This window comes from Diadema antillarum, unplaced genomic scaffold (assembly GCF_040938485.1).
Source record: "Diadema antillarum isolate AM-2024a unplaced genomic scaffold, OU_Dant_1.0 seq00000463_RagTag, whole genome shotgun sequence".
In the NCBI taxonomy this organism is placed as follows: Eukaryota; Metazoa; Echinodermata; class Echinoidea; order Diadematoida; family Diadematidae; genus Diadema; species Diadema antillarum.
In genome coordinates, this window is record NW_027271434.1 from 1,588,526 (window position 1) to 1,732,704 (window position 144,179).

Below are 144,179 nucleotides of genomic sequence, written 5' to 3' on the forward strand. Positions count from 1 at the left end.
ATTTGAATAAATTACAGAACCGGTCTATTGCAAGTTTTGTGAGAAAACTTTGCATCTGAGGAACACATCTATGGTGGAATTTGTGTTCATTGCATATCTAATAGAGTCCGTATATCGTGGCATATCACAAATAGCACGCCCTGAAAGTCAGTGCCAGATTGTAGTTATGATATTTGATTTGATTTAATTTGATTTGATTTGATTTGATTTGATTTGATTTGATTTGATTTGATTTGATTTGATTTGATTTATTGGTTTCTGTATCATCATTGTACATACACACATTCATGTACAAACATAAATATAATAATATATATAAGTATTTTCTTGTTCATTGCCTGTGTACAATGTACAGCAAAAGTACAACAAAACATACAGCAATGAATAATACAGAGGGACTACAGCATAAGCGTAGCTTGATTTGCGTGCAGCCCCCGTAGCATAACATAATATTATAATATACATCGGAAGGAGAATAGGAGGGAGGGATGACTTGCATAGAGATAGAATAGTTGAAAGGAGAAAGGGAAAGGAGAGGTTTGTCTGCTTTCACTAAAGGTTTATACAAAGTAAAGTCACCTGTATCACTGATTAGCAAAACATGACAAAATATTTCCTCACCGAGGTGCAGGTGGACAGTTGATACAGGTCATGGTCGGTTACATAATCATTATTACATAATAGATTAATTGCGTCGATATCTCTACGAAAGAATTTCGTGTATAATACATTAACAATGACGATGGAATTACTGATATTCAGATAACAACATTGTTTTTACAGCCTTCCTAAAAGAATACATGGACTTTATTAAACTTCGAATTTCAGAAGGAAGAGAATTCCAAACATCGGGTCCAGTGTGTCTGACAGATTTCAGAGCCATCACTGTTTTGGGATTATACAAGTGAAACTTATCAGATTGTCTTGTTGGATAAGAATGTATTTCCTTGTTTAATTGAAATAGTGAGTAAAAAGAAGATGGCAACTGACCATTATGTAAGAGAAACATAAAAAGTGAGTTTTGCAAAAAATTAATGTCATTTACCTTAAGTGTTCTTAATTCTGCGAATAAAGGATCTGAATGGTCTCGATAACCTGAGTTGGTGCATATACGTATAGCTTTCTTTTGCAAAAGTAATATACTATATCCTACTGACTTGACCGTATTTATGACAAACGCAAAACATACCCTAGTTTTCAATGACCCTTGTCCAATTAATTACAAAATCAAACGTGTTGCCAATTTCGATAAAGACGCAATGGACATCAGCTTGTGAGAGCTCTTGCTGTAGACCAACAAAAGATTATTTTGTACGTGGCCCAATGCAATTATGATGAAATTCGTAATATGCGCTACTATTTACCTTGTCCTCTTTGGGCCAGGGATGTCTCGATACCGGTATTCCAAGCAGAGTATGGTTACCGACAGCCACAGGAGTACCAAGAACAACAGGATAGCTATGACGAGAATAACAATTCCAAGTGATGTAACCAAGGAACTTCCAACCGACATGGTTGCGCACTGATCTAGACAGGTGGGTACGGTCAAAGGCAAGTGAAATCATGAAAAGACTATAGATTACACCCACGTTTTTTACAGCTCAGCTTTCTGCAGGTAAGCAGGCAACAGATTCAAACGATACTTGGCCAAGTCACCACCCTGTCTTTGACCTGTGTGAGTCTACTGACAATGCCATGAAATAAACTCCGGCAGTGTTGTAACACTCTCAAAATTGGGTCCAAAGTTCAACCACCAAGGTGTTTGTTGCTTCTTTTTTGTAACAAAGATTGAATATGATGATATGGATCAGTGATCATTATACGGCTCCTTGTTTTTATATTTGTAACAATAATACCACATTCCAAACAAAATCTTAACGATGTATAAAAGCAGCTAGTCGTCATTCCTGATGGCTGTCTGGGGTTCTATTTTCAAACCTTCTGTTAAAATAGCCACTGCAAAGGTTAAATTCTGATGGTCAAGTGAATGGGTTGGATGATTGTTATTCAGTCCACATATTATTTCGGAGATGACCGTCCTGCTTTTCAAGTCGGCACTGTGTCCTCATATTCTATCCAAGTGCTTTATCTGTATTATGCACTGAGAAAAGGGTAGAAGTTACAGGACTGGTCCCATAAACCAGGTCATATATACAGGACCCAATTCTCTCCCTTATGAGCTCCCTCGCGGAGACTTTATATGGTATATCTAGTGTTCATGTTTAATATACTCAAAATCTATTATGTTTTGATTTATGTCAGTATTGTCTGGGGCAAATCATTTGTTTTATAGGGCCCCATTTTCTCTTCTTCTTTTCTTTAAAACACAACACACAATTCTCTTACTCCAGAGTTCCCAATTGTTGAGTTTCGTTCTTAAACTACCACAACCCAGTTTACAGTCAATATTCATTTTCATGCAGTCTTCTTTATACAGTAGGTCCTAAACGTGTCCCATACAATCTGGAAGCAAGTCTCAGTTTTGCATTTGCCCTGCCTATAATCTCCCTTGCACAGTGCTGCACACAGTCATATAGTAATCATAAAATAATCATATTACAAGGCACAACTATTTTGTTGTTTTTCTCTTACAACTGATCCCTTTCGAGGCATCTTTATCTTTAAAAAAATGGCATAGAATTAACTAGAATCTTATACCTTCACAAAATCCAGAAATTGAAGATTCAAGAAGATTCAGGCATTTCCAGCAATTTCGTTTTAGATAAAGCACACCTGCATGACACTAACAGAAGGAAGGTCCCACTCACCAAATTCGCACAATGGTTTGTTGCCGTCAATTAAGTTTGATTGTTACCATTTTATCCTCTTCACAGGCCTATATATGATTCCTTCTCACGGCATTAATTTGTCGCATACCAAAAAGGGGAAAATTGGAGAAAGACACAAGATTTCGACAGAGACAATACACGTTCTAATGGACCCATTCCACTGACCATCGGAGGCTTATCTGGTCCCCCAAATGCGAAACTTTCGCCGCTCCGATGAGTTCCGATGGAATCTGATCCGACAAGTTCCAGAGACTCGCACCAAGGCTCACCGGGGGGGGGGGGGGGGGGGGGGGGGGGATGGGGGGGGGGGGGTACCAATGCCAGAAGAGCCCTAGAACCTGGACTCAAGTTAACCCTGTCCAATGACTGTTAACCCGTCGAAAACTTAACAGATCGTCATACAACGTCGGCACACACCGGATTGTCTCGACACATATCGGACTGACTCGACATTATTTTATCCGACACTGACTGATGGTCTTGCGACTGGAAATGGCCTCCGATGGTGAACTAAGCTCTGAGGTGAATTCCTTCATGGGACAATCTTGCCCCATCGGATCACGCCCGACATGATTGTCTGACACTGGTCTGATAGTCGACCAACACAAGTCGGATTCCTCAGACTGCGATCCGATACATTTCGATGGGTGACTGAAAGCAAGAAACAAACAAACAAAAACACCAAACTTTGCTTTCGACGAGTGACCGCTGAGGAAAAATATCTGTGGAACGGGGTATAAACTTTACTATGATGTGACGAATGAAGATGACATTACCATGTCAGTAGATTATGACTAGTGTTTGATGACGTTTGATGGGGTGTATCACATTTTAGATTATGGGATTTTCAAAAACATGGAGCGATATTTCAAAATAAAACAGCAAGATCATTAACGTGCAACGGGTCAATCGTCTGCACATAACGATCTTTAGAACTTTCTTGTCATTTATATAGACGTACGCCAAAATCATCGCATCTCATTTGCTTTGAGGTAAATACTAAAGGAAAATGTGGAATGATTATTTAACCATGGAACCACAAAGCACATTGTGTAAAATAGTGTCAAATAACTACTGATAAACGCATTTCATCGTTCGTGCCAGCCTTAGGAAGATCTTATTTTGATAATCAGCTTCCAAGAGAGATCAGTGCCCTTATTGTGTGACTCGCTTGCCCTATCGTCAATAAATGAGTGGATTCAATCAGTTGTAAAGTACGCCATCTAGTGTCAGCTGTGGTTCACTTGACAGGGACCTCGGCGCTCATCTTGGCGGAGTGTTTTCACAAAACAAGAAGTCACAGAAAACAATAAATCTCGCTTTATGATTTATGGACCCATCGCGAATAAAAACAATGCTGTCATCACATATCGTACGCATTTTAGGAGACCCATTTTGCGCAGGTGATTAACAAAACATGACATCATGCTTGTATAATTGACAAGTAAGCTGCATACATCATAATGACATTCCCGTTATACGTTTTTAAACAACAGTTTGTTGTAAAAGTTAGTATGTAATCGTACAAAATAAAAGGTACGTGAGACAAAATATCAGACAAAAATGTTCGAGTTCCAGCATAATTAGTCAAAACGTCCATCATAAGCCATCACGCGCAGGTGTCATTTTTCCCCTTTTTATTTGTGGTTTATAGGAGTTATTTATGATGCCTATACTAACCACGAAATTGCTTGTTGCGGTAAACATGCCATATTGAATTCTGTAACACTATTATATCTGCCTGTACATGTACGTCAATCAAAACTGAGTATAATACATGTATTCTCACTCAAGCTGTGGATAACTGCATTCATGAAGGAGTTCGTTCTCCGCCACGTCACGTGAACATTTCGCTCCTCTATTTAGATCTTGTCTTGGAATCCCTTTTTATAACACACGCCATGTCGGTTTAATGACGAAACATGACTTTAAACGCAGATGACTGTTTAACATGATTCTGTACTGTAACAATAATAGTAAAAGGACACTGTTTACTATCATTGTTTGCTATATTGTGAAATCGCGCCGGCCGCAGTATATTCAAAGACGAGTGAGAGTCCCTTGCATACAGAGGATGTACTAACTAGGGAGAAAATCAGAATGCCCTGATTAATGTGTAACAGAAGGACCTATCTGGACGGTTTGAGATGCTTTTGAGGTATAGATTCTGAGTTCCAACGTGGAGAACCCAGTCTTATTGCAGGTCGTCTGATGTCTAGCTCAGAGTATGAAAATCAATACCTTTGACAAGTTTTGTTTTCTTGTTCTATCGTTGGTATTATTAGCCATGTGTTTACATGAAATATTTGCGCTACCATCGAAAGGAAAATATCTACAACATGTTCTGCCCCTTGGTGAACACAACACTATGATCCTTTATCATTGCAGGACCCCTCGTTGAGAGGTATATTGGCTGACCCACACGATCATAAGATTATAGAAGTATAACGCTTTTCTATGGCGATCCATGAAGTACTTATAAAAAACCCAGTCATCTTTGCCTGATCTAGTTCTCACCAAGCAAGAGAAGCACGGTTTCTTACTTTAACTCGCCCTTCAGGATTGATGATCGTCAGCTGCACTTCACAATCGGAGCGGATGACTCTCGGCTTGTAAACAATGACGTACCGGCCTCGCCTTTCCCGCGCGCTCCGGCAGCTCATTTTGACACAGCCCTTAATCCTTTTACCCGTGACCTTTCAAGTGAAATACGGCTTTCTTTAAGTGCCCCTCCAGAGCCCTGTGGTATGAGTCATCGCACTGGACATTTATCGTGTTGGTGTCGAGTATAAAACATGATTGATTTTTTTTCCCTTCTTTTGTACACCGTCCTCTGAGTTAATTTTACTGCCTCCTACTTAGAGGAACGTAGTCCGCCATCAGCTAATAATCCAAACCTGTTTGCATTGTTGTGTGATGTCGATAGTCGACAATCGATAATCGTTTTCCCAATCAGAATAGATAAGAAATATTCTAAACTAGTTTCATAGAAAGAGATATCCTTTTATGATACTTTTTTTTTCATCTTTGAATGAAAACCAATGTCGCTAGACTAATAACTGATAAAACTAATAAACTATGATAAGTCAACGGTCGCTTTATTAATTCTACATTTAGGCCTATGTTATACACATACCACGGGCAAGTTATACAGATATCAACTCACGTCACTGAAACAATACTCAACGACTAAAAGAACGACAAGTCTTTTTTATTATGTATACAATGTTTGCTTGTTTGTTTGTTTTTCTCTTTCGTTTTATGTTGTTTGTTTGTTTGTTTGTTTGTTTGTTTGTTTGTTTGTTTGTTTGTTTGTTTGTTGTCAAAGTTTGGAGGTCCCAAGACTTCTTGAAACGTGTTCTCTGGTGTTGTTATGAAGTTTCGTCTATGATTTTTTTTTCGTGGAATTTGGGCGAGTTTAAATGTGGTGAAGTTTCTTCTCCAATAGAATTTACACACAGTACCCTCATCTTACCAGTCATACAACCAAAAGAATAGATAGAACTTGCTATAATCCTGCTTTGATGTGAACAAAGTGAAAGTGAATACAATATAAACCGGGTCGATCACAACCGACCAGAGTCTAATTAGTCACCACCACAAACCATTGACAAGAAACACAATCATCGTGAGGTTGATTGTCAAGTTCAAATAGATTTCCAGTGATAAACTGTAAGGCGTTGATGATATCGTCGAAAGGAAAAATAACAGGCTGCACCTCGACTCCACCCCACCCCCTCCCATCCTTACCCCCTCCTTTCTACCCTTTTGGTCTGGCTGCTTTCCAGAACTGCATCTTGCACCCCCCTGTGGATGATGGATCAAGATTTATTTTCTTTTTTTTTTAACGAACAGACGTCTGGGATGACACTCAAAAAAATATTGATCTACCAAAAGTGAGGTCATTGATAAGTATAATTGGAAAATTCACGTTTGCATCATACAAGGATAACTGCTAATAAAATATGTGTAGGTCATACTGCGGATGTTTTATATGTATATATATATATATATATATATATATATATATATATATATATATATACAGTCGTGTCAGAAAGTGGTGTTATAATGTGCAAAGATAAATTCATGGATTAGTTCTGTTTTGCTTCTGTTTTAACTTCGCATGTTATCCGGAATAAAAAAAGACAAAAACAAAACTAAACTAAACTAAAGTTCGTCTCATGAAATGTGTTGAAAGTTTTTGTCTATAGAGGTTCTAGCATTGTCAAAAGGGTAATGGAAATATGATGGAATGTCTATCGGATGGAAAATTGGGGATTTTTTTCCATATCTTATCCGTATCTTTTCTGTTCTATAAATGTGAACGCACGCGTCTACAGATGCTGTCTACGTCTTCGCAGAAGTAGGCGATTGTTTGACTGCCTCGCCCCCTCAGCGGTAAAGAGACGCACACAGTCTGACTCGACACAGAAGACTGCCGCTGAGCAAACGGTTGGGCCTTTTGACGTGTGTTTAATATTACTGTCAGGTTATGCACTATCTACATAGCCTTATTCATTTCACTTCATATCATATCATTTTTTTTATAATTCAAAGTATATCAGTCTGATCCCCCACCCTCACTCGCGATTGTGATATTACAGCCAAGTCTTCCAAGCCCAAATACTGGCTAAAACGCGGCAAGCGGTAAGCGTAGTGGAACCTTAAAACCTCTGGCCTAAGGGAGAGCATTAAAACATAGTTTGCAAAACATTTCTCAACACCTGCGGTCCGCGAGACACGTACGAGACAAACAACCCGTTCTGGAGGTGAACCGAATCATGTATTCCTATTCCACCACCGTGGCGAAATGACACGATTGATTGAGAAAATTTCACCTAAACGTCACGCTCTGATGTCGTAAAACACGTTTTACAGCCTGTTTTTGATCTTCCTTGCCATCCATCAATTCCTTCCCCAGCACACATGCAGAGGAGGATCCCTTGCCAACGTTCAAATTCCGTCCTCCGACCGATTTTGCAGCAAAGCGACTCTTCCATTGATTGCGAATGTTCGGTGAATCTTCTTGAACGTATACGAAGATGGAGGCCCCGTGACTAAACATCCAACAGCTAAAATTTACCACAAAACAATTGGAAACGAAAACAAACAACGCCCACAATATCCATGATGAATTTAATATTCTGTATCGAAACATTGTCCCTTAAAATAATTGCGATAAACAACATTGAAATAACGAGGGCGGAAGAAATCACCTTAAAAAATGTGAAAGGTTCTATACGGGTGATTTACAAGTCACTATGCAGGTATTCGGGGAAATTAACACAGATATAGTGTTATCATTAAAGTTATTGTGATAGTCATTTTCTAAGATAGTTGTGCTTACAGCTATCCATTTTGTCTCCTGTCGTAAATCATAGTTATCAGAGATTAATTAGTATGATGTCATAGAGTCTTATCTTCACTGGTATGTATCATTATCGTATTCAAATGTCGATGATTCTTTTGTTGTTGTATGATTGACATACATCAGATACAAGATTACCCGAGAAACTAGAAGACATTTGTCCAAATAGTATCTTTAATCCGCGCATGAAAGACTAATGTGGCGAGTTGCCACGAATCAGCGGTGAAATTAAATAGTTCCAGTTTTAAATGCAAAAACCGATATCATATCGATTCTTATCGACTTGAGATAATTGAGATTGAAGCTGCTGAAAAACAAAGGAAATAAACGAAATATAAATGATAATTTTCCCAATGTCTTCAGATATATAGTTCTTGTTATTATTTTACTCTTTCTCTTTTTGATAATGAAATTTCTTTTAAGAAAAAGAATAGGAAATCACGTTTATCTGTTTTTGCATTTCTTCGAATGGCCCTGTAAGATTCGAGCCTTGATAATGCCACTTTGGACAGCGTGTATTTTTCCAATCGTTTCGTAACCAGGGATATACATGCAGAAGCTTAATGATAGTATAACTTCTTTCTATACGGTTCATGGTGAACACATCATACCCAGTCAATCAAAGGATACTAGTGCTACAAAGTCGCCTGAAATTGATTGAAAATCTTAGTTAACATTTGGTGAATGTGGGTGACTCCAATATTTTTTTTCTTCCGTAAATACACTTTGTTTTGTTTTGTTTTACATTGTTTTATTTAATTCTATGTTGTGTACAACATATTCTATGCTTCCATGTATCATTATACAGTGAATGTTGTGTTATATGTCATTTTTTTTTTACCTCGTGATGCACGAACATGAGGAAGAATCGCCGTGTTGGCTGAATTTTGTGCCATGCTGAAATGAAACGAAATGAAATGAAATGAAATGAAATGAAATGAAATGAAATGAAATGAAACATCCATGAAAGTTTAGGGATTTTTCAAGGAAAGCTGCCATACATCATTGCAGGATGAGCAGATAGTTTGAGCAGAAATAATATGGAACATACTTTTTATATCTATGTTGGTCTATACACCTCTGCATGAAGGTATCGAACAGAATTTCACATAATACATTGTAATAGGGAAGAGGAATGTATAAGGAATGTATTTATCATTTACTGTATTATATAAAAAATAAACAGTGCATGAAAGAAAAGAGCTAATGCACTCGACTGCCCCTCTCATCTCGATCTCGTGAGATGTGGTAGTGTGGAAGAAACGTGTAAAATCACGGCAGCATGATAAAACAATTCATTTAGGAGGAGGGAGTTGTGGAGCGAGTTACAAGGGGGGGGGGGGCTTAAAGGGATAGTATAGTTTTGGTCGAGATGGGAATTCAGGTTTTAACTTTTTGCGAGATAATTAGAAACCACTTGTATGATAGAAAGAGCATATCGTAATTATTCTAAGAGGAATCAAAAATTCATTTGACGAAAATCTGCTTTGAAATGGCTAAGATATCCCAAACAAAGGGGTCATAATAAAATGTGGGACAATTAGGACCACTTTGCTTTACCTTTTGTTTTGTATCCCAGCCATTTCAAAACCGATTTTCATCAAATAAACTTTTAGTTCCTCTTAGAATTGTATGTCCTTTATTATTCATGTAAGTGGTTTCTGATTATCTCGCAACAAGTTAAAACCTGAATCCTCATCTCTCATCTCAACCAAAATTATACCACCCCTTTAAATGATTCTGGTAACCGGCACTAAAGCGTAACGATATGGGAAAGGAAAAGACGATAATATGGGTATGCTTTCCCGCTGCAAACCATTCTTTCATCATGATCCTCAAACACCTTCATTCAGCGTAAACGTGGAGCATTGATCAAAACTCACTTCCGGGAATCTCTGTACCAAGACAACCTTGATTTGCGGCATGTTTAATTGAATTACTTCACACATTGCTGCCCATAGAATCACCGATGGATGCAAACTGTAATGCAGACGTGTGACTGTGTGACATAGGATTGCTTGAACATTAGACCCAACATCTATAGCGCTTCATCTCTTCTGAAGCATATTGTCAAACTGCATTTTTACGGACTCTAAAAGAAGTGACACTTCATGGAATAGCAAAAAAAAAAATAAATCAAAAGCACAAGGAAGAGAGTATGAAATCCTTTTTATGCCTTGAGTGGCGATTGGCACAGAAAACCCCACAGCATTGAACACACTGCCCAAAGTGCCTGGCACAGAAAGGGTTAACCACATATAGATTTTGATTATGGAAGAGATCTTCTGTCAATATTATAAAGTTATACCCACACTCGAGCGGGTGGATCAAAGGAGATATTGCCTGCATCAAATGATAAAGCTAATGAAGTTATCCTTTCAGATTTTGAGGAGGATGATTCGTGAAAATCAATCCAAATTTGATGATGCATCTTGTATTTTGTGTGCTGAACACGTTGGGAAGTAAACGCATTGTAGGCATATGTACATGCATGCATGAATGTATATGTGTGTGTATAATCAGAGTTATGATATAATCAAAGACAAAATGAGATCATACATCTCGAAAATACATGTTAAATCAACATGTTCATTCATGATAGCATATGAATTGAATTCATATGTACTATCATAAACATGCAGTTTTAATGAAGGGTATACAAAACCATCTATTGCACCCACTTGAATTATAATTTTAACATTGGTACAAGGTGACTTTTGATCGTTTGCACCTGATGGAATTAGAGGATGGCACACAACACCAAATGTTTATCGCATGGAGGCGTGTTTTCATCATTAGCGCCAGCAAAATATGCTGGATCAGAGACTCGTATCAAAGACTAGTTTAGCGTATACGGTGAAGCTTTTTTGCACCTGCGGGTGAGCGCCGCAAATTCGCACCTGCGGCGTCCCGACTCGCGGGTCTGTGTGATGCGCACACAAAGTGCGGAAAATCGGGTGCGTGTTTGCCTCCCCGCCCATCCAGCCCTCCGCCTTGTGATCGCCGAAACACGGACGATAATGAATTTGTACTGGGCTGACAACGTAGGGGGCCGGCTGACTTAAAGCTGCACAGAGAAAGGGATGGAAGGAGAAAAAGAACATGAAGAGGGAGTGGAGGAGGAGAAGATGGAAAAGAAAGAGAAGACGGGGAAGAAATAGAGGAGGAAGATTATATAATAAGGGTTTTTTTGTTGTGTTTTTTGCTGTTTTGTTTTTTGCTGTTTTGCTATCTTATTTATCGGCATAAGAAAAACTTTCGAGACAACATTTTTATTTTGATTAGAAAGAGCTATACTGTTTCAGATTTGAGTAGATAAAAGTACGCTTTACACTCAATAAAACCGGAATCGGTCATACTGATTGGTTCGCTCATTTTATAGCGATTAAAATGTTATTGCAATTTTGGCTTAGCATTCTTGATTACAGACGAACAGTGATGAGGACCTGGAAAGTAAAAACAACTTCTTCTTTATCACTCGCTCAATATTCGAATTTAATGATGCCGAGGTATTTTCCTGTAGTGCAAACACTCAGATGTTATATACATGCACTCACCTGCCACGTATACCAATAGGGGCCCAAAGCTGCAGATATATAAACCCATCACTCTCACATTTTCCCTTCACATAAGTTATTGACACCTTGTCATTGAAGGAAGAGAGCGTGAGTACTGAGTTAACCATATTTATGTATTATCACCAAGGCTCTCTAATTCTTTCTCGGTTGGCAAACCAACATGTAGGCCTACACGCAAGTGTAAAAGGGTTGACAAATATACAATCAATTAGCCATTCAAATAAGCAGATCAATTAGTCGATCAATCAACGTAAGAAAGCAATGCAAGTAATCAAGCGGTCAACTAAGTAACAATTAATTAATCAATCAACACGTCGATCCCTTAAGCCTTTAATCTATCAAAAAGATGATTATTGAACCACTTAAAAGGTCCTTAATTCTTTAAATGGATTGGAGAAGATGGGTGGTCGATTCCGGTGCAACCAGGAGAACTCCCATCCTGATCCATTACCGCGTGGCTCGCTGATTTTGAGTTCAGGTGTTCTGACAAATTAATGTTAATGTATTGTGAGTATATGATTGTATAATTGTATATTGAAAACTACATTTTTGTATATATGTATATGTATATAATTATGTATGTGTACACGTGTATTTATGTGTATGTATATATGTATGTATGTAGATATTCCTATTTTGTATAAATGCTAACAGAAAGGATTTCCTATACATGGAAAATAAAATGAAAACTGAATCTGAATCTGAATCTAAGGAGGACATCATGCCAAGAAATGACATCTGTGATCTTTTCATTACGAAAAACTAACCTTTATACCCACTCAGAAAGATGTTTGAAAATCACACATGTCTGCCGCATAAATAAACGTCTCCACCTCTTATACCATCTAGCTTCTCTAGTAGAATGGGTTCGAGCTATTTGGCCAAAACGAAGACCAGCCATCAATCGATCAATTTTTATCAATCAATCATGCGATCCATAAGAACGCCCGCTTAATGGTGACGACAGATGGTATGTAGTGATCAATGAGTCGTAGTGACGCCTAGATCGTGAGACTAACTGAGGCGACTCGTCGAGAACTGTTTTTTACCCCCTCTCGAACTGTCTCACCTGGCGAGCTTGGCTGGCCGCGGTAATCCTGCACACCTCTTCGAACGTGTAACGAGTCCATTGTCCAACTTCAATGGCCAATTAATAAAAAACGCATATTGGGCCGCTCGTTCAAAAACACCTGGCGAGCAAACAAACGCGTCCCGCGGAACCCGTCGTGTAGATAAGTGGTTAGGTCGGGAGTGAGGAAAGGGAGAACGTGGAGAGACGATGTTGGTTAACCATTTCTGTGCTAATGAGTTGAATATGCGCCAATTTTACATATATACCTATGGACAGGTAATTGATGTGGCATGCAGAGGATTAAACGTAGATCGGTAAGGGTGATTACTTGGTGCAGGATTTCTGGCTTTTGTGATTCTGTCGGATGTTTGCAAATGCATTTTGAAGTGTATTTGAGATAACATGAATATATATTGGACCGCACTGGTGTCCTGTCTTATATTATATTGGCTTCCAGTGACGTAGGATTACTGTGTCACTGTGTAACCTAATATCTACAATACGCAACCCCCCCCCCAAAAAAAATCGTCAATTAAGTACATCTAAGAACAATGCGAAATGATTATCTGATTGAAATTTTTACACATGAAACCACACTTACATTATCTGGAGTAAATTTTAGGAGAATTTCGTCTCCATCTTAGTCTCGTGCTTATTTGATTGACATTACAAGATCATCACATCCTTATTATTATTGGTCTCTGCGTTTTATCATGCCCACCTAACGACAATAATTTGCACTCAACTGGATATTTGACCTCCGTGATGTAATGGAGATGTCAGAAAAACAATGAAAGACCATCACGTGGTTATCTACAATGAGATTCCCTGTGTTAGCAAAGGGGCATGGAATTACCCTAGAAACCACCAACTTCACGTTGGTGTGGTATTGATTTACGTAATGCCGTGGAATTCACTGATCAAACTAGAATGACGTCACAATACCTGTCTATCTTCTGTTCGTTCGACGAGAATCGTTGCAGACAAATTTCTTCATTTACGGCCAAGACTGCATGACACGGAAGATGGAGAAAATTGGTTTACATTGGTTTACAGCAGATCAACTAGATCATCAATGATTTGAAAGGCACATCGGATATGTCAATACACTTCACATGCCATGCAATTACACTTGTAGTCTTTTGCTCGGCTCGTTTTGATATTTTGAAATTAGAATTAGTTTTCCACCACAGCACATTGCTGCCATCTGAGCAAGTTATTGCCTATGTTACAATCGCCTAGAAAAAAAGACAAAATCCATCAATAAAAATTCAGAATTTACCCAGCATTACTTTATCTATTTTCCCCCTGAATTCCCCCCCCCCAACAACGTCCTCATGCTACAGGATCTGCGTTTTCAAAGTTCCAAAAGTGTCTTAAGTTTTCAAAATACGAAATTAGGTCGTCGTAGACTGACAAAAAAAGGAGAAGAAAAAGCGTGTGATATATCACACTTCATATCGAAGTGCGTGCAATGCAGCTTTCCAGTCCACAAAGACATCGCTCCCACCCCTTTGATAAAGTCGATCTGAATATGCCTTTGTCACAGCCATCGAATTAATGATGATATACGCGCAACAGCAACAACAAACGAATTAGAATCGTCTTCTATCAAGATTACAACCCAAGGTCATAATTCCCCAAAGCACTCATTACTGCAGCAATTTTCAGGGAAGTATTTTGAAAGTAAAAAATCGTGCTATTGTGTGATGCGTTCAGAGTTTCAAGTGGGGTTGATGTATTAAAAAGAAATGAGTAAAGGGGGAGGGTTTGCGCTGGGCGAGGAAAGAAAAGGGAAGAGGTGTGATGGGGAGCGTTTAAGTCAAAGTCATTCTCAAGGTAAGCAGGCCGGAACGATATCTGCATGAAGAAAAGCAGACCCCCAGCTCACCCCGATCAGGACCTTCAAACTGTGTGTTAAATGCTCGCGATGACAAAGGCATAGTACAATCCAAATACTTTACTGTCATGAAAGCTAAATATTGCACACATTCTTCCAAATTCCCCTCCCATGTTGGCGGGCATCCGACACCTATTTTCTATGTGGAATATTCAAAGAGTTCCAGACTGCAATTGACAAGCTAATTGTGTGCTGACAATGATATGTACAAATTGCACCCGGTGAGGGGCATTTGCTGAAATACCTGAAGGCGGTAATCTACATCTAGATTGATCGCACGATAAGATAAGAGAGTGCGATCCCATTGCAGCGAAAGATGTACAAAGATAGGCACGGAGTGACTTGATCGAACAATATTGAAATGTGACAGGGTATGCTGCAACCAGCATGCTATTTACTCTTCCTCCGAAATAACGAATGCCAAGAAACTTAGAGAAATGAAAGATGTCGTGCATGCACTGCAAATGCAGCAATACATCCTCGAATAAAAAGCTTTTTAATGAGATAGGCCTATTAAGAACACAAAATATGTCTGTCAATGTAACGAATGTGTGATAAGTTCGCCAACTTTGATCAACAGAATAACATTTTTATGCATTCATTTTATTCATTATTTTTGACGCGACTTTGTTCTTCAAAGAGTTATATATATAAATCACTTTGTTGTTTTGTTAGATTTCTTCATTTTTCTGAAGATTCTGCAAGCTTTTCTTTTTATTGTTTTATGTTGTAATCAGAAATACTTTTGGAGAATCAGGGGAGGGGAGTAGTATATCAATCTTTCTTTGTAGCTCACTCCATGTAGTAAACTGCAGGGACAAGTCGTGGTATTCAAGCCAAAATAACAAAGGACGGGAACTTACTTTTTAAGAACGCATCCACGCAGTATAATGGAGCAACAATCAAGGGAGTGAACTAGCTCCTTGCTTTGTCTGACACAGACCACGGACGCCTTTCCGAGGTTACAATGTTTTCTTTATTGAGACTAATCTCTGTTGATATGAGGACATCATCTTCGCTCTAACTTTGCAAGCGTTCCACTTCAAGCCCATGAGCCTGTAAGACGATGAATAGAGTCCATTAAAAGTTAATTAAGGTACATAATATAAAGCCATGTTAAGCACATCTTCTCCGTAACGCTCAAAGCCAAAAATCCTTTCCCTTTCTAAATGATACAAGAAGATAGTGTCCCCGGATGCGCCTGCGCTACGGTAATGATTGCAATAATAGCCTATTGAGCCGCTTTTGCTCTTTATTCGTGTATAACAATTGAACAATCAGGGCGTCTAGCACGATTTTATAGCGAGGTAGCTAACTCTGCAAAGGGTGTATGAAAGTGCACGAGAGAAACGAGTAATGCTTTCTGGCGAAACGTCGCTTTTTAGTGTTAACATTATTGTAGTTCGCGAGATTTCAAATGCAGCCACGACCATATAAGGGCCCTGAGACAACTGAACTCCCCTCCATAAAAGGACCATCTACCTGAGCTTGGATCACGTTCTCTTCCCGTTAGATATAAAGGTTATTTCAGCTGTAAAACGACACAGTGAGGGGTCCAGCAGGCCCGGTATGGTGTTTCATTAAATTCAGTGAGCCACAAGCACGCTTTTCATAAACCTGCAAAGAGCAGAGCTTTCGAAAAAAAAAATCATATTGGCCAATAGTTCTAAAGTCACTAATGTTGGCCTGGTCTACGGCAGTTTTTTTTTTATTTATGGTCACAGTCAACATGAGAATACCTCGTTGAGAGAATCAAAAGCCTCCAATACTTTCTGAACCTTGAGAATGCAGCGTGTCACTTTCTTTTTACAAGTACCAACATTTTGAAAGGCCAGACCAAACGAGGCTGATCTTGTACGACGAGCTCCTCGAACAGCCAATCAGAAAGTCCCGTAAAAAAAAAAAGACTTGGTTTGCTGTGCACGTAACGCCGCGCGCTGTCAGATCGCCTTCTACCGGCGAAGCGCAAGAAAGAGCCAGGACTTGAGCAGACGATGCGGCGATTGTCGTGTTCCTGAGAGCGAGTTGGACAGTCGAGACGTGGGAAGTTTTCCTGCAGAAGCCCCTCCTGTTCCTCATCTGCTCGTTTTGTTAAATCCTTTTTAATTCCTTTTACCAGGAGGCTATCATGAAGGAATATTGTGACATCAGTTCTTAGTTCGCAACCATACTCTGTTGTAAGAGGATATCTATTCGGAAACAATCACTATTTTTTCCCTCTGAGAGCATGAATTCTCGTCATCGACCAACTTGAGCTTTGCTATCGCGGACGACAGGGTATCGCTCGTTCTGACTGGCGATATTTCGATTTTAGCTGCGGCGTTTGCGTGGTGGAAACTGACGGCTACTGGCGTTTTGAACTTTTCTACCACTTAGTACACAACGGTACTGCCTTTCGTACCCAGTGTTCAGGATTATTTTAGACATCGTAAGGCCCTGATCTAAATATCCCTGCAACAATCATGGATCCTTCTTGTTTTCTACAACACAGACTCAGGCAGAACAGCCGCACAATTGCGGTCACAGTCCTAGCTGTACTATTTCTACTTTCAGATGCCAGCGTTACATTTGCCACAAGGGTAAGTCTGTCATTTTTGCTGTCAATATTGATCCAAATTTTATATTATTCCTATGCACAGAAATATGATTTTCCTAAAGCTAACAATATACATTGTACATGCATTAACATTGAAGTGCGGGTAAATGTCCTCTGAATGAACGATATCATGCGTTTAAGTTTTCTCCGTTTTGATGGTAGTGTTATCTCTACATCAATGGTGTACTTAGACAGTACCTGGGGTGCTTCACTACGAATCAAATGTCTGAATTAAAAAGATCAACTTACGTCCCGTATGGTGTGTATGTCTTCAATGGAGATCAAAATTCCTAATGAAAATGAACATTTTGGAGACTTTTTCATGCAGTCATTAATATAAAAAAATGAGTGTCAAAGGATTGTTTTTCTGCAAATTTTGATAACAATTTGAAGTTGATTCTGCAAGACTAATAAAACTGAACAGGGAAACGAGTGACATACCATGATTTTAAGTCGGTTTCAACTTTAGAGATCGACTTAAATTCTTTGCGAAACACCCCCCCCCCCTTACGTCGCAAAATTGGTAAATGGTGGAACCACACACAGCATCATGTTTGCTGTACATTCTTGAGCCTTTTCGCCCTGTGAGTAGCCTTATAGAAATCGATGTTTTACGTTGAACAACACGGTGTGTCGAACCCTTCCTGCAGTCATTGAACCTATTTTTTCCTATAATTCTTAGACTTTGTAATTGGTGGAGAGATTATACCAACTCCTTAATGAGTGTCATCGAATGACCGCAGCTCTTTAGAGAAGGTGACATTATTGCCATTATTTCCTCTTTACCGGATAATCGATGAGGGTCTACACTTCTTTCGTTCTCTCGTGGCTGCTTATTGTCGAGAAACAATAGGATTGAGCGCCCTCGCTCATCTGCTTGAAGAGTTATCTGTTGTCGAGTTGAGTTCAAAGCAGAGGCGTCTCTGCAAACGTATCAAAAAAGCAGGCAGCGTCGGTGAACAGTGCGAACTGCAGGCAGTTTCCAGTCAAAACAGGCTGGTTTTCTCTCGATGTCATTAAGGTATACCATGAATGGTTACTTTGAGTTCTTGCAATGAGTGTAACAATTGCGGAAGGACACATCATGTACTGGAAGAATGCTCCTTCTCGACAAAGTCGTCAGTGTCTCTTGCGCCCCTCAGTTAATGGTCAAGCGGGTATTGTCCCCAAAGTATGAATAGGTAAAGCAGGACATTCCCACACGAACGAGATCGGGGAGAAAGAACCATTCTACGTGGGACGATACGTCCAATTAAAGATGCTAAGTTACTGGACACACACGTGATGTCATTGTGTATGGTTAAAGCTCCCATTGCTTCTTCCGATGATTACACAATTGGTAATGTCATGTAAATTATCCTACATGGCTTCATGTGTTAGAATTTAAATATGATATCAATTGTCAAAAATCAGCGTTTATGACGAAAAATTTCCTCCCTAGGCATAAAAAGATACTCGTCATTTATTGTCTCAGTAAATGACCTATATCGAGAAGCTTTGAAGTATATTCTTATCTCACTGACATTATGGGGTCATGAGAATACTAATTTATATTTTCATACACATGGGGTCAAATCTAGGTATTCCAAAGTCTTTTTTCCCTTTAATTTGTCGACAGATGTAAAAAAACAAACAAAACACAAACAAAAAACTAAAAACAAAACACGACATGTTTCATTATGCTACAGTGTGGTTATACCAACTACTGAGTATTTAGAACTGATTTTGTGCATAAAGAATGTGATGATTCAACTCCCATTTCATTCCGTAATTTCTGAGCATCCATTTTTTTCCTCTCTACTTGCATTCATAATTTTCTGAGCACATACTTTTGTGACCGCGGACCGCCCCGTGAACTCTTGGCGAACCTCATGTAGCTATGACGCTATTCAATGCATGGTGACCGTTGCCACGCAAGACATCCAGTTACGTCCAGTAGGAAAATTGCACTCCGCACTAGATATAGAAATATCTTCCAAATTAAACAACAAAATGAAGAAGCAGCAAATGGGTTTAAATACTTATATAAATTATTGTATCATTGTACCATTCTCAAATTGAACCAAATAGAGAATAAAATGATGGACGGTACTTCACTCTCGCACCTGGAATATTTTGGTAACGTTTCAGTTTAGATATTTTCAGTTATTGGTTATACGAGAGAAAAAAATCATGGGGAAATGAAGTTATGTATACACATGCATTACGAGCATCCAATACAAAATCACTGCGTGGGCTTTTTTCTGACTTAAACCATCTTCTGGCTTCCCTGTGGGAAAGAAAAGATTTATATCATTTGTTTTGATATGTGTTCCCTATCTTTACTCATGTGTTTTTCTCATGTAATTGTTACATGATGGACGCAAAATGTCTACACATATTCAGTGGATCTGACCTACATTAACTTAACTTCTTAATTTCTTAGAGATATCATCTGACCAAGGGAGCCAACACCATCGACAAAATTATTAAACCGTCAATTAATCTTTATATTTGATATGCTAATGCCGTCAGATTCTGTTTTTTCTTCATGAGTTTTATTTGTCTTGATGGTAACCTCACTGACGTTTAAACGACGCTTAGCCTCAAAGGGATACACCCAAACATCAATCCGTGTGAAGCTGCTGTCTTAGCTTCATTTACCCTCGTTCTACAGATGAAATCGTTTTACTGAAAATTTCCTGCCACGCGAGATCGGTCTTCTACTTTCGTTGTCAATCCAAATGATATACTAGAGTATTAAACGTCCTCTGAAACGGAAACTCATGTCACAATGGCGTGCATGTAGTCGTAGAATCACCATCACAAAAGATTTAAGCCAGCTCCTTCGAAACGGATTTCACTAGCCTCCATAGTGTAATATCATAGCCATTCATCGCCATGGAAACCGGTTCTAAACAACCTCACCTGGCCCGAATATCTGTGAACACTATTGTTGATAATCATGCTCGCACCTGGTTTCAACCCAAGCTATAACAAAAGACTGTGACATCATCACTTCGATATTCTATATACCTCTTCTGATTGGTTATATACATTTCATAAGCCTATATAGTGGTGGTTGATCCTCAGTTCGATGTGGAAAGGAGTTGATTAGGGGAACCACGTGTTTATGTCGAGATGAATGACGGTATGAGATGATATGATTATATCTTACAAAGGAAGCGGAAGAAATTTGAAAGTTGATTGTGATTATTGTGACGAGATAAGGAGGGGGAAGACGAATTGCGTGATGCCGTGACGCAATCCGAAACTCTGCCCGGTCTAAACCTCCTCTAGATGGATAGGGAGGGGGGGGGGGGGGGGGTTCAGGTCCTTTAGCTTTGTTGAGTCAGGTGTACACATATTTTGCCGCGCTTTCGTTTTTCGTTTTTATTTTCATAAGCCGTCACTTCTGCTATGGATTGGCAATCCTTCTCTCTGCTCTGGAAGGGGTAGAATTTTCTGAGTGTGAAGAGGTAACACGTCTTAGGGTGGAACTCCCTTGTTGCCGGCAGAAAAGAATGTTTTAACACTCACTTTACCGGCTGAATCGGCTGAATCCACCTGACACACGATGTCGCGGATAATCAGTCGCGCAGGGCTTCGCAGCAAATCGAACTCTTCATACAAGTAATGCCCCGTTTGTTCGTCATGAAAACACTCAAGTGTTAGTAAAATGTAACAGTTGTCTCGCGCCTTTGTTAGCGGCGCGAATTGTTCGCAGCGACTTTTTGTAAGTTGATTTCAGCTCCTAAAATCACGCCCGCGAGCATTTCGGAGTATTTATCGGCCCATTCTGATGAAGGCGAAAAGGGTTCAGTGATTATCTATCCGCTGATCCCGTGCAAAGTGAATAGAAGCGGAGAGGAAGAAAAAAATCCCAACTTCACTCCCACCGTCCCACGCTTACGAGGGTAACATACCTCAACTCACTGGTGCACTTTTCACACACACACACATTTAAAAGGTCCTATTTAAGGGCGGACCAGTCTAGCATGAAATTGAAACATATTGTTCCAAATAGTTCTCATTGTCATCTTAATGACCGTGTTAGGTATGGCCCAAAGGGTAAGGTTTTCCTTTAAGAGAGTAGTGCCTAGAGTAAAGTGACAAGCAGCAAGGGGCATGAGTACCAAAACTGAAATAAAAATGCGTCACGGAAATCACTGTCATTAAAAATTCACCCTTGGAACCTATCACCACAAAATGACGGAAATGGGATTATATATTTCAATTTAGTTTCGACGAGACATATTGCACAAATTAATGACGGTATCCAAAACAACCCACCAAAACTATGTTACACTCATACACTGCATTCATTTTCAATTGACCCATATCTCAAACAAATATGTCTAAGGTGTAACTTTGACTGATATTGGTAGCAATGTAGCATTTAGCAACTGTTGCGGGTCTATATGCATGCTGGTTTTCATGTCATAGAGTTTCATACGCAGATACATGGTGTCATTCTTTTACTACAAGGTCCTGTCCATAGTTTCTCCTATTAATGAACAAGGAGTATTGACCATTTAGAGAGACCTTCACATTACGTTTCACTCTGAAATCATATCAACAAGGATTGAAATGATAAACTAACAAAAAAGGGGGAAAAAAAGAAATACAGTGCCAAACTGCTTCGTTTTAGTTTAACTTTGTTGTCCTCCAACCTCACGAGCATTCCCCAACCTGCACAATCCTATATAACGCAACTGATATCAGTCATGGTATTATTCATGACTAAACAGTCGGTACACCAGGAAATGGAGACATTATCTGAAAGTTTTTCGTTATCATTGCCATATTCGATGCATTATTACGTTGCTCAGCTGACAAATTATCACCGCAATCTCTCACAGAGGTGTTATAATTTGCCCTCATTGTTTATCATTTCTAGGCCAGTATTCTCACTTATTCACATTCTTGTAAACCTTAATATCAATTGCAATATTAATGTTGTTCCTGGCACCCACAAGGCTTGCCCCGGGCTTGCCCGTCGTAGCAACAACTAATGGCATATATATAATTTGACTTCAAGACAATATGCATTTAGCTGAAACAGGCAAATTGAAAACCTCGACACGATAGTCCTCAAGGGAAAATCCCTATTTTTGAATACATAATTATTATCTGAACCTGCTTATTGTGGTCCTCTTGGTAGGTGTGGTTAAGAGGACTATCTAGTCAGACTGGTGTAATTTATTAGGAGTAAGTGAATTAACCTTGCTTTACGAAATCCCTCTTTAATAGGCATACATTACCAGTGTCCCTGATGTAAATTGGACATGTGTGACTGTATTGCCGACCAGCGTGTTTGCCCTTGTATGTGTGGCTTTTTTCTTTCCTTCGCGTTTTAACAAGACACTTCTCAACAATGAGAGTACACTCGATGTATTGTTCACGTGTCTGACCTTATGTTTTCTATTATACAGCCCCCACAGCAAGAACATCTCCTAATTTCTTAATGATTGTGCTGAAATTGTATTACACCATACAGGGTGGCGCTGCGGTTCTCAGTTTATATTTTCACCCACTCACTTTTAGCTCATGGATAGTCTGCTGTACGCAACATCAATAGTCTCTATTCTCGTATATGGCATCATCTTACCAACAAAACTGGTTGAATTAGGACAGAGAACGCCCTTTCTCATTCCGTAGAACCATAATAGGTTATTAGACTGCTATTGCAGACAACTTAGAGTTTGTTAAACGCCAATTTTTTTTGCTTAGAAATGGTGAAGCGGCTCCGTGTCCACGACTACGGCCGTGTGAAAGAAACGCAGAGTATACATGGCAGTGACCGAGAGTTGACACTGTCCATTTATCATAACTACATTGTACAAATGAACCCAACAATGTTGATACCAGTTCGCCCCAAAAGGTTGCCAAGATGATAGTTCGAGGGAACATGTGCAGGATCAGAGGGAATGGAAAAGAGGATGGGGACGATGGGGGAATAATGACGTTGGTGGTATGTCTGGGAGGATGCGGGGGCTGGGAGGAACTGTTAGACTTGAGCTCCATGGAGACAGCAACACGTACTGAGGGCAAATGTGGACTATATAGGGGAGTTTTTACTATTCGTCTGAGTGCGAAAAATAAATGTGAAGAAAAACAACTGTTGCCTCAGAATAAATAAATTGTACCTGATAGGTCTCTTGCCATGTCCTTCTACGTGCCTGTTGAGAGACAAACTTCGCTAAGAATAGAATGTATTCTTTATTTCGTCTATCTCTATCAGCGAAACGTTTTCAAACAAAGGGACTTCTCGTACGAAAGAGGAAGTTCGTTGTTGGACCAAGATACAGTAGGCGAGCCTATAGTACCTTCCTGGTTGGACATCGAAGTTCATGTAAAATTCGTATTTAATGTTCATGTTAGTTATGTAATGGTCTGATGCGCCTGTTCAACAGAAGCTAATTTTGCGATATTTGTTTGACCTGTCAGCATAATTTAATCGCTGATGATACTTATTAATGATAATGTGTCAGTGTTTGCTATAGGCGGTTGCGCAATATATAGGATACATGAAACAATTTCAAAATGGATTCAACCTCCCGGCTTTCGCCTCCTTTTCATCTCTTCAATATTGCCTTGCTTGCTTATCACTTCTTTGTAGATACTCGCACTGTGTGCTTTAGTTGTTGATAGGTGCGGCTTGTATAAAAGAGGTGTACACAACATTGAAATACATAATGGAACTAGTATGTTTATGAAACAGTTCTCCCCAACGGTACTCTCCGATATTTTCCTCGCAGAAATAATTACCTCACGTAAACTGGCTCATCATCCTTTTAACAAACATGCGATTAGAAGAGGAACCATAATATTATTTCTTATTGGAAGTCTTCATTTGTTGAATGATTAAGTTTGTAGAGCTTTCTTCTGTTTTTTTTTTTTTGGGGGGGGAGGGGGAGAAGTCTAATCACGCTACAACTTCGAGTATATACTCTACACCTCTCGATCGGCACAAGATATAGCTACACGCTTTGATTTAGGGACCGTTAGATTAAAAGTTTTAGTTTGATCATTAGAAATTTGAGATCATGTAATATGATATGATATAATTATGACATAACATAACATGATATTATATTAAATTATATCATATTATATTATATATTATATTATATTATATTATATTATATTATATTATATTATATTATATCATATCATATCATATTATCTTATATTATAAAATGATATGATATGATATGAAAAACACTTTAAACAGAACCACTCATTATTTCGAAAGATCAGTTTGTTACACTAGATTCATGCATGCAGACATCTTCACACGTTGATTATTGATAGCATGCCATGATCCTGCCTGACATAGCAACGACAAAGTAGAAATTGAAGTGAAAGTAGCAGGTGCATCAAAAGGTTCATCACGAGGTACACCAGGGCCTGAAACATCCCACGAATTTGGAGACTATTTAGTAACTGGTCTGGCCTATCTGCTTGTCTGCGCTGTGACCTCGAGCTCAGACAGTTCTAACAGTTCATGACCTCATTTTCCACACCGTCAACCTTTTACCTCATTTTGACGAAATGCAGTGCTTAAATCCTGATATTTTGCAGAAAAAGGGAGGAGTTTTCCAGTGATATGTTTTCCGGTTCGGCTTTGAAAAGTACAGTAAATCCCATGTATTTTCTAGCTTTATACAAGGGAAAAGTATCTTTACCCATGGAGACAGCACTCAGCGAGCAAGGATCAAATGTCGCGACATTTTGCCGAATCGGAGTTGTCAGTTTGACTCTGTTCAGATCTCACTTTCATTTTTAATGAAAATTACCCTTTTATGATTCAGATAATACCATCGTTCCCTTTCTTTGTCGCTACGTCTGATAGTCGCCTAATAGTCTCACTTATCTTCTTCTTTTTTCTTTCTTTCTTTTTTTGCTGGGGCGAAAATTACCGTATATCTGACGCCAGTGGTTCTGCAGCGCCTCGTCGGAAATATTGTCGTGTAAAAACATGAAACGGGTTGAGTGCAATGTGAAACTGACGTTCTTGAATAATCCTTCCAATTAACCCGCTCTGTGAATTCCGATAGGACGCTGTACTCTAAATATCGATTGCCTTTGGCGTATCAGGTAATGACGCAATCAAATCATTACGTCGGGACACAATATGACACTAGTTGGTCGCCAGAAGAGAAAAAGACGCCGACAGAAACTGTCTCCTATAACTCTGTTCGATTACCCTGGTCTACTTTCTGCATGATTTTAGGCAGATAGACAACACGACTACGGCAGCTCTGGACAGACTCACTGGTGAAAACCTTTTAATATTCCTAACCTAGGTCATGATGCCACTTCCAAGAATCCAAATACATCGATCCCTTTCCCTCTCCGCAGACGACGACTGGTCATGGTCGCGGATGGATATTATGTATCAACGTACTAGTATTCAATTCTCTCAAATGTTTAACGTTCATGACCTAATTAGATGAAGCTGCCTTTGATCTTTTTCGGTTTTCGATTTCGTCTGCGACGGGACTCTGCTACACTTCGTTGTACATGCCATTAAATTCAAAGGGATACACGAGCGGACCCTAATTTGCTCTACTGCTTGTCTTTAAACCTTTCACATGAGAGACCTTCCTGTACTCCAGTTGTTCAATGACTTCGAGCGTAACACAGAGTGCTTGGGTTTTGATACGCTAGTCCATTTTAGACAAGATGATAATAAGACGTTTCTTGTAACCCCGTGGGACAATAATGTGGTAGCTAATTCAGCGAATTCGGTCTTGTAAGGATTGCCGACGAAAATCATGCAGACTGGCCGCTGCGGGTGCCGGGGTCGAACACCATTGGAGAGAAACCAAGATTTAAAGGGTGTGACCCTCCAATGGGAACCCTTCCAGTCAATAATAAAATCTGCCTCGTGTATGACATTTGTTGTAAGATTATCAGAAATGAAGGCCAGCTCTCCAATTTGCTTTGTAAAAGAAAAACTAAAATAACAATGGATTTGCTGAATGTTCATTTTCTGTTGTGGAAGTTAAATATGTCGGCTTTTCATGATTATGATTGGCAGATATGGACTCTTTGTCGTGAAGCGCTATCAAAAATACCATCCAGCTTTCATGCTACAAAGCTAAGATGATTAACCCTTTCTGTGTTAATGTGTCAAATGTACACTAATTCCAAACACATTCATTCAGACAGGGAATTAATGTAGCATGCAGGGTTAACTGATACGTATGCAATCGCGTCCTGACACATGACCGATGTTGGACCAACGATCCATCGTGGCGCTTTGAATCTGGACGAACTAGGGAGAGGCCTCCCAATATGGGTGCCGATTTTTGTGAGAATACCAGTAGCACTGGTATCGGAGTGGGCATGTAGAAAAGGTGGAAGTAATGCAAGATAAAGACTGTAGGTATAAGGCGCACAGACACTGCGCCAGGATCGACTTTCATATGCCTTCCATTTTCATTCAGAATATGACAGCACAATTTCGCGAAACGAAGGTTGTAACTCTTCACCTTGTCGAAATGTTATGTCACAAGTTATTTACCGGATACATCCTACCATGTTGCGACTCCGTCATGTGTTTCACCATGTTCGTCGTAGTTATTATCTAAACAGCTAGTTTATCGTTACAACGTTCTACCATTTTCATGTCTCCTTTAGTTTCCTTCACTATGAAAAAAAAAGATGTATACATTACAGTTTCACTCACTATGTATGAGCTCTAACACTGGGCTTCTACAGCAATATGATAATGAGTATGATAGTTTTAAGTCTGACCATGTAGACTAAGCCCTGGCGACGACGGTAATGCAGTCGATCCCCTCTCGCCTGTCATCGCAGGCGTTCGAGTCGTCTCTGTCGGGTCGGAAAAGAAATGCGACGAGTTGGAATGGCAGGAATGAATGTAACTTTGGCTGTTGTTTTTGTCTGCTTGCAACCATGCGCAAAGCACGTTGGTCATGGAATTCCATCTTTTGCATAGATGAAAACGCTTTCAATTTTATCAGCGATATCATCTATATGTGCTATCGGCGTTAGATGCTAACGTTCCATGTCATGAGTTGCGTACACGTGTCGTTGCAGAAGACAAGGCGATCATCTTATCGCTCTTATAAGGTATCGATATATTATGACACACGATGGGAAAGTTCATTCGTGGTGTGGGGAAAAATATGGTTGACTTTTTCTCTAGTTATTCGTGAAATCGTTATGAATGTAGAGGGTAAGGGGCGGCCACTGGAAGGCCCTTCACATCGCTTTGCCGCTGCTCGACCCTGTTTCATATCCCCGTTGCGCTCACCCGGTGGCCGCAAGATGAGCCATGACGAATTTCAATTGACAGATATAGTACAATGAGCGTGTACGATTGTAACCCCTCAGTCCCACATGTTTGAAACCGCTGTGTGACCTTGGCGGTCTGGACAGAGTGAAGACACAATGCATCGGCGTGAGCCCGTGAAATATGTCAACACTACATGGAAATCCAAATCTTCCAGGGCCATATTCAGCCTACGGCGTAATATGAAACCACAAAACAAGACGAAATGAATTATTTTATGTATTTCGATTACATTCAATGTACTTTGACCAGTGGTAACACATGTCAGTTTCTAAACATGAACTCTTCACCTTCCTTATGTGACTGATATGAAAGTGAAAAGCACAATTCCCAATAACATTCGTCTGTAAGGCAGAGAAACCGTGTCAGCATTTCTCATGGTTTGTTATGTGACTATCAATGTCTTTGGTGGGACCTGTTGCCAAGATTTCAATTGAGTCACGTTGCAAGAGATGGACACACACACACACACACACACACACACACACACACACACACACATAGTATTCACATAGTGGCTTGCGGCTTGTGTATATGTCTGGGTGTGTGTGTGTGCGTGTGTGTGTGTGTCGGAGTTGGCATGAAGACATCACGATGAAGACTAGGAATCTTCATACACTTCTGCGTGCACTAAGACATACATAATGTGACCAATCTTCACGGAAGTTTCCTTGCTTTGATGCCCCCACTTACAAACCTCTTGACATCATCAATGACTGAAATCATCTAAATCGATCACAGGCTTATGACGTCATTTATTTTAGATGGCTCAAATCTAAAATGAAAAAGAAAATAGTGACAATGTAATAATAATTATACTTCGACAGTAAGAATAAAGTGAAACTGACAACAAACCCTCGTACATTATCTTTAAAAAAAATGAGTTGGAAGACATCTGAAGCGGTTATTCCATATCCGTTTTTGTAACTGGGTGAAAGGTCACCATTGTATCCCCTCTGTTGACAATCATGGACCTTACGCGCATCCAGGCGATGTGACCAATAAGGGTTTGATGTCATGCATGCTGAATTCAGCATGCATTCAGCATAGAATATCAATTATCGGAAGTCCTACAAAAGCATTAACCATGAATGGATTTACAGAAATGTGGTCAGTTGTGGGGAAGTTGCGATAGTTCGTCAGCTTGGGAGACGTCTGCGTCAAAATCATTGTGGATGCAAATGGAGTGTGTGACATTTAAGGATCATCAGACTCGACCGTTTTGCACGGTGGGGAAACTTTTGGGATGCGGTTATACGCGAATCTGCGATTGAGATGAGGGAAAAAACATGATTTCTGCTCAAGCAAGGTTCAAGAAAGTGCAATAACACCAGGCCAATTATCATATTCTCGCACTAATTGGCTTTGGTCGGACGGGAAGGCTCTCGATGTTTGCCCCACGTCTGGCCCTGTGGCGAGCCGCTTCGCTACGGGAGCCGACCGTCGCATAAGACAGGGCCAACATCAAAGCTTATAGTGACTGGCTTCAATTTCATGGCCACACCAAATCATTTCATTGGGTTTGTCCGAACTCAGTTGATGTATCTCGCATATGAATCAATGCCGCACAATGGCTGAGCGTTGGTATTTTAGAGACTGTCGGTAAAATTACTTGTATTATCCAGAACTGCTTGGGCAGTTGACAATAACTTGAGATAAGTTATATATGCTTGTGTCATTTGCATCGTTCTTTATCAGTTACGAGAAACATTTGTCCAATAAAGATGCAAAACTCGAAATGACTTACAAAATACTTTCTAATAGTAATACGGTAAAATTGACGGTAGCAAGTGAATCAGTGCCACCATCGCATGTCGAATACAAAATACTTTCCATCGCTGAAAGCTGGCTTGAAAACTACAAATGTTCCTGTGACACTTGACGGGAATATTAATTCCTCGGCAGCTGATGCATCATTATTTTGTCAAATTATTAAGTTAGTGAGAAATATTTATTTTGTTTACAGTAAATTATGAGCGCGTATCTTCTTCACCGTGAGCGCGTATCAGTAGTTCTCTATCTTGACAAGAAGTATGAAAGATAGGCCCACAATGTCCACATGATTTTGGTAAGAAGACACCTTCATGGCTTACAGTCTTCTTACATTGTCTAAAGGGCTTTTTACACTTGTATATTTTTGCTTAGCCCCGGACCAACGGTGGGGCTAAGGGGGGGGGGGGCCTTAGCCCCACCGTTGGTACGGGACTATCCTTAGCCCACTTTCTGTTTACACTCGTTTTTGCCAAAGTGGGCTAGCCCCACCGATAGTACGGTACTATCTGGCCCTGCAAAATAGCAGGGGTTAGCACCGCAATTGCTGTGCCGAGCAAGTGAGTGTAAACAGATCGAAAAAATAATCCTGGGCTAAGCGACGGAGACGAAGTCCGACCCTCACTGACTAATCACAAACGAGGTAATCAAGTGCTGCCGGTGCGTGCGTGTACGTGTACAGTACACAGCGTAATTATGAATATTCATGTGGTTTGGAAAGTCCGGGGCTAAGAAATACGAGTGTAAAAAGGTCAGTTTTCTCCTCAGTCCCGGACAAGAGATAGTACGGGACTAATTGGCGAGTGTAAAAAGCTGAAAAAATTGGTACGGGACTAACGATAGTCCTGGGTCAGAGAAAGTCCGGGGTTAAGAAACACAAGTGTAAAAAGCCCTTAAGACTGAAATTGTGGCATTATTTTTAACGATTCATTTAGATGCGATGAAATCAACACTTTATGTGTCATCACTTCATTTCATTTTGTTTTGTTTTATCCGACACAGTTTCAGCTGAATCCTGAGTCGACGCAAACACAAAATCCAGAGTGTAATCGGGACTGCTCTGGACAGAAGGCCAGACCATTCTGTGGTACAGATGGGAGAACGTACATGTCCAAGTGTGAAGCCAAAAAAGCTCGCTGTCAGGGCTGGATGGTGAGAAAAGCTCACAATGGTCCATGCGCAGTAGGTGAGTCCACAGACAAATTGATCCTTCGACTACCGAGGACTGTCGTAATGCCCTCAAGAGGAAAATTTGGTTTTCTGCGCTTTCATTGTACATGAACCTGGTTGTCCTCAGCAAGTGACACTGAAACAAGTAAATCCACATTGAAAGACATACACCGTGACATGAGTTTAAAATAAGAAATAACAATATTAACACACATACGAACATGCCAACTTACGTACACTCGCAATGCCTGATGTGAAGGACTGCATCATAATGAAACCCATGATTCCATGACAATGTGAATTTTTGATGAACATTCCTAGAGACCTTCTTTCATCACCATACCTTTAATGCGATTCCGCACTGGTTCTAGTAACAATTTAATGGTTTAGGCGCTTCTCTACTTTCGTCTGACATTCTTCAAAACCAAATTATGTTGTCACTAAGTTATGGGCACTCTGGGAGTTCTTCAATTTGCGCTAAAATGACAAGAAATCAGTTTCTCTCTGTCGAACACTGGTCGTTGACCGAATAACTTCATGCCTTTACTGGAGTAATTGACGTTTTTAAAATCCCAGTGTAGCTAATATAGCGAATATATATTTGAAGTTTATTTTACATTTTGCCTGAGTGACGGATTCCGCAATAAAATGACCTCTAAAGTGAAGGATTTCATGGGCTAGCTGTTCTTGGGTTAAATAGAAACAAAGAGAACAACGAAAACTACTGGAACCCATGTGGTATTAAAAGTACTATACCACGAATAGTTACTATATGTAGGAAAGGTAATATGGGGAGTATATTTTAGCCCATCTTGCTCTCATTTATTGTCAGTCTGTATTCAACATGGAAAGTAAGCCATCATGGTGTAAATTCTCCCCTTGCATTTCACCTTCCGTAAGTCGATTAGAAATGGAGAGTAAACCTTCCATCTGTGTAAAAGACGCGGAAGGTAGTTTGTAATCTTTTATTGAACCTCCCAATATCACTGAAGTTGATTTTGAAGCTGCAAATATTTTAAGGTGATATATCGAATTTCCAGCCAGATCTTCAACGAAAAAAAAAAAAATGAAAAATGCTAATCAGCGAGGGCGCTGTGGTATAGTGGAGAATTGGTAATTCGTGGGTATTGGCTACTCTGCAATGGACATTCGTTGTAAAGTTAGTGAAGTATATCCATGTGCATGTCTGCGATGACATCAAACTAATAACGTTTTGTCATTGTATATTCACCTTGCGTATATATACCTTTCGAACCTTTCTAATTTTAATTTCTATTTTTGGGGGTTAAATAGAAACAAAAAGAACAACGAAAACTACTGGAACCCATGTGGTATTAAAGTACTATACCACAAATAGTTACTATATGTAGGAAAGGTAATATGGGGAGTATATTTTAGCCCATCTTGCTCTCATTTATTGTCAGTCTGTATTCAACATGGAAAGTAAGCCATCATGGTGTAAATTCTCCCCTTACATTTCACCTTCCGTATAAGTCGATTAGAAATGGAGAGTAAACCTTCCATCTTTGTAAAAGACGCGGAAGGTAGTTTGTAATCTTTTATTGAACCTCCCAATATCACTGAAGTTAATTTTGAAACTGCAAATATCTTAAGGTGATATATCGAATTTCCAGCCAGATCTTCAATGAATTTAAAAAAATGAAAAATGCTAATCAGCGAGGGCGCTATGGTGTTGTGGAGTACTGGTAATGCGTGGGTATTGGCTACTCTGCAATGGACATTCGTTACAAAGTTAGTGAATTATATTCATGTCTGCGATGACATCAAACTAATAACGTTTTGTCATTGTATATTCACCTCCTTTCTAATGCTCTAATTCCAAAGTCATGGAGGCTATACGATTTGTCAAAGTTAAGACCCGTGAGAGGTAATTATTGTTATTTTTAGGTAGTGTTTACTTGCATACATTTATTTTGATCTAATAATCTCATCCATAATTATGATCTTAATTATCCTTCCTACTGAACAGAAGTTTAATACGATGGCTATTGGCATCGAAATGTTACACAGCATTTATGGTTATACAACAAACGCTTTCTGTTTGTTGTTGATGAAAAAGAAATATAAAGTGTGGTAATGCTTGTCTGACAGTGTTCTCATCTTTGTCTGGACTTGGATTTCAGAACTCACAAAGTGTCAGTCAGAGAGAGCGCAGAATCGCCTACAGTCCAGCAGCACCGCCATGTTTGTACCGCGATGCAACGATGATGGCAGCTATGCCACGGTTCAATGCCACAAAGCCATCGGCTACTGCTGGTGTGTAACGGACGACGGCAAACCCATCCCTGGCTCCTCGGTCAGGGAAGGGAACCCAACTTGCGACCGACAAGCTGGTGAGTCACTGTGGTCCATATAACCTTGGCTTCTGCCACCGATTCCATATCAATAATTCGTTGTCACCATACTATTACAATGATATGCCATCACCTTCGTAAAAAGAGCGTTTAAATGATTACGATAGTCATTGTCTTTCTTATTATAACCTCGTTGAAACAGTCTACGACTGGTCGTAAATTGCTCACATGGGCAAACATGCACTCAAGCTTGTACTTGAAAGAAGCCTTACTGGGATGATTGTATAATGGACCAGATTCTTCGACAGACTATACCAGTAGGCCCTATACAATATATATCAGAAGCCATTATTAGCTCTACGAGATTATGCAACTAGATTATATATGGGACAAATTAAGTAAAGATTATTTTCTTTCTCACTTTGCAGTAATATTAGGTATAGGCATCTGTTGTCTCTCATGATTCTCCTGCACACGAAACCTTCGACAAAATCAACCAAACATCGGTAAATATTGTGAATGCATCCACACGTTTAAAGAAATGAAAATATGGCGGCAAGTTCTCAATATTTGGTTGAGGATAGCGCTAGCAAATTCTCCGTCCACTGACATGACGTATCTGAATTTTTGATGAGAAAGTAGCTGATGATGTAATATATTTTTTGTGTGGTGTTATGGCCACCATGGAGGGTACAGTACAATACATTCAAACTTTCAAGGTTGTTAAGTTATAATGAAAACATGTTACATTCTGTGAAATCAGGTTTTATTGACTAATTATGAATAGTTACGATGGAAATCCGTACAAAGTGACCCCCGTATTCTATAACAACATTGGTCATTTGGTTTCCGTAGTAATGCACTTAGAGCAGAGGGTATAGACGAGTCTGTGAGTGTGTTTTTGCTTTACAGAGCTCGGAAAGTCCCTTACTTTGTGTCGAGTATAAGGAACCTAAGCTTGAAAATATACTTGAAATCAGCTTTATAATACGCTCCTTCTTTGTAAACATCTCCCCTCCCATCTCCCGATGCTCAGCCTTATGAAAGAGTTTATCAATCACCGACACAGGGACGTTATGTTACGGGTCTGTGGTGAGAGTACAGAAAAATACGTAACGTCAGACCAAAGGAAGTTGACAGTTACGAAAGTCAATAAAGTTACTATCTTTCAAACTCTCGACGAACATTGTTTACCTCAATTCCCTATACGTGATTCACACTTGTCATTGGCACGATTTTGAAGTGGAACAGAAGTCAAATATTCATGTATCTCAGATACTACTTGGGGAGGGTGACATCATGAAGTCTGTGGAAAATGTCCGATTCGGGACATTTTTCCCATCACCAGGTAATCATGCTGCAAAACACACAGGAGCCCGATTAATAAATCGTAAGAAGGCCAACTCCTTTCCCTTCTTTTTTTTCTCTCTTTTCGGGAGACAAACCCAAGCAGAGCCCAAGTATGGCTTACTTGAGGGAAATCTGCGAGATGATGAATATCCCAGCATGTGCACCCGACTGTCGTCACGTATTTTTCAGTTCATAAATTGCAGAATAATGGGAAGAAGTTTAGTAGGTCACAGTCAACATTCCTAAAAAGAAATTACTGCAACGTCTACTTTACGAAACCGTAAATTTATCCCCATCACCGATGGTGTTTGATGCCGGACAATCGGCGCCCCGCGAACAAAATTGAAAAAAAAAAAGTTCTAGGCAAGTAAGGAGCAGGGATATTTTTAGGGTAAAATGACATCTGAATTACGTTTGGTTGGAATAAATAGGCGTTGTCATTGCTCTGTATGTTTCTGACTATGGCTTGTCAATTGCTGCTTGTGCTAAAGCGAGTTATCTTCATTACGATGCGATCTAGTGTTGTCAACAAACGAGACAAGTTGCTCAGGTTAGCTACGACCATCAGAGTTAGTATCACGTCTTTTATATATGTACTTGTACGTCATGATGTGTTTTAATCGAGCTGAAAAGGACAAAACCTTGTTAACGGGAACCAGATATGCCCTGGTTAAAATCTGTGGTAATTGAATTATCTCAGAGCCAACAGGTTAAAAAAAAAATAGGTTGCCAGTGAATTCAATAAGAGGGGATGCCTACTTCTAACGTACAAGTAAGTGAGCGCAGATTTTTCAGACTACTGATGCAACCACAAACTAACACTCCTTGACGTAGATGAATCATAGCTTGAAAAGTAGAAGAAGAACATTAGGCGCAAGTGATCCCTCGCGTGTGTCCGCTTTCCTTCTCTTCCTATATTCAAGCCAGAATCCGACTTCTCCATGACATGGCAGTGTCTGTCTCTTCTCAAGGGAGCTCAGAAATTACGATCCCATTGCCCGTTTATTTTTCATGTCGGGATGTTTGGGATACCAAGTGGGGGAGTCGGGATGTTTTCGGAATTCTTGTAAGACAATACACGACATTAAAGACGGGGTAAATCGCTACACACGGTCACGAACTCAGTGTGGAAGAGATCCATCATGGTCGCGTCCTCGCGGGTCCACGACCACATACAAGTTATCAAGTGTTAGTACGAGCCATGAGAAAACTTCATCTCGAATGAAGCCCAGATTAGCATGTTGCATCTCTTGGTAGGCATCGTACGTACTCACTATGAACCATCCTCGATCGTTCATTACGGCGACTTCATAAGTTCAGCTTGACTTCAGCGTACGTGTAGGCCCTATTCTTTTTTTTTTTCTGCGATGTTCATGACATGACGTTGTGTGAAACTGTGACGAATCGAAACCATAGCAAGACAGCATGTTAGGAATTTGATTAAGTCCTTTGCCATGTTTGCAATTCTTTATATGAAAACTATCGACGTCGTTGGACAATCTTTAAACGTGTCGGGTGAATTTTTCATTCGGAGACCGATCGTTCTCGAATCAGCGGAGAAACCATTTTCAGCTGATTGATGACACACTGAAAGACAAATCGCTCACTTAGAGATGTCAATAGCACGTGAAGAAAAGATGGAAACAAAATCTGAAGATCGGCCTGTTACTCATCAAATTCCCCTCTTTCAATAATTTATCGGTTCACTTTTCACTTTTATTGTGTTTTGTCTACCACCACAGCAAGATTCTAAATACCAAGCGAACTTTCCGCCACCGCCCAAAAGAACGCCTTTCTCTCTCCGTTTCTCTCCGTCATACTGTCTTCTTAAAGGGAAGTTAAAAGTTTTTCTGAAAAGAAAGAGTAAAACTTTATAAGTACGACAACGAAATTTGATCAAAATCGGATAAAAATTAGGAAAGTTATGAAATTGTGAAATTTCGCTGATTTTTGCCTAACATTTCTCAAACAGTCTGTTGATATGACAAGACAAATAAGTGAGATGATTATGTCATCACCTCACAATTTTCTATTGATCGTGTATAAAAAGAAAAAAACCTGACAAAACGGGATTTTTCTGCTATAAAATTGTAACATATGTTACACCTGGCTGAATAATGAATACTCAAATATAGAATTTTAGACTGGGAAATAACTGTCTTTGATCTACAACAACAATGACAACAACAAAACCCCTGGAGATTTCAAGATTTTGTGTGCAAACTGCATGGTAAGTTTGTAGGCGATGACATCATCATCTCACTCATTTGCATATTCATATTGACTGTTCAAGAGCTGTTTTGTGAAAATTAGAGAAACTTCATGATTTCCTCAATTTTATCTGATTTTGATCAAATTCTAAATTGTTCTTAAAGAATCGTGCTCTGTCTTATCAGACTATCTTATGACTGGTCCTTGATTCACCTTTATCTGGTGCTCGATCCCCAGCCTATTATAGCAGAATTTGTTTGTCCAGTAACTTCAGCACATTCCCAACCCATATTTTGAGTCAATTATGTGGTTTGAAAAGTTTTGTTGGTGAATGATAATTAATTGGCAAGATCCTTTCACCAATAATGTAAAGATGATGCATGCTGTCGAGAAGGAGATTATGTGTTTTAGGTGATCGGATAACATGAGACATTTGCCACAAAATGGGAACATACATCTCACTGAAAAGTGATTTCCTTTTTTACTGAATTACTACCGGTTATTAACCACAAGTATTTTATACACTGCATTTTTGTTGTTGCTGCTGTTAAACGAAACACAGTAAAAACTATTGAATTTTAATACAAAAAAGGGTGAAAGAATTATCCCTTGTGGAGACGAAGTAGACAAATGTAACTAGTCATGCTAGTAATAGTCATTTATTGCCCAGGGAAAAGATAAATCTCCAGGGCATATGGTTTAATATCTAGAGGTGGATCAGATCACGTGACCAAACCTAATGTAGAAATTCATCACTGAATGTTTCCTAGAAAATTGCCCTATTTCTACCACAGATATACCGTTACTGTTGCGTCTGTTCTTCATCTGAGTTCTGAGTGTAAAAATGAATTCGTCATTTCCTGGGAGAAAATTATTCTGCATAAAAAGGGAGTGATTCAGATATTTGCTTAGGTTTGTAATCATTTATTGTCATAGGCCCTACTTCGCACATCGTTTTAGCCCGCGGATTCATAGATTCGCTTTTGTAAATGTTTGAGATCAGCTTAATACATGTAAAATAATGATTATAATCACCATGATCTGCAACATATGCACACAAGTACACACAGTCAGACACAGAAATAAGACAAGCTGTATACACCAGCAACAATGCGCATAGAATTATGATTACGTAGACTGCCGCCAACTATGTCCGCCATCTCCTTGAAGGAGGCCTCAGTCGCTGGTCGTGGTAGTGTGACGAGGAGGGGGTTGGAAGAGTCTTACCTTGGATTTATAATATCACATTTCCTGTAGGTCATTTTAATCTAACGTGCGTGTATGAGTTACAACCCGGCTTGACTTTTACAGCCTTGATTTATGCCACTTGGAGTTATTGGCTGTGGAAACGAAGCGAAGCACGTTTCGTATCCCGGCCATGTTTCTTATTGTCAAGGTAAATATACGTTTGTCAGTTATTGCACGCCATCCTGGTTCCCTGCAAATGAGAATTAAAAAAAAAAAACAATCCAAGCCGGTGATGGTTTGATCAAACGCCCTGCATTTTCACGGTAGGGGTATGAATGAAGAAAACAAAATGCGATTCGCCGCCAATCGAAAGCATTTGCAGTGGCTTGGTATTTACCATAGACCTTGTAGTACATTTTGTGATACTTCAATTTGGTTCATGGACTTTATATGGTAACAAATTTGCTTTGGCACTACGCGAGTAATCCGTGTAATATAGTTGAAGCAAGTGGAAAGAAAAAAGGAAGAAATGAAGCAGACCTCTAATCTACACGGGCAATTTTGTCCAAAAAAGAAATAAATGTATCAGTGCTTTCCTGTTTGGTTTGTGAAAGGATTGCAAGAGAGTTCCGCCGCCGTTTGAGTTTGTATAACTTGAAAGTAACATTTGAGTGATTTTGATTTTCCCTTGCAAATGTTTTCCTTTAACTCGTGTTGAAAAAATGAATTCCCCTCAAAAAAATCTTCGTCTCACTCTTTGAGAACTGTTTGGATGTCTTCACTTTTCCCTAAAACGGAAGCCTTGTCGGATGAAAATTGAAGTTTATTTAAGAGCAAGGAACCCTAACCCGCTAGGTTACACGAAGTCGACGAAGCCAAACAGCACATTGCAATTAGTTTACTATTACGGGCATCAGGGGAGTCATTTCCCTCGCATTGTGTCTTGAACTTTAACAAGACCGAGTGATTTTTCAATTCAATCATGTGACCGTGTGAGGATGGAAGCCACATGGCTGCCTGGATCTTATTCGACTCAACCTCAACGCGCCATACAGAAACAAACTGAAAGGAACCAGGCTAAATATTACCACTCCTCCCACCGTCTTTAAAGTAGACAGTCAAAGAGAACTACGTACCCTTTAAACTGGTCAATATTGGAATTTGATTGTATGTCGAAGGTATTAATTCATATAGAAAGAAAAAAAGAAAGTCTGACGATTACATATTCGCTATTCAAAAGAAGATCCTATATACCAGCTATTATGCCCTGCTGAACAGTCCACCAGAAAGTATTTCGCGCCCTGCGTGTAACACAGAGAAGAAAACGGAGAAAACTCCACTCACTCTTCACTTTGCGTTGATGTTTATCATCTTATAATATTTGGCTAAAAAGTGTTATTGCAATGCATTGTCTACGTTAAAGTCACAGATACAATGACGAACTTAACCATCGATATTACAAATTTACAACGTATGTGCTGCTGTCTAGTATTATCCGATTTGTCAATATACAAAATATATGTTTTATATTTTTATTTCGGAAAACATTTTATTTGTTTATATAAATAGTTTCGGCCGTCAAAACAGAACGGTCTTCTGATCTAGGCCTAATCAGAATGGAATATACTGTATGCAATTATGTATGGTGTCGAGTAAAGTTGTCCACAATTGTCACAAAGTTTTGGTAGGCTTACCCCTTTTTACAATCCTTAGATGCAATAGATAGTCAATAGTGTTCACCAAATTTTACATCTCAGAAAAAAGAAAAAATGATCATGTTTCTCCCTAACACCCTTCTCAGGTGAGGACTATCCGATAGCCGACAATGTAGCGCCCTTCAGGAGTTCTCCCACAGCGTCCCTAGGTCGGTAAAATCAAAATTATCATCAAACTTATCCTCCTCTCTAATCTGGTTCATTTTTTCTCTATGTGGTTAATTCATTTTCTTTCATCTCTCTTTCTGTACACTTTGGTGGTATTTTCCGTTCTTTTGTCTGTTTCTTTCGTTTCATGTCATGTGATTATTGTCTTGATGACGAACAATTATTGCAGCAAGTTATACAACTACGGCAGTGGCTGGGCGCCGACCCGACAGGGAGAGAGGTAAGGTGGTATCACAGGTCACGCATATGTAGCAAATGGCTGTCAGTTTCAGCCGTGGCAGTTGAACCCATCAACTCTCACAAACCACAATTTTGAACCACAATTTTGTGATGTGGTGCTGCATTTTGTTTTTTTATCATCGGTCTAACTATTCATTAACAGTGCTTCGCAAGGTGGTATCAAATTACTTGTTACATTGTTGATTATTGTTGCGCCCTATTTTTGTATGTAATTTGTTTGTTTTGGTTGTAGAATTTTCCAAAAGCTCTACAGTATAATACTAAATATATATCTGATTCTTAAATTGGCAACAAACTTTCTCAAATTGGCAAATCTGTGTATAAATGTCTTTCTGGCTCCGTGCAGTAATGAAGTGTACAAGTTCCAATTAATCTTTCTTCAATTACAAAAAAAAAAATGATATGCAGTAAAATGCGGAGTTACATAAGATGATGACAAGATGATAAATTCCTCCACGTTTTGATGAATTGAAAGAATAGTTCATCATTCTTTGATGAGTTTCTAGAAACAATCAGAATGAAAACAATAGTAAATGATCGTGGTAAATGTATGGTTTTACTCCTGACGTTTGTTGACGGAACTTTTGACGAACTGTTAACGAAAATATTGTAGAGGAAATGCACCTGTTGCAGTTAACTTCGAAGTGCGATGGCACCTTTTGATTGATATGTGAATATTTCTCCAAAAGGCACCTCCCCCTAAAATCTGGCTTACGATACAATTGGATTTTCTAGGATCACAATGCAAACAGAGCAAAAGGGATAAGTTTAATGCCAATTTGAAGACGATATTCGAGGAGGAGTACGCTCGTTTGCCACCTGGTGATCACCCAGCCAGCTCGGCATCCCCGGACAGCCCCGAGAAGGAAAAACTCATCATCGAGTGGAAGTTTACCGACCTTGACGCAAACGGTGACGCAAGGCTCGACGCAAGGGAGTTAAGACCGCTCTTGAGATTGATGAAGAAGATCGTGCGCCCGAAGACGTGCGCGAGGGAGTTCGTCAACCTGTGTGATCGCGATGCCGACGATGCGTTGGCCGAGATGGAGTGGTCGTCATGTCTAGGGGTCGACAATAGTGAGTATGCGACAGCGTGAGTGGCGCTTGTACTTGACCGGCACATCATCCTGTTTCGCTTTCCACCCATCCCGAAAAAATCGTCCCACCCACTTTTATAGGTTTGTGTGGCCAAGTAACATGTTTGTCATGTTTGTGAACGTATGATCAATACACGTCATTTATTGTCACACTATCTTATGAATAAAAGAACCAATTATGACCACAAAATGTGCAGCGGATGCATGTCTTCTGGTTTGAATGTGTCATAATGATGTCATAAAAATTTAAAATATCCTGGATTATGACTCTTGAATCGGAGTCGAATCGTCCCATCTGATCAAAATCATGATCAGCAAAATACCTTCCATGTGAATTCGGCCTCGAAACCTTTGTCAAAATAGTTTCCCCCTCTTTGCATTCGATCCCTGGAAAGTGAAAGTCTACACACAGCTGTGTTGAAATAAGCCAAACTGTCCTCCCGTGTGACTACTGCTCCATATTGCCTGCAATTATCGCATTCCATAGCACCCACATGTTCTTTATGTTTCACCCCTTCCTATGTCCTCGTCTCACCCACAGTCTACGCTCGCTATTCAAACATACGGTGGTAGACCGGTCTTCGAACGTATTCAAATGAGTAGATCTTTTTAGTGCAACAAACCTGATGATTCGCTAATCATTTCACTTGCTTGTTCGAAATCTCTAATTCCATAACTAAAACTTGCTCCACTATTGCATGTTGCAAGGTCAGACAATAATGAACTATGCGTGGATGTGGATATAACTCGGCAGAGAGTGTCAAAACTTTTGGATACGCTATGAAACCGGTCTACTGGCGCTCACTGTAACTCATGAATGTATGATCGTCGTTTCCTGCTCGTAAAGCAGATCATCTGTTGTTGTAACTCACATCGCACTTTTCACTCCTTCTTGATCATATAATGCCAAGTCTTCCTTTTGTCAATTCCCATTACCCCTGGCTCCCTTACTCGGTAACATTGGGTTTCATTGGTAAACAACAGCAACAACAACAACAACAACAACAACAACAACAACAACAACAACAACAACAACTGTAGTCCTCCATGTATAATAGATTGTCTCTGTCATAATATAAATGTAATGTTTCAAACTCTGGCTGTTGCCAATTCTAAAGAAGATTTGATACATGTTCTCGATGTGAAAAAGAAAAAAAAAATGCTGCTGCGACCTTGAGACCTTTCTTTGCATCGGTTGAGTGACTGACTGCCTGCTGTTTGCACAGACATCGCGTGTTATTTGCCCAGGGCTGGACATGCAGTCAGACCGATCTCCTTTCTATATCAGATGTGAAGCCACCACTTACTTAGTCACTCACATTTCGATACCAAACATCAAGCTCACACTTACTGTCGACACTGTGTAAACTTTTTTTTTTGCTGTTACAAAATGCAACATCCTCCCGATGGTACCACTAAATTGAGTAGCATTGAATGAGTTTATCTTCATTATTCATTTGTTTCTCTTATACAGAATATGGTTTTATATCCGTCATCTACTCTGAAAGGCCTTTGCAATTTTATGATTCAACTGGAGCACGTAGGGCAAGGGTCTATTGGTCCCACGAATAGAACTTGACGTTGGCACAATAATTCGTTACGTTACGACCTGCTGGTCATGGCAAGATGCACAAGATTGTCAGACATAGAGCTGTAGCGCTGATGGTTTTCACGAATAGAGCTCACTATTAGCAAGATACTGTTCTCAGAGAAAGCAGAAATAATACCGCCAAAAATTATGGCAGCTCCCTTCTGCCTGTTGTCAGTGCAAAGCAAGCAATATACGAACCATTACCAAGGACCTATTGTTAGTTGGCACTTCCGGACCATAAAAGAGACTTCAAAGCAAACACTGAATCCCATCCCTCCTTAGATTGCACAGGTGTCAGCTGCAAGCACCACTTCGCCAAACATTGTACTCTCTGACCCACGTCTTAAAAACATCGACAAGGAAAGAGAAGATTGAAGCGAGAGAAGGGCGAGACTTGTAATCCAGTCATCAGACACAAAGAAAAGGAGACGCAAGTGGGAGGGAAAAGTGACACTTTGGTCACTTGTATTCCAACAGAGTCAAGGTACTTCTACTGGTACCTATCCTCTGCTTTACATTGTGATTCATGTCGCAAGCTTTAGGTAACAACACATGATCAAACTGTGGAAGAAGTTACTTGCAAAACAACAACAACAACAACAACAACAACAACACCTAGTTGCACGTGTTCAAATCCACTAGAATCAAGTTAAACTCAAAGAGGAGAAGGATCGTGTAAATTTGAAGACGAAACTTGGTCGCCTCTGATTCTATGAGATTTTGATTCTGTTTGGACTGCAGTGTCCATTCCAGCTATTGGTGATTTCATGTAAACCCACGGTATCAATTCTCATGAATAATTTCTTTGTTTGATATTCTGTTTAACGTTGCTAACTTTGGTGGCAGCCTGTGGATGTCGCTATGTCTGTGTGAGGACATTTTCCCGTTAACATATTTCATGCACTGTCGCTTTTTCAGTCATATACCGAAACATAACGAACCTGCTCTGTGTTTTCATTCCGTTGTTTTCGCTTTCATTTTGTATAAATTACTTAACCTTCCTACACGACTAATGTTACAATTCGCCTTTCTTATTTCTCGATCACGAGTTCTAACCCATGTTTGAAATAATCAAGCATTAACTAACAAGATCGTGGCTTCTATGTAATTGTGTTTTTTAACCAATCACTGAAAGTGCACAAATTAACAAATATCTTCGATTCGATTTATTCATAAAATCCAGATATGATTATGTCCTCTTTGTCGTACATTTTACAATCTTTCCTGAAATTAAAACGTCATTAGGTCTTAGTAGAACCCATCGCCTCTGTCGTAATTTTAACTAGTTAACAAATTCTGAAAAGTTGCCCATCTATCGTCACATTGCAAGTTTCCAACCTCTCTATACTTCAACCTAATTTAAAATGCTGAAACGTTTTCATTCTATTGCCAGTCTTCATTCACCATGTATTTCCAGCTCATGAGCGACTAGCCCCTGATACGACAAATAATGAAAGTAAGTTAACACCTATACCCATCAGTCTAGGTTGAATTCTGATGTGATTATTTTCATCATCGTGATCTAGTTCTCCTGTCTCTTCTTGTCTTTTCCGTGTTTACTTTTTTCTTTTAATATGGCGTTCTTTTTTCTGCTCGTATTACCAGTAATATTTATTTCGATGCTTTGTACACTGTGAAAATAATCGCATTTGCTTTTGAAATCCTCTTTTCTCTTTAATATCAGATACTTTATCAGATACAGCTTTATACTATGATATCTAATTCATACTATTTAATCAATATTTATCCTCGATGCTTTTACTGTGCATATCATGCGTCATTTAAATAATCTTGCCTGAAATTCATAGACTGTCTGCTTGTCCGCTCTGTGTTCTACTGCTTTATGCTATTATTACTATTACAGTATATTCTTCACGCTTTACATCAATACTCGACATTTGCCTACCAAATCATTTATACAATACTCTCCGCCTTCCAATGCACTCACTCTGAAAAAAAAAATGGTGAACTGAAAATTCTCCTATCAACGCTTCTTGCTTCTTTCAATATATATATGCATATATTTCATATTTTTTGTATATATATTTTTTTGAAAGAGCTGAAAATAATCCCTTGCCTCGCTCACCCCATATATTTTTCCCCTTGACACGGAGCTTATCATCCGCTGTGTGGTAGACAGGCCATGATATGTCCGGCAAGTGCAAGGCGTAGGACTACCTCGCGTTAGGTACCAACCTCCAGCTTAGTACTTCTGTAATAGTCTCCTTTAAACTGTTTCTCTCACTGAATTCAGACGAGGAGCCCGAGGTGCCTACGGCCGACAGTGGATCGCAAGACGGTAGGTCAAGTACGGAACACAACCCTTCTTATCTTCTTCTCTCTTTTTTTTTTTTTTTTTTTTTACAATAAATACATCCATTTTATATGGGATAGAGGAGTTTAGGGAATTGGGAGGTGGTATGTTTTGGAGTATTTTTGTATGCCTACATGGATTTGTGACCCTCTGTGACCTTTTGATACCTTTGACGTCATGCATTTTTTTTTTTTTTTTTTGTACGTTGTTTTCATGTTTCTTTCGTTCGGCGCACGATTGCGTCCGCGTGCGTGAGGAATGACGTGGCGATATGTGCGCAAGTATACGTCTACACCGAGTATAGGAAATATCATGTTACCAAACCTGACAAGCGCACATGTCAACGTCTAATGTTCGATATTATTTAGCACATTACTTGGTTATTATCTCGTCCGACTCAATCATTTATCTTGGAGCGAATATTGGTGTAGGCATGTTGTCAGCAAAGACGCCACTATCATAAGCGATATCAGTTTTGCCGTTAATTACTTCTGTAAGATTAAAGTGTAACGTATGCGTGCGGCTGACGTGATGTTATTAAATTCATTCATTGGAGAAACATCCCATCACCCTGTGAGTGAGTAGAGGGATTCCATGGTGTACCTTTATCACTCCAACAAGCCCAAATGCGACTCCCTCCCCTGCACATTATCCCGTCCCATATGGTTCTCATTCGCCCCATTTCTTCTGGCGAAAGACGGAAAGAAAGAGAAAAGGACCAGGGATATAATGTGCCGTGCATGACACATACGCTACGCTGCTGTCGGGTGCAAATAGTTAAGAATCACGCCAAACTACTCAATGCTCAGTACCTCGGGGGATAAAATATCGAAAGCACCCGCTTTTTCACCCCGAGAAAAAGTTCATCCGAAAAGCAAGTTTACATTTCCACATACTGTGCTCCCGTAACGCAGTGCACTTCGGGACCGGCGTCGAGAGCCGAGAGAGAGAGGGCGGGTATGTTTTTTACTCTCATGTGACTGAAACCGCGGTAGGGTTTGTTTGCTCGGAGGGTGAAAAAAATATGAAATCCTGCGAAAATTCCGAAACCAAACCCTGTCGGTATGCTCCATCATCGGGGCCCTATGCCTGGCCCAATACCCTTGCACCAATATTTTGGAAAAGGTATTTAATTTCCAACATTTTCTCACTCATTCTCGCTGCTGACTACGACAATTGAACATTTTCCGGGTGATGGTCTGATGTCACTTACAAACTATACGACAGGCAAGAAATATAGCCAAGTGTCGATATAGGATTGTCAGTATAATATATACATACCACAATCAACAGTGTGCCCGTTTTTCTGGTGATCCTGCTGGCTATATTTAAACAGGATACGCATCAATTGTATAAGTACAATTGGCAAAGTGAAAATATCACGGACAGTATGTATTGATTGTCATTCAATACCAAATTTAAACGTGAGTCTTGTAGGAACAATTTTTAGTGAAAGTCAGATATGTACCGTTCCATTTAGTTCAGCACACAAAAGTTGGTAGGCTGGTTCAGAGCGATTTCAGTTCGGCATATAGATACTCTGTTTGCATTTCAAGCTCTATAATCATGTCGTTAGCAGCACATCACCGTTACATAGACCTACATCTTTCTTTCTTTTTTTGGTTTTTTGTTAAGAAGATTCCGAAATGTAGAGATAACTTATCATTGAAACGTACTTTTACAGTCGTAAATCCAGAACGGTTTGATTTTGATACTCTTCCCCCGTAATGAATGCTAAATAGCATGTCTCAAAGTGAGCACACATAGCATAATCATAATACAATACGATGGTGGCAAAGGTATGGACAGTACAATTTATACTTTGAAAAGCTGAACCAGAGCTTTAACAAGAACATGCATTCAGATCTATTGAATAGTTTACCATCTCTCAAAAATGTTGTTCTATTTCGAACTATTTCGAAGAAATAATTCGTTCTAATTCGAGTATTGAAAGGAAATCTAAGACATGATGATTTTCTAAATTTTGAACTAAAGGTATGATATTTTGCATTAAAGCAGCAAAATTGAACGGGTGAAAACTCGCTTCAAATGCATCAAAAATTAAATTGTGAGTTAAGTGGATTAGAGTGCAAAGAACATGTTTCAAATTCAAGCACGAAATATTTTTATTTCTGGACATTCCCCAAAATAATGCGAAATTGATTCGGAAGCGCATGAAGAAAATGAGCATACAGCAGAATTACTCTTGCGTTGCTTACCCTCTTCAGGTACTTATTTACACCAGTAATTATATGCAGTGATTTGTAGTGAAATTTTCTGAACCTGGTAGACAGAGTACATTTGAACGGAAGAAAATTAATACTTCATTTTCATATCTACATTAGTTACATTCATGCCGTTCATTGAGAAGGCATATGCCTCACTAATAGCGTTTGTACTTGTAGTATATATTTCTAAACCACTGCAGCGGAATCTAATATGAATGATGATTATTGTGCCTATCACGCCATCAATCCGTGTACAGTCAGTCAGAACTACTCCACAAGTCAATACATGTAATACCCTTGAGGTATAGATTGCCACTTCCCGCCTCGCCCACTTCTCTACAAAGCCATCTTATGTCTTTTTAAGTATTCCATGTCGGTTTTTATCTTTCCTGTCATCTATGCCTACAACGAACTCTATGTGGACCCTTCTCCTCTCTTTTGCTTTCTCATTTTCAGCCAGTCCGCCATTGTTAGTCACCAGACAAATTCTACCGGGTGAAAACACGGAAACCGCCGAAATAGGTAAGACGGCACAGTCTCATTCGCCCCTTTGATTGAGGAAAGTAGCCAGACTTCATTTTTGGTAAATTAAAGATGGTTTCGAGACCATTAGCTTGGCTATATAGAACTTGAACACTAAGCCCACTCGCCCTCAAGTCCAGGGGCCTGTTTCACTAAGCTTTAAAATCAATTCTATGTTCAGTTCAAATGCTCTTTCATGTCTTTGGAACAACTTTGGGATCAGTCAGTCCCAGAAGTTAGGAACTGTTTCACGAAGCCATTTGAAAGCAATATCTTGCGCCCAACCTTACCACGTTCTAGAATACATCTTTAATGCCTATGTATATTCTTTCCAGCAAGATATGATCTCAATAAGTCCCACCTTTGGGTTCACCATTTGGCTCGATATCGTTTCCATGAGAGTGAAGGAGGGTATGGGATACGTCCTGTTGCATATATAAGAGTTGAGATCACACAATATAAGTTAGAGTACTCGAATAGATAAAAATTCTCTGGATACTCATTTCTGATTGGCTAATACCTGATTTACACTTCATTTTCTGACTTATGCTTGATTGCATCTTACTGTCGAACAGGACCCAGGCGCTTTTGCCGTCTGTTCAATGACATTTGACATTTTAACCCACTCAGGACTAGCATTCAAAACGCCGATGACATTATTGTACACTGTCTGCGCGCCATTGGTAATGACAGTGTTGATTTTAAAGAGGAGAAACGTTTCCCGCTGGGTCAGCGTTGCCCTTTACTCGTGTCGATCCCGTAAGAACCGGAGCAGAATACATGTGTCAGATCATATCGCTCTAGCTACACGAGTAGGCAGAGTTACTGTGTTACGTCGGTACTATGTTACTATGGGGGAGACTGTGCGTATGCGACATCAGAAGAGATCAAAATTTCCAGTGTGCATTTAAAGGGCAATGCTACATCATTTTAATATATACCAAAAAATATGATATAATAATTATGTGGATTGAGTGAATGTAGCAACATTATTAGAAAGAATCAGTAAAATTTGAGGAAGATCGGACAATCCGTTCTTAAAGTACTAGTACCTACTTTTTAAAGTTCCAGTTCCGCCATCGCTGGATGAGAAGACTACTACAGTTCGTGACGTCACTGCAGGGCAACGATATAAAGAACAATATGAAGAAAATTCAACAATTTTTTTTTCTAGTATAATGAAAGAGCAATTTACTTATACCTCTCAAAGGAAGCAGGGGGATGACATTTACCCACTTGTCAGTAACAATTCGAGGGAACGTGTGCTTTTCATGAAAAATGAAATTTTGTGGACTTGTCAATTATTGTCGCTGTCCTGCACAAAGACGTCAAGCAATATTGTAATCTTCTCATCCAGCGATAGCCGCACCGAAATTTTAACAATTCATAACTTTGGGACGGATTATGCGATTTTCTTCAATCATTCACTGATGTGTTTTAGTAATATTACTGCATTCACTCAATCCTCATAATATATATTTCAATATCATTTCTCATTGTTATGTAAAGGAAAATAAAAAGAATACAAGTAGAATAATTGAAGTTTAACCCTTTGAAGACTAAGCCCAAGCATACTCAGGCAGGCGTTTATGGGAAATATATGTTAAAGCAAAATCAGCTCGTCCTCAATGGGTTAAGCAAAATTAGAGTTAGGATAAAAGAATTTTTAAGTTTCACGTGTCAATACACTGTATTATCAATCACATGCTGTGATGATATCATCGCACACTGGTTCCTTATTGACCTGCAAAGTGCAGACAAATCTTCATAAAATGTTCTTAATTGACGTGAAACAGAAGAAAACCTTAGAAGTCCATCATACCTTTGCTGTCGTGCAGCAAAGGTGACAGTGACTGGAAACAAGGCTCATTTTTCCTAAATTATTTACAAAACACATGATTTATGCTTTTGTACTCGAATGAATAGAAGAGCTGAAGACATAATCAGCATCAAATTCAAGAGGACGAGTATAATTCTTGGTCTAAGAGTTAACCAGGCTTGGACACTTGCAGTCTTATGATACAAAATCCAAGTGTATTATGCTAAAACTCACAGCAGCTGCAGAGACATTTCTTCCATTGCAAGGATTACTTGAGTCCCAGATATCTGAAGTAAATTTGATATTTGATAGTTATCTATTTCTGCAATTTCATGGCAAACGAAATATACAAATGCATTTTTCTTTTGTACAAATCATAGGATTTTTAAAGAATAATTAATAAACTTGATTACAAAATATTGACAATTATTTAATACAAATTACACGGTACATTGATAATAACGAAAATAATTTAAAGGAACAATCTAAGGGGAGCAATAATTGCAGAAAAAGGCTGTATCCTATAAGCTTACACTTGAGAGCGGAAACAGCCCAGTTGACAATGGGGGTAGGAACTAATGAAATGTTGCATATAATTATGCTGCATTTAATTAAAGACAAGACCTTCTCTCTCGTAAAGGCAAGCATTTCACAAAGTGTATGATTATTCATACAAGGGGGAACTATAGAACGAAAGCAATAGTCATTGGAAGTGAGAGAAACTGAACAAATCAGAGAATTATTTGAAATTATCTTAACTGGCGAGTAGACTCCCTGACACAATACGCTGGCGCCATCTAGCATCAAGGGGGACTCATGAGCCCAACCATTCTTAAAAGTTTGCCAATGACGTAAAAAGTTGTCTCAGTTAAGGCAATTGACTCCATTGAAGCAGAAGAAGAGAGATGACGAACTTTAGGTTAGAGGGATGCTAGCCAAGTGAGCAGGAGTTAAGTAGTGGCTATGAGTGAGTACGTATCTAGCAACTCTCGGAATAACAGAGAAAACGCCCTTCAAGACAAGCGTTCCCATGATACCTCGACGTCTCTTCATCTCTGTATAGCCACGAGCTGTGATTCTATATTTCCGCGTACCTTCCTGTATGGACGGGGCGGATTGTTCGTAGGGATTCGGAATCGCGATCAATTGTGACACTGAACTGCTCCTCTGAGGGTTGCGATCTTCTCGGGATCCAAAGGCCAATTTGGCGAGGAAATTAACAATTGCTGGTTCTACTTTTATTCCTATCTTTCCTTTCCCTGCCAACGCTGTCTTTTATGAAGAGACAAATCCCCTACAGGAGCCTTCCAATGCTCCTATATGATGACAGCGTGGTACGAACACCCTTCCGTGCCGCAGTGGACGTGCCAGTATACGCTTTGTACAATGAGCATGTTTAGTTTGGGTCTTGCTCTCATTTTCACAGAACGAAATACAAATAGCATTTTGACTCAGAGTGAAAGAAGAAAAAGGCAAACTCCATTCAATAATCAAATATATGCTATAGCGCCAAAAAGCTCAAAAATATAGACTTTACACGCGCTCCATTTCAACATTTGTTCAAGCATCATGTAGGTCTACTTAATTTACATTTTACAGTTACATAAATACATTTGATTAAATTGGGTAATACAATATATCTTTATCCCCAAGACGAAACGCATTCAGGGAAAGTGCGCTCATTTCCCTTCCCAGCCATGGCGATATCACTCTTTTCTGTTATACTTTGGGGGCTGTGGGACCATGCTCTCTAGTACTTTCTTCACACATGTCCCTCGAGTTAAGAAGCCCTTGTTTTTACACATGAGTTTAATGTTTTGTAAACGATCAGACGTACAAATAAACGTAGACTTTTTAAAGTCAGCTGCGCGCGGAATCCGCACGCCCAGGTATGATTCCCTTAATCGTGCCAAGGCGTTGTCTTCTTAACCCCCACGCTCCCACGGGAACGCGCGTTCCCACTGGGCGTTGAATGCTGTCAGCACAGAGCGGGTTAAATCCGACAGACACCCGGACCTGATTCCGTCTGTCACCGGGAACCACTAGAAGGATCAGGGGTAAATCCGGGCTCCCACTGTTGGTCCTCTTGTATCAGACCACAGCTATTTGAGGAATGGAACACCTCAGTCTGTATGTGGGCATTCTGTGTAAGAGGATTCTTTTAAAGGAGCAAATTTGCCGCCATATGTTTTAGTTTCCCTTAACTGTTTCGTTATTACATAAACGCGCTTGAATTACAACATAATCCCGTCTATTTGCCAGTTTCTCTTCAGACGTTGAATGTGGTCACTTTTTTAAATTGAAAACTGAAGCTTTAGGCAATATGCAAACTCTTACGGTGAAGTCAATTTTCCCACAGATAAACATTTCAAGGGATTTCCTTTTCACCAGAAATTTGTAAAGTATATCATTTTTTTTAAACGTTGCAATTAATCATAAATGGTGACCTGATGAAGTGCTGTTACGTATAAATCCACGGACATTCTGAATCCCCCATTGCATCAAGGACTTGTATGTGCATCGCTATCGCAAGATGCAGTCTTATACCTTTCATTTAGTCTATAGGTAGTTCTTGCCTGTACATTAATCAAAGGCTATAAAGGAGTTGATCTTTTCTTCGTCAGCCAGCAATCATTAACTAGGCAGTATATTAACTACTGTATAAGATCGATTTTAATCAACCCGTATTAGTCCTTCGTAGGCAGCTCATAAGTCATATTAAGTGCCGCATATAATATTTAATAGCTTTGATAATGCTACCGACGTCGTGTTGGCTGCAACGACGAAGTTGCCGAGCTGACAGATAATCATGTGAATGGCGCCACTCGTGAAGCGATATTGAAGGGTCTCCTACACTGGGAGTCGCCACTGTACGCGAACACCTTTAATGGGACGCATCGGACCACACTGGGAAGAAAAAAAGTGGAGGATGTTAAAACTTTAAATCCTTTGGTTTTCCTTTCTCTATCAAATATTCTACACTAATTCTTATATATAATATTCTGGTTTGCAGCATCAATTGATACTTGACAGTCTCTGAGAAGATGTAGATGTATATTCGACAACAATGTCGGCGTTTCTGTGCAGTGTGGAATAGTCTTATCCTTCTGCACACTGTACATCTCAGGAAAAGATCTGCCTCCATGATAGCCAGAGCCGGATGCATGTGTCGGTGGTTCACAGTCCATGTGTCAAAAGCGAGTCCGCTCTGCCCAAATTTTAGCAGGTTTCATACCCATTCTCATCAATCACACAGCACAAGGTTCTCAAAATTCACTTACCGTTCGCTGTTTTCGACGAACCCGAGGCAAAGTGGCATTGAATAGCTTACCAAGTTGTTATGATTTCATGAAAAGGTAGTTATTTATTTTATAAACAGTTTCAGATTAGAAATGCGTATTAGCAGCGGTTTGACCTTTATTTACGTTGACCTTTATTCTTGAGTTTCAAGCCACTATTGGAGGGGTGTGAATGTCGCTATGATCAGGGAGGCAAAAGTGGCACCGCCCCGGGACATTTTCATAGTCACTCTCTTTAAGTTTGATCAGATTGACACGACGAAAGTGCGTTCACTGGCTCTATACTCGACTCAAGGCAGAGATGACGGTTAAGGAGGGGACCAAGTTCAGAATGAAGAACCTTCAGGAACCAATCCTTAAAGCAGTTGACTATATACGTGTTGCAGTTGCCGCAGAGAGATTAAAACAACTGCAAAACAAGCTCTGCGCAATCTACTTTGCACCTGTTGAATCTAATGTTTGATACTTTCATAAAATTCATATAGTCATATTACAGAAATGTACAACAAAATTGTCCAGTCGTTTGTCACTCTTTGATTTGCTCTTTGTTTTGTCAAAAAAAGAACAATATTGTGGTATCCTCCTAGTGGATATTGGACTTTTTCGAATTGCTACTATGCACACGCTGTTCCCACACCATGTGACACAGTGTATCAACGGTATTCATACGAAGTGAATATATCACAGAATGTAGCTATCTTCCGTTTGAACATTGTCCATGTCGCAACAAATACGGCGTCATATGACACGCCCCTTTAGCTCCTTTCCTGCGTACCTCCGAGATATCAATCCTTGTAATGGGCACAGCATTTGAAGAGTTTGATGGTAAAACGAGAAAACTCCATTAAAGCTGCTAAACAGCAGAGAAAAGTGGTGAGAAAATATGGGATTTTTTTTTTTCATCATAACTTTAAGAATATTCCTCTTTATGTTACAAGTGAAGCATAGCTGGACAGGTTTTACTGTGCTCAATGTGATGATGGGCGTACTTTAATCCTTTTTTTAAGGCACTTCGCCCATTTTGCGATCGAACTCTTCATTCAGTAATGATAAAAATTGAAGAGGGAGAATGCGACTTTTGATGACAATCTCGTCACCTTCTTTTTACCACCAGAAGAGAGTTTATCGTGCGAGACAGAGAGGCGTCAAGCGCTCGAAGAGATCGAGAGATCGCCGACTTCAGGCATCTTCGTCCCACAGTGTACGACCACGGGAGACTATCGGGCGGCCCAGTGCCACGAGCAGGCCCAATACTGCTGGTGTGTCTACGTGGACACAGGTAGGCCCATACCGGGCACTTCGGCCAAGTCCTCTACAAAGGAGGACTGCAGCCCACTCGCCACTTCCAGAGGTCCGTTGACTCCACGGGAGTTTGTAGGTAAGTCACACACACTCACTTAAGCATAACTTCTCTTTCCAATCGTTTCCATGTTGTCAAAGTGGAATTACATCATCTAGCTCTGGCCCACTATTATATTCCAATGATAAATCGTCGTAAAATGGGCCCATGTTTGCTATGAGGAGGTATACATTCCTACATTGCATGTTGTCGGCAAATTTGTCAAAATATATTTTATCCCTAGTTCAGGGAAAGGGCAACGTGGGGTGAGCTAGCTGGCTCTGTTGCCATGGCAAACTGCATCCCTTCGTAACATGAAGGCCAGAGCTGAAGTTTGATCATTTCCCTACGATTCCCCCGCTGAATTGCGGTTCGGCCTTTCGCCCTGCGTTAATGTTGCGTTGCCTATTGAGGCAATTAGTGACAACTAATAGTCATCGGCTTTCAATTTATTTTCACATGCTATCTTTGTCAATCACATGCTATCTTTGTTAAAAAGCATGTAGCATAGAATTCTCATATGAAACACAATGAGTAAGAAAAGACAGACAGACAGACAGAAAGGCAGATATGTACAGAGACGCAATGTGATTGAAACACGGAAATAAAGAGGGGGGTGTTGATAATACGTTTCTGTTGATTCAAGTGGTCTACGTGACATTTAGCACATTGCGACCACTGCACGGACAGGCTGTCGTGAACGTTAAAAAAGGTAATGAGTTACCGATACCGACAGTTGAATGCTGCTACTTCTGATATCGATATAAAATTATACACTAAATTCTTAGGCAAAGAATCTTTACAAGCATACTGTTCTGCAAGAGCATTTGATGCATTTGGAATGAAAATCTTTAAATATTTGCGTGAAGATGCACCTTCGATTTTGACTTGAAAGCGATCGTGACTGTGATGGCATCAATCGATATGCCACAAAAAAAAAGTTGAGTGAAAGTGAAAGAAAGTGAGTTTTATTTATGAAAATTGTTGATATGAAACATGAAGTGAGGGAAAAGCATATCCCTTTTGCAAACGTCACGAAATTTTGTATTATTAAAGAATATTGTCTCCCGACATCATGTTGGAAATTTTATGGTAATACACCTCAGTCAAAAAAAAGAAATGAAAAACTAACCTCATGTCACTCGAGAATACGTTTCACTTTTGTACCGAGAACCCGAATAACGGTTGAATTTTGTTCGGCGTTCGAATAAATTCACTGGAAATTGTAGTATTGTTTCCCCCTCCGTCATAAAGGAGTTTCCAATTTTTAATTCTGAGGAAGGTCTGAATTACTTACCTCTTCAATATACCAGATTATGAAAGGAATCTGATTTTAAGAGTTGCAAAAGGGACACACGAACTTTAGCACCTCTCACTTAGAATTTTGTCTCGTTTATTTGCCTCATCTTTCACAGAAAGTATCAAAAACCCAACACACGCTCCGGGCTTCCGCTTCAACTCTTGCTCCATTTATATTATAGCTTTTCATACCATGTATTCCTAATTCAATTGATCAAAGTATTATCCTTTACGCGCGCAAAAACAACAACAAACAATATTATCAACGAAACAAACAACGCATCCTGTCCAATAGAACAAAGTGGCAAATATTTTTCGGATTTCAGGTTATAGTATAGTTCGAGGTTTTCTCAGAGAAGTTCAGCCGAGAGCACGTCCCTGTGCGAACTCTCACGACAGAAAAGATGTTAGTGTTACTTTCGACTGTGACAACTTGGTCCTTTCAAAACTATTCTTTCCGTAATTCTGGGACAAACTTGTTTCTACAAACCAGATGTTTAGAATATCTCTTATCCGTGCCTAGCCAGATGTATTGCTAATGATGCATGTCTAGCATCGTATCGATAAATCATCTAAACATTGTCGCCATCACAGCTCTTAAACGTAACATTTTAGCGAGACACCTTAATCTGTTGTCTTACATGTGCAGGCATTTTCAAGCATGAGACTATTTAAAAATTTCTTGGGATCGACGCATTTTTCACATGATTTCACGTCAGCGACCCAGTAAGCCAGTAAATGTTATCCGAAGACAAACATTCTTACTTAAAATAAACCTGGTAGTCTCCGCCGGCGCTTTTTTGTTTGTTTCTTCATCTTTGTCCACCTTTTCGTCAGCACGCACTAATCAAACTTCAACAATTGAACAATTGAATTCGATTGCAATGACATATTTCACACATCCTGTCGAAACCTCGAGAAAATTTGGCAGCCGGGGATAGCACCCAAATAACAGTCTGCCAACATTCCGGAAAAAAAAAGAGAATAACTTTGTCGGCTGCGTTTCTATGACACCATTGCTGCATCCGAAGTCACCTCACACGCCCTCACGTCACCTGAAACTGAAAGCGAGATCTTCAGAGTAAATACACACATTGTAATTCATCAAGACTTTAGCCACCTTCCACGGATCTCTTTTACAAACAAGACTTTGGAAAAATTTGTGGAGTCTGGGGAAATCGCAGATGAGATAACTGTGGGCTTTTGTAGCTTTGGTTTGTGTTTTTTGTTTTTGTTGAAGACGGGAGGAAATCGGGATTTTGTTTTGAGTGTAAATGCATGTTGAATGAATGGCAAGATGAAAGACAGTGTGAGGACGAAGTATGCTTCTTATGTCGTGATATCGGAGAGCTCATGTTTGGTGGAACTAATTTAGAGCGTGCGAAACGAGACCAGTCTTCATTTGCAAGTACACCCTCCATCGAGAGGGCTAAAACACACAAGTGGCGATGTTATTCAAAATATGTCTCGATCTAGGAAAAATGGGAACTTTTTTTTTCTTTTTTAATCCACCTTTTCTACGTTTCGTCTTACGTTGTTTCCCCATTCTTGACAAAACACTGCACATACAAGATTGGTCTCATTTTAGATGGTAGCGTTACTTATAGTCCATGATGATGTTGGCCTGATACGCTAACCTTTTAAGTTATGATTGACGCTGTTAGGCTGATGATGGTATATGTATTTTAATTTTGTGACACTGAAACTTTGTATTTGAACGCTTCGAACTTCATTATCGAAATATGAGCATTCCTAGTTTGTTAGTTACAATGTTTATTACCATTGTTGAGATCGAAAAGAAAGTGAGAGGGATAAAGAAACAGCAAAGTAATAAAAAAAAAAACATTGTCATGTAGTTACACATCACGTTACGTGCTTTAAAGGTCGAGCCTTGTCCGAAGAAATCAGTCCGATATTACGACTCGAATACTCCTTATAGCCAAAAATCGTGTTCTAATTGCTGTCGTGCGGCGTCATATAGTTGCCAGAGTAGAAAGACAAGGGGAATATAGGAACTCCCGAATTCTTGCAGGGCGGTGTTGACTACGATGAAGCTTGGTGTCAACTCGCAGGTGCAAAACACCTGTACGGCGTCACCGAGAACCGAGGGCTCGGGTTGCCGGATTCTTCTTACCCCCCTGAGGAAGCAGAGAGGGGGAGAAAAGTGGAGCAGCGGCTATTGTAAGGTTGGCCTACTTCTGCCAGTGAAAATATCCTTATTGTGCCACTGTGGTGTCGTGTTTTGTACCATGGACCTGGTTGCCCACTCTGTTACACAACTGCAGAAATAGAAATAGAGAAAAGGAAAGCTAGAAGGAGAAGGAGAAATACAAATGTACATACAGACAGAAAAGGAGTACTGTTTGAAAATTCTTGCAATGTGTGAGAATTGGGTTTTCTGAGATTGGGCGGGAGTGACTGTTCTTAAAACGCTCATTGTTGTGACTGGAAAGGGGTCCCGGCTGGGGGATTCGTATTCAATCATGTATCAGTCACCTATTCACCTGTATTCCAATTTTCCTGCAACGTAATATCACCAGCCTATGTGTACATGTCGGCTGAAGAAAGTTAAAGGAAGGAAAGACCGTCTACAAGTGTGCTGTATCGATAATGCGTGAAATAGAGAGATACCACTCGTGCTAACTTTGATCTGTGATCTTTTGGACTTGTCATCAAAAAGATAATGTTACCAGTATGGTAATTCATTCCTTCACATCGCTAATCTGACACTATTCTGATAAGGTACACTGCTTACTCTTCTTTCTAAAAGAAGCCAAAAGCCTGACTGGAAGGGAAATATGAACTGTCAATTACTGGTACAAGTGTATTTGTTTCTTCTACTCGCTTTCTACTTTCACCACTGCAGTGCAACCTGTATACTTCTGCTTCTTCTGCTACCCATGCTATCACTACTATTTCGTCATTTGCTGCTTCCTTTTTTTTTTTAGACTTGCACACCTTTTACTCCAAATACTTTGTCCTGCTATTTTGTGATACTGAGGAGTAGCTTTGGGGTTCAATGCCCCAAATCGCTCGCGGATGAGATCAAACAAGGGACCGAGTATGTGATGCCTCAAGGAAAGTGCATCGTGTTCATATTTCAGGAAGTATCACTGCTGTGGCCTGGGTGATCGGGAATCTCAATTCACTCTCATGGGTCGACTCAAATGACCTCATACACTCCTAGGCCTATTTTCGAGGGAGATAATATCTATTGACCGCACGGTAATTGCACATAATTGTTCGCGGTTTCGTCAAGTAAAACTTTTCATTCAAAAGACAAAAACATCAACAAACCCTATTTGTTGGATTGGTTCTTACTATAGGCGTTTCATGATCCGTGTCTCAAGAATAGTCATCTTTCCCCTGCGTGGTGCCGCTGCTTGGCAGTATAATGGCCACTTGTGTATCATAACACCCTCATCTGCTCCCAAAGGAGTGCTGCGGCTTTGACTTCTTTCGAAAAATCAACTGTCGGTTGTGGTGGAAAAGATTCGCAATTACGCCTATCTAAATAATCCCCGCTGATTCTGATACAGCGCTTGCTGCTGGCCCTTTTCCTCCGGAACATGTGTGTACATTTAGCCTGTGGTCTACGGGCAGCCATCAACTCTGACCAAGGAGCTCGAAGAGGTTGGAAGTCTATTATAGCATTTATTGCAAGGAAGGGGAAAAAGAGAGAAATGAAATGTTATGATAAATCTCTCTTTGATGAATCAGCGTAGTAGTTCCGGTTGTTCAGAGAGAACAATTATGTGCCTTCGGCTGTCCTCAGCAAACTGACATGAACAAATGCTTTCTAGTTTCAGTCGCCGGTAAACAGTGAATTTATGAAAGTAAAACGACTCTTGTCGCTCTCTTCCGGAACTATATATAATCTATGTTTCATTTCATGCTCGATGCGTACAATCGCCACTGGTGAAATCATATCAAATGTTCTTAGCTTCTTGAAGTCGTTAACTTTTTTTGTCTCCAATGTTGATAACTGTTTTGCGTCGAATTACTCAAGACGATTATGATAAATATTCAGCATGTTGAAATATTGCGTGGCTGCATCATTTTGGCTAAACCCTCTCACAAAACAATTTTTTTTTTTCCAAATGGCCTAAATATACTCCCTGCTGGTAGCATGTATGGTGTGGCATCACAATTTTTAGTATAGATAATAATAATTATGTAGTGGGCAAAGTTTACGCTAAATTCCGTGTTCTTTGTGACAGTGGATGTCTTCTGGATTTATTGTATATAAAAAAATGCCACCTTTTCAAAGATGCATGACATTTTGTACGAACGAAAGTCACATATGACTTGTCCTTAAAGAGCCAGGATGGAATATGAAATATACTGATATACTTTATCAACTTGTGGAGGTGCTATTGAGTCGTCTTGTTGGTGGCTTCCAATAGTACAGCACAGTTCAGGCGACCCCGCGTATACGGCTCTCGTGTTTGCTGCGTCGAATTATCTGTTTAACATCCCCAAACATAATTCCATCAATCCGCCAATGACAATATAATGCGTTATTCACCCAACATGATACCACCGTGTCTGACCTTGATCATGAAATCTTCGTACGGTTTTTTCATTACCAATCACAAATTAATAATCCCGGTGCAAGGGTAAGGAGGAAGGGGATGAGGGAATAAAAAAACACCCTCGATTTGATGAAAGATACACGTGGAGCTAGCGTCAGTGTCAAGCGAGGAATTCCTCTGCGCTACGGTTTTTGACAGCAAAAGTAAACTCTTCCGACCTCCATTACCGTAACTTGTAGCGAAGGATCGTCTTTTACTAACTTATTCTGATATCTATGCGGGAGGATCTGCCTCCGTGAAGTATGAAATCGAGATTAGAAAGAAACTTCATGCTTTCCCACCTGGTTGGTAGAAAAGGATCAAATTTTGTCTGAGATTTATCGAGATGATATATAACACAGCCCTGGTTTAATACGAGACAAATTGTTGTTATGTTATCTAAAAGTAGACTTTTAAAAGGTGATACGTTTTAACAAGCCCCGTGACCTACTAACGACGGTACTTTCAAAAAGCAACTGTGATCTACTTAAAAAATATGTTTTCTGAAAATTGAATCTCTAATGTAATTATTTTACTCGTGATACGGACCTTTCGGGAGCTCTTCTTCCTTTCAAACAATAACAAACAAACAACTAAAGAGAAGAAGTTCTGATGACACCACTGTGTGAAGGGCATTTAAAAACAACCGCACTTTCTCCTTCCGCCCTGAAGAAAAGCTTGGATAAATAACTTTTTTTTTTAGTTATTATTATTTGCTGAAAGTGTTTGCCATGCAAACCTCTCCCTCCCTCTTTTTTTTTTCCATCAGAGCACCAGTTGGGTTCATCGTTGAACTTCTTGATCCAATAAAATACGTTCTAAGCATTTCTTTACCGGTGACTTTGCTCTACCCATCTCTATGTCCATCTGAGCTTGCCCGGTGGAGGGCAAGGGGGCAGTCACCCCACCGCGTTGGGCTCGAAGCACCCTACTTGCCGGCGGTATAACCCGCTGTCTGTCCGCACCGTGCCAAGTTTCCGTGCGTGGAATACGAAACATAATCGTAAGCGGTTTTTTAAGTGACCCATAAATCGCCAAGAAAATTCGATTATGAACTATAGACAAAGCTAAAAAGAATAGTTTCGTCCATCTTCGAGCACGTGGATGTTTTTTTTTTTTTCATATCTAGTTTGCACCAGATTTTTTTTTCTGTTCAGTCAGCTGAAACGTCTCGCTATAATATCACCCACTGAATGTAGACCCGTAGTTACCATGGTTTTCTGTCACGAGACTGAATCGTCACATAGTTAAACTGTTTACATCTTTCTCGAAAATGGATTAGATGTTACAAGTCATTATGGTTTATATTTTATGTTTCTTGACGTTTTCATGTCAGAAGCAAACTGTTAGTTTTTATTTGTTTGTTTGTTTGTTTTTGGCAAGCTGCACAGACCAAGATTTTGCGTATGCTTAAAATTCTATTTTAGGTCAGTTCACTCATTCTTTTCTCTCTGTAAAAATCTCCCTTTGAAATGTCGTCTTGTTTATAATAATAATAATATAATAATTGATATGATTTATATATGTTTGATGTAATTTTGATCGGGTAAAATTACTTAATATATATCCATGATGACGATATATGAGGTTTTGAAAGAGAAGCGAGTTTCTCGCATCCGTAAATCAAACGAATCACTTTTATTTGTAGATTCAGTACATGTGGACCCTGCCTAGATTCCTAAGATTTGTATAATTACCGTTGCCTGTTGTCTGCATTGTTTGCCTATCTGCCAATTTTCTGGACATGACCGATGAATTTCTTTCACAGGTAACTCAGTCTTTTGTGATTCATGTCATTTTTAAAAGCATGAAAATTCACCATATTTCTTCTGTCCGACGAGAATCACCTAAAGTATATAGGCTACCTAATAACCAGGCTGGATGGTATTATTTTGTGTGTTGCAGCACGCATAACCAATGAAGACTGCAACCACATATAATGGACATTTATAACTTGTCCTTGTGTGCAGAATTGACTCAGGTGCTAACACTGGCTATCAACTAGACATACCAATATACCTGTCATTCATCCTGTTTAAAGGGGCAAAGTATTTGCTCGGAGGCTCAGTTGGTCTTCAAAAGTACGAGGGATCATAAAACGTGGTGACCTAGATTAACCGTCAATCTTGGTATCTCTTTTAGTACACTACCAATTATCAAACATGTAATCAAGCCAGTGTAAATATTTCTCCTGTGTAAACGCGCCTTGTGGGATAGAGAAGGGGTGTGAGTAGGCAAGCTGATGGAGTAACAATATTTGTGTCTGAAATCTGTTATTGTTCACTTCGCTGCACGTTTCTGCGTGCACGTTCGCTTATTGCCCGGCAATCGTAAATCAAGGCTCTCCACGGGCGTGAAATTAGCGTTGACAGACCCTTGTCTTTGCCAAGGCCTGTTATAGGACTAACAAATTAAAGCCTGGTGTCACTTGTGATATGATTCGTCTTTTCCCTTAACTCTGACATCCACCAAACAACCAAGAGGACATCGGACGTCAAAAGTCGGAAAGAAAAAAAAAGTATCCCCACGTCTGAATGTGTAATGCTAATGATGCTCTAGAGAGGAGGTAATGATTAAAGCCACGAGGGAGTGTCAAATATTTGTCAAATTGACTGAAACTCGGTGTTTATGAATTGCTATGATTTAACGCAGAGGACCAAAAGCTGGAATCCTCATGTAAAAACAAAAATCGTCTACTTCTCAATTTCGACAAAGCGTCACTATTTTTGAGTCATAATGCTCACTCTCGTTTCCGAAATAGAATATCAGTAACGTAATTCTGACAGAGGTTCAAAGTGTGGTACTGAGTCAGAGATACGCCATATATTTAGCGAGTCTAAATTTTCGCGAATTGGGACTTTAATTTCGCGAATAGCACATGACTCGGAAAATTTGCGAAAATAAAAACCTCGCGAAATATTCGGCGTATACAGTAGTCTAAATATAATAATTAATAGCGGATCGTCTTGTACCAGTGTGACAGGTACATGTCGCAGTTATTATCTCTAACCTTTCCTTTTCATTGCCTCGCGAGACAAAGGGATGCCTCCCACATCTACCACTTTACATTACCGCTGTTTCAGTGCACACGGCAAACGGATTACATTGGGCAAAAATAGAATGATGCAAAGAGTTCGGCTATTGTTGCTGTTGCTTTAAATTGCTCGTTCAGAAGTACACTGTATCGTGAGAGTCATGGATTTTGTTTTCCATTTGGCATGAATTTCTGTCTGTCTTTGATTAGTCGTATCCATTAGAAAATGAGGGAATATTGCAGACTTTGAAATGATAACGGCATGATGAATGCAAGAGAGATTATCGTAAACTACTTACCTGAAATGAACAATGAATAAAGTCAACACACGAAATCTCCTTAGTGTGTCTCTTGGTGGGGTAATAATGTTCGTAACTGTATTTGAACTTTCTTCATAATCTCTATAACCCATAGTTTGTCCATGGGAGTCTGGCCTTTGACCTTGCCGGCGTATCATACATCATGTACAAATTTGTCAAGCAACGGAGTCCGTAATATCAGAGGCATGCTCCGATACGGCAGGTCATAGACTCACGCAGTTACGTTTACCGAGAGCACAGCGTGAGGCCGTATCAAATTTGACGGTTTTCTTCCCTTTCTGCCCAGGGCCATGTTTGGATAATTTTGGTTTCATATTCTTAAAGCACGATAAAAGGGGAAAATATTTAATGTGTCAGCCGGTGGGGGATTCTCGTTTCTGCTTTTGTAGTGTAGTATGACCATGGTACGATTGGCTTTGGAAGTGGTGGTGTGAGCACGAGTGGCTTCAGCAAATAATGAATGTGTGTGTATGTGTTTGCTTGTGTGTGTGTTTGTGCGTGCGTGCATGACCGGTTGAAGCAAAAACGCTATTGGGAACGGAAGTCACTTTTTTCGTTTCCCTTCTTTGGATAGCTGATGTTAGCCATTTAACAATGGTAATAACATTATCATACAGCCCACATCGACAAGATAAGTAGTGCTTCATTAGGGGTTGTTACCGAACACTAGCCTCATTGTATGGGTGCACGTCACGAGCTCGACACCCACGAGTCATATAACCCACGAGTAATACTGCCCACGAGTAATACTACCCACGAGTCATACAGGCCGCCGCTAGCTATAAGCGAACAAGACCCATGAGCTTGTCATCATGTAAAATAGGCCCATGAGCTATACGATCCACGAGCTGGACACTAGGCAAAGGTCTACGAGCAAGACACTAGACAAAAAAAGAGCGTTGTTGAGTTCTTGGACCGTTTTGCCTCGTGTCGAGCTCGTGGACCTTGTTTGCCTAGTGACTACCTTGTGGGCCTATTTTCCTTGTTTAGCTCGTGGGCTGTATGACGCATCGGCGTATGACTCATGGACATTAATTGTCTAGCAAGTGGGCTGTATGACTCGTGGGTGCCTAGCTCGTGGGATGACCCCCACTGAATAACTGAGATGTGAACGCCCAGTGAACGCCAGCTATATTGGTGCTAAAAGCATCAATATAGATTTCATGATTTTTAGGCCTACATTTACACGAAGTTGTGAAAACGACGCAACTATCTCTTTGAGAGGGCAGTATTTTGCACCCATATGCCTAACCTAAGCTCCCTGTTTCAATTTCCTTTATTTAGCTTTACACTTACATATTATTACAATGAAGTGAAAGACTCACAACTATTATGGAATGATCATATTCTTATGTACGTGGAAAGATATCTCGAGCAATAGGATGCATTCGCCGTATAAAAAACATATTACCTCAAAAAATGTTGATCAATTTATATTTTGCTTTTATATCACCACGTATTCATTACTGTTGCACGGCATGGGGGAGTTGTTCTGAAACCAATGTGCAAAAGCTAGAAAGGATGCAGAATAGATATGCGCGATTAGTGCTTAATGTTGATTGCTATACACCCCAGTGCTCTCTGCTCACCACTTTAAACTGGCTCTCTATTGAAGAAAGAATCAAGCTACATTATTGCATACTCACCTTCAAAATCCTTCATAATCTGGTACCTACTTATTTAAACCCTTTGGTTACTTCTTATTCGACCAATTACTACAAAACACGATATTCTCAGAATTGCACTTTATCAATACCTTTCCCGAAAACTGAATATAAGAAACGTTCCTTTTCGTTCACCGGGAGCTCTATTTTCAACAAACTCCAAATTGCAGTACAACTGTCTTCATCTCTGAATATATTCGAAATAAATTGTTTAAGATTTATCCGCAGGCCTTAATTTTTTCTCTCATGAATACAACAAGATCTATATTTCTTTTTCATTGTCACACCCATTAGACATTTTTTCTTTTGTTTATGGTTGTATACTATCCCCTTTTCCAAATTGCTAAGGCCGTATAACCTTTGATGCAGTATATAGTACGTAACAGAAATGTAGTTCATGAAAAAAAAATTGTTTGTTTCTGACATTGATCTGTCATCGTGTGAATCATGTTACTATAAATGTATTGTTACTTTATATTTTGTGTATATACAGGGCGCCATTGTAAAGCAGTTATCGAACTGAATGTGCCTACCCTGTATTTTTAAAGAAAACATGAATGAATAATAAATAGAAAAGAGAATAAATGATAAATAAAAAAATGTGGATACCGTTGGAAGAAAAATCCTCAGGGAAGTTTGCTATGAAAGATATGCAATTATCCACATTAGTACGAGTCGAAATGGTTTAATGGTGTTTCCATCTATCATTGTTCTTTTCTTAGACTGTTCCCATTGAAATGCGGTCCTGAGTGATTAACATTATCTGACAAAATGTCTGATAGAAAGAATACGTATTCAACATCATATCAGAATCATAGTCCGTGATGAGTTGGTATGTAGTTCCTCAATGTGCGTGACCTTTAAATAACCCTATTCCACATTTTTTTTTAATGTTCTTTCAGGTTGTCCAAATCATAAAAAGAAGCGATTCCTCATCAAGGTAGTCGAAAAGCTGTATCAAGAAATGGCGGGACTGGACACACTCAGTACTGAGACCACTACGTAAGTCGAGATATTGTGGCTCAATCATAGAATATCTTTGGACATATCATTATGCCGGTCTGAATTTAGATTTCTTTCCGGCATGATTCTATACAGTATACATAAGAAACAGAATATTAAACTGCAGTTTGCATTGGCCACGGAAAGGGGCGGTGGGAGTTAAGGGGAGGGAGTTGCCCATGGACCATACCCCTTTAAAACAATTAATAATAAAAATAAGAATACAAACAAACAAACAAACAAACAAACAAACATGAGTTCCCCGGGAATGAGGTGGGTGTTTATACAAAGTGATTGGCTCACATGTGATTATAAAACCCGCGTAAACACGCTAAAGACTACAAGCCACTATCGTTTATAATCCCTCGCTGCATCCACTACAAGAATTCTGTCTGAAAATCTCTCAATATTCCCTTTCAGAACTTTTGTTTACAGCAAAGTACGAGATCGATTTCACTTCCACTTTATCTTTGGCGTGCAACTGTCATTCCAGGATATTCTTTTACATTTTATCATTTCATGTATTTCAAATGATAGTGATATTATCAAGCTACACTCAAGCCGCTGAACTGATTTCCTATTCTCTGAGTTGTATATCTTGCATATGAAATCAGAAAGACTGAAACTGAATTACACAAAGAAAAAAAAAAAGAAATGGAGAAGAAGCAGACAACTTGATTCACACCTTAGGAAGTATATGGGACTCAGCGTTTTACTTAACGAAGTCTGCAGTATTAACTGCTAGTTGTGTTGCTTTACGTTCTCTTTCGCCAAGGGCAATGGCCAATTTCGTGTATCCTTCATTGAAGTGCAATACTGATTAAAATTTATTCCCATTTCCCATTTTATTCTTTCATTTTCTGTCAGACTGGCCTTGTTTTTCATCTGCAGTATACATTTATGTCACTACATCTTCTGATTTGTTTCTTCTTCAGGATTCTTGCGTTTACTTGACCTATATACAAATGTAAGCATATATTTCAATCATAATATTGTACACCGAATTTATCTATATTTCACTCTTCAGGCCTGCGCTGGTAGAGCTGAGCAATAATGTGAAAGAAGAAGCCGTTATCTGGAAGTTCGGCCAGCTGGACCGAAATAGCAACGTCATACTGGAGAGTAAAGAGATTGAACCGTTCGCAGCTGACATAAACGCCATAAAGACCAGCAAGAAATGCCGGAATAACTTTTTAGATTACTGCGACAGCAACCAAGACTCGAGACTTCTTCTCCGAGAATGGTTATTCTGTTTTGATATTACACCAAGTAAGTGATATGCATTGGTTTCCTTTATAATTTGACTGTAGTTTACTTGTGCGTGATTTAAAAAAAAACAACAACTTTGATTTCTCCTTTTTTGGTTCCGATGTATTTGTGTCAAACCCTTTCTTTTGTCATTTCATTCTTTCATTTCCCCTTATTCTCTTTCTGTCGGTATTTTCTATTGCTACCAAAGTGATAACAACAGTCTACTTGTTTTCGTGGTCATCCATTCGAGGTTTAGTTCAAGCTAGCGTCAGAATGACTCCGATTTCAGCAACATAATTAAGTAGGCCTAAGAGTTTTTGACTTCCGACCTGAAGTTGATTGTTGAATTAAATGGGTTGTTGGCCAGAGCAGAGAACACTTTTTAAAGCTAATTTGATAAGTAAGTATGAGTGGGTTGTGGTGAACAGAATTATGATGAAACGATTGAAAAGACTATCCCATAGAGTCACAAATATGTTTATTTTGATGTTTTATGTGTTCATAATCTTTGCTGCAGCCATGTCAAATAGAGTTGTACGGAAGATTTACGAATTCCCTTATATGATACCCACAAGGAAAGACGGGGAAAACCCCGCAACCAGGCTGCAGTATTCCAAAGTGTACCAAAAAAAAAGGAGGGGGGCGCCTGCCAGAATCTTAGTGTCTGGATCCACAATTCGTCACTTTAAAGGGAAGTTTCATCCTGATATTATCTGGCTTTGTTAGAAAACAAAACAAAACAAATAAGTATAGATCAGTGACACACACACACACACACACACACACACACACACACACACACACACACACACACACACACACACACAATTTATGAATGAAAAAAGTTAAGAGAGTTAGACAAATTGACAGCTCTGTGTGATCTAGCTGATGAGGCGCTCTGTATTCGGTTTGTACACAAAAATTTCCCGATTTTCATATTATCGCAAGAAAAACTTTCTTCAGACCTAATCTTGGTATATGTATTTAGAGTAATACATATTTTGCGTGTCCTCAGAGTATAAGTTCTGCCCGTGCCCAAATATTTGAGGAAAAGAGAATTAGTTAAATTATGTGTCCAAACAAAATAGAACTGCCCATCACCTAGATTACACAGACCTGCCAATTTGTCTTACTCGCTTAACGTTTTTTCAAAATTTTTTTAATGTGTCCGATTTTTTCACTTTTTCACTTTCCATTTTTTTTCTCTGCGTTCATGCAAAAGAATTTAATTACTAGTACGAATGGAATTTTCCTTTAAGACATGTTTGAATATGAATTCATCAGCTGATAGCGATCTCAATATTTGTGTCCTCACACGTCATCGTCTCTCACGTTCTCTCCATCTGCAGCGACGGAAGCCCCGCCGCGAAGGGGGAGAAATCCTTTCAGTAAGTGCCCCTCTGATCTCCTTAACGTAACCATCCACATCCATCTTAACCACCCCCTTCTAGATGATAGAGAGTAACAATTTGAGCATGGCAACCTTCTCTTGACACCACCTTTTTTTCTACAGGAATTATTGCTGACCTGTTGGTGAAAGTTGAATAGAGAAGTTATCAGCATGAACAGAATGATGTGACAAGCTGTTACACATGTGGTCAGAGATAATATCATACGCACTGAAATGCAACGGTCTCTACTCATTCTCATATCACCAAATAAGCAAACTTTTGAAGACTTTTTAAATGACAAAGTGGACATGATTATTGATAATGGGAGTTGATCTGCAATAACATCTTTATCATGTCTGTGTGTATGATTTCGTGTGTGTATGGTTTCGTCTGGTATGTACTGGTTTGAGTGTGTGTGCGTGAGGGAGTGAGTGTGGTGAAAGAGTCATCCGTGTGTCTCTATTACGGATGAGGTCATCTGTATCAAACTCCCAGCGTGTAGGAAGGATGTTCAAGCAGGGTATGATGAAGGCTATTCTGACATGGTAAGGTAAAACAGAAATGTTTGCGGAAAAACACATTTATATGGAGGATGGGTGATCAAGTAGATAGTTAATTCTGCTTGAAGGTTGTTAGGCGCCCTCACTTTTAGCAAAACCCCAAAACTTCCTTCCAATTTTTTTTTTCTTGTTTATGACATGTGATGTCAGTACAGTTTACTGTGTTGGCCAACATATAGAAACTTTACTATCGGTGTTTCTTGTCATGTTTTAGGTTTATTTTCTTAGTCTAGACTCTTCCTAGTGTGTATGGTTCTTGTGTTAACTCTCAGCTTGACCTCATATTTGAAAATATGTATATATAATGTCCATTGTTGCATGAGCTTGAAACTTTGAGCAAGATGACTGATTAACATGAAAGTAAAGTAATCGACACACACATCACATGTTGAGCTTAACCAAGTTCAGGTCTTACCATTATAGGAGTGTTAAGATATAGGCCTACTCAAACGAAAGTTCCGTCTCCAGCAACCACTGCATGCAAAAGATGCAGAAGAAGACAGCAAAGAAGTGCAAACATGATGGTGTCGACGGGTGGGTATATTGTTAACTAGTACGGAGGGGAGACTGAATTCGACGAATCTCGAGACCTTTGGTTCACCTTTCTAGCTACATCAACGAGCTTGAGTGAGGAGAGAAGAAACCATTGAGAAAGCTCTGGTGTTGTCATTGCAGTACTTGCCAGAGAAGTGCACTTTTGCCTGCGGGCACTTCTAGCATTGTAATGTCAGGTCTTCTATCTAAGTGTGTGTGGTAAATTGTGCATAATTGTATAGATGTTTTGACGTGCGTAGAATAAGGTTTGCATCCTTCGTGCAATGAAACTTTCCAACATTTATTCGACACACACATCATTCTTTAGGCTTTAATTTGTTCTTTCTTTCTTTTTTGTCTTTAAAAAAATCCTCCACAGTTGATCGACTCACTCGGTAATGTGAATGCACTCGCCTCCATCCAAGTCTGTTCGTCATCACACGACACGGAAAATGTCACACGTGAAAGTGAAAGAGACATATCCTGCGCGTATTAACCCTTTTGCATCCCGAGTGAAATAAATATCAGCGGCCAGGGACGTTTGGGAATTGGACTGCACAGACCTTGGCAGCCACGTCGTTCCACACACAAATTTGCGTGTGTGTCTGTGTGTGTTAAGGATGAGCATTTATTCTGACGGAAGTCTTCACGCGCTGGAATGTGGGTGACAGTTGATAGGAAGTGGCACAGCTTTGTGGATGATGCCGAAATGAAGAGTGAATGATAGGAGAAATGAAGAGCGAATGATAGGAGGTTAATCGTTTGGGGAGAGGATGAGAGGAAACGAAGTCTTCAGGGCCATATATGACATAATGACTGCAAGTTAGTGCTCTCTCGATGTGTGGCTATGTCATCCTCCTCCTCCTGTGGCGACAGGATGGATGGGGTTAAAGTGTGACCTGGCACGGAGAGGACGCCTTTTCCAACTTTTGGGATGACAAACATGAATGGATGAATAATGATCCTAATGGAATGCCATTACGGCAAATTTGACAAGACGATCGTGGTGAAATTAATTTCAAGCTGAGAAATGAGGAACAGTCTCCGCTTTGTTTGATGTGTGTCGGTAGATATGTTCGCCTTCTCTTACGAATGTTTTATAAATATAGAAGGCACGGCTAGACAGCCAGTCTCAACGATAATATGATGGCAGGAAAAGAGGGACGCACATGTACATCGACGACGGGATGCATGGATTTATCTGTCAATCACGCATTCTCCTCCTCCTCCTCCTCTCCACCTCTTTGCCGTGACTCACCGCATCCTCTTCCACTGGCGGCAGCTCGTCATCTTGGGCATCAATCATCTCCGCTTCAAGTCTGGTCCCAAATGACATTTGCTAGCCCCTCTCGGCTCGCGATGTTCGGGACATGACATCAACGAGACTGCAAGATGAAGCCAGGGGGGTTAATGTCTCTCACAGACATTGGTGATACACATCTCTTTATGATGACCAATTTGATACCAATCTACTAGTATGTACAGGAATACCGATCCACACCCCTTCTCCTCCCTCTCCACCTCCTGCCCCTTCTCTAGCCCCCTCTTCTCCCCCTCCTCTCCCCCTCCTCTCCCCCTCCTCTCCCGCTCCTCTCCCGCTCCTCTCAAATGTTTAACCCTGTAATTATTTTCACCCATCAACGTAATCTATTGCCACATCCTAACAGTTACTCACATCCTTTGCTCCATCTTTCGTTCTCTATATCTATCACTATCTGATCAGCATCTCAAGTTCTTCAGATCATCGTATTTATTATCTCTACCGTTCCATTCCTGTTTTCCCCCTATGACGTCAGTCCTCGAGGCTTCATTGACATTTTCCCAAGCTCCTGTGTAAGTCTATCCTCACACCATGTACCCTCAATCTATAGAGTCTATCATTCTAGCAGCCCTAAGTCTCCCACCCCTCTTGGTTAAGACGTTATTAGTTCCACCGTAGGCTGTCAACTTCAATCATAACACTACATCAGACACTGCACATGGTTCGGTCATCTTTTCTTGTCAATGGCCCTATCTCGTTTCCCTGCAAAGTACTTCCGTACTTATCCCATTCTCATTTACATCTCGCATTCCCCGTACCTCTCACACATGCTTTCTCTTCTGTACTCCTACCCACTCCCTCACACTTTTTTACTTTTTTTTTTTTTTTGCGCGTGTATCTGTCTTTACGTCGTACTTGAAAAGCTGTAGTATACTCACATTAATCTCCGGCTCATTTCTGTCCCTCTGCCTACCGGTAATCTTTGATCAGTGTTTACATCTTCGACTCTGGAACACAGCTATCCACCCCTGCCAAATAAAGTCTTTCGATCCCTCCTCCTTTACACCCTCCGTCTCGCTCTTTACGTCTGCCCCCCCCCCCTATTTTCCTCCCCGTCTTCCCCATGTACCAATCAGCCTCTCGCATTATGGCGATGATATATTAAGATGTCTTCGTGGCACGACGTCGGAGCCACAGTGGCAGGGGAAGTCGTCTGCGTGTGAAGAGGGGAAACATGAAACAGAATGAGAAAGCCCAGTGACCCGCGGAATAGAGGTCACACCAATCCACACCGCTACTTCCGCTAATGTGAATTAAAGTGCAAAATGCCACAACGCTTCGATAAATATTCCTTCACGTACCTCTCACGGTTACAATATCGTCGTCAAAAATGTACTATAAGTTAAAGAGAAGCTTGAATTATCTTGATAACTTTTTTCCTTGTAAAAGACACATTTCATCCTTTTTTTTTTGTGAAAGATACTATGTTCTGAGTCATTGTTTGGAAGTAATTTGACCGTAATAATGATGAATGCTAAGAACGATCTTTTTAACAGATAAAGATAGGATATAAAGCGTATTTTTGTTACCAGATCGAAGCACGTTATAAGTGATCATAAGTTAAATGTAAACAGTGTCGGAAACTGCTGTTCTGTAAATAAACGTTCTCTTTGAGATTCCCTTACGTACTATCTCAATTATTCCAATGCGCAGGTCTTTGGGACGAGAGATTAAGTGCCCCTGTCGTTCCATGACATCATTTGCAACTTGAATGCAAAATTGATATATATGTATTTTCAAAGTCGATTGATAATTCTGTTATCAGTTGTAACTCCAACAAACAAACACAAAACAAATCCAAACAATACTGTTTTAAAAGTCAATCGAGTGCTTTTCTAGTTTTGTTAAATTGACACCTTGTGATAGACGGCACGCCGCAAATATGTAAAGACATGACGTCATGTTAGCAGTAACCCTACCAACAAACAAGCCAATAAACACAAAACTAATAAAAAAATACTAATCAAAACGAAAACAAAACAGAAAACTAATAAAACATCTCTTTTGTTTTCTGTTTCAAAGGCCAATCGAGTGTTTTACCAGTATTGCTAAATTGACACCTAGTGATAAATGGCAAATATGCAAAGACATGACGTCGAGAATGTTAAATATTCCTAATGGAGTAATTCCAGCAGCCAGTTATCAGAAGGCAATTTTGTCGGGTTTTTTTTATGGAGTAGAGGGAGGTGGGGGAGTATCATGTCATCAAATATCAATGTTGTTCGAGAAACTCCATCTCTTTCGTGCCCTTCACAAATGGCAAGTGACATCTGTATGTGTTATGAGTATCACAGACACATACAATCAACGCACTGTTTCCCCGTCTACAACTCTCGGGTAGTTTCTTACACACAGTGACCTTCTTCCAGTCAAGAAGACACTGTGTGCTAGAAGGCGGCTGGGTGACCGCCGCAGTTAGTGGATTAAGGCACGGGCTTATATTGAGAAGTTAAGTAGGCGTACATCTTGTTAAAACCTGAAACCTAGTAGAATTAGATACAAGTGGAGATTCATACAATGCAACGGTGGAAAGCACGATGATCATGTATATTTTATGACTTTCTCCAACCAATTTTCTTCATGCATCGATTAACGAAAAGGAATTTTGCGTACGCCGTAGTTGGACGAGAATGTTCATGGCAGAATGTGAAACCTTTGTTAAGAACACGCGTTCATTAGTTTCAAAGTAGAAAGTCATTTAACTTAGAAGAAAATAATTGTGTGTAATTTCATCGGCTGTGAATGTATGGATCGGCTTTTCAAATTATGGAAACCGATATTGTTATGCGATCGATTAAATGGAAGTCAATTCTAAGGAAGACTACTTCGCGGAAATTTCATATCGGGATCGATTTGGGGGGGGGGGAATAATGGTGAGTGACATTAGGTGAAAGGATGTGATCTAAGTTGTAATCTTTGGCATTGTTTCCAGTTTACTTTTATCTAAATGACGTGCATGTTTTTACTCGACTTATTATGTAATCTTAACCAGCAATATACATGTTTGTACATAATGCCCAGTTCAGAAATGACTGATCCTAATGTTATCTGTAAATATTTTTACTCTAAATTGTGTAAGTAGGGTTGTATCAAAATACGAACAGTATTGTAAATTGCAGCAACAGCGAGTTGATGTTCGAGGTGCGGCATTTTTCCTTTCTCTTTCGCGAACGCTTTTGTAGAAAACGGGTCTCAAAGACCATAGCGCAATGTGGCCATGTTTATATTTCCTTTCTCGTATTTATTCGTCACTTTCGTACTTTTTTATGTACTTCGCATTTTCCCCACTTTCGCAGTCGCCTCGTCGTTATTCTATAAAAGAAAAGTATTTAAGTGATACACGTGTACATAGGGCCTACCATTCAGGTAAAATTGATAATGACAAAGGTAAGCAAGCAGAAGCAAAAGGCGACTTTCCAATTTATATTTACAGATTTAAAAGTGAAGTGAGTTGTGCACTCGCCGACTTCTGCGAGCTTTTCATTCACAATGCCGTGTGTTTATGAGTAGGATATGACTTAAAGATCTGTGTACAGTACATTGTAAATCATTATCGCATGAAGGAACGTTTCAATGCTTTGAATGTGTTCCCGAAAATTATTAAGTACTTTAAGGCCTAAAACTAGAAATAAATATGGGCATTTGCCATAAAAATTTGAAAGTATGATCTCTGCACGTGCGTAACATACTCCGAACATCGAATTACCTCTGTGGCAAAGATGTGATTTGATTGGTTGCAGAAATAATAGTTTGTCATTTATGTGTATTAGAAGTACAAAATCAATGTAGTTTCTGAGGCAGGGACCCAGCTCCCGTGTGACATATGATAGTTTTAAACGACCATGAACGCGTGGACCGTTGAGGGCGTTACACGACTTCGAGGCTTTGGAGCAATACACGCACTTTTCAATTAATCTTTGTTTTCGTTTTGTTTTCGTTATGTTCTGTTCAATGATATTAACAGCCAACAGCACGTGAGATTACTCTCATGTCTATGATGTCCATGGATAATTTTGGACGTATTTCCATCACTTGTTATGTTTCTCGTGTGCACACTGAAGGGGAAAATTACTTTGTTGCCAAATTTCATTTACCGCTCGTATAGATTCATGCAGAGAAGGACACATTGAGTTAGAGAATTCTGTCTGATTCTGTTGATTGATATACTTGTACATGTATTGATACTTTGCATTGGTCTGCTATACGTGACCAATGCAGAAAGTGTGAATTACTTATTGCCAAGAGGTCTAAATAAATGATTGTTATCACAGCCATGAAATATTAATGTGAGAAGCACAAAGACACTTTATGACTGCCGACAGATTTTGTATCCATTTAGATCACTGAAGAAACAAAAACCACGCAAACACACAACACGACAACATAACGAATTTTTTTCTGAGTGCAGCCGAATAATGTTTTGTCAAGTCTTAAAGATCCCGGAGAGGAAACAAAAGCCGCATTCTTTTTTTTTCCCCTTCTTCTTCTTCTTCTTCTTCTTCTTCTTCTTCTTCTTCTTCTTCTTTTATCTCTTTCTCTATTTCTGTCAATTTTTGTTTCAGATATTGTGGTTTGGTTTACATGACCTGCTATTCTCAATCGAAGTGTTGTTGCTGCAAATTGTGACACCCCTGCTATTCTCTATCAAAATGTTGCTGCAAATTGTGACATTCATACATGTAATATGAGACACCCTCCCTCTATTTCTCCTACGCGTTCTTCACTCGTGTGTGTGTGTGTGTGTGTGTGTGTGTGTGTGTGACAGTCTTTGTGTGTATGCTTAATCATAGTGTGTTCTTATTTAAATGATATACAAAATTATATTACATCACACATCCTTTAAAGATATGATATCATTTACAGCTTAGATTCACGTATTTATTCTCTTTTCTTTTTACAATAATATACATTTACAAGTAACTGATATCGGCACCCGCTTAAACATAATGATAAACCTCATTAGTAAGTGCATGATTGGTAAGTTTTACCATAATGATGTACATGTATTCATATTCACATCTCAAAACCATAGCAGATCAACACTTAGAACATTTAGATCGGTGAATGGTTTCAATTACACAAAATCTCTTAGTAATGATGTAAGATTATCCATTCCTGCGGTGAACACTAAATGCTCCTGTATCAAGTTGCAAGGGATGTATATGTAGCAGCCCAGCTGTCATATTCATCCCTTGAAAAGCAGAAAGATGTCAAGACACAAAATAATCAGTGGAATTAATGCCTTTCTGCTTCACGGCCATCAAGATTCACAATCCAGTCTTTTATCACAGTTATACATAATGTACTCACATAATCCCAGAATTTTATGAATTATTCACCCTACTATTTGCTTGATTGAGGTTGATTCTATTCACTTTCGAATACTCTTATATGCTCATTGCTTCATTATACATTCAAGATTGCTCAAATGGTGGGAATAAAAGGGTGCTAAAGAAGAAAATGTGTCACAAAATGTGCAAACATGTACTCACTACTATAACCACTGAAAGGTTCACAGTTCCTTTTGAAACAAAAAGGAAAAAATCACATAGAAATCTAAAGAGAAATATATGTCAAAATATACTCTAACACAAAACAAAGTTTTCCATAAGAAGCTATATAAAACACAAGCTTAATAGTGATATGTACTAAATTCAACCATCTTTTCAGCTTCTACAGTTGTGCATTGTTTGGAAATTGTTGCTGGCTCTCTGGTTTTAACCAGCTGATCTTGGGGCACAATGACCCAGCAAGTCTCGGCAAAATAGAAAAACAACCCCGAAAAAGAATAATTACAACAAATGTCTCCTCAAACATACATGTAACAAATAAGGTCACTCATAGTTTAAACGTGATATATAGGGTCACTATCATCTCCTTCATTTGGGCGCTGTGAAGCGGGTGTGACATTTGTGTTAATAATTAATGAGTCAGGGATCAGATGTCTAGGAAGTTCTTGGAAAGTTCCATCACACTCCAAAACATGAATCCACTTGGGCCAAACAGGCTTCAACTAGCATAGAAATCAACTCATGCTTGAGTAAAATATGTACATTGTACTTTGAAATGCAGTCATGACACCCATTATGGCACTTTGACTTGGCAAAAGTGCACCTGTATTCTGACTTGTGTGAGCATGTATTTGATTGTAACAGAGAGACATTGGGCATAACATGTAGCATGCATTCACAGAGGCCATTCCTTGCTAAAAATGACAAAATATGCCAAGATAGTGTCCAAAAGCCTGTCAGCTTGGTTTGTTTCTTGTTCTCTTAGGAGATATTTCTGTATCTTATCCACTGCTCAATTTATATTTCATACAGTAATACCACATTTCCTAAATTAGAATTGGAGATCTGAAAATGCAAAAGAAAGCATTTACACTGTACTTTCAGATTTAAAAAAAAAATGCTTGTTCTTACAAACAGTTATATATATATTTTTTTTAAATTCACATTGCATCAACATGGTAGGCACAGTAAATGTTTTGACAAAGTTATACACATCAATTTTGATGCACATGAAAAGTTACACATTTAAAGCCTTTTTAGAAGGAATTATCAAACTCGGGCATTGCACTGTGAACAAGCTGAATATAAAGAGAATTCCCAGCAACACTACAAGACATGACTTTACACAGCTGGTTTGATATTGTTTGTACTGAAAACTCCCCTTGTGACAAAGTCCCCAGGACCATCAGTTTTCTTTTGTTATATCGAAATTTTATTATAACTGAACAGTACAGTATATAAAGATGTAGATGATAATTTTGGGATCTTCTTATTTAATTTGTTGTAAAAAGAGCTTCATTATAACCATATTCATTATAATGGGATTGCACTGTAATCATATGAGAACATTTGCCACTGGCTGATGAAATATGTATTCTAAAGAAGATTTTGCCTTCTAGAAATGGTGTCAAAAAGTATTAGGTCAGTAAAAAAAAAAAGGCAAATTATATCCCTCATGTATAGTTTCTCACATTTGGGAATCCACAATCTGCACGCAATTCCCAATTTTGTGATCGATATCTAGATTTCTCACATTTTTGCAGTGCGCGTAGCTGTAGACATACAATTAGCTAACAATGCATGATACGCAGTGCTGGTGGTGGGTGATCAATGCAGTTCAGCTCAATCAACAAAATGGCTGCTTCAAGTAATGAAGGAAATTAGTAAATGACAGCAGAAACACAACACATCAGGTATTGTTTAAGATTTTCTTTCAGGAAATTAGCGCCAATTTTGATGATGATCTGGTTAAAGAAGCCCTTTTTAGGCCTACTTTTACGAGCCCTAGATCTCCTTCTGTCACAGTCCTATGCCTGAGCTCACAGGAGTCAATGGTGAACTCCATGTACAGTGTACTAAGGAGGTTTATAAAATGGGTTCAAGAATGTAGCCAATAGGAAGCGCTGAAATGAGACACACCTCCTTCCTTTACTTCAGTACAACTGCACTGCCTGTAATCCTATGGTAGATTGCCGATCGTCTGTGCGCGCGGCGGCTCCTTTGATGAATTGCATGCATACGCGTACGCGCTGTCAATCCTGTAAACAACTTCTAGTTCGGGCTGCCGGCCGGCCGGCCTGTCTTCCCTTGTGCATAACATAATATGTGGCGTACGTACGTATACTGTACTATACGTACACTTTGTACAGTACAGTAGACCAAGCGTTATGGGACCGGACGCGTACATGGAGTCACTTTGAAGAGCAAATCCAACGATTTAGCAGGTTAATTCTCACGCCGTTTTCAGAGTATGTTGTCTAGTAGGCCTATATGAGGAGTCTATATCAAGTCTTTAAGGTAAAGGGTGCATATTCTATGTAAAATAAGTAAGTTTTCATGCGGGTGTCCGGAAACCCAACCCCCCATTATACTTATACACACTGTACTGTATGTGCGGGACTTCCGCGAGTGCGACGTGCGTAAAAGTTTGGGACGAACATCTTCGGACGACTTGACCCACAAAGGTACGTGAAAAACGCTGAAAAATGATGTTAGTTTTCGAATTTTCGACCCATTTTATAAAACAAATGATGCACAGGATTATTTCGTGGCGTTAGTGTAGGCGTAGCTCACTCTCGGGTATTTACAATGTAGTGCAACATGCACTCGGCTTCGCCTCGTGCATGTTTCACAATTGTAAATACCCTCTACACTAACGCACTCTATCCTGTGCATCATTTGTATACTATTACATTTGTACACAGCCCCGTCTCTCGCTGCATGCGCTGCAAAGCCTAGACCTACACATTTTGTAGATCCAAGAGAGACCCTTGTCATCATACCTCTTCTCATGTTTCTCTGAATAGTGAAATGCTGGTGAGGGATATTATTAGTTACCCCCTGCTTGTTCAAGAAATACAGGCAAATATCTACGGTCTCCATGAGGCCGAAGGCCGAATGGAATATGGCACCAGACCGTAGATATTTCCTGTATTTCGTAAGAACAAGCAGGGGGTAACGATTTTATCTTTTTAAGTGTAAGTGCTAACCTTCTTCTCGCTGATTTCCTCTCGTGAATGATGTTGAAATCGCCGGCTGTCAGCCATGTCATTGTTGACTTACGTCTCGCATGCTGATTACTGTATGCGCGCAAACGTACACGCGCAGTTAATACTAGTATAGCTGCAAGACAGCCCGTCTCAGGCAAAGTCGCACATAGATGATGTGCGTAATACGCTTCAGGACCGCGCACTGTCCATTCGTTTTGTACAGGATTAGTAGTGCGCACTTTCCTGTCTTTTCAGTTACTTACTAAGCGTTTTTGCTGTGCAACCTGGAATATCATGACGTCATATCACGGAATACGGAAAATATTCAGTGGTTGATTGACCAATGAGATTACAGAATTCACGATCACTAAAAGATAAACAACAAATATCAAACTGCTTTCTTTGGGGTCATGGTTAAAACTATTTATCCTCATTGATTTCTCACCAGTGCCATGCCCCTTGACTTTGTCTCAGGGTATATCACTGTTGAAAAATCACCTCTGGGCAAACAGTTTTAACCATGCCCCTTGAAGCAGTCTATTTGTTCATTGGACCATTTATAAAAAGGTTAAATATGTCATGGAGCAATGATGTACTTTGCAGTACATCAAGTTAGAAATGATGTTCTCTCTTGAGTAAATTCTCCTCTAACTAAATAATCAAGTATGGAGGACTTGATGCCTTTTGTGCTGTCTCCTTTAACAATAGCCAAATAGACATGACCTTTGACCTTGTGACAATGACTCAGCACCAAAAACACACACATGTAAACACACACACATGTAAATACACATACACACACACACGCACACACACACAACCTCCAAAGCCATCTCTATCCGTCACTGACTGGCTACTGCGGGCTTCACCTCATACATCGTTTCCCATGTTCTTCAACTTCATGCGGAATTCATTGTGACGCTCCCTCAGCAGTTCCATCTGTTTCTTGGGACCATTTATTCTGCCAAGACAAAACAGATAAAGTGACACACAAACATACCACATAAATTAGCATGGGTTATATTGCAAGTATGAAATACACAAGTTCAATCATCCTAATCATTAGTTACAAAGAGTACTACTCGTAGTAAGTCACAAAAACGGAAAGATGTAGATAATATTATGGAGGTACAGTACAAGCTTATTATAAAGAGGTCGGATAGAACAAAACCCTTGTACAGTATGTCCAAAAAAAAATTACAATCAGATTTTTGCACTGATAACACCCAATATGATTAAACTGTCTAAATGCTACTTCAAGGTCTTAAAATATAACATCTTAGCTCTATTTTGAAGAAAACTCCATTCAATTTGGTTATGCGGTCACAGAGAAATGTGGATTGTTGTACAGCATGTCATGAGTCTGATTCTTCCAAGTTTAGCACTTCGATGCTCTTTTGTGTGGATACAATACACAAAACTTGGAGGGAAGAGATTCCTGACATCCTCTACAAAATTCCTCATTTCTCTTTGACCAGTGAAGCGAATCAAATGGGGTTCTCTGTAAGATGTGGGCTATGAGTTATAGTTTCATACCCTGAATTTGTATTTAGATTGATTCACTATTTTTAAAGATATCATTGCGGAGCTCCCGTTGTAATTTTTTTTTTTTGGACATACGGTATAACGAGGTGGTTTTGCAGGTCCCAACTCTTTCTATTTTCTTTGTTTCTGTACCCTGAAGTACTGGGAAACCTGATATAACAAGGTTATTGTAATGGTTTATGGGTGCTCATTATAATGAAATTCCCCTGTACACACATCAGTGTATAATGTACTGAACACGATTCTAAAATTCCCTCACGTACAGAAACTTCAGTTTTCCAACCGATGTGTCACAGTACTTCTTGGACCTGGATTTTGAGTGTGTTGTAACAAGAATTTTGTTATAACTGCGATTGTTATTATATTAGTGCACTATACTGCACTACGGTGTACCACACACAATCCCGAGGAGTAACTGCACTTGGTGTATAATTTGGGAATATTTTACCACATACAAATCTCCTTTGCGCATATCAGACTTGTTGCATCTTACTGATTTGTACCAGTACTGAAATTCTTGTGCCACACTAGTATACATCAGTCTTGTTTCACACCAATGGACACAACATATGTACCATGCCAGTGTACACCACACATGCTGTACCACACCAGTGTACACCACACGTGTACCACATCAGTGAATACTACACTTGTCATTTTACACTGAAACCTGGATATACCAAACTGATACATTCAAGAGATAGTGTAAACAGTGTACAATTCTTCACACAGACATGTGTGTCCATAGCTCTTTAAACTACACTGTTTCATACACACACTGTCATCCTGGTGGGTGACGTCATACTTTTACCTTGCTCTCTCCTTGGCTTGGTTGTACAGCTCAGCAATCTTCCGGTCCTTGGCATCCAATCTCTGTGTGGCATACTGGCTGCTCTGTCTGGATGTCATACAAACAAACAAACAAACAAACAAACAAACAAACAGTCAATCAAACATGTATGAACAGAAATTACTGGAGCTACGCATCCTTCCTTTCCTGTTTCACACATTTCCCTGAAAAATTTCAGCCACTACTTAGAATGAATAAATAGAACTGAATGGCAATTTTTTTTGTAATCTCAATGATGCCAAAGATGATAATATCAATACAGCCAGAAGCTGCTTCATCCCCCATCCCCATATTTCAGTCTGCTCCTTTCTCCAGCACATGGTAGCTATTTTTTTTTTATTTGTGAAGGTCTTGACCAGATATGAAGTATCCAAGTTGCACATTATAACTGGATGCTTGTCTGATCCAGCCCAGCAAACGCTGATGCGCCCTGCGTTAAAATTGATAGACAGAAACTGACAATGTGCAGGCAGAAATAAAAATTCATCATTTGGGTTAGAAATGCCGTATTTCCTAGCACATTAGTTGAATGACTTGTTACCTACTGGAAGTTAAATGTCATGGCTAGCGGGAAGGTGTACATACAAATGCTATAATCTTTAAAGGGAAAGAGCTGGGGGATGAGAAGGAAGGCTAAATGCACACTGCTAGATCAAACACAAAGTAATATATCAAATGATGTGATTGATTACATTGTGTCTGAAAGGCGCAGCTGACAGTGTGTTTGTAAACACCCTCCATTCACTCCAGTTTAAAGGGTAACCAGTGGGAATTAATGCAACCAATAATTCACTATTAAATAAAACAAGCACAGTTGAATTCAGCCAATGATGGACTGGTAAATTGTGGTCACCAACTTTTCAAAACTCCTTTATTCTTAATTTGATATAGTTCTGTGAATGATAGTCGACATCAAAATACCATCATTCAGATTATAAGATCAACATTGTGTCTTGCTCTTAGCGCAAAAACAAAATTCAATGTATGCACCAAAATGTTCTTCTGCGATGGAACTTAATTCTTCAGACATCTTGGATGAAAACAAATCCTTAGAAAACACCACAGGCAGATGTGATGGGTCATTGGGTATGTTTAATCAATGAGTCATCATTTACTTCACAGTGAAATTGACTAAATTCACAGACTACAGCACTGACTTCAATCATTTCACACAGCAGTCAATCTTCAGTATAAAATGTCTAGCCCACTGGAATTTGTGTTGGCGGAGAGACACTTTTCCTTTTTTCTAGATATGGTAACTTTAGCACTTGTCTAACCAGTAGGAGAATGTTAGGTATGCTGCAAAAACAACTGCAGTCCAAACGGCGCATTTCTCTGAAGGAATGATCGGAATGCAGAGTTCAGAAGAGAAATCACATTACGTCTGTGGAAACATCTGTGTTTGCACATGACTCACTTGGCATGCATGAGGCAAAGCAGACAAAAATAAACAGTGCTACATTTTGAGAGTGACTGATTATTTTCACTTCATCACAGAGCTGGCATGATATAATACATGGGGTACAGAATTGTCCCCTGATCAGGCATCATGGTCAACTGAAAAACACTCCACTAAAGAAAGGGAAAGGAGTCTGGAAGAATATTCTCGCATGTTTATTCTTATGTCATATCAAAGGCAAATATTGATAAATAATGCATGATTAGTGCATTCACTTAACCACCATCAAGGTTTGTAGTCATGGTCGTAGAAGAAATATCTAACATTTCATTTTTTCACGGGGGGGGGGGATTCAAGTGAATCACTGTATATGATATGTGAAAGGCATTCAATCTTAGTCACATTAGCCATTCTCTTTTTTTTTTGAAAGGCATTTTAGAAGCATTGATTTTGGAATTGCAAAAAAAAAATTTAATGGTACCATCAAATATTCATATCAAGAATTAACTTTGTCTCACTTCCCTGTTATCATTTCTTGTAAAATACAAACATGGTAAATATATAAAAGCATACATTTATACAGCTGAGATAAAAACCCAAATGTGGTTTGTATTTTATGTTAATGTTATTCACCAATACTGTTTACTTCATTATTTGGAATTTAAACATTTCTTAATTTTAAGTGTCAACATATCTCACACTACTGGACCTATTGGCATAGATCTGAAAAGGCCTCTCAACAATACTGAAATAAAAATATATAGATAAAATTGCACTTGGATGTGACAGCAAAACGATGGTCCACACTGAGAACAATTTTGTTTCTTCTTTTGCCAATAAAGAAAGTGACCTTGGCAAGAACATTCATGAACACTCCATTTAGGTATCCTCAATTACACTGGAGATAAAATAATGAGGATGCTTCTCACCTGAAGACAAAGAAGTGGAAGATGGCACCGGAAACAATGAACACCATACAGCCATACACTATGTAAGCGTTGTTGACACGTCGAACTCCCCGGATCCCGTAGTAGTTCTCGTGGACCTCCTCATCTCCTCCCTCTCGGAAGATGTGAGTCTTGGGATAGCTTGGGGGAGAAAATGGTTGAAAGTTATAATCTAGTAAGGAAGTGTGATGATGGCTGTCACAAATCACAAACTACGCATTTGAAAAAAATTTGGAAGTGATACCCTGTCAACTTTTGCCCTTCAGTTTTCACCTTAACAGACAAGTCCACCTTCATGTACATGTGGATTGAGTGAATTCAACAATTTTAGCAGAGCAAATCAGTGAAAGTTTGAGAAAAATCCGACAATCCGTTCAAAAGTTATGAATTTTTAAAGTTTCTGCACAACCACTGCAGGATGAGAAGACTACTACAGTGTATGATGTCACATGCGTACAACGATATGAGGAAAATAAAAAGAGAATTTCACAAAAACTTTACTTTTTGAATAAAGTGCACATTTCTTTGACTTGTTACTGACGTATGTCAGGGGTAGTATTATTCCGCTTGCCTTTTGAAAGAGAGAAGTCAAGTGGTCTTTTGTTATGCGAGAAAAGTGAAAACATGTTGAATTTTCTTTATACTTTCCTTATATCTTGTACACATGTGACATCACAAGCTATAATAGTCTTCTCCTCCAGCTGTGACTGAGAAGAAACTTTAAAAATTCATAACTTTTGAACAGATTGTCCGATTTTCCTCAAACTCTCACTAATGTGTTCTACTAATATTGCTGCATTCACTCAACCCACATGTCTATGAAGGTAAACTTGTCCTTTAATCACCCCAAACAAAACCTTATGGTGCCTGATAAGCACAGGGCAGCTTTGAGTTCCATGATGGTTCCTTTTTTTTCACTTGGTCAATTGCCATCAATAATAAAAGCAAAGGCACATGCACACACACACACACACACACACCAATGCATTGATCATATAAAACACCCTCTATGCAAATATGAATCATTTTTTAATCATGCGACATGTGTCCTAAAAGACTCTTGAAAAAAAAATCATACAAAAGGGAAAGAAAATAAGTCGAGGCATTTGGGTATTTGTTTCAAGTTCATTGCATCACTGCCATAGACTGGTTCAGCTCACTTGGGAACCTGCCCAAATCCCAGGTGGTTCCTTCTTTACACTTGGTCTGATATGAAATGGATTAATTTCACAGAGATTAGGTAGAGGCACAATATGGACCTTCAAACATACTGATGCAGTAAGATCAGAACTCAGAGAGAAGCTAATTTTCTAATTCCACATGAAATTCCTCATAATGAAGAAATCTGTCCTTGTAACATTGTTATACTTAGCATTTGAATCATTTAGTAAAACTGACTTAATTCAAATCAAATGAAATACATTGTATAATGAAATACTGTTCTTGGAATACATTATGAAAATAACGATGAGAACAAGAGAGAAAAAGTAATAACAGAAATAGAGCATGGCCTCAAAATTTGATTTGGCATGGATCTACGGTAGTAATTTTATCAACTTTACCTCTCCGTATGTCTTGCTCCACCATAGGGATTATCGGGTGATGTGTCGTAGCTGTTGACCCTTATCTCTGTGACATGAGGCCTTGTTAGGCTGAGATCATATTCCTTCCTTGCTGATGGTTTGCTGAGGATGCCATATGCTTCATTCAATTGCACAAATAGATCATGTTGGTCTGGATTGTTTGGGTTGGCATCGGGATGAAGCTGAAATTGAGAAAAAAAATATGGAAATTTAATCACTCCATAGATGTGCCCTTGTTCATTATATTCATATGTCAAAAAATTTAATCGAAAACTTGAACCATCCTGTGGATTATTGATCCTGTAGCTAATTGAAGCAATGGAGCCCCATTTTGAGAGAAAGAACCAACGATGTGTATACACACCTTCACACGAACAGGATGTATGGATCTTGTCCATCTTTAAGCAATTAATTTTTCTTGTTCTGTTTTGGGTTTTTTTGGTGGTAGTGGTGGTGGTTCTTCTTGAGCTAAATGTCATTGTCATTTGTCTATTCCACTTGTTTTCTTCTCTTTCCGTTTTGGAACAAATTGGGTTGGTTTAATCTATCACAAAAGGAAGGTAACAATTTGTTTTCACTCACATTTACTTTTTTCACAAATGATTGACACACGAAAAGAAATGGTTTCTGACAGCTATGTAACCAACTAAGCAAAAAAACAAATCTATCATGTCAAATCTGTTTGACATTTTCAATGAACTGTTTTCCTGATTTTTCATTTACTTCTTGTGTGAGGCAGTTCTTTTAATGGGTCCTTGGATTTAAAAAAAAAAATGCACTTTCATATGAGCATCGGAAGGCCACAGAATGGGAAGTGTTCTGAGCATTCACAAAGATCAGTTTTCAATCACCATCTCTAGCTCAAAGTCTTCAACAGTCTCAATTTTATTACCAATTTAGAGCCCATCTGCATCTACAATATGTCACATGTAACTTTGGATGCTATGGCTTGGTTTTCCATCCACTGGTTTCAAATGCAATGTCAGACTTCATTCTCAGCAAAAAGACTGATGTGCGATCTGTGGCCATTTTGGGGTTAAAATCTCCCACTTCCACGTCTTCATATGGTCAATATCACTTCGGACTTGTCAAAAGTGCTACTCTGGAATCTAGATTTGGGTCAAACGGGCAAAGTCATGACTTACTGTTTTAGACAAATTAAAATATGCAGATTTGATTTCTCCTGCTGATGCATCATTCTTCACTCCAAGTACTTCGTAGTGTGTAGGTGTTGATTGTCCAGCCACTCTGAAAGATGAAGGAAATATTCAAACATAAAAAGGAATGCAGTAAACTTACTTATACATGATATAAGGCACATTTCTTCAGACAAGAATACTTTCACAGGCCTTGTCGAAAACCATTTTGTCATGCTCGCGCTTTGTAACAACCTCTGTGTATGCAATAACATAATCAAAGTATGGCCCAACATGTGCATCAATATTTTGTAAAGTGGATGCACATTCAGTATGTGACTAAAATATCTTAACAGATCTCAGAGAAGTTTTTTTCTTATATATATATAAGTTCTATGTCACTGTTCTCACACTTTAATTACCTTACTTTCCTCTTTCTTTTCAAGTGTTAAATCATGTAAAATACCAAGCAGTAGCAAGTAATCAAATTAGATAGCACAGTTGATTGAAACCACATATATTTGTCTTCTTGGTCAAAAGTTAAAATCCTTGCCATGCATGTATAACTTCCTGATATGACCTCACAGCGAAGCAACTAGTATTAGAGCATTACGCATAACAGTTGATATTAATGCATCCTAATTCCAAAATCATTGTTCATGTTGCAAATGGTAAAAGTGAGCAACAATACTGTGAAATGAGGAGTGTTCGCATGCATTTTAATTTTGCGAATTTCGCGAGAGCCAAGATTCGCAAAATTAAAATGCACATGAAGGCTCTTGTCTACACTATATGCATTGAATGCCAGAGGCACTTCGCGAAAATTACACGCCGTGAAAAGGCCGTCGACTCCCATTCGTGAAAATTTCATGCCACTAAAATATCATGTTTTACAGTATTCCACAATTCCTTTCAATGAACATATTCATACACAAAGCAAGTATAGTAAAAAGAAATACTGTAAAAGTGGTTTCTTTCGCGTACAGAAACTTTCGCGGTTTCCATCGGTGCCGACTTTTTCGCGTGTGTTTAAATTCGCGGTCGGTAATGGTAGCATTGTAACAAGCGACGAGTTCAAAACATTTTCGCACGATGTTAAATTCGCGGTTCAACCTCAAAGCGCGAAAAGCGCGAAAAATAAAGCCACCGCGAAAGAAACCACTTTTACAGTACTTCCCAATCTAAAATAATGGGAGATTACTCCCCAAGGAAGGATGTTCTACTTTGTTTTCTTCTGTTTCACAGCTCAAGTAAGATGGTAATAATAAAAAAGCAGCATATTAGAGAAATTCTGAGGGGAAATTCAGACAATGACAGAGACTATCAGTGCCCAATACAATGAAAGGATACGCTTAATTGATTTTCTTAATACAAATATTTTTTGGTCACAACTCCTTAATTCTCAATTATTCTTTGTACAAATTTTTTTTTCACCATGGGCTACATGTGAATCAAGACCTGCAAGGGACTTACTTTGCACTGGTTGCATTCCCTCTTCTGTGGTGTAGAAGTCCTCGGTTTGTGCTCTGAAGCAAAAGCTGATTTCTGCATCTTGAGCACACAAACACAGCTCGGGTTAGGACCATTTCGTATGTGCAGGTATGTCCTGTATTAGATTAAAGATCAACAAAGACAAGTCATCACAAGATACACGGCATCCACGTCCACCAGCATGCTGCATGCTGTATCAGACGAGATGTACATGTATTGTAGTCATGTACAATGCAGAACATCTAAATCATTAACACTATCGTATTCTACCTTTACTTGAACATTTAATTTACTGCCATTGATTAATGGTAATACTTGTACCTGAATTTTCAGTCTTTGCAATATAGGTAAGCACTTTACAAGCAAAAATATGAAACATTAACCGACTAGGCCAACTTATTGATAGAAAAATAATCTAGTATCATTAAACCGCATTATACACATATTTGCATATTTGTCAGAACTACACAACTTTCAAGTAGACACCTAATCATACTCAGGCATACTTGTGAAATAGGCCCAATCACTGTCCGTCTGCACACAGTCTGTACTAAATATTATGGCGGCTGCGGCTTACCTGCTATTTGTGAATTCAGCCCCACTGTGTGGCATTCAACGGTACATAAGCACAGCAATGCAATGGGGCTTTCTTGCACAGAATAATAATACTCATGAATGCAGCCCCACGATGTTTATGTATGATTGATAGTGGCATACTCGTGAAATAGCCCCCACCACTGCGTGTCCGTACTAATACTATGGCGGCTCGCCTATTTATACTCGTGAATTCAGCCCCACCGTGTGGCGTTCATCGGTAGGTAAGCATGGCGGTGGGGCTTCCTTCCACAGTATAATAATCATACTCATACTCCCATAGCATCTTTCGTCCTCCCTTTCTTCTCGGAAGGACTCCCTAATGTCCCTCGAATAATTTAACGGCCAATTTAACCAAAAATACAACCCTACCTAACCCTAAACCCTAACCCTAACCCTAGGACCTACATTTTGTACCCTTGCTTGCTAACGCCCGGGTGCACGCGCACTGCTGCGGTGGGGCCTATTTCACGATTTTGCCGATTGATACAGCGGCGGTGCCGATTTCTGCAGCATTGCATCATTGTAGTGAGTATCTTTCGTCACTCCTTCTTCCTCTTTTCTTTCCCTTATATAAATTTACTAGCCTTGTGGTTGTGTTGTGGCTTGATCTTTCTTTTCTTTCTTCGTTTTATTCTCAAAAAGACTTACCAATGCCCGCAATGGCAATGCCCCTCAATTATTTTTTTCGACTTAATTTTTTACACATCATCACTGTAATACATTTAATTACTAGATACACACCACATACACTCACTACATATGTTTTACAGATCATCACAGGCTGGCTGGATTTGGCTGGCCTGGTCCCTGGGAAGGGGAGCGTCAGTGACATGACCGACACGATATCAAATAGATGGGACTGTATTACATGAATTCCCAGTCTGCGCCGGTCAATAAATTGTAACCATAGCAAATCAAAGGTATTAGCATTATAATTCCTTGAAATTCAGTACAACCTGTCTCGGTGTCCTTCAATTTGAAATGTTTAAAAGATCCGACATTTTGACACTTACCGAGCTTTAGGTACAAAAGAAATTACACCGGGGTTAGTCTTCCACTGGGACACCGGTTGTAAACATGGCAAAATGCTAAGGTTATGCAACAAACCAATATGGTCGAAGGTGGCGCTATTCTCAATTGTGACTCGAAAAGGGCCAAGACTGTTGTGACCACAGAACTCTGGTTGTGACTTGTGATGGTCGGAGGATCGACGAGGCCATGTTGGACGGTACAGGTTATGAGTTGTGAAACCTTTCCATTAATACCTCACATGCTGCATAACAAGGTTTAATTCCTGAAGCTATGATTAAATATATCCCATTTTTCCTTTTTAGGCATGTTTAATCGCAAATATCTCAAATGACAAGAATCGTTTTGCGATAAAACTCTTCATAATTTCATGTTCATTATATTTTGCGTGTCTGATTTATACACAGTACTAAGTACATAACTGGATAGATTTGGGGCTATGTAGGGTCTATCTACACCGCTTTTAATTTCAAAGTGTCTGCAACTGCTAATCTTGGGGTTTTAAAGTGTTTTTGTTGTTTTAAAATTGCCAAGATGACCAATTAAGACCTACAAACATTATTTTTACTAATTGAGAATTTGATGTATATGGGCATGATATAATTGTAAGAAGAAGAAAAAGAGAGGAATGATTTGGAGCCTTTTTGCACAGCATAGCTTCTTGTATTGAAAGAAGATGTAATAACGCAACAGGAAACGAACTCAATCTGACAAGGAACTGTCGACCCATCATAGTTTGCAACATCCTCTCTGCCACACAATGATTCTGTTCGGATGAGCATGATTGATTAAATTGCCGCCAGCTAAAGGCTCTTGAAACTCTGATGCGAGCAAGCAGTGTAAAAATTCACATTTTTAATTGCACAACAAGTAGGTATTCTGAAAATATGAGTTAGAGCACTTAAACACTCAATGGTTGTACAGGGAATTGAATAGTCGATTTTAACCACCGTAATTACAATTTTCAATATGCTCGCTGAAATACATCAGAAGGTTATCCTCATGTTGTTAAATGATTATTAGACTGGATGTGTGTATCTCATTTTCTCTGAGTTTGTTGAATGAGATGTAGAGACAGGAAAAAGGGGGATAAAACAAAGTCATAATACTATCTCTGCGATATATGACAATTTATGATATCCATAATATCTATTACATACCATTTTATGAAGTGACATTTGATTTTCATACCGTTTAAAACACTCGAGACAAGACCCTCAAGATGTGAGAAAAAAGAATAATAACACGGTAACTTTAATACTGAAATGACAAAAACATAATCATATAAATATTATGCAATCACTAGTGACGTACACTTTCAAAGCTTATTGTACTGCTACACGATCTGGACAAGACGTTTAGAATACATCGATGAGCCTCTCCCTGGGTCCCATAGCCACATGTGCCATGAACCATGTACATATGCCCTATACCAGCAAGATTCCCTTCAAGGTTGACGTGAGAATCTGATCTTCATCTGAACGCAGAAGAAAAAATGTCAATATCTACCCTTCGGACATCACCTCAACTTGTCCCTCCACCGCCCCGCCTTCTCCGCTCTGGCACCCATTTCGACTTCTACTTCTATTGTCATGATCAAGTTTAAGTTATTCACATCTAATCGTATAATAATACATACCACTTTCAGATCTAGAGAAGATCTTTGACATTTGGGGGCTCCGGTCACCTTCAACATTTAAACAACTCCGTATCTCCAAGCATGCAGATCCACCATACCTGCTCATGAAAAAAAAAAAACACAAACTAAAACAAACAACATGCTCTTGAACTTACAGAAACAAATGCTTGAGCTTCATCAATGCAAAGGAAAGAATACAGCAATGCCTATAATGATAGGTAGGAACTTTTTTTTTTAATATGGCAAAGAGTGAAGATGATTAAGGGAACTGAATGAATCCCAGTAATATAATATATATATTCATATGTATCGTCATTCACTGTATAGTGCACTCTACCATGCTATTATCAATTGCATAGACTGCATGAATTCATTAAAAGAACCCGAACAACACGAGCATGTAAAAGGACCTAGCTGTTACTAAAGACAGTTGGAAATGTTGAGACTACCGTGAAATTAGAGTGATAGAAAGTGACCTCTTTCTATATCTGCGCAAATCATAAGTCTGAAATCGGTGAACATGGAGATGACTGGAAAAGTACGTCGAGGACTAGGGGGGGGGGGGGTGGAGGAGAAAATTGAACGTGATATTAGGTGCTGACCCGGTTAAGTAAGTACAAATTTGCTGGCACGGATGTTTCATGCGAAAACCTGCAGGCTGTAGAATACAGGTAAGACTATATACAAGAAAGGCGACGCACGGTCTTGCTAACCAGATATGCAAGTGCACAAAGTCAGATGTGATATTGTTGGTTTGATGAAAATACCATCCAATATTAATTGAGTACAACTCCAGTTTCTTTGCTAAATAGTTTGTGCGAACTAAAAAAAAAAACTTAAAAAAGGCAGCAACATCCCATTATATTCAAGCTCGTAACCGCTTCATCTTCTTCATTTATCCGATGGCAATGCGGAGAGCACTATGAATATAACAGAGGACCTTATGGCCTAAAAGTCCAAGCAAGAACCAACGCTTCACCCTTAACACTAGCTTCAACCAAAACCCAAGAAATAAGCTCAATAAAAGGTCTGTAGCTTGAGAGTGCCACAAAGTCCCAACTTTTTCTTTTTCAGAGGAGAATGGTTAAGTGCGGACACTTACTTCACAAAATCTTAAATCATAAAGCTAAGGTGGTGAAAGCTATGCAACAGGAAATGACATACTCTAACAGCTTCCATTACAGTTGACAAAATGGATTAACTCTTTCATCTGTCTTTAATATGTTTGTGGGCTTTTTTCTTTCTTTCTTTTTCTTAGGCTACATCAACTTTCAAGTGTCTACTAAAAGTGGCACACTCCTATTTCTAACTCAAATCGAAGTTAATTGTGTTGTTTTGAGTTTTTTATTTCACCGTATTTGTTCAACATTTGATATTTGTTCAGGTGAAATATCTTTAGATTTATTGTAGTTGAAGTATCGCCCATTTATTTTGTAAATTTTTGTTCAGATGATTTTATTTGCATTGTTATCTATATTTGATTTTCATGCAAAATGGAATAAATAAACTCAAACTTAACTAAGTAAATAACTAAGTACACATTTTTTACGGCATTTGAAGACAGTCGTCCTCAAAGAGCTAAGACTGTCTGAATAACAGAATCAAGACAATGGCTGTTGTCATCATGACATTAAAGGAACTGTGCAATGTAAATACAATGTGATTTATATTGATTCATATTACCCTGATCATCACTTGTGTGTAATGTAATAATGTATGACGAATATCGAATTCAAGCAGTACAAAAAGCTGTTCTGACGACCAGAGAGCTTTCCGATGCTTGCCCAACGTCACAACAACCATTACTGCACGTAAACTGATTCAATAGGGTTTAAAGTGCTGATTAAAGTTCAAAGGAGATAAATTCATTACACAGATACGCAGATCTTGGAGGAAAGAATACAACCTTCATTAACTGAGAACATATAGGCCCGCCGGCTACTTGACCAATAATCTTTTTCGATAAAGGACGTCTTGTATACACATTCTACTTCATCGCTTTTCTAGTCTTTGACCAGAGCCTGCACCTGACACTTATATCTAGAGTTGGTTTTATTTATTAGGTTTCAAGTTGCGGTTCCCTTTGATTAATTGTGCGTGGGGTTCCGAGAACGAAACGATTATCTATGTGAATGCGTTATATTTATCAAGTTTCTCTGGATATAGATTTCGTTCACCACGTTCAACGAAGGGATCAGCAAGAATGCCAAGGCTACGGTGTGAATCGAAAGGGCGACATCTAGAGTTGGGCTGGACACTTCACAACCTTTGTGTGTGTGTGTGTGTGTGTGTGTGTGTGTGTGTGTGTGTGTGTGTGTGTATGCGTATCATATGTAGCTATACTATATATATATTGTTGTTGTTGTGATGATGATGATGATAATGATGACGATGATGTTGTTAAGTCTATATGTTACTTTTTGTCTCTGTGTTCAGGAATGCACTTCTGTGTGTCATTTTGGATTGGAGTGGTGTTTTTGTGGACTCTTCATCATTATAATATGTGTGTGTTTGTTTATGCATGTATCAACATATACAGTTAACAACAAAATTATTCATACCCCTGGAAATTTTTAGTTTTGAGCAGATTTCTTACAAGTAAAGGATGGAGTGACAGGGATTGGGTGTTATATCTCAACATTTCTATCGTTATGCAAATGAGGTGAAACTAGAATTAATGTCAATTTATAGAGGACGAATAAGAGTAAAAAGTTAACACCAAATCACCATCACTCCATCCTTCACTTGTAAGAAATCTGCTCAAAACTAATAATACATTAATTTCTCAGGGGTATGAATAATTTTGTTTTTAACTGTATATATATATATATATATATATATATATATATATATATACCTGTTCTATATTGCCATATCTTCTCTCTATAATTGTAAAGCAATGTCGCATGAACAAAACAATTTGTCAATTAGTGTTTTATTTACGTCAATAGTACTCTCTTACTGTACAGGCATACGAGTATGAAACAAAAATAAATGTCCTTGAATTAATAAGTTTATTTTACTCTTGGCATGGTCGTTTTTATTTGGTTTTATTCCATCTGTGTCAAGGACGTTGTTGGATAGTATTTTAAACACACATCGGATGAATTCAGTGTCATTTCTTTCTTCTTCCTTTTCTTTTTCTTCTTCCTCCTCCTCCTCCTCCTTCTTCATCTTCTTCTCCTCCTCCTCCTCCTCCTCTTTCTTCTTCTTCTTCTTCTTCTTTATCTCCTCCTCTTCCTCCTCCTCCTGCTTCTCCTTCTACCCGCTGTCGTTCTTTCCATAAGTCAACCCTACTTTATTTCCATTGTTATTTCCACACATCAACAGAGAAAGAGGGAGCGTGATGGCTGACGAGAATAAGATTAATGAAGAAAAAACAAATGATATGATACTGATAGATAATGACTTCTGTCGATGGCGATGCTAACTGCTTGTGTAAACAATAGTGATCAAAAAAGTGACAACAGTAAATAAAAATCGATTATAGTGACAATGATAATGATAGTGATAAGGAATATTGGAAGAAGCACAAGGCAGCATTAAAGGCATAGAAGCGACCATGACAATCGTTTCTAAACTGAATTGTCACGATACCACATGATTGTATTCTATCATTAGGATATCAGTGATGGTGATGATGATACCCATTATCAATGATATCAAAGTCAACTAGTAACGGTGACTAGGACCTATATCAACAGACCTCACCTTTTGACCTGCCCTGTTCCACCATACGATATTGATGAGAGTAATGAAGATGCACCTCACATCATAGCAACAGTAATAGTCAAATGTGAAGGAGGAAACTTAAACAGTGCACGTTCATTATTCCGAGTAATAGCCTCTGAACCTCCGAGACCACTGCGCGCACGGTTCTTCCGCACTCCTCATTCTAGCCGAGTTATTTTGCAGACACCAACCGACATATTTTCGTTGCTGAGGATCTGGCGGGCGTGAAATTGCACGCCTTCCGGGCGAAATTCTCCCCCGAGTTTAAAATCAACCTCTAGATGCCTTTTCCTGCGAAACAGTTCTCTCTCGCTTCACCGAATGAACTTTGAGTGTTGCTGTTCGTCGTCAACTGTCACTCTATAGACTGCAACAAAAGATGCTAGTCACTCTCTTTGCCTAGAAAATGACGTCCATCCGAAAATAGTAGGTCAAGTTTCCGTGCAATCGATTCCCTAACACCATAGACATAACTGTGTTCAACATCCTGTGGGAAGGGGGAGGGGGTAGGGATTGGATGTGAGATGATCATGCATTTATGTGTACCAGCACATAATAGACACAAACTAAATACACCCTTCAATGCCTACATACATTGTACAAACGTTAATACACAACCTGATACAGAACAGACAAATCTACGAATTGATGGGGAGGTTGGCTGGTTGGTAGATAGATGGAGGGATACAGAGCTGAAAAAAATACACTTATGGAAGGACATTTTGACATATTCTATATTCATTACCATACTGAATCGAGGGCAATGAATACGGCCACGCAATAGCCACCATGCACAAACTTTACGTCTTCCTACGATAGCAGAGGGCGCTGTTCCAGTATCAGCTGGTGCAGTGATACTATAGAGCATATTGGTCCCTGCCCTCCAATAGTCCATCCTCCAACGAGCATCATCCAAAATGAGGTAGGCCTACTTAATCAAGTAACCAATGAATAACCAGCATTATGAAGAGAGAATAAAAATATGTTGCCAATCAGACAGCTCATCCCACATAACCTAACCTTACTTTCTGAACCCTCCACACCTACGTGTGGGTTTTGGGGTTACTATCGCTGCAAGCATAATTGCTAATGATGATATCACCTTCTTCTGCATTGACAAAAAAAAAAAATGTGCCTGTTTATCAAACTATCAGACAAGGTATATATATATATGTATATGATACAAAACCTCGTTTGATAAATAGACAACAATATGTTTTTCATCTGATTACTTTGTTATCAATATCGTATCATTGTCATAATTTATTTCTAAATATAGCTAAGTGCAAAAAAACTACAAACAAACCAAAACAAACAAACAGTCCTTCCTCATTCCGCAGAATGGCGCGACACACACGTTTACAAACGAATGTGTCCGGTTTTTTTTTTGCCAAACAGTTTACCCTCACATCTACTGTCTATATTCCAAGAGTCTTCTCCATATATTATTATACATAATGTTTCTCCACACTCAGGCCGTGTGGACAAAGGTCATTCATGGTCTGCCCCAGGATACCTGTCTTCCCTAATCGATCGGCGGCAGCCTCGCCCTGGCCTTCGTTCATCTGGCTTTACTCTCCAGATGTCCATCACACATCTCAAGGAATATGGAGACCGGGCATATTCCTCTATCGCTCCTTGCCTGTGGAACCTCCCTCCTATCTTTTTGAATTGACAAACTAGAGCACTTCAAAGCCTCACTAAAGACTCACATTTTCCACCAGACATTCAATTGCTAACTCTCTTGGAAGAGTCTGCGCCTTTGAATGTTTATCAAACAAATATATGGGGCTATACAAATGCTGTGCATCATCACATTATCATTGTCATCATCCTTATCATCATCATCACACAAACGCATACTGCCTCCTTAATCTTGACAAACAAACAAAAAAAAAAAGAATTCAACTCCATGAGGTCGCTTTCCTTCTCAACAAAATCAGTGATACCCTGGCAATATTTCACTGCGCTGTTGACAAAGTCTTGCTTTTCAGAATGATAGATTTCTATACGTCTTCCTGAGACAGAATAAAAGGCCAATTTGGAATTTATATCGTTAGACCCTGGACAGAGCATAAATAGTCGAAGCTGCAGAGAGTGACAGAGAGTCCCATCAAGCCATGACCTACAGAGCGTTAACCTCTCTAGCCTATATGTTGTGGTCAGTTTCTGCTAATTAGGGTATATAAGATATGAGAAGAAAATTATGCTGTTGGTGATGATGATGATGATGATTCCGATGATGCCGATAATAATGACGATCATTATGGTAATTCAATTCAATTTTCAATCTATTTTATTTCATACTTCTCATATATAGCAATATTAAAATCAAAAGTAATATCACAAGTTTTGTACCTTGTCAATAATATACAATGATGATGATAATGATGATGATGATGATGATACTGATGATGCTTAAAATCATGATGATAATCATTACGGTAATGATGATGATAATGATGCTGTTGCTGATGATACTGCTGATGATTTTTAATGATGATGATGTTGATGATGAGGATAATGGTGGTGATCGTTGTGGTGGTGGTGTTAATGCAAGATGTTCCCTTAATCCTGTACGCTGCCTGTATCTACCAAGGTACCTTCCAAGGCCTCAAATGCAAATGTAAAAATAAGATTTCCCATCAATTATGGCATTTTATGACACAAAGCCGTTGACAGTCACATGCAGAACACACGATAAATTATACAATGCCGACATTTTATGACTTCTTATCATACGAAGTATTCAATAATGAATAATAGTAGTACGAAATCACACCATGAACTCGTATAATCGCAAAATTCAGATTCAAAATTCAAGTTTCCATCAGACTTCCAGCCATCTTCGACGAGTCTGGTCACATCGTCAGGCAATAAGCTTTCCCCGCACCGGCCGGTAAGGCGTTGGAGCATGTCGAGTCATCGGGAGTTTATTGCGAGCCGGTTCCTTTCCGGGAAGAGAAGTTGGCACCTCCCTGGGGGTACGGCACCAACCAAGCATGGCCGCCTGGTGTCGAATTCGCAAACAGTGGAGGTCAGTTTGTCTGCTAGAACCTCCACATGAATTGCATACCATACAAAAATTGATGAGACACGATCAAAACAACAACAATAAATACACTCCGTAGAGCGAGGGAAGGCAAAAAAAAAAAAAAAATCATGAAAGCTAATTTAACAACATGCCATTCGCTCCTGATTCGATGCATGAATACAAAGTTGGCGCAAAGGAACCGAAGTATATAATTATGTGTAATTATAAAGAATAAAAAATGATGACGACAACCACATGAATGTTTGGTGATAACATGCACATCAGTTTATTCACCTGCACGATATTATCTTAATATGTACCACGATAACACCCCTCGTCCCCATAGTCGTCCTCAATTTGTTTGTTGTTGTTTTTACAAAACAGATGTTTGTTGTTGATGTTGTTGGGTTTTCGTTTTTTTGTTTTTTGGCCAGCTTGTTTGTTTCTTGTTAGGGGGCAAAATATAGCTTCGAAAGTAAAAAAAAAAAATGACATCCACAGTGTGGTACTCCCCGAATTTCGACATTGATTTCATTAAATTGAAAAAGATTTCAACTTTTGTAATTATGTATTTAATGAGTAACGAGACAATGCATGTATGATGTAACAAAGTTTGATTTGGCATATGGAGAGAGAGAAAGAAAGAAAGATAGTCGGTCTGCAATATCATACAATATGATACATTGCCCTCAGTTTGATAACATGATAATGCACTCGGCTATGTTCTCTGGTGAGTTTTTTTTTTTTTTAATAAACCAACTTGTTCAGTGTACGTAAAACTTTCTTGTTTTTCCCGAACTTTCGCCCGTATCATAGTGCTCGTATCATGATAATATACAGAGACTAAAAAAATATACAATTTAAGCCTCAGTCATCCCTCTCCCTCTATCTCTCTCTCTCTCTCTCTGCCTGTGTGCATGCGTCTCTTTCTCCCCTTCAATATTGTGTGTATTTATCAGCCGAGGAATGTCGCCATGTTTGATGTCCTTGTAAATGATCTGTAATATCTGAAGGATCAGAATAATATAGACGGGTTTTTTTCGGGGGGGGGGGGTCCGACTGCAGGGAAAATTTTTCGATTAGATGCATCTCCGTGCCCATGTTCAAGTTTGTTTGCGAAGCTCCACATAAAGCATCTGATGCTCTATTGCAGAAAAGAAAATATTTTGGTTAAGTGGGACCATTAGTGTTTCCAACTTTGTTTTTCAATTGGATTCTTCAGAGATTCAGGCATTGCTTTTATCTCTTATTATGTATACCGTAACGTCTTTGTATGATACTTCATTTTCTCCAACATTCTTGTAGGATGAGCAATCCCGACAAGTCACATCTGTTCGTCCGTTTTTCAATACCTCCCATTCATCTTAATGTTTTCTCCTGTGTTGAGTGTTCTTTAGATATTGTATAATATGTACATCAAAAGACCACTGCCGTCTAAAGCAAAACCTCAAATATTTTGCTATTTGAATTCCATTTTTTCGAACATAGATATTACTATTTCATTCTGCGAAATGATTCATCTAGTACTCATACGATGGAAGCATCGCCATGCAGTGCAACAACTAAGATGAGCAGGGATCGCAATTATGAAGACAGGTCAGTCTATTATTTGGCATAATTCATGATGTCCAGTTCAAATTAAATTTCACAGGACTGTAGTTTCGCTGGACAGTGGTCATTTTTTAAAGTGACCAAGCTGCGAACAAGGTCCGATGCGTTCAATCAACCCCGCTTCTTAAACCCTCAGAGATGGCAGGCTTTGTATCTCATCCATCTTTTGTGTCAAAATGCTAATTTGCTTACTTGATCACCATGCGCTTGACCATGAATATATATATATATATATATATATATATATATATATATATATATATATATGTGTGTGTGTGTGTGTGTGTGTGTGTGTGTGTGTGCGTGTGCGCGTGTGTGCGTGTGTATGTGTGTGTGTTTATTTGTATATATACATGTACAGATAAACACATATATAATATTGTAACTATATGTGTATTATATTCATATTGTATATATATTAGCATGTATATGTGTATGTGTGTTATATATATATATATATATATATATATATATATAATATATAATATAAAATATAATATGTGTGTGTGTATATATATATAACATAATATATAATATGTATATACATATATATATATATATATATATGCCAAATTATGATACTTTTTAAAGAAAGAGTATCGTTTTTATATCAGTGATTCTGTCCCCTCCCAAGTGGCAATCGTCGATAGGCTGAGAAAGAGGGAGAGACTGAGAGTAGTACTATCAGAGATGGGCCAAGCGCTCCTTGTCGAGCCACGCCAACTCAGGAAACCTCGGGGGCTCGTATCGATAACTCTGAAGATTATCGAACGTCAACATCGACAGAGTTTAAAGGCACCCAACCCGCGACCTATCGATAGTGTTTAAAATGGCTATCGTTACTGCCTCTATCCGTCACCAAATATTGTACCCCTTACACCACTGCATGTCGATTTCGAGATGAACACCGTAATCGGTGGAAATAAAAATAAAAACATATTTTACGTATTAAAAATAGATATAAGCACTTGAAGAGCGCAGACCTCCGCCAAGCAGTTCATTTCAACCCATATTGTGATTTCCCAACGATAAAGAATCCTTGCAATAATAATAATAATAATAAAAAACTACTTTTATCCAGTCTGGATCACTACAAAAATTCAATCATCTCTTTCCTGTGTCATAACCAACTTTTCGTGAACATTTCACTCAAATCTGTTACTAACCTGTCGAGTTTTTTTACAAACAGATAGACAAACAAACAACACCCGGCAAAAACATGTACCTCCTTGGCTGAGGTAGTAACATTTTCGGAGGTTTTCATCATAATGATGCAAAATTATTCAAACAAACACGTTATGTTATACATAGCGATTCCCACCTTACTTCGTCCAAGGAACCAAGCTTATCATGAACACGAATGGTGGCGGGTATATTATTTTCTCAGGTTTTGAGAGGACACTGATTGGCGGCATTGTAACACGAGAGGGCCTATAGGATGCACTCTCTTCCCCGTGAGTGATCTATATCTATATATCTATATATATATATATATATATATATATATATATATATATATATATATATATATATATTACCATTTTCAGCTCTCGGTTTTGCTTTGTGAATCTGATGAAGGGAATTTAGCAAAGGCGCATGTCTTTGCGTGATATTGATGCACGGACTTATCTAAACAAGATTAAGTGTGCCATTTATCGGATACACTCAGATCATGTCTACGTTATTATATGCCATCACTCCTTGTTACAGTGTATATCTAAGACAGTCTGCGACCTTCAAGATACAAAAATGGCAGTTTGGTATTTACGGTATAAATCCAAGAGGATACTTTTTGCATACAATAGCAGAGATCTTTATGAATACAATTACGCGAAGTCGGGGTTAAACAATAAATGGACCACGAAGATGTGTCATAATATTATTGTCAAAAGCCACTGTTTTCCATGCACCTTCGCCACCATACATTTTCCTCGTGATTTTTTTTTTTAATTTGCAATCGGAGCAGAAATCAACAGAAATTACTTTAAATTCATGTCCGAGTTTGGAAATAAATTGATATCAGGATTGTCGCAAGTAAATGAATTTGGGATAGCATTATAGGTAAGATTCATTTTTATGGAAAGGAAGTCGAACACTTATGTCTTGTAAGTAAGTGATCTTGTCTTTACTTCCTTCTCGACAAAATATTCTACAGCAATTCAAGGTGTTTTTGATGGGTGACTATCATTTTGCCAAAGTGGGGTGGGGGGGGGGGGGTACAGTCATGATCAGAGTGGGGATCACTTTATAGCATTATGCTTTAGTGGCTCATTTTCCAGAATTAGTATCACATTATTGAATTAATAGTGCTCGAGAAACATCTGCCGGGTAATGTAGCCCTCTTTCATGTTAGAAAAAAAAGAGTGTTAAAGGTGCTTGTACCATTATTGATGAGTTCTTTTTACATCTGAAATGTGTGGGTATATCTTAAAGAGAAAATACCATCCTTACATCGATGTGAATGGACTTTGGAAGGCTTGCAAAGAGTGCTAACACTGTGTGCAGATTCGAAACGTTTCATTAATTAAAGAAGATTCGAACCACAGTCTTGGTAGGCTTTCTACGCTTACTTAAAGTTGACAAAGTTGACGGCAGCCGCAATAATCTGTGTTGTGTTGTGTATGTGTGTGTGTGTGTGTGTGTGTGGTGATACGAAGAAACACACGCGACTCACTTGACTAATAACAGCGCTCTATAAGTTAATCTTGACTCAATCACGTGTGAATCGATGGATTACAGATGACGTCATGACCTCAAGTTATATAGAGCTAATATTTTTTCATGTTTTTCTCGTATCAGGATGTGATGGTGCGTGTGTATCTGGGTATTTTGTTTTTGTTCTGTTTTTGTTTGCTATTATGCATGTGTTTGTGCCTGTATGTGTGTTAGATGTTGTTGATGAGTAGAGGTTGATCGCCGTTTTCGCTGAATGCCTTTACCAATTGCCGAACAGTCCAACTGAATGGTTTAAATACCGTGATAGCGCCACTATCAGACGGCATGAGGAGATTCATCAACAGTTGTACTAGTATACTTCGCTTCATATCATCATATCAGGCAATCGATACTACTAGTATCTCCCAAGATCTCACGCCTGCTTAGCTTGACGTAGGCTGTCTGCGTGATTAGTGTTTGGTCCCAAGTGTAACACGGAGTTGAAAATGATTGGGTAGTTTGACGAGTATCATGGTTTTTAAACATTCTATCGTTTCTCTCATAAAATGCCTATTGTCAACCTTGTGGACTGATCGAAGGAATGGTTTGGGTCCTTTTTTCTTCTTCTTCTTCTTCTTCTTACAGACCACAACAGTATAGCTGATTAGACTTCAAATTCTTTAACTGTCATAGAGTGATGTTTTCGTGATCACTTCGCGAGAGAAGGTACTTTCCCCCGACACATTATCGTCCTTATGATCCCCTAAGGTTGTCCAATTAGAGATTGAACGTGACAATCGTTGATAAGCAATTTAATATCGTTACTTCCAAAATGTGGAACATCATCCCCAAAGAAATAGGACGGGTCGATGCATTGTTGGAAACCGCATTCAGGAAGCACCGCTAAACATTAATACTAGTTCAATCTTGGTGGATATCAACTGTACGAGCTTTGGTACTTTCTGGATAAGCGTGAACAAGTCCTCGGTTGGATTATTCTGAAATTATCGTTACGTTATCATTACTTATCTGAGCGGTATGTTGAACATTAACATCATGGGTAGCCTGGATGTTTTGTGATGGATGATAATTTCTTATACACTTCCACCACATTCGATTCCTGCGATAAATACGTTAATGCTTGCTATGAGTTATATATATTTCAGCTCTGATGACAATGATAGATAATCGAGTGTGTATGTTGGAATGGCCATGTAGTGTAAGCTATATGAGTGTTTGCACGCTGTTCGTATGTTTGTTTTGGACATTTACATCTAAATGATTTCTTAAGTAAGCAACAACAATCAACATGAGAGGGAATAAAGCATTGATTGGCATTTGTACTGTAATAACACTCACTGTTCCCAAGAAACGAATGAGGAAAATGAAATACGTGGTGAAGTTATATCGAGAGCCACAGAGAAACTAACAAAAACAGACTATGAAACCTATAGCACATACAGAAGGGTTTTACTAAGGCCTTTATTGATGTCATAGGTATGTATATATATATATATATATATATATATATGTAATAAAACTGACTTGAGATGAGATGGTTAAAAGGTAGGTAATAAAAGTAAATACGTGCATTTACGATTACACGTGCGTAAGCAGAAAAGAGTGACTCTACGTGGGGGCGTTAAGTGGAATAATAATATTATATCTTGGGTGGGTAACTGCAGTATTTCATTCATTGGGTTCTGTTTCCAATAGCAGTGGCATTTATTGGCGTATTCCTCACACAATCAACTTGCAGCTCCTTGCTTTTTTTAAAAGAGGTTGACGCTTCAAGTGCTTCACTTGAGCAAAGATCGATTTTAACCATTCAAACAATAGCGCCAATTCAACAACGTTTATACCTCAGGGTAAAATTAATATAAGCAATAAAGAAGCTTATTATCTTTTTAAGATAAAGAATAATTACAATATTTGCTTCGCTGAATATGCAATAACGACGCTTGTTTACAACCATCAACAAACGGTATGAACTTCAGGTGATTATTTTCTCTCAAGATCATTTTGATCGCATTCTGATAAGTTTGTACAAAATGGAGAAACAGAGTTTTTGGACGAATCAGAAAATTCAACTTTAAAAAGAAGTCAATTATTTCTACTTGTGAGCTTGACTATATACAATCATCAAAATGATCAGTCAATTAAGAAGTGACCTCCAGATAGGCACATTACATGTACAGGCAGACACAACCAACAAACACACACACAAACACACACACACACACACACACACACACACACACTCACGCGTACATATAGAGTATATGTACATATATATATATAATATATATATATGTTGATACATATTTAGTAAATCCACTTACTATTTTGCCCTACGAATAAGTGTTATAATAATTATCTGGCCTATGGAACGCATTATGCATTCTCAGTGCGTTGAACGATGACAATCTTAATTTTTCGACCATCAGATGGCTATACAGAGTAAGGGGTCAGCTTGTTGTTTTTCTCCTAACAAAATATCGTTGTTTGTTTTGAAACCAATGCCACTTCAACACAGTAATAAATATTGTTGCAAGAATGTTCTATTACTTTATTCCTGCTCCTCTCTATTTTGAATTGTTAGATGTTTGTTTGTTTGTCTTGTTTTAATTATTTGTGTCTGATAATGAATTCAAATGCAGATCTTAAAGAGGAATTCCAGCCCAGTTAAAAGCTAGTTTGAAAAGAAAGAGTACAATTCTTTAAGTAGAACAAAGAAAATTTGTTCAAAATCTAACAGAAATTAGGGAAGTTATGAAATTGTGCTGCTTCGCTATTTTTTTAAAAACAGTTCTCGAACAATTGATATGAATATACACTCAGCAAAAAAAGAAGAAAGTAAACACTTTATCAAGTTCATACTTCTCATAGCATTTTTAGCTAAATATTTATGTTTTATAAACCATGTTAAAGGGAATCTAATTGGCTATCAACCTGGTAGGTCAAAAAAGGAGGACTTTACGCATGAGTGAACACTTTCATTTTTCTCTTCAAAGGCATAAAAGTAAAAATTGCAAAAATGGTCAAGATCTCATTCATGCATACGTACTCCTCCATATAAGAATGAGAACAAAAGACAATCTTAACACAACGTGAAAGACAAATTAATTTTCAAAAACCAACCTTTGATCTGCATAATGTCTTTGTAGCCCCCATAGATAAAGAGAGGCAAAAAATGATGCAGGAAAATTAAGAATTTTCGGTCAAATCCAAATTCAAATGACATTAGAGAAGAAACAATATTAACAAAAATGGTAGAAATTTGAAATTGAAAATAATATTTGGTTCTTGAACTTGCCTCATGAATTCATAAATTCCTAAATCAAAAGAACGAAATAAAGAAATTCTGTCCATTTTGTCACCTTTGCGTCTTACTTCCTATGTCATTTCAAGTTATGAATTGACAGAAAATCCTTATTTTCCCCTTTAGTTTCTCACTTTGCTTTTGTTTGAGGATAGAAAGAGATACAAGGGTACAAAAACTTATTTTTGCTTTTTCATTTATGTCTGTAATTGTGCAAAATTGATCTTTTGTTGTCATTGCCATTTTGAAAGACATTTGCAAAGGAATAAATGTCAATTTCTGCAATTTTTACTTTTGTGTCTTGGAAGACAAAAATGAATGTGTTTACTCATGCGTAAAATTTCCCTTTGTATTAATCTACCAGGTTGATAGCCAATTGAATAAACTTTGGTATGGTATATGACACAATGATTTTTATCAAAATCTTCTATGAAAAATATTTACTGGAAATAGTGTTTACTTTCTTCTCTTTTTTTTTTTGCTGAATGTAGATAGCGCATAAAAAATTATGAGAGACATGTAGATGTCATTACTTCACAATTTTCCAGTGATCCTGTACAAAAAAGATAACTAAAATTCGAATTTTCTACTGTACAGCTATAAACCAATTTCATCCTGGATGGATAACTACAGAATAATGATCAGTCAGATATGCCCTATTATTATTAGGATTTGAGACGTAAGCATACGATTGATTTTGAACAAAAGACTGGAAATTTCAAGACTTTGTTTGCAAACTATACGTAGAAAGTTGTGAGGGAATGACATCATCAGCGCACTCATGGCATATTCATATTGACTGTTCGAGAAGTGTTTTGTGAACATTAGCGAAATTTCACACCGCCATAATTTTCTTACTTCTTATCTGATTTTCATCAAATTTTCACCGTTGTGCTTACAAGATTTCGCTCTTTCTTATCAGACTAACTTTTAACGGGACTAGAATTCCCCTTTAAGTAAGAGTGGTCCACAGTCGTTCACATTGCTTTCTTTCCGAGCATGAACTGTATTCGCGTTTATTTGGTACGGGAGCTGATACGGCATCCTGTGATCGATGAACGTCTTATGATTAGTCCTATCGATCACGAGTCTTTCCACCCGATTTCACATCGTCTGCCACAACTGGGCGCCTAATGATACTTTTCCCTCCTGCGCCGGAGCAGTTTGCGTTGGAGGAGCCGCGTACATCAATATGTCATCATGACCATTGCTATCAAAAGAAAAAAAAATGATTGAGTCTCACCTCAAGAGCTTTGTTTGGCAACTTGTCCATCATAATTGTCCGATCACAAGGGGTGAGGAGGGGGAGGTATTTGCAGTTTACTCCGCAACCTGCCACAGGTCTTGGCAGATCGCGCCCGCAAAAAAACCTCGGGAGAGTGATCAATTATAGCCATCCAATCCATGCATATACTGAGGTGTGGTGAAGGCTCGCGGATCCCACCGACTCCGCAAAAATCATAATTGCAATTTGCACCGACAAATACCACGCGCGAGCGCGCGACATGGCTCGATGAGTTTTTACCTGATAAAAATGGAAAGTATTCGAGCTCCCCTCAACCCCACCCCCTGTTTTCATATACCTTCACCCATCATAGGGAAGATAACGCCCCGATGGTGACGTGTAACGGCGTCACCTCCCAAAGGGTATTCTTTGACAGTTTTGGAATACGGTAGAAAATGGGGGAAAGGGACACAGAAGGAGAGATGGAGGGAAGAGGAGAACCGCACCACGCGTTGCCAGTCTAGCGTAGCAATATTTGTCGAAATGAATTGGTCGAGTCCCGCTGTCATGGCAACTGACTTGGCGTCTAGCGGGGAAGCAATGCGTATACCCATCACCGCGCATGCTCCGTTGGGATCGCTCATTTTCCTTCTTCCCCTCTCTGCACTTAATTGTCATCGGCGCATGCACACGGACTAAGCTAAGCCAAGCCAAAGTCGAAGTAACAAATAATAGTTAATAATGCAGACCCGTGTGTTGTGCGCATGTCGGTGTGGCTGCATCGCTAACCCATCGCAATAGGCGAGCGCTTTATTCTCAATACCGCCGTAGATTGGAGTACAGGGGGGATGGAGGCAGCGATTTGTTTTCGCTAAGTCAAAATGGCAGCATTCGCGGACTACTCGACCGCCTACTTCAGATGATTGGCTTTATTTTGTCAAATAAAAACCATCTCCAGCAGACGATACCTCTGATCAATCGCGTAGATCAGTCTGGATTTGATTCCGTGGAATATAACAAGTGACGTATACTTCATCCTTTTCATCTTCTTTGTTGCCCCTCGACTCCCGTCAAAGCTCGCATCATCTTGAGGGTGAGGACATTTAGATCCTCTTCCAGAGGGCCGGGAATTTTGTAATCATCGCTCTGGACCTCTTTTCTCCAAGAAACACAGGAGATCAACGTGGCCCTGTAGTGGCATTATGCCAATGGCTCGTCGGGGGCTTGTCGCCCCCCAGAATACCTTTCTGGAGAACATTATACGGAGGTCATCCATCCAGCGTAAGTCTTATCTTCACTATCATAATCCACAGTTTTCACCATTCATTTCAAACGAATGTTAAAAAAAAAATGGTACTCTTATTATCTGATGTCACTGATGTTCGTTTATGACAGAGTTTTTCATCAGTGCAACGTAAAGCCATGCCATTTTCCCCGACATGGGTCATTTTGCATAGTCCTCCATCTACCGTAGACATAGTGAGGATGTAATACTTTCGCCACTCTCCTGTTAGCATGCAAAGCTAATTTCATTTGAAAGAGTGAAAGATGTGTACGCTTTCCCTTCGTCAACATTTTTTTACTTGCCACGAGAAAATGTCAGACTCAGGCTATAGTCAGTTCGTGTCAGCCGACAGGTTTGGAAAGCCGAGAGCTATGCAAGCTTTCCTTTCATGGATCGCTATATTTATCGTGGAATATGCATGACGGGGAAGTATGTATATCTTCTTCTTTTTTTTTTCTTTTGAGAGGTTAGTTTAACATAAAATGTTTGCATAGCTGGGCCCGGCCCAGGCTGAAAAATAAGAGATATAGCTTGCCTGATCACACCCACGACATGCGATACGAATATAAACAAAGATTAATGCCAGCTCATGGTATAATGAGGTATATTACGGGGGACGACTTACCAGCGAGTTCGCATAATTGTCCTCATACCCGAATGTTTACAAAAGAAATTACATGGACACTCGCAACTGCAACATGTGATAGAGTGAAGGTGTCAGTTTTCCATCTATCATATTCTCGTCATTGTGACTAGGTCAGAACAATTACAATCGCGCTCCCTACGTTGTTTAGAGGAAGATATCCTCTCTGGGCTTGCATCGGGGGAAAAACTGAGACAAGAACAGTGTAACTTCCTCATAAAAACTGGAGCAAGTAAAAAAATGAGTTGAACACGATGGAGATTGAAAGAGAAAGAAGAAGAATGTTTAAAAGGGCAAAAAATAATGTTTTAGATAGATGAAGGCACATGAAGAGATGAAGGCAAAGTAGAGACGACGTATTATACGTCTCGTAAAATGATCACTCGTGTGATCAATAATGGCGTTGCACCCGATAATGTCAAGCGTTCCCAAGCCCCTGGTGTCGCCTTTCTCTGCCGGATAGATCGCTCCTACACTACTCCTCGTGTTGTGGGCTCTCGTCAACAGGTGTCACAAACGATGAACCACGTTTCTTAGACACAACACGGGTCCGTATTCTCTCTAGACCTTTTATCATAGTTGCAGCCTACTCCAATGTTGTGACATGATTGTTCAGAGGCTGATGGAATTAACAATATGATCAATATGGTTTGATAATTATGATGGCAGCGACGATGGAATGAAGGCGATAATGATGCCACTACTGATGATGATGATGACGATGATTACACTGAATTAATGTTACTACCAATGATAAAAACAATTATGTAACAGTTAAAATGACAGCAAATAATGATTTGATGATGATGATAATGGTAATTGCAATAATCATTACAGTGTCATGATGATTCAGTTATGCTTCTCCTCATCCTCCTCCTACATACTACTACTATAATACTATACTACCACTACTAATACTACTGCTGCTGCTGCTGCTACTACTACTACTACTACTACTACTACTGCAATGACAGAAATCATATAGTGATAGTGCTTCAAATTTGCTTCTACCGTCATGTTGCTGAAGGACTTACGCATGCTGATCAGTTGCCCTCATATTGCAATGTCATCAACCAGTGTAGGCCTACATCGCTTGTAAATAAAAATACATGTGTAACGCACTCCTTGATTTTTAGCTTCGTGTTTGTCAGCGGCATTTCACGAGAATTCCGCGACATAATTCTTGATTTTTAGTCGGAATGAACAAATTTCTTACAAACAGTGACGTGCATTTTTAACATCACATAATGATATACGCATAAATCAAATCAAGCGGTGATTACTTTCACCAATTCATTTCACAATTCACCTATCTTTCGTGGTTATACAGGTGTCCCTGATATCTATCCCCGATATGAATATGATATTTCTGATACTTCTCCGATCAGAAACCTCTTGAGGAAAATTATCTTGTTGACATTTATTTGTTGCGTCAAGTGATGTCAATCTTTTATTCTACCTGTATGCTCGATTGTCAGAATGAAACGATAAGATTTCACTTTAAACGATGTATTGTCGTGAACATTATGCAAGGAATACAACGCGTTATTCAATTTGTCGGAAAGACAACAGGGTGAAAGCACTGGGCACTAGGTTCACTCAATGCTGCGGGAAACTTCTCGCAGGCGAGACCGATACTCTCCTATCGCCGAGTCTATCGGCGAGTATCGTGCGAGTGCGTCGCGCGGCGTCACTGTTCTCGGTCCAACAACGACAGCGCGCGCGACCGTAATCAATCGAATTATGACATGATATACAAGAGTGCTTTTATTAGCCACACAGGCAGGAATTAGCGGTTGAATCCAAATACAAGCTCAAGTCTCATCTTCTTGCTGTTCAGCCTTCGTGAATGTCTTTAACAGAAATCGATATTTCCTGTTAATAGTTGGGGAAAGATCTCTGCCAAAAAAGTACAAGTTGTACAATGACAAATAAATGGGATAAATCAACCTTGAGTAGGAAATGCGCATTTCTGACAGTAAACGTACAGATTATTGAAAAGAAAAGAAAAACACCTATCAATCAAGGTGCAGGGTGCAGCCATTAGCTGGTGACACCTAAAGGTATATACAAGCCAACATAATTATCTAGAATCTCCTTTTGAGTCCATTAGAATCCATTACAGTTGTCAGAATACATGTACCTTCAAAGTGTGTATACAATCTGCCGTCATGGTTCCATGTGTGTGTGTGTGTGTGTGTGTGTGTGTGTGTGTGTGTGTGTGTGTGTGCGCGTGTGTTGTCAACGTAATTAGCTTTCACTTTAATAGCATATCGTACCCGCAAGGTGCGATTTCGCGCGCGGGGTCAAAGGTCATAGCCCGACGCACTTTGACGCTTGGAACGAGATGAATGCTGTATCCTATAGTACGACTTCCAACAGCCTTTTTGTGGTTGTCAGTTGATAAACAACGAACAATATACCCTGTTCACATTATATTGAAGATGCAATATGGATTGACGGTAAATGTATCAAAAAAAACAAAAGAATGAAAATAAGAGAAGCATTTGAATTTCACTCTCACGTTCGATTAGAGGCGTGCTTCTCAACCGGTGGGCCGCGAGATGTCGGCCAAAAAATAAGATAAAACAGATTCACATTGATTTTGATCTCACAGTGCCTTGAAAAAGTTTGTTGGAGGCAAAATGGGCCGCGGGCTTAAAAAGGTTAAGAATCGCTGGATTAGATTATACTTTTAATGAACATGCTTTGTTAGATAGACTTTACATGCAAGAATGAGGTAGATGATTTACAACTAAATCTGAACGAAAATATAATATACTGGATATGAATGATTCCTCATGCCACAAAGTGTCATATGCCAGTGACAAGAAATTATTGCATTCATACAGTAGAGTTTCGTGAAGATTTAACCCTATGTTGTGATCAATCATTCCTATGAACGTTAAATAAATCGCTCCATAAATCGCCCATAACATTGCACTTTCACAGGGGAATGAAAGAACATAAGTCAACATAACGGTGAAAACTGAAGGGTGTAAGCTTACGGAACGGAACACTATTTTATTCAAGTGATTCGCAGACCATCGGGGGAAAATTCGACGATTTCAAGAAACATTAGAAGACAACCCTTTTGATCTATGTAGGAGTGATTTCTGCAACCGTACAAGCTTATGGCCAATAGCACTCAATACAACCAGCAGACATGCATACCAGAATGAAGCGAAAGTGAAAGTCCGGTTTTTACAACGGTCGATGATCCAACGTGCCGTCTTCACTTATTATTATGACTTGTGATTATATTCTCACACCTATTTCGGGTAAAATAATGTAACATTATTTTGGTTTGTACATTTTTATCATTGTAATGTTGATCTGCAGTAATAGAAGGAAATTGCATATGTATAAATGTGTGTTTGTATGTGGGTGTGTGTGAGTGGGTGTATTTGTTTGTTTATTTATTTGTTTGTTTGTTTGTTTATGTGTGTGTGTGTGTGTGTGTGTGTGTGTGTGTGTGTGTGTGTGTGTTTATGTGATTACAGTCTACAGCCGTTACTATAGGTATACGAGAAACGTCAGAGACATCATGAAAATTGTTCCAACGAGACACAAAGCAAGCTCTTTGCTATTCAACTGGAAGCCTGGAGAAATTGATGTAATTCATACCAACTTGTCAATTTCATTGCCAGCCCCCTAATGCGATTGCATGGATTTGCTTGATATACCTCCTATGTCCACGCTGTACGTCAAGCAACGCAAATGGAAAGTAGCTCATAAACTACCCTCTATTAGTTTGTGATTGTGTCACATTGTCAAGTCTTTGCATCTTTTTTTTTTTCAAATTATCGTATCATAATATTTTTAGCGGTATCTTAGCCATAAAGCATGTCAAATACCACATGCAATCATGTTGCAAGCATTATTTTGTCACTTCTCGTCTTTCGCGCAGTTTGTCTTACATGACGTTAGCTATGCGGTACACCACACGTGTGTATACCTTTGAAATGGAGGATGGTCGCATTTTGATGATAGCGGTTTTCAGGAGAACATGATTCGCGGCAGGGTGCGGGCGTGTAGCATGAATAGAGGGAGAGTCATAGCGTGATTATGTGCATGAATTATGACAACCACAAAGGGGAGTAATTAAGGAGATTGACGCGTACATGAAGCTTGAATGCCCCCTCTGCTGTCTTCATCGATTAATCACAGCACTCCACACCGCCGGCAAGCCACAAGTTGGGGCTAGCAGGACGGTTGAAACTTCGCACAAGAGACCTGGGACAATTCCACCGGAAGCCGACAGCTAATGTGGAGATAGATGCTTTATTTTTGTGAACATATGCGTTACTTTCTCCCGCAAGATTCTTCCTTGCCAATTTACCAAGTGTTTTCACGAAGACAATCAATAGAAAATGGAAAGCGAAGTCTTGATGGTTCTGCAGAATAATTTCAAGCGCTCTCAAAGGCAGCTTGTTGTGTTACCTCATTCTCATTGTTTGTGTGTGTGTGTTGTGTGTGTTTTTTACGAAAATGGACGATTTGTTGCAGTGATTATCATCGTGTTTGCTTCATGTTTTCCCCAAACCGCAAAAGTATCATCGAGGCATCAGTATCAAAAGTATCACCGAGGTATGCACAATGGTGTAAGAAAGAGAGAAACAAGTTTTAATATGCCTCCACCCCCTCCCCATACACACACCTTACGAAAGCTCGAACATAGAGACAATTATGTCAAAGTTGCCATCCAACGCGGTACCTCTTGCTTTCTCTGTAGACGCAGGTTGGCTTCTATAAACAGCACAATAACAAATCATGGTATTTTAAGAGGCACAGTCTATTTACAGGCCTGATAGTATATGTTTCTGTCCCCTGTTCTATTCTGGTCATCGGTTAAAAATAATGCACACATACACAAACACGAAACAAGACGAATGCACAAGTGTTTGCAACTTTGGATCACGGCTTGCAGATCCTTCGACGGTGATATAGATAATTTGAAACGTTCTCTGCATAGAAGTCCAATAATCATCAAGGATCATCAAGATGGCTTTTAATACAAGAAATACTAAAGATATTATTGATTTTTCTTCTCAATAATGATGAGAACTTTCTTTCTGTATTGGCATTGCTACCGTTAGCAGCGTCACTTTTTTGTGTGTATGCATAGATCGGGCTTCAAACTCGGTCTCATTATGCATCTGCGGTGTATTTGTATTCGTGTGTAGATGTATTTTTGGAAAAATTGGTGGGGAGGGGGTGGTGATGTCTGAGAACGATGTTATGAAAATGCCTGTCTGACCTTGACGCGTGGTACGATGGGTTTTTTTTTTTCCTCTTGCCAGCAGAGAGCGGAATTCAAATCATGAAGATGTCCTTTTTCAGTATATTTCATGTGTACATCAGTTTTCCAAGCATGAAATGCAATTCACCAATTCCCACGCACCGGCGCTCGTAATATAGAGGCGGCCGTGTGTGACTCATGTCTGTATTTCATTGCAGCAAATTTCTCTTTTTTTTTTAATTCCAAACAAAATTTTGACGAAAAATCAGTCCCTTGACCGAGTTGTAATTAGATAAAATGCATATCTAGCTCGGAATCAATTGTCGAAGTCCCCATGGCGGCTATAAAAGTTTGGCTGTTTTATGAATCGAGCGCTGTGCAGAAACACATCTTCACATGGGTTGTCAGGCAGTCGTACAACGCGTGTGTGCATAAATGTGAACCTGCCTTCTATAGGCATGCGAGACATGCATTTTTGCCAGATTATTTTTCTCATTTCTTGTTCTTTTGTGGCACCACTAAAACAGACCCAGCATACACAACACACACACACACACACACACACACACACACACACACACACGCACACACACACACACACATACACACAAACACAACTGTATGCCACCCACCACAGAGCGTATCATGTAAGCGGTAATTTTAAGTGATTGTGGTTGTGTATGCCCTATTTGTTTTTTGTGTGCTTGATGTGACAGTTATTAGAGGTAATACCATTGACAGTTGAGAGCATATCAAGCAAAGTGATGACCAGACAAGATAATCATCACAGCGGGAGACCACCAGAAAAATAAATGTTCTTAACGACATCAGAGTAAATAGACCGCTTAAATGATGTCATCTTGATTACAATGCAAAATAGCGATGGTTTTTGCATCTGTTATAATGAAAATGGGCTACCGAACATGCCGAAGAACAGTAACCCCGAAGTCCGACAAGCATAATTACCCTCTTTTTTTCCACACAGGCAAACAAATCATCCAATCAATGAATAAATACTTAGATACGACTGAGTCTGAAACTGGTGATTTAGATTATCTAGACTATGGAGTGACAATTTGATAAAATGACGTTATTTTCAAAGTGACAGAATAGTTGAATTACTCCACTGTGTGAAATTGATTTAATTGACATGGCATTGTGACGATAACGTATAACAATGACTTTTTGTCGACTGCATCTCAATGGTGCTCTGTTGTACTTTTCAGATATAGACGATCAGGAATAAAATTTAGAAATATTATGTGCAATGCATGGATATATTCAAGAAAAGACCAGAAAGCAGCATAGTTATGCAGTGTTGTGCAACAAATCTATTCATGGGATCAAGAGAGGAAAATGCCATTACGAGGTCGATTCCGCCATCTGCATAATGATGTAAAAGTACAAAGACAAAAGTAGACAAAAAGTTTTGCGCATCTCTGTGCTGCCAGTCTCTTCATGTACTAATACATGTACTGCGATAGGTGTACACTGTTAAGTCACTGAGCTCACGTACACCTTGTACTCGTCAACACGCATATCGATCCGCGTGCATTACGTGTGCGCTAGACGGTGGAAAAATTTGTTCACCATCGGCATCTATACGTGCGCAGCGGAAACGGGCGGCCGACGCGCACGCTCAGTGATGCACACTGCCAGATTCACCTATTATGGTATTATGTAGAGATCAAGCATGCAAGAACGCCACAAAAATAATGCAATGTTATAAGATATTTTGGGTAAGAACTGAATTGATAAATCAATTGAACGAGAGTCAATGCAGAACCAACTCATAGTTCCTGTAGCAGACATGAACACAAATTAAAATATAATTCAGAAAGAGATGTGTAGCCGTGATATTTTTCTCGTGTCATAATTTTATATCAAATTGTTGCAGTCCAAAATAACCAGATATCGATACTGTCTGGTTGCTCAGATCAACGGAGTGTTAATGCTGTTAATCATTAAAATATAATATGCCAATTTATACAGCGCAATACCTATGTACATATAAAGCAAGCAAGCAAAAAACAAACAAACAAACAAAACACAATTCTACGCGTGTCAACAGTCTGTCTATTGCCCTTTTATTATTTCTTTGATTCTCTGAAAAATTCTAGATAAGTCGTCAGTTTTACTCGTCTCTGATCCGTTACGCACTCACGTCCAGTTTTTCCTATGACTTACCCGGTAACAGTATAATAGTAACAAGAATGCAAAATAAACGAAAAACAATCGATCCCAGATGTTATGTATATCTTCAATCAATATTATGAGCAATGCTTCAAAACGAAACTGAAGTTTGTTGTTGTCATATACCCAAACAAGTCACCTGCTACTTATATTTTACAATCATCGGTATTTTGCCCCGTTTCATACCTGGCGGGTTTTCTTTTCGGTTGAGCGTGCTGAGCTAATCAGCAACAATACAAGAGTATCAATTTTCTCAAGTCTCTTCGAGTACCCACTGATTTTAATAGAGTAGTATTCTATGAATTGTATATGTATAATATGGCAATCGTGTATTTCGATGTGTATACGTGCCATTGCTCTCCATATGCTGTATTGTCATAATCCTGATTAGATTCTGAGCACGTTCTTTGTCTTCTGCTCCCAGGTACTCTTATTTTCAATGAGAGTCCATTTTCTTCGTACAAATTATGTAAGCATTTACAATACACAATTTATCATCCCGGTGCACGTTGTCATGCGCTTGCATAATTTTTGGTGTACTGCGGCGTTTTTCTTCGTATGAAGGACGTTGGTAGCTATGGGGAGTATCTCTATTTATAATCGCACATGAAAAAAAGATCAAAATGAAATGTTATAACATTTAAAGTTTATGTAGGACTGAAAGCAAGGAAAAGGGATAACAATCCAACTAATAACGTGTATCACACACCGAAAGATTATTTGTTGGTAGTGGAGATCTGTTTTCCGTCATTATTATCCATCATTCGTAATATCTTTTCATTGAAAGTCTTTGCTGAGTTCTTTGCTGCAAATGATAGTGTCGGTTAATCGATTTATGCATTCTTTTTTTTTTCCTTCTTTTTGTGTTGAAAAAAAAACTTTAGTATTTTAACATAACGGCATCCTGAGAGATGCCACCGGCGCTATCATGAACAAAACAATCGCAGTGAAAGTGACGAGACATGATAAAAAAGAGTAATGATGTACGAGTGTCTGGCTGGTGGAATCTCCCGACCAGACAGATATCGACTGGCGGCAGAAACGCAGGTGGCGGGAACAGCTCTGGCAGCTGGCGCGGTTTCGCGACGCGGGAAATTTGCTTCCTCTCAAAAGCGCGAGATGATCGGGCCATTGCCGGTTTGGGTGTATTATACTCCGGAATCCGGAAAATGATTAAAAAGTGGCATCGGAACACACCAAATGATCTGTGAGAACGGGGCGGAAACGCATACTTTAGTGATTGTCTGGTTAAGCAAACGATAATGATGCATACGACAACAAGTTGAAAAAAAGAGAAAAATTCCTCTGGACATTTAATGTGAATAAAACGTGCATTTGCGGAATTTTACAACCAACACCTGTGACATTGACTCGATTTGGGCTTTCAGAATCACACTCGACACAGGGATCAATGCTATCTTCTGGTTTTCGTGTCAGTAATTTGAGCAATTGAACGCTGCTCAAAATGTCATTGTCCATTGAAAAAAAAAAGCATATTGTGATTCAACAAAGTGCATTACCCCTTTCCTTGTGACCTGTGTTATACCATGAGAATTATTAGAGATTTAAGGCTCCATTATACGTAGTTAAACTATATGAAAATAAAGATATTATAATACAAACATATATCATGTACACACACACACACATATATGTATATATATATATATATATATATATATATATATATATATATATATAAACAAGCTTATATGTCTGTGTACATTTTGACAAACTAAAATCATAAAAAAAGTTGGTAAAATTATCTATATGAGATGAAGCTCAAGGCATTATATCCAATCTAAGTTGCCGTACAATTGCGTAAGGTAGTCTACTTGACCAGGTTGACTGCGACTCTGTAAGAAGGGGGGGGGGGCTTGTCAAGAACAAAGAAAAATCTGACGATTGATGTCGACTGAAAAAAAGTGGTTTCTGGCCAACTGTTTATGAAAAAAAATGCGCATGCTTAGTTGTCATGACTGTAAGCAATTATGATTCTAATGACGGTATATAGATGTGTTACATGATTTGAGATCTGAATTTGTAAAGGCGTACCATAACATGACAAAAGCAGCAGGACAGATATCATGCGCTTTGCATAGATGGAAATAACTGTGATTGTGCTTCTAAAAATACGTAGAACATGACGATATTGGGGATGCTGAATATATCAATATGATAATTATACTTTATTACCAGCGTGGTAGTTATAGGCAGAACAGCAATACATGAACCCAATCCCACTTCGCTCGATAGACAGCAAGGTAGGATAATAATCACGTCTAACCTATATAGAGAAGAGGTGTTCCATTGATTAGAGTGGCCTACTTTCGAGTGATTATTCTGGGGGGATATTCGAATATTAAGATGATCAGGGCTGTGAGTGGAATTTGTTCCATCAGATTTGACCAACAGAGATGACAATCATATCAAACAGGCCTCCCTGATTGAGGTTTTGTCTACTTTGAAACTTTAGCAGCATTAATATTCATCTATCTATTTATTTAGTTTTTATCTATTTATTTATTTATTTATCTATCTATCAATCTATCTATCTATCTATCTATCTATCTATCACTATCTATTTATCTATCTATTTATTTATTTATCTATCTATCTATCTATCTATCTATCTATCTATATATCTATCTATATATCTATCTATCTATCTATCTATCTATCACTATCTATTCATTTATCTATCTATCTATCTATCTATCACTATCTATTCATTTATCTATCTATCTATCTATCTATCTATCTATCTATATATATATATATATATATATATATATATATATATCCATCTATCTATTTATCAATCTACCTACCTGTCTATCTATCTATATATCTGTCTGTCTATGACGTGGCTACATGATTATTTTTGTCATCGTCATTGCCTCTTGGTCAGTGTAGTCCTTGCAGACATGCTGTGCTTAACCTATATCGTTATCATGACGACGCTGATATAGTTTCTTCGTGTCATGACGTAGACTCAGGGAGACTCAGGGGTTATACTTTTACATCTTGCAGAAACCCAGTTCTTTATTGCCTTAGAAAACTTTTGTTCAGCACCTGTATTTAAAAGTTTAAGTCAAGTGTATTTCATTATTTTGTAATCAAATATTATATTTTATTGCGCCAAGCGTCCGCCAATGTCCCAAATTTTCTGAATGAGCACGCACTCATTAGTATGATATTTGATACATTATTTTGTGTTTCTCTCGTCGGAATGAAGATTTGTTGTTGATGTTGTTACTACAATGATAAATCACTGTGTTCACGGACCTGTGGAAGGCCGACTTGTTTATTATGTTTGTTTGTATCTAGCTCAGTGCAAGTTATTTTACTGTCTGAAACAGGGCTCTTTGGAGAAATCACACACGCAGAGATTAGTAGATAAATAAATCAACACGCAAAAAGAAAAAAAATGCGTGCGTGCATACATACACCTGCACTCTCCTCTCGTATGTAAAATTGATAGAATGAATTACTTTAAGCGGGTGTTTAAACTATTCATACGCATACGAATGCCTGCGTGCGTCCCAGTGAGCTCGAGCTTTTTAAATGATTAATGTACGTGAATAGTTCGTTACCTGAAACGACCCTCCGATGGTCAAGCGTGCGTATTGGTCATCCAAGAATAATGAGTGGGAACGAATAGGACAATTGTCCTCTATCGGTCTCGACGCCAAGGATGATGAAAAAGTGCTTTTCATTTCACATCTTTGCCTATACAGTTTTGTCTGAGCCGTCCACTATAGCCAACATGCCTTGAACATCGATTGTTATAGCTATCAGTATTACATTGTATAACAGCTGGACATAAATATATCACCATGCGTTTAACGTAAATCCTTTTTTGGGGTAAACCTTCTGCTCAAACAAAATAAAACAAAACAAGAACCCAAACGTTTGCATTGGCATTATGCCTGCATTAGCCATTCGGATTATATTTAGACACTGAATTCTTATAAGCCAGCAGAACACTTTAAAACAGACGGATAGGACCAACATGGCTCCAATTCATGTGGCATGTGGCATCTGGTGATGGATTTTTAATTTTCACTTCATTAATGCGCTCTTGTCCAGTAATGTGGGTTAGATTATAGTATTCAATGTCATTGTGTCATTTCCACATGATTGTGTTTGCATAAGATGTATTCACCACAGCTGTCTTACACGGTTTACGAATAATGTCCCTGTGCTAAGTGATCCGGAAGACAGCACAAAGTGATGACAATAAGAACGTGGGGCAACTTTCAAACTTTAATCTGCGAACCGGAATGCATTGTGGTCTCAATGTTTGTTTCGATGTCAGAAGGAAACAAAGTGTAACCTTATACTAATCCCTGCATCAATTCATTCGAAGTCGGTATATCGTAGTTCCATGCATTCGAATGTTATTTGACTTCAAATGTAGGCTGCATGTCCACTTTCTCTCAGCAAGTGTATAACCATCATAATGATATGACACACGACATTTTTGCATTCAATAAAGACGATGGCTCAACTGAATTTTCACAAGAAAACATTCAATTTCGTTTGCTGGCGCAGAGATGTTCAAGACTCGATTGATCTCATCCAATTCGAGTTCCTATCGGTCGTGATGAATGACTGAAAATTCTTACTTTTAATCTTCGCCTTATCAGTCCCGCGTTACTCCAGAATGAACGAATGCTGTCTTCATAGAAACACATTACAATTCATGCACGAATGTGCGTCACAAATTCTGATTCGTGTGGTTCGGAATGAGTCGTGAGAGCAAAATACCGCGGGGTAGCCATATTAAACGGAACAGAAACAACCCGCGTCCTTTTCATTTACGCAAATTCATCACACGAAATGAACATCATGCTCTTCCCTATTTATGAGTGATATTTCCAGCTCGATTGACATTTTCTAAATTAGGCAGGATGTCTGTGGACATGGCTGACTCAAGGTGGGTGATGGGTGCCCAGAAACGAGAAACTATATCATCCGACTCCAAGAACATATTTTGGTCGCCATCCACCCGTTTACCATGTAGGGAAAAAAAGCGGCTATAAAATTTCTCCTTTTGCAACTGATTATTGCTGTCAAACATCAAAGTCCATATAAATAAACGAAGTCAATTACTCGAGGGGGCATCAGGTATACATCTTTGCTTTAGTCCCAGCTGTGAAAAATGGTGTTGCGATCTGTCAGACATCAGAGAGGAATTCACGTAAGTGTGTTGTCGAGCCCCGTTGCTTAATCACATCAAAGTCGTTTTGCAGATGTATAAACAAGCATAATGACGGGATCCGCGAGTCTGGGTCTGGCGCAGTCCCGAGGAGACTGTCGGGAATTTGTATCAAACTGCTGTTCGCCATCACCGAGAGGTGTCGAGGGATGCTATTTGTAGACTTTCTAGGGCAAATAACGTCGGTAGTGGAGGAGTCTTTGACAGGTCACAGAGACTGCAGTGCGCGATCTGCAATGGAAGCTCATTAATAGCACGTTACGTGTTTGTTGGTGGGGAGATAAATATAACCCTTTCAGTAGAGATGCATGACATTCAAGTATCACCTTCTGCCTCCACCTGTCATTTGTGGAGAAGGCAACTCAGAAAAGATATTTGTTTTCACGTGGATAATGCATCTAATTTACTGAAATATAACAATCCTTGGTATACAGACGTATGTATCGTAGCATAAAATGTACCTTTCTGAAAGTGAGCCTTACTGCGGCCTATATTAATTATTCGTACAGTGTCGTATTCCATCCACTGGGGAACTCAAAATCAACGATGAGAGCTTTAGAAGTGTTTTTCACACATCATTTAATCGAAACAGTGTACAGAGAATAAAAAATCAATAAGTAGCGAAAACTCTCACTATATAAAGCCAGACAACTCTCTCCACTTTGTGCAGATACCCGTAAATCCTCTGTTATGAAAACAACGTATACGGGTGCAAAGTAGCGCATGCACGCGACGACGTGAATGTGCCGAAGAGATCAACAAACTCACTTATCTCTTCTATCGTAAAAAAACGTTTCTATTGCAGTCATAATAATCGCCTCCGTAAAAGTGACTTTACCTGGCTGCAGGACAATTATTGATTCCTTAGCGGGTCTTTTTTTCCCTTGTCATGATGAGTACAGTGGACTGTTTCAGTGTTTCTTGAATAACCCCCGTGACATAACATACACGGAGGAGGTAGCTTTCAACGGCGGAGAACCCTGGCTGATTGCGAGCGGATGGCAACCGGCAGGAGACGCACTCATTAAGGGCGAGCTATTAGGCAGTAGACGGGTGAATCGCGCAGATGATGGCTATGGGGTGTTATTGGCTAAGTGGTTGACGGAGGCCTTTTTCTTCTCCAACACTCGACGTTGTATATGCGAGCATAGCAGCGAGGATATGTATCTCTGCTTCTCTCTGTTTCATGCATGTCTGTATGCGTGCATGTTTGTGGTTTTTTTTTTCTCTCTCTCTCTTCTTTTCCCCCGCTTTCTTACCCTGGAGTTTGATAGCCGTCTAAGCGATGTATAACGGTTGAAGAGCAAATTTAGATTTATATCAATATACTGAGGCACAGCTTTAGCCATTGCCGTTAAGCTCCTGTCAAAGATTTTGCAAAAGGACATCTGTAGTCAATCGTCTTCATCTTTATCTCACCTGAGAAAGAAAAATAAACATACGCAATGATGTTGGTAAATAAAGGAAATATATTCATACAACAGTATGATATATCATCAGTCAATGCGTATACACATTAGGTTGTTTCAATGAGAAACAATTCCCCCCAAAATGTTGTGGCAACAATACTCAGGTTCCCTCATGTAGTAACGTGTATATATATCTATAGTTTCCTCGCACCCTCGGACCACCTATTCAATTCGCGTGTCCTTACCGCAATACATTGTGGTATACTCGGGAATCCAGCTTCCGTACATGCTCAGCTGTTATGGCATTGGAGTAAATTTGGGTTAGATCTTTCTGATTGGGAACGTTTTTCGTAGAGATATGCATAAAATTTGCATGGTTTACCAAAATTCCAGTCGATTTTCATACTGCGTTCAAGCAGTACGAAAGTACAAACATTACTGAGGGTGAATTCGAACTTATTCAAGATGATATGCAGAAATCCGTTCACGTGGTACAGTGTTCCCTTTAGTCGTTGGCCCAAACGGGTGGTTGTATGTAAGACCAAAGCTGTTTTTGCCTATTTTTGAGCTATTTGCTTTAAATGGAGTTTTCAAATGTTTGCAATCAAGCCACCATGATGATGATATTCAAACATTAATGCAGTGAATCTACTGTCATTAACGACACAAACATGGCAGCATAAAGATGACGGTGGCACCGGAATAAACGCCGGAAATTTTACCTCATTCTGGGTGCACCTGTATACGGATGGATATGGTCTGACTCGTATACGTTGCATTGCCAAAGTGACAATGATCAAGAGTTGTTAATGATACTTTGTGGTTTTGTGTGCTGCAGGAATGACATGTAAGATACGTAGCGTTATGTAGGGATTTAAACAACTTGAAACTTTGTGGAAAAAAACAACAACCAAAACATTCGTGACATCAACTCAATCGCGAGAGTCATCATTTTTCCAAATCAGAGAACCACTCGAGCACGTTCTCTTTGCAGGATGATCTGGACTTCGTTTGTATTAATGAAAGGATTTTCCTTGCCGGTCAATCGTTCTCAAGAGAATGAAACACCCATAAACATTCATCAAATCTCAAATAGCAAGCAAAGCATTGCCCTACTTCTTTCTTATATTCGTTAAAAAAAGAGTGTTCAGACATTGAAATTTGACCTTGATATAGGCCTAGGCCTGCACATTCGAACTTTCTAAGTCTCCACCGCCAATCCTCTCTCTACCACACACACACACCCACCCACACACACACACACACATACACACACACACATATATATATATATATATATATATATATATATATACATATATATATATATACACACACACATACACACGCAAACATATATGTGTATATATCCATTAATACATACATACATACATACATGCCTACAATCATACACACGTACAAAATATGCATACATACATAAACACACATGCATACATACATGCAAACAAACATGCACACACTCCCCTTACATACTCTCTATTGTGTCTATCATGGGCAATGTTCTCTACTTCCACCATGCCTCATCTCACACGTGCATGCCTGTCGTCTGCCAATCTCTCTTGAGGGTGCAGGTTGATCGTTATCAAGATCCGCGCCAATTCTCTCGACATGTTTGGCGATGAGTGTCGGTTTAGTCCGTCTGCTCGTCGTTAAGCCCGGCTTTACGTTACCTTCGTGGCCACTCGCTACATGGCGGCGATTGTCACCGCGAAACGCGAGACGCAAGTTAAGCGGGCCTACGTCATTTGAGGCGACTTAATGAGCGACATGAAGAAAGGAAGAAGAGAGAAGGACAGACAGAACAAGATAGAAAAGGAGAGAAAGAAGAGGTATATAGGAAGTGAGGGGGGGGGGAACTAGCGAGAGAAAATGACACAAAAAGTAAATCGAATAGATATGAGATTGCGATATCAGTGGAAAATTATTTCCGAAGAAATTTCAGAGGAAAAAAAAAAGAATATCGACGGCACGTAAATTCACATTACCTGTGAGATAAAGAGAGGATGATTTCATGTTGATCTCTATTAATTCCGTTGTTAGATAATGGTAGAGACTTAGCTATGTGAATATAGCTTCTTTTTGTATCAAACTGGCAACAGACATTCTAGGAGCAGGAGGAGACAAAGCGAGACATTTTCTTCCAGGAATGTCATTGCGAAGTTGACAATGTTCAGAATGAAGGGAAAAACACCAAAAAAAATCCCATGCATGATATCATGTTTAAAAAAAGGGGAAAAAACTCTATTGATAATAAATTTTCGTTTGCCGTTTACATGCAGATGCGGCACGAGAGGTTTATATTCGAGTCTATCTCTTCAACACTCTCCTATGTATTTATGCGCTGTAATATAAAACCAATGCATTATTGACCAAGTATGCCACTTTCAAAAATGGAATAACGGATAGAAGAGGTATCGCAATGCATGCATTTTTAATGTATGTTCACTGGAAGCGTGGGTGCAGTTGCTATTTTGAGAACTTGAATACCTGCTTGAACACCACCTAAAAGAGCTCTTTAGTTGAAATGGGGTGAAACAGAATAACTGTTACATTATTCAAAATTTCGTTTCAGATATTCATTTAGTTTTCCCCCTTTCTTTTAGGCACTTTGCAATCTGTAATTAGCAAGAAATGAGACTATGTATTGTAACCTTTCAACACTTGCCACTTTTCCCGACCAAATGCTCATTAACATAATATCCCTTTGTGTCGGAGCGCTTTAAAGCGATTGTACCTCAAGAGAGTTTAAGTTAGGGTGATTCTTCACGCCTTTGCATGTAGAGCATATGAGAAAGCAGTGAGCGACAGAGCGAGGGAGGGAGAGAGAAAAAAAAGATACCCCAACAGAGCTTGTATTGTTAAAAAAATTAGCACGCCATCTTGTCACATAGCGGAACATACACAATTAGTTCACTGTCGCGCTACGAAAGCCGCCGAGTCCATAGAGTGAAAAATTATCGATGAGGGGAAAAGAAAGAAAGAAAAAAAAAGTCCGCGACACACAAGTCGTCCGTTCTAGCCTGTCGAGAATGACTAGTATCGGTTGCTATGGCAACAGCAGCGCGATCAAAAATCATGGTCTCGACTGAGTGTTTGTTTGCGATCCATCAGCAATCGTAATTAATTCATTCTATATTGATACGGAGGTGAAACGGTAGAAAGGAATTATATAGCATATTATACCATGTAGAAATTTGATGGCGAGAAAAAATAGAAAAAAAAAATCTCGCGAGACCCAAGGTAGCCTGCTGATTATCCAGCTCCGACAGGACGATTTCTTTTTCAACATCACCTTGTTCACGATAAGGGGAAACACTATTTCTTATCGCGCTTGTCTTGTTGCGTGATGAAATACCGACATCTAATTCGTTGCTGTGGCCAGCGAGTACGGTTCATTTACTTGCGAGACATGTGCGTTTGATGTTATCACGGCGATTCGACTGTAGAATACTTCACATCTTGAGGTTTTCCCCCTCCCCCTTCTCTTTTCTTCTCCTTATGCATGAAGACAAACATTGTTTCCAATATGGCGTATTAGTAGGACGATGGTAATTCTCGCGTTTCAGCGGGCATGGAGTGAATGTCTTAAGGATTTTGCTTTTGTGGTGCGATGTAATCAGGCATCGTCAAATTTCCCCTGGATTTGTGGCCGTTATTGTGACGTGAAATGAAAACTAACTAACTAACTCTCTCACACACACACGCACACACACACACACACAAACAAACAAACTTCGGACTCCTGGTCACCCACCATCCTGAGGTTACGATTCTGATTACCTGACTTACACAGCACAAACTCACACATACACACTCAAACGAAACACACACACACGCACACACACATACACACACACACACACTGTCGCATTCGAAATTCTCTTTGTTTTTTTTCCTCCGTACCCACATCGCACACTTTTCGATGATGATCATATATTTCGGCAAAAAACGCCATTTGTTTTTATGTTTTTGCTCTTTTCATGATTACGAGGACAATGACTCCATGTATAGTGTCGTGCTTTTCGTCTTTGGTAGATGTGAAGTTTGCCATAAAATTTCCTCTTTTTCTGTCTTCTCTATACCACTCTTTCTGTTTTTCTTTCCATCCTCAATTCTTCCCTCCTGTTTGGCCCATTTCTCATCTCAAAAACTCTCCCATAATTCATGGTGTTGGGATTGCTACGAAGCAAGGCAGGGTGAGAGGAATGCATAACGCATGTTGCCACTGAGCGGAAAGGCGCGGCGACCTGCTCGCTGATGCGCCCGATCCCTCATCGTGGTGGGACGCCAACGGCTCCCTTGGTTTTATGCCCGGTTTCACACCTTCTCGGGTGTAGGCGCAGATCGGCCGTGGCGTCACATTCATGCTCTAATCCCCCGTGCTAGGCTGCTCTGCGAGCATTTGAATGATCTTCAATGAATAATTAATCCCTCCTGGCCACATAACCACGCATCACCAGCCAACTCACGCGTTATCGTGACATTTCATATTCTGCATGCGGAAGCGAATTCCAACGCGCTGGATACTTTTATCAGTAAACGTGTATATGTATACCACAATACATTTAACGCTTTTAATACACTGGGTGTGTATAACAAACGACGTTGTTGATAACATGGACAAACACACAACGATTTGAAATTCATCGTCCATCAACGGCTCCTGTGCATGACTTCGACATGTCATCCGTAAAAATGCAAAGTAAATGACCGAAGATGACTTGACAAGCTCATGTTTAAAGATTAGGATAACTGAGTATGTTTTGCCCAGTTGTCTAGCATTTCGTTTGAAACCGGAAGAAATGATAATTTACGCCATGTCACTTTATATCGCAACACTATATGAAAGTAAATCACCCTCTTCTCCGTCATACCTGCCGTGTTCATCACGCTCTGGGAATTCAGTGTATTGATGCCTTGGTTGTTAACGTATCTTGTAGCTTAAATCGATAAAGGTATGCATGAAAACTATGGTGATCAAAACATCCGGTTTCAGTGTTGTTAACATCGTCACATAACAGTGTACGAATTGTAAACAGATCAGCGGATGTTTTTCAATGACGTCTTAACATGTTGGATGACGATGTAGGAATTTCTTGTAATATTATTTTGTCGAGTATGTTTTTGAAAAAAAATGAGCACATTCCTGCGCAGATTGTAATTCATCTTTCTCATCAGAAGATTCTGCTTTAGTGTATAATAGATCCTGATTTATCTTTATTAGATGTAATGTAGCAAGTGTTCATAGAACTAACTTTTTGAGTACGTCAGTGGATTATCACTTTTCATTACCATTAAGAATGCTCGAATAATAAACCGGAGTGATCATCTTATCTACATGGCCTGCGATTATTCCGGCCAGGTCATGATTATTCCAGCTGTCAGTTACCTGTGTCCGCAGAACTTCCGTCAATCATGCATAGTCGTTTAAATCATTTATAGAAATAGAACGCAACCCTCGAAGAGTCAGACGTATTATTATGCTCTTCGATGGGCGGGGAGTGGAGAAAGTGTGGGTGGGTGGGGGGGGGGGAGGGGGAGGTGGGGAAGGGAGGGAGAGAAGAGGAACAATTTTTGTTCAAAGATTCATTTCCATTTCCACGGAACACTAAGTCTGTTTTCTGCATTTCCCGGGAGACAACTCGTTGCATTTTGCGATGGTCGATGGCAAGAGAGTCAACCAGGGGACCTATATAATCTGGACGGCATGCAAATTCTTCGTTAGATTATTATATTCAAACTTGGCTGATCCACACAGCCGTACCTCGGTAAATAAATTCCTTCGCAGGGAATCTTCCAGAGGTACAAATTTGGTGCATTCTGTCTCCTTGCGCGAGGGAGGCATGAGTTATAGCGGATGGGTCACGTGACATTAATGACACCTGCGTATTCGTCATGAAAGTCAGGAGCAAGAGCAAGCAGTGAAGCGAATTTTAAGTCCCTCCTCTCAAAGTTCTCCAGTACGTCCCTCAGGTGATCTGTTGTGGGTCGCTTTGGGTAGGGGGAATTCCATTTTGAAATCGCAATAAACGTATACATTCGTATCCGATGAAACGAAGCTGCTGATAGAAATTAAATTAGAAAAGAATAGAAAGATTTAAATATATATATTATATATGTATATATATTCATTTTGCTGCTGGTGCTGCTACTGCTGCTGTTGAATATGTGTGTGGAACACATAAAGACCACACGCAATACCAAAAGAACGAAAACATTATACCCAGACCTAGACCAACTCTCTTTCTGGCATCATAATATTCACGTGACATTTTACATATTCCACGCCATATCACCTATGAGATATCGAAATGTTTGTAACCCTTCGGGGCATGAAATTCACTGAGTGCTCGCAAACGAGTTTCCCATTTTCTTCCCCTGTCTACATGTCGACGAAAATTACATGAAACATGCATCATGCATATTTCATAATGCGCTTCGGGAATACAAATTGCACATCCTGTAATCACTTTTTCTTTCTCACATATTCTCCAATTCGAAACATCTCCATTTTCACTTTTTTTTTTTTGGGGGGGGGAGGGGAATCATGATGATAACATTGGTGATTGTAACAAAGACAAGAAGTATAATTATTTTGATTCATATTTAAGTTATGGTTATAAAGTATAACAATAATGTTATGCTATATTATCATCTCCGTCTATAGACAGAAATGATGACAACGTTTAGTTTGACCATGGTAATGCAGGATAAGGGCTGAAGTGTTAATAATGAAGCGTGTATGGTAATAAAAACTTGGAGAACGAGTAAATAAAGAAGGTTGCTAGTGTAGTGAATTAAATACCTAATTGCAAATGCAAATTGCGAATTGACGTTATTTTGCGTACTATACTTAAAAGAATCATCATGAAATGATTAATTCCTTTGAATAATTAGTGGCTATCCTTGTATAGCGCACAGGTCCATCTTTCGGTGCTCATGGCGCTTCAACAAATGAAAAGATATATATATATATATATATATATATATATATATATATATATATATATATACATACATATATATATATGTATATATATATATATATATATATATATACATACATATATATATATATATATATATATATATATATATATATATATATATATACATGTACTGACAACAGAGAAGAAAATGGCAAACAGCAAAGAAACAAACAGATACCAGATAAAGAACACAATTGTTCCAAACATTATATATCGTCGTTATAAAACGCATATCGGATTGATATTTCAACGCGGCGTTGGAATGATACAACTCCAGCGCGAAAGGAAAGATTCCTTGTATAATCTGTCGTATAGGAATGGATTGATACTTTGAAGTCGCGTCCCCCCTCCGGAATATGATGGATTCGGTGGGAAGGACCGAGGCTCTGGTCATTATCACCAATGGTGCGATTAATGACCGAAAAACACTGGATTAAAGGGAGTGAAGAGATAGGAAGTAATGGTTACAGTCACGTGATGCTACAATTACTCGTCGCGGCATCTTCTCAAATGCCGACAAGCGGCAGCAGATCTCTCTCCCTCTCTCCCTCTTTCCCTCTCTTGGGAAAGTCGAAGGTCTTTATGTCTTATCCCCCAGTGAGCCAGCTGTAATCGGAAAGATATCCGTTAAAGGTAGAGACATCGCGGATAATCTCGAACGGTTTGAGCATATCATAACCTACAGGTCGTTTGTGTATATACCATATCGCATACGTATAATATGCGTAGATACGAATGCATAAAATGCAGATTACAGATATGAGTACAAAACATAAGATTCAACAAGATTCTTTGTTCTATTTTCTATACCATTGTCTATTATGTGCCTACCAACTCAATAAAATGCTATTTCACAAATCTGTTTGTATCTGCATTTGTTGTAATAAATGTCGTTTTTTTATCGATGCGGTGCAAACTACATGTATAGTATAATATACGTCCTGCTGTCCGTGTTATACACATCCTTTTGTGTGGTAACTGATTGACAAATTATTTCTCATAGACATTAATATTTTATTCATAAATGCGTTGGGTTACTTTCAAATTTTGAACGACACAGATGAATAAAATGAATTGACGAGAAATGAAATAAAAAGAAAAGAAAAAAATGAAGGGAAATGACATGAAATGAAAAATGAAATGAAATGAAATGAAATGAAACTAAACATGGGGTGAGGGATAATTCAAAGTTTCTTCCTACTAAAAATCAGTGTGGGCGATCTGAGCTACGATGAGCCACAACTTTTCTGGAATGAATGTCAGGAAAACAGAACGAGAGATGGGTAGGAGTTGAAAATATGGTTCATGTGAACATCGGCGGGGGGGGGGGGGGCGTTTCATCAACGAGTTCGTCGGAGGTTTTCACCGACAAATTTGCTATCAGCCAATCAGACGCAAGGATTTCAGTAGCTTTTAACAGTTGTCAGTGTAAATCACTGACAAAAAGTTTCATGAAACGGTCCCCTGGACCTTATAAATGTAAAATCAAGATATTCAGCACTTTTCTATTGACATAATTTCAGTGCTTCATGAATTGCCTAGAGACGAAAGCGGCAAGTCAAGCGTGATGCAGTCAGTCCTTTACCTTATTGAAAAAAAAAAAGAATTGTCAGAATCATGCTTATTCTTCGCGCGATCTACTGGCTCCTAGTCAGAGTCGCACAACCATATTTTTTTTTTTTTTTGCAATTCAAAGGAAACCGCCTGTAAGGAGAGGGACATTAGACCTCACGCGTCTTTTTTATCCTCCCCGCTAATTAGTTCGACCGAAACTGCGGGAAGGTAAATCTAACACTTCACACGATAATTATCATCCCGAAGAATTGATACCTTCAGTCTTACGATGTATCAAAGTAAGGAAAAGAAAACCAAGGGACATCAATTGGCTGCTTAACTCAGAGAAAGGAATGTTACTGCTCCATGTTTCACGTTGCCAGACTCCCCCAAAACGTTGCCTGGGAAACTGTGCTTTGTATTCTAAAGAGGGGGAAAGGAGATGAATTGTGGACTAATAATTGTGGAAAACACAAAATGTCCGCAGAGACCGCTTTAAGGTATAGATACACGCAGCGCCATGAATAATTCATTACAATTACATTTCAGTATTGGAAACAGACGGCTGAGCAATTTCATGACAGTTCATCCAATGCAAAGTTGGTGGTTTGCTTTTTTACTATCACTTCTCGCTCCCCACCCCTTGGCCTGTGAATGATGCCGAATTGGTAAAAATTGGCAGTTTATGAACAATGATGACAAAATGTGATGAAACAAGAATTCCAGATGGAGAGAACAGTAACTTAACGCAGTTACACATTCTTGTATTCTTTCTATATCCTACGAATTACGTTGATCAACGTTACTGCCATTCGTGTCTTATTTTTCGGGCAGTGTCAAGTCACATAATTTAGGTGTTGTTGTTATTGCTGTTCAAGGTAAACACATACACACACACAAACACACACAAACTAAGTTCATCAAGTTAACACCTATTTTCGATTCTGGCGACACCGTCGTTTTCATGTCCTCTTGACAATATTTGTCGTGTAACAAAAGGATCTACTGTCATTTAATCACTGCAAAACTCAAATTACGCTAGCTGGATTGTGCTGTCTTCTCTTGCTTTCGAGATTTCGCGTATTGGTAAAGACGCAGAAAAGATCTCTCTCCCTCTTATCTTTACGATTGTAGCTCCTTCTTCATTTCTATTTGACTCTGAGGGCTTAGATACCAGTAGTTCTCAAAATAAAACTCCCCGCGTTTTTCTAGGATTTAGACGAACCTATGGTTAACAACAGGTTTGGTATAAGCTAATTACCTATGATGCACTATGGTGCTGATTTTCTAACCTACAGCCGGTTATATTAATACTGATAAGATTTTAATAGGATAACGAAATTAATCCAAAAACGACAATCGCAATAAGCGATATCTTACATGGGTAGGTTCAGTCTACAGTATTTTATTCGTGCCTACACCTTTACACCCAGTTTGGGTTCACAGATCAGGGATTGTACTCAGCCTGTATTCGAAGTCTAGCTCACATTTTTATCACACCCCCCTCCACACACACACACACACACACACACACACACACACACACACACACACACACACACACACACACACACACACACACACACACACACACACACACACACACACACAAATGCAACCAAATACCATATATGTGCTTATCAGCCCACGCGCACATTATTCTAACCCCCGGAAGTCTCGTCATGATCAATAATGTAGCCCAGAAATTCACCAACGCCCACACACGGGTACATTTCACATTTAGATTCCCTATACCAGCCACTTTGTAGTAAAACCCCTCCTCAGTTAATCAGTAACTTCGTTCCTTTACGTCAGAAACCATAAAGGCACGATAATAATATCGATATGTCATGAACGCAAGATATAATATAGTAATATGTGTCAGATTTTGATCTGACATTCGGTCAATAAGCCTTGACTTCTAATCTGTGATATGAGCAAGGTCAACTCTGAGCGACATGTGATTTACACTCCTGTCGAAGATGCGTCTAATAGGATTTTTATCAGGTCTTTGGGTTTGGCCATCGATTCGTTAGTTTCGCATTATCATCCAATCACACATATCCACGCTGTTTATTACTGTCCATCAGAGTAGAGGTCAACGAAGCCACTTGCTCGAAGGAATGCCATAATTTTAACGGTTATCCTGTCAAGTTCGATGTCCTATCATAATAAAGCAGGAATTTCGACTTGTTTCTTGTGACATTCTCATAAAGCACAGCTTCTCAATTATCATGAAATTTCAATAACAGGGATGTTGGTGACAACGAATACAATATTTTCAAGTATTGGCACAGGCATGGTTTTTCACTATTCACTTCTTTAAAAAATGGATACGGAGAATTCAAGTAAAATTCTTAATTTCTCTCATCAATTGAAACCTTATGATGTATTTCAGATTCGATTATTCATCCAACCATATCACAGGCAAGTACATTTTGGTCTAGAGATATTTGAAATGGGAACTGCAGTTTTTACTAATTGATGTGATTTGATTTGATTTATTATCTATATGGCATTGTGTTACAAGTACATTATTTTTCAGCAATTTCAGATACATTGTACATATTTGTGATACGAGGCGTATCTATGTAATTTTAATCGTGATTATCCCAATTACTATCATTATAATCATTATCATTATTCTTATTGTTATCGTACTGTACAAAGCATTTCCTGTATTAATTCTCAACATCCACATGACATTCGACAAAAGAATCCACTCTTTTTGCATCAGTACTTAGGCCACGTTATGACATTGGAAATCAGAATATGTAATAATAATGATATGTTAAATTTCGAAATTACATGTTGCCTCTTTGACGGGATTGAGATGATTGAAATATGGTGTTTTCAGGTTCTTGAGGTCACATTGCAAGCTTTGGGGGAAAGGGTGGCACATTTGTTTATGATTCCAAAATGTGGGCATATCGGCGAGGGAAAATAAGATTTTTATGTCATTTATGTATGACTGTTGATACATGGAGTGTTTCTTCCGATTTAATTGTATATAACTATATAATATCATGTGCTAAAAATAACAATGTAGAGTTCATTTTGAATGATCTTTCAACGAACAAATTATTCATGGTCATTTTAATCATGACGTGATCATAAAGAAGCAAGTCGTATATTATGACAGAACGTGCGTAAGTCCGACTTAGATAGATATGAACACACTGTGGTGTCACGCCCCCGCATTGACTGCCAAGTTACCGTCTCGTCCCCTCTTCATTCGCCCTGACAACCTCGGGTGGAGGAGTGTATTCAACCCCCGGGCTCCTGACCAAACACGCAGAAACTGCCAACTCACGCTTCCCTGCCCAAGTACCCGGTGACCCCTGCAGAACGAGCGGAGCGGTGTCCCGTTCCATCTCTTACAGTGCGCGATCGTCCCCGGAAATAACATCCAGCAACAAGACAAAACCCTCTCCTTTCTACTTCGGTTTTCCCCCTTTTACAAGAGAGTAGAAAAAAAAGGGGGAATGGGAAGGATCAAGATGTTCTTCACCTAGAGTTCACGTCACTCAAAGAAATACTATCCACAGGTACATCGACTAAACATCCATCGATCCCTTGTTTGGGGAAGGAAAGGGGCGCTTGTTTAGGGAAGAGTGGAAAGGAGATTTAAGTTAAAAAAATCGTCCCCTTCACATTCTGACAACGCTCGCCGTACGGACACAGGGTAGTACTACTCATTTCGCCTGGAGTGGCATTGCCATAATCCGCGCATTAAGTGCGGTTATTTTTGACATACATTATTCAACCCCTCCTTCTTTTGCATCTTCTCTCTCTCTTATACCTACCTGCCTTCTATCTTTCTTTCTTCCTTTCGTTCTTTTTGCAAGCACCTTTTCTCTGCCTTTTCTTTGTATCGTGGAAATTGATGGCATCAAGAGTTGCTACATTATCATAATTACTTTCCTCCAGGAGCATGGATGTTCTCTTCTCCACACATAGCGGAATATATACCCACGCCTCAGTTACCACGTGCAAAATAAATATCGCTCTCCGCTGACGTCATATCGCTTTAACCTCACCTCCTCTGTCGGCTTAAAGGAGCGTTGTCGTGACTCAAAAGGTTGACGCCAGAAGCAACAAATAGATCTAGCTTTGATCAGCAACGCAAAATGGACAGCGCTCCCTTTGATGGATCGATATAGAAATATATACACACGGTTTTGCATTCAATCAAATCAAAATGAAATTATTTTTCTATTTGACTCAGAGTATATATATATATATATATATATATATATATATTTATATATTTATAATCATGGACGTGCTGAATTTGAGAATTTAAGCAGTGTCTAGCCAGTGAATTGTTGCTTTAACCTGATACATGTTTCATTCGGACAGGGATGTTGAATCTTTGTGACCTGTTGTAGCTCCAAACATCTAACAGAACAAAATTAACCTAAATCATTTAAATCATCCAAATGAACACTTTGCAAAGATATAATCATCATACATTGTAACATAAATTCTCTTCTTTTTTTAGATTAAGCTGTTTATGTCCTTTGTTATTGGAAATAACAGGTTGATGCAAACACCCCTTTGTCTCTACATATTATATATCATTCTTACTCTTCGGCAAGTTCAACCGAAACAATAATTTCCTTTTCTGGCGATTCTTTGTCCCTGAGAGTGGACTTATTCCCTCGTTTGTTCGTTTGTAATTATTCTGCTTCTCAAATCAAATCAAAATAATTTACATAAATGTGATAAATTTAACCAAAAAATAACCAAATGACAAAGGAGCAATACAAAAGATTCGGCTCTCTATTGTTGAATGAAAACTTACCAAAACAGTAAAGATTAAGTTTTTAACCAAAGTACATCTGGATTGCCATTTGAAATGCCTATAGCATATACACACACAGCGGGGGTCCAATTCACGAGTCGTGATCTTTATGGTTATGTACTTGCCTGCTGATATCAAGGTTGTTACACTTGCAGCTCTCCCTATATTCTTTGGGATACCGTCGTTTGTTTGACTATTGAACCTTGATACCTTGAAAACTTAGAGGTAGCTAAGAGAATGATAAGTAGAAGCGCTCGTTCGTCTTTTCTTGCTCGGAGTGGTAGCAGTACAGGTTGCAGCTCTTCTAAATATTCAATTCCAGTATACTTCGACGACATCATAATCATACCAGTATTTACTAAAATAATCACGATATGCAACTCACACAGAGCACCTTAATGGAGCGATGAAAGCAATAATTTCTCTCTTGGTCTTTATGGATATTTCGTCGTTGCTATTGTGCTGTTGATGATATTAATATCATCATCGTGAATATCATAAGCTCTCCTTCTCCTCCTCCTCCTCCTCCTCCTCTTCTTCTCTTCTCATTTTCTTCTCTTCTGCCCCTCATGTGGAACAATGTGTCTTATTGATACCACTCCCTGACTATTGCAAGTCATTTTGGAGGAAGCACGAGGGGTCGGCATCATCCTCCCATTTTCTGCTGTGTGTGGTTTGGTTTCTGTCTGTGGGTGTTGCTAGGAAAGGGGTGCATGGACAACCTACAACCTGACTTGCACCCCTGTTTTTATAAAAGCAATGTAAGTAGCTCCGTAGTAGAATAACAGGAGCATTGCACTCCTGTGTACGTGATCTTCTCATTGCTTTCACTGATGTTTGAAGGATACTATAGACGAAGTAGACGCCGCTTGACACAATGATTTGGCCAATCAACATAAAACGTACTCTCCTAAAGACGTGATGAAAATGCGTAATCTTTATTTTGACATCCTTTGGGAGACTAGCGTTTGGATTGAAATTCACAGACATGTCATCCCACGGTGTGGCACTTGGAAAGCAAACAGTGCGCAGGAGCCATCTTAGGATTCATGTATGGACAGCCCCATCTGCATGTCATCATACTAACACATAATATGATATAAGAGTTTAAGATGTAACATTTAGCAGTCACAGTACTTTGCTTTGCACGTACGCTGGCGGACCTGACTGAAATATCTAGGGGCTCAGGGGCCACGCGCCCAAAACGCATTGCTCCACAAAGACTCTTGCGATGCCTGGAAGCATTAGCATACGTCGTAATTAATCGATCTTTGCTTAAGCTCGCCATCACCCTCTTCGGTGAAATTAATGATGGTTTGGCTTCGTCTTTGTGCTGTCTGTTGTATTTGCATATCTATTAAGTCTCGTTACGTCACGGGAACGATTCGATAGCATGCAAGAGAGAGAAAGAGAGAAAGATATGTAGACAGAAAGTGTGGGAGACTTAGATGCCGCATTCTCTCGAGTATCTCGCACACAATATTCCCCCGCGAATTTGTTTAATTGTGCTGGAAGTCGGCTGCAGATTAGCTCGGAGCTCAATCAGAAAGCGGTATTCATTATGCTTCACACACACACACACACACACACACACACACACACGTGTGCAGCGGGTACAACGGCCCGCAGTTTGCCAGATTAAAAAAAAGTGTCATGATAGTAGATAATAGATTGTGCTTCTCCATTGATTCTATAAACCATCTGTATCAGTTTGATCCGTTGGGTCACCCATCTGATATCCAACATCTGATGAGCTCCTCTGATCGATCTCTCTCCTTCCTTCCCTCCATCCTTCTCTCTCCTTTCTCTCATTCTCTCTCTCTCTCTGTTTTTTCCTCTTTCTATCTATCTATCTATCTATCTATCTATCTATCTATCTATCTTCCCTCAAATATCCAACAAACAAACTGATTGACAAACTGCCCTACATCGAAATAAATAAGCATTGAATTGATCAGTGTTTTAGCAGTAGCCATGACAAAAGAAATCATGTGAGTACATACCCGACCAGGATTTGAACCTACAACATCCTGTTCAAACCCGTTTATATATATATATATATATAATTTCTTTTGTGTTATGGTGTTACAGCAAACCTCCTTCTCTAATTTGGCCATGGAAACCTTCAAGTAACACATATCATATACCCTAAATTGAGTATTATGTACTATTATACATCTACATGTTGTGCGTGTACGTGTGTGTAGATATGTTTCTAAATGCGTGTCACGGAGCCGCTTTGTCTGCCTGGAATGCCTCACTCCCTACAATGATTATCAGGTACAACTGGCTCAATGTCTCTCTTCGACGTATGTCTATACAACAGCAAGAAGAATGCATTTCCCTCGTACTAACGACAACAACAAATACTTCCTTTTTGTAGTGACAATCAGCTCGCGTGCCTGCGTATCGCACCCAGCGCCTCTGACAGTGACGCGGGAGGTCAATATTGACTCGTGGACTTTGATTTGATGATGTTCGCCCCAATGAAAAGTGTCCATGGTGGAATATTCCCGCTATGTATAAATAGATAGGGCAAAAGGCAGTTAATGACGACAACTCATATACACGCGTGACCCGAGATATAAAGCCGAGAAGTCCAAACCCTCGGCCGAGCCGTTGGCACGTGTCTACCCATCTCATTACGGAGAGGACGACATGCCGCTGAAAACCTCGCGACAAAAGACGGGGAACGTGTAGCCAGTTTCTGCACTGGCTGGCCTGACAATATACTAATAAATTAGTATTCATGCATGCGTGTAATTTGCCAAGCTAACCCGAAAGAGTGTATCCCATTGTGGTCATTATAGACTTGCGCCGTGAATGCGATAAATTCTGTGCATTGACTCGTAATGTAGTACCGGTCGCCAGCTCCACGGGCGATGACGAAAATTAAAAGGTAGCGTTGATACCCAGTCCGAAGATTCGTTCTGCAAGTGCGTGAAGGAACTAATGTTGTCATCGTTTGACCGGTTTACTAGAGTTCTCGTGGCTTGCAAATTTATTTTCAGTTGTTATGACTGACATTAATAACGGATCAATAAACACTTCAGATGTAAATGCAGAATTTATTTGTATGAAATGAGTACTTTCTATGTCATGTAAACAGAGATATCAGGAATGTCATTTTGGATGAATTGTTTGACAGTGATTGGACTTGTTATAGTCCCATCTACCCGTATCTGAGTTGTTTTAATTCAGGGTACTTTCCTAGAGCTGACAGTGTGTCAAATAATCTGTATCACAACTCTTTTTTGTATACGTCTTCGTCGCTCATGCTCGAACGCTGTTATCACTATAAGAGTGAATTCAATATTATTCTTTTCACTGAAATGGTACATAACCATCAATTCGTCAATTACTCCAGTAATGTCTAACATAATTATTCGCTCTTTTCATCAATTTAGCATTTCTATGTATCCATAGCTTCTGTTATATACTAGACATTGTTACCCTTTCATATAAAAGGGTGTTTTCGATATGATATTTTAGGATAATGATACCATAAAATGAGGTACGTTCACCTATTACCACTGTATATGAGGTCAGCGAAAGTACCATCCTTCAGAATGAATGAAAATGTCTTTGTATTGCTCTTGATGGAATTGTTATATTCTGTCTTTCCATGTTGAGGAGAAAATATGTTGATATTTTCCTTTCAAGGTTTGAACTCTAACTCTTCTGCTTCTCGTGGTCATCAATCAAGCTTGACAGTTTTCTCTCACCTGGGTATGATCCTTTGCTCTCAATTTCCTGCAGCTGGTCTCGGGAAACGTCATCCTTAACCTACAATATCATTTTTGATCTGACAGTAGCTGTTTATATCCCATCTGCTTGAAAATGAGACACAGAGAGAGATAGATAGAGAGAGACATAGAGCTAGAGGATATATACAATTTCAAATTTATGTCAATATTGAACACCGTGATAAGTCTTGCGCTGGGCTGTGAGTGTAGCAGTCTGTAGTTGTAACTCTATATTACTGGGTTTCCCCTCGTAGGTTGATAGGGGTGCTATCATGTCTGTGTGCGTGTACGTCTGTCGTCTGCTAATGCTTCCCGCGTAACAATGTCAGTTTGCTCTGTGTACGCGTCAGTGTCAAAGTGATTAGACTCAACAGATAGATGTATACAGAAGCGCGCCACCCCCCCCCCCCCCCCCCGCGTCTGTGTGTGTGCGTTTCTGTGTATCTCTTACTGATCTTCCCCCTTTTTTCTCTCTATTTCAGTGTATATCTATCTGAATGTCACTCGATCTCTCTCTTTCTCTCTATAATACATTCGTACATAATTTGAAGAGTCTAGTTGCAAAACGAATTAATTCTTTACATTTTAAGTTGATATATTTGCGATTAAAGCTGCTAAAAACATTTTCATCATAGTTAAAAAATATACCTTGTTATATTACGAGTGAGAGGCATCACTTGAAAGGTTCATTTCATTCTATGTGATAACGGACTTCCTTTAAAACGTTTAGGAATGTTTAGGAATTAGTTTAATTCGTTTAGGAATCAAATCAGAACAATCATTTCACTTTCTTTGGTAACAGAAAATACGTTTTGATAAGCAAAGCAATGCAAAATGAAAGGAGTACACAGTTATCTATGGAACCTTGTAGTGATCTATACATTGCCATGGAAACTGAAGAGATGGAAATGAATATACGTACAGTGCTAACATGGCGAAAGCGCTTAATCCATTTTGCGGCCAAACTCTTCATAAATATGTACATATATATATATATATATATATATATATATATATATATATATATATATATATCCGTATCTACCAATCTATCTTTCTTTCGTGCTTTCTTTTTTTATGTGTCCCTCTATCTATAAGGACTGACAATATCAGATATTATTGTTGACAATCGCCAGACCCGAAGGACTCAAAACTCAAAGGAGAAGTGACGAATAATATCGTATGAATTTAAATGAGAAGCAAAGGTCAGGGACAATGAGAACAGATTCCGTGACATCCTTGAAATGAGCAAAGTGGAGATGTGTCTTCACGTATTTTGATTTTCATTTTGACTTTCATGTTCCACGCCATCAGGAATATTCTGCAAACTTCTTGTTGATAGGTTCGTCTGCGGGTCAAATCATGATTTAGCAAAGACATCGGCTCAGAATAGGCCACTATATTGTTACGTCATTTATACCTGGAATCCGGCCACATTTCTACGGTAAAGCTTCGTCACAGTATGATTTCTTCAGCTGTCCGAAGGTTTGCTCGACTTGCCAATGATTGGATGATTGGATGAAACCTCATTAGCATAGATGCGCAGACACGAGAAATTCAGCAGCTTGAAACGTGTCAACATCTTGCTGGTTCCATCCACTGAGTTCAAAAAAGAGGTTCTTTAACCTCTGCTTATTTGACTACAGAAAATTTCGAATTGGTGAGGTTCTCACCATTTATACCATTCTGTATCCAGTTCCAGTAAAAAGTTGAATGAATTCGTAGTAAGTGGAAAGTTAAATACAAACTTTGTAGAATAAAAAAGTACAAAGTAATGTTCACTGTAGGTGACTCTAACATTTGATTAGTAGATGCACTGTAAACATTGCACTGCAAAGATCAAGAGGTCTTGTGACCTTCCTTATACATGGTGGCTGTCGTCTTTGGATGCCTCCTACGAGAGAAGTCAAACGCTGAATGCACGTCCAAATCTCATCGTAATTCTGTAATTTTCCCCGCATGTTTTAAAAAAAGATCACGTCGCCACGTCGCAAATGAGACTCGAAAGAAATCTGTTTACCATATTAAGGAGGCAACTTTCGCTGAAGTACGCGTCGATATTGAACTCTTCTTCGTGTCCTTTTGGTGACGCTTCACTCCCCCCCCCCCCCCCGAAAAATGAGCTGAGATTGAACAGCTCCGACATAATGGGGAGACCAGAGTGTCATTTCTACGAAATATTGAGGAGGGGGGGGGGGGGGGGTTGGGTAGGGAAAAACGGGTGGAAATTTAGGTCAAGGTGTGCTGATACGATTAAGAACAAAGTACTAAGGAGCTATAGGTAAGGCATCACGCTGCAAATCGTCGCCGACAAAATGAGCAGTTTTTTAATTGATGCCAATCAAAGCTGACTCTGATTAATCAACATGTTTTCTTTTCTTTTTTTAGACAAACAGTTGTCATTTATGGTTAATGAAGACCTTAAACTATATCACGTGTCTTTAAATACACTGCATACTGCTGACTTTTTTTTAAAGATAGAGAAAGCATTCATATCCTGTCGCCTCCTCTTGTAAAGGCCCTAGATAAGTGATGACAATTCTGAGTTAAAGGTTTGCCTGTTGCCAAAAAGGGCTTGCCCGACATTACAACATCCAGTGAATAAATTGAGAACTAAGAGACGTTAATGTTTAGGGAGTTTAAGGAGTGAAGCATTATTTGATTTGAACAGATTTGAATATTTGATTTAATTCCACCTTAAAAGAACCAGACATATTAATCATGAAATATACACGCTGTGACATTTAATGGAAGAAGGAATGGCACAAAGTATAATCCCACATATTGTAAAAGCATTTGACAAACACATAATATTAAGTTCATAATTTTGGAAAAATAAGGAATTGATTTAATTCGTATCAGGCAAAAAAAAAAAGGAAGGACACTTTAACCTTATAAGCTATATTGCTTGATCATTATATGCGTCTTTAAAACATGAGAAACAGCTTAGGGATATGGAAAATGGGAACGTGGGGGCCAGGTACGTCAGTTTATGTGTCTGTGTAACATGTGTGTAATTTGTATGTGTATATATGTGTGTGTGTGTGTGTGTGTGTGTGTGTGTGTGTGTGTGTGTGTGTGTGTGTGTGTGTGTGTGTGTACATCTGGGAGTGTAATGTGGATATTGATAGCTATAGAGATGCTATAAATAGCCAATTCAGTTGTATTGATGCGGAGTAATACATAGTGTATTCATATATTATGTGCACGTGCATGGCAAAAGATTTCGTTTGTCCATCGTAATGCTGGTCTGGAGTGCCTCTGAGGCCCGTCCGACGTACCAACATCTGGTTGGTATTATACTTATTGCTTTGTATTCAAATTTGCCGGTATTTACCTCCAGATGGGGACCTTGTAATACGCTTCCAAACTCATCTGTTCCTACAAAGCATTTCTCTATATGAATCAATCAACTTATCTCGCATCAAATGTGGACAGTTTGGGGTAAAAGTCTCATACAAACCAACTGGTATACAATGGTCAGAAACAACTTTTGGTATGTTTGTTTGTTTGTTTGTTGTTGTTGTCGTTTTTTGCTTTTGGATTTGAACAGGGATTATCAAATTCGTTTATTGTATGATATGATTTGCATTATCCTCCTAGAAAGGAGATCGTTGGCTCCACTAAACTGCTTTATAGGAACATTTTGAATTTGATTAATCATATAAAATGAGTCTACTTAAAGAAGCAGTGAAAACGGTATATGTGACACCAGCAAAAACATTTTGTTGCTCTCAAAACTAAAATTCATTCGATTACTCTACCCTCCTCTACCCTCCACGACCCAGCACGATGGAGTAGACCATTATGAATGCTATCACATCAAATCTTAATGTATATCGTTATCCATCAAAGGTAGTTCGTGACATC

The 144,179-nt window shown here is 39.1% G+C and overlaps 2 protein-coding genes across 2 annotated transcripts; one reads left to right on the forward strand and one right to left on the reverse strand.

Annotated features, from left to right (window-relative positions):
• The first annotated feature begins 16,721 nt into the window (after positions 1-16,721).
• On the forward strand, positions 16,722-68,560 carry LOC139733235 (SPARC-related modular calcium-binding protein 1-like). The gene is made up of 12 exons (XM_071644073.1): positions 16,722-17,289; positions 30,388-30,571; positions 32,700-32,909; positions 39,421-39,483; positions 40,478-40,819; positions 43,824-43,886; positions 44,685-44,729; positions 47,429-47,494; positions 53,727-53,990; positions 65,745-65,844; positions 66,872-67,113; positions 68,445-68,560. The coding sequence occupies exons 1-12, from the start codon at positions 17,173-17,175 to the stop codon at positions 68,558-68,560; spliced, it is 1,812 nt and encodes a 603-aa protein (XP_071500174.1). The 5' UTR covers positions 16,722-17,172.
• An 11,615-nt stretch (positions 68,561-80,175) lies between these two features.
• LOC139733223 (dnaJ homolog subfamily C member 4-like) lies at positions 80,176-88,462 on the reverse strand. The gene is made up of 6 exons (XM_071644062.1): positions 88,335-88,462; positions 86,871-86,973; positions 85,705-85,907; positions 84,125-84,283; positions 81,758-81,844; positions 80,176-80,362 (listed from the first exon to the last, which is right to left on the reverse strand). Exons 1-6 carry the CDS (start codon positions 88,445-88,447, stop codon positions 80,272-80,274), a joined length of 756 nt encoding a protein of 251 aa, XP_071500163.1. The 5' UTR covers positions 88,448-88,462; the 3' UTR covers positions 80,176-80,271.
• Between the last annotated feature and the right edge of the window lie 55,717 nt (positions 88,463-144,179).

Coding starts and splice junctions, on each gene's coding strand:
- LOC139733223 (XM_071644062.1), bottom strand. CDS start 88,447: ATGGTCCTAACCCGAGCTGTGTTTGTGTGCTCAAGATGCAGAAATCAG. Junction 86,974..88,334: donor GGGAATGCAACCAGTGCAAA/GTAAGTCCCTTG, acceptor TTCATCTTTCAG/AGTGGCTGGACAATCAACAC. Junction 81,845..84,124: donor TTCCACTTCTTTGTCTTCAG/GTGAGAAGCATC, acceptor TATGACATCCAG/ACAGAGCAGCCAGTATGCCA.
- LOC139733235 (XM_071644073.1), top strand. CDS start 17,173: ATGGATCCTTCTTGTTTTCTACAACACAGACTCAGGCAGAACAGCCGC. Junction 17,290..30,387: donor GCGTTACATTTGCCACAAGG/GTAAGTCTGTCA, acceptor TATCCGACACAG/TTTCAGCTGAATCCTGAGTC. Junction 40,820..43,823: donor ATGTCTAGGGGTCGACAATA/GTGAGTATGCGA, acceptor TTCTATTGCCAG/TCTTCATTCACCATGTATTT.